General features: G+C 42.2%; 2 protein-coding genes across 12 annotated transcripts; both read left to right on the top strand.

The window, feature by feature from the left end:
- Positions 1 to 344: 344 nt before the first annotated feature.
- On the top strand, positions 345 to 101,316 carry kif1b (kinesin family member 1B). Of its 11 annotated transcripts, XM_045696143.1 has the most exons (50): positions 345 to 652; positions 1,874 to 2,037; positions 29,192 to 29,268; positions 29,594 to 29,773; positions 32,551 to 32,616; positions 33,199 to 33,377; positions 35,574 to 35,685; positions 36,098 to 36,175; positions 36,442 to 36,507; positions 36,656 to 36,673; positions 38,056 to 38,131; positions 38,608 to 38,686; positions 39,048 to 39,190; positions 40,291 to 40,332; positions 43,815 to 44,026; positions 46,147 to 46,226; positions 48,931 to 49,006; positions 52,129 to 52,208; positions 52,780 to 52,886; positions 53,998 to 54,081; positions 54,304 to 54,496; positions 55,883 to 55,955; positions 68,322 to 68,424; positions 68,713 to 68,745; positions 69,000 to 69,148; positions 71,738 to 71,916; positions 73,640 to 73,777; positions 74,819 to 75,073; positions 78,616 to 78,734; positions 79,285 to 79,370; positions 79,672 to 79,801; positions 81,303 to 81,462; positions 84,148 to 84,238; positions 84,355 to 84,473; positions 84,939 to 84,994; positions 87,148 to 87,256; positions 87,387 to 87,453; positions 87,662 to 87,746; positions 88,078 to 88,183; positions 91,297 to 91,411; positions 91,858 to 91,991; positions 92,446 to 92,507; positions 92,891 to 93,036; positions 93,284 to 93,550; positions 95,239 to 95,310; positions 95,457 to 95,578; positions 96,058 to 96,210; positions 96,535 to 96,727; positions 96,963 to 97,081; positions 97,543 to 101,316. In XM_045696143.1, exons 2-50 carry the CDS (start codon positions 1,932 to 1,934, stop codon positions 97,583 to 97,585), a joined length of 5,538 nt encoding a protein of 1,845 aa, XP_045552099.1. In that variant the 5' UTR covers positions 345 to 652; positions 1,874 to 1,931; the 3' UTR covers positions 97,586 to 101,316. The 11 variants fall into 11 exon arrangements, with proteins under 11 accessions (XP_045552099.1, XP_045552100.1, XP_014001275.1 ...); XM_045696144.1 differs by lacking the exon at positions 36,656 to 36,673; XM_014145800.2 differs by lacking the exon at positions 40,291 to 40,332 and having other exon boundaries at positions 43,893 to 44,026.
- A 6,142-nt stretch (positions 101,317 to 107,458) lies between these two features.
- Positions 107,459 to 118,024, top strand: pgd (phosphogluconate dehydrogenase). The gene is made up of 13 exons (XM_014145806.2): positions 107,459 to 107,667; positions 108,342 to 108,417; positions 108,665 to 108,844; positions 109,227 to 109,292; positions 109,449 to 109,567; positions 109,816 to 109,885; positions 109,990 to 110,124; positions 110,401 to 110,590; positions 112,872 to 113,002; positions 115,101 to 115,234; positions 116,124 to 116,223; positions 116,841 to 116,963; positions 117,439 to 118,024. The coding sequence occupies exons 1-13, from the start codon at positions 107,660 to 107,662 to the stop codon at positions 117,556 to 117,558; spliced, it is 1,452 nt and encodes a 483-aa protein (XP_014001281.1). The 5' UTR covers positions 107,459 to 107,659; the 3' UTR covers positions 117,559 to 118,024.
- The last annotated feature ends 2,203 nt before the right edge of the window (positions 118,025 to 120,227 follow it).

Raw genomic sequence — 120,227 nt, 5'->3', positions numbered from 1 at the left:
TAGGGCAGAGACGCATGCAATTGATTTATAGTGAAATCATTAGAAAAATCATGAGATGCTTGAGTCTGTAGGACAAGGTCTATCTATGTCTGTGAAGATTTCTATGAATTACTGTGTAATACCGTGTAATTACACTTGTTCCTGTTAGGGGGCGCCTATACACTTTGGTTCCTGTCTAGACCTTCGTAGTGCGGTGACAGCGGTACGGGGAGCGGTAAGAAACCCTGCAGTATGGCGTCACGACCAAATGCAACGGCCCCATCGTATTTCTTGGAGTTCTATTGGCTCCCCAACGCATTGCTCATGCATTAGTCTGATTTCATTGGCTTATCAAACTGACAATCAGTCTAGTCGAAAGGGAGTTGACGTAATCTTTTCAGTAAATCAAGGTACTCTATCTGTTCTTTTTTTTGCTTGTGTGCAGATATACGACCGCTTTTCATCTGAACTGGAAAATAACCTCATCAAGGAAGCAACGAATGCAGTGGAAGCCTGTCTGGTGGAGACTTAAACACTGCTATAATGGGTGTTTTTCATAAAAGTGGGCTTGACCAATTTTTTGCGAGCATACTCTGATGAACAATATTATATTTAATTTGAACGCTTATTTGTTTTCGCTACTTTTCTATGGTCTTCGTTTCGATCTTCAAAAGTAAGTTGCCTAAACATTACCTGTTTAATTTCATACCGTTTTTACTGTAGAGCGAGCGACTTTTTGTTGTTGTTGCTTTTCCTTAAGATTAATGTAGTAATCTATATTCTGATCACAAACGTTTAAGACTTTGTTCTGATTTGATATCAAATAGACTACCTAGGCACGATGGTATTGTTACAAATGATACCAAATCGAATATCCTGCGCGTTAAGTAATTTTCGCGAACGGCGATATAAGGCCATTCAAATCAAATGTCTTTATAACGCCATTTTTATCCGCAGATGTCACAAAGTGCATTTACAGAAACCCATCCTAAAACCCCAAATAGAAAGCAATGCAGATGTAGAAGCCCCGTGCCTAGGAAAAACTCCTTAGAAAGGCAGGAACCTAGAAAGATCCCTAGGTTTGATTTCGACAGTACGATATCAGCTGGTTTTAGTAATGGGCCTACATTGTTTCACTTAATCTTACAAACATTTGGTCTATGTTGCCAAATGCTTTGCAACAATTTCTAATGTTTTCCACTAGCCCTTTTCAAATTTCGAAAATATTTTTTCTGAACATTTTTCAATGTGTAGCCAGGTCTCTGTGCGTTTGCATATACCAAATATGGTAGATAGAATTGCATGGGCGTATGCCTCGGCTAGTAAATGGCTGACTGCAAGGACATGGTGAAAACATCAGATTTCTGCTAGTCGATGCTAGGCCCTTTTCTAGAGATTGTACAAACTAACAATCCTAATGAAATTGTCAGTATGTAGACTAATAGCTAAGCCTAATAGGCAGCCTGGCTATTAGGCAGCTTACTGTCTTTATTCAGACATTTTATTTATGTAGCATATCGGTATAATGTAGCCTCAATGCGATGAGTCGGCCATATTGTAGGCTCCTCTAAACTAGTTTGAGCATTTGGCCTACAAACTGAGATAATGGAAATTAGGTTTTGTTATTTGACCCTTTAGTGCCCTATACTTGTAAGCTGAGAGAAATGCATAACATTTCAGATTTTAATGACGAGTGACATCCACTTGAGACATTCTGTTGCCGTTTCTCCAGTTGCTTTGTATTATATTTACATGTGATGCTATTTAACAGCTTGTCAACATTGTGGCCTTATCACATATTTTACCCCTAGTATCGAATCTAACAAATCATCCCTTTTATTACTTTGAATTTGTATGTAATTCAAAAGTAAAGTAAAAGTTTTTTTTTCTTCAGGAGAGTAATTTTTGGAATCATACTACTGGGTACTGGGTGAAAGTCCTAAACTGCTGCCATGTCTGGGGCATCTGTGAAAGTCGCTGTCCGAGTTCGTCCCTTTAACTCGAGAGAGACAAGCAAGGAGTCAAAATGCATAATTCAGATGCAAGGCAATTCTACCAGTAAGTAACACACACAAACATACACACACATATGATATCGTCATGATGTTTTGGACCACCTGACAGATAGAAATCTAGCTTCATGACACATTGGTTTCCACATGCCCAAGCCAGCTCTGTACCTTAGGGGTCTTGGTTGAAAACAGTAGAATGAACAAAGTGAATGCATCAGTGTTGAAAAGAAACAGCCTGAAAAGGGAAGGGAAGCTGTTCTTAGTGAATTCCTCTTTGTAAAGAGATGCATGCCTGAGGAGCCTCAGTGTGAGAAATGCTGAGTTGGTCCATTCTGACATAGTTTGTGTCCCCAATGGAACCTTATTCCCCATATAGTGCACTACGTTTGACCAGGACCCATAGGAATCTGGTCAAAAGTAGTGCACTATGTAGGGACTAGAGTGCCATTTGGGATGCTTTGGGCTTTCTCCCTCTTTCTATTCATCAATGCATTGTCCCACAGTTGGGACTATTTGATATTGGTAGCAGGGCTTATCACTGGTCTGGAGTGTGTGGTTATGTCATCCCAGAGTTGACGTGGAATACTCCAGAAAACACAAGTTCTACTCCACCCAGCCTTTTGGTGCACCTTCGAGGACAGACAGTAGAACTGTTTTGAGAACATGCTCTTTTATATTAGGTGGACAATTATTGCTCATGATGGACTGTGTTCATATGTAGAAAATAGACAAACTATGAAACATCAAAGTGGATGTTCCAGTATATGGAAAACCAACAGTTATGATATAAAGCAAAACTGTTTTCAAAGAGTAGTTGGACCTCTGTGCTGGTACCAGCTCAACCATAAGCATTCCTGTCATTTAGAAAAGCGCTCTCTACAAGATGTTGAGGTTGAAACAAACAAAATGACCTTAATTGCTATTCAGTTGCTGTGTCAGCAGATGGAATTTGTCCCCATCCAATAGCATATAATGGGAATCAATGATTCAGATGGATGTTGTACAGACATATTTAATGTGCTGCCCAAAGCTAAGGTCTAAGTGACAGCACAGCAATATCACATTTCTGTTAGCACAGAGAAAATGAGGATAGCGCATCTCTATATTCAACATCATAGCGCTATTTGGAAAAGGAGACGTCGCTGTCATGTTTTTTTCCTCCTCAGTAATATAGTCATTTGAATTTATCCAATGTAACAAATCATTTTGGATGTTTTTAGGCAGTGATTCACCGTGTCCACTTGTGACTATGGGTCACCAGGTTTTTTTAAAGGGATAGTTCCCTCAAACGCATCCACATTTTTCCCCCTATGTACTGAAAGTGCTCGGTCTTGAAAACTTGACTGTGGAAATGCAAATAAAAATGGTATTGTATTAACAATGGACTAATGAACAAAATACTAAAAGGTACTTTTTGAGTGAACTATAGTTATTCCAAAACCTGTCGTTGAATGGCACATTAAAACCCTCATGAGACAAACGCCATCTCATTCATGTCAGGTAGTTATATGCCTTGTTATAATATTGACCTGGTACTAAGAGTCTGTAACACAACCCTTTTATCAACCTGTTCCATGAACCGGTTTTGATTTGCCTTGAAGTTCAGTTGTCGCCTTTATTCATTTGTGTTATTTCAATCACACCAGCTGGTCGTTGATTGCATCCATCAATGCCACACTTGCCTGCACTTCCTAAGGACCAAACCTATCCAGAGGAAAGCTTTTAGTGGAATCCTGAATCTTTTACTTCACATCCTGGTGTTTTTTCATTAGGCCAATGACACTTTGAGGTGACTTGTGGTGTGTAGCTGAGCTGTGGTATAATGTTTTTTTGTGGGGGGTGAGTAGCAGAGGGGGAGAGGGAGGCTGCAGCAGTCATGCCTCTCTTCCTATCACATGCACAGATTGCAGCGCCGTACTCCATTGCAGATGGTATAATGAGAATGTTGTCTTGCCCATGGCAGGCAGGCCCACACGCATTAATAGTCCAGACTGTCAGCCAATGAGAGAACATGTCCTTTATGTAGGTCACTTCAGTGTTTCCCTAAAATTGTATAGGTGAGTCTCCCTACCGCCGCCTAAAAATGTGGATATGGATTCAGTTGAAAAATTGGGTTAACCCCCTAGAGTCGATGTCCGCCCCCCCCCCCCCCACGGAAATCTAATTAGCGTTGGGGAAAACATCCCCATCAAAATCTGTCTGTTTAAGCTAGAGAGTTCTATTTTTTTTGCATGGGCTGCGTCTCAATCCACCACATCCGCCAATGGCAGCCTTCCACATCTGCGGTGGAAGGTGGCCGAACTACAGCGGTGTTTGTCAGACCGTGAGACATCCCGAAAATCGTTCTTCTCACAAACGTCTGTAGCGTCCGAACAGTTTGGGCTACACTCTAATGACTCCTCTAACGAAAGGTGAGACTCTCACAAATGCATACATGTCGGTTGTTTTGCTCTAATAAAAAAAAATGAATGCAAGTGTGTATATATGGAAGTAGTTTAGTGCCAAAACAAATTGGTTAAATATGGATAAATAAAAAATCACTTCCTGTTCTTTCTTATCTCTCAGATATAGGACCGACACCCATCAAACTTCCTTTTGATTTCTTTGACTGTTTTTCCATGCATGAATCTGTTATTCATTGCTAATAGCATTAAGGCCAAATGCAATGTTTCATCAAATATTTATGCCTAAAGGGATCCTAAAATTCAAAATCAAATAGCTAAACGATCCTTGGTATAATGATCTTAAAACAATTCCATATGTTAGATTAGTAGAACCCCTTTTTTTGCTGTGTGAAGAGCTCTGCCAAAAAGCATTGACGATAGGTTCTCTGCAGTCTTCATTAATATACTGAACATTTCTGCGTATGCCCTATCCATCAACTGTTGACGTGAGATTTAACCCTCTTAATACTTACAAAGATGTACCTAAGATGTTGTAATTTTATTTATACAATTGTTGTATGGGAAACACTGAGTTGGGGCTATATAATGATGCTTCTATCACTACCTAATATAATGCGCCCCTTCCTGAAAATCTCGAAAGCCATTACATAGAGGAATGTTCTACCACTGTACACTTTGATGTTTTGGGAAGGTATTTCTCTCATAATTGAAGGCATTCTTTTATCATCTCTGTGGCGCTGAAGGAATAGAACTGAACAATTGAACAAAGCCTTCCTTCTGTTTACGAGGTTGTACATGAAGCACCGGTTTTGAAGACTGCAACATGTGTATATGGATGACATGTCATTGTTCAGCTAAGATTAACTTAGTTCCTGCAATGCACCATCAAATTATGGTATTTTACAGAAGTCCCACTTGAAAACATCTGGGCCGTATTCACAAAGTGTTTCAGAGTAGGAGGCAGTGCTGATCTAGGATCAGTTGAGCCTTTTAGATCATAATGTGCCCCGATCACCCCTGTCTATTCACTATTATCTAAAAGGAAAAATCTGATCCTAGATTATCATTCCTACTCTGAGACCTTTAATAATCCATGCTCTGTTTTCGTGTGTGTGTGTGTAGAAAAATGTCCTTCGATTGTGTTGTATTTTTGCTAGCCTTTAGATATAGTTCTAATTTAAATGGGATGGAGAGAGGCCTGATTTACAGTAGGGTGTCTGTCTACGGATAAGCCTGGTCAGCTTGCTGAGAGAAAGCAGCTGTGTTTTTTACTGGGCTGTGATGCTCCCCTTATTGGTGTCATTCTGCTGCCACCCTCCCTCAAGGTGTGTGTTCATTTGTGTCTGTGTTAAGGGCATGTGCCATCACTCTCCCTCTTTGCTTTCCTCTGTGATTATACAATGTGCAGGGGATGAATTCAAGGCCTCTGCGAGCGGGGTGATACTAAGCATGGTCTCTTTCAGTGGAGACCTGTGCTCAGACATACCATTGCCAATGTAATTAGCCGGAAATGTCACAAAATGGGCTGCGGCGCTAGCTAGCATTGGCACACTGTATGTGGACAGATCGCATGAGTTTAAAGCCTACCCTTAATGATGAGCCTGATGTGCTGCTCACAATGGTCTATGTGTCTTGTTATGTAAGCCATGTGTTCTATTTCACCCTCCCCCCCATCACTCATATATGTAGCGGGGTGGTTTGCGGCTGTATCAAAGAAGGTTCACTGCTACGCTATCGCAAGGCTAACAGTGTTAGATTACAAATGTACTGTATAACATGGTTGATTGCCGCGGCAAAGAAGGTCCTCTGATATGCTATTGCTAGGCTAACAGTGCAGGCTAGGCTAATGCTAACCTATTAAATGTGCATGACCAGATTCACGTCTAAGGTGCTTAAAGGGATACTTTGGGATTTTGGCAATGATGCCCTTTATCTACTTCCCCAGAGTCAGATGAAGCGTGAATATTATTTGTATGTCTCTGTGTCATATATGAAGGAAGTTAGGGGTAGTTTTGCGAGCCAATGATAACTAGCGTTACCCACAGACTTCCAGTCATTGCGCTATCTACGAGCATGCTAGCAATATCCCTATCAAGATGCACAATGCAGAAATCGCTCCACCATTTCTTGGTTGCAAAAATTCTAAAAGTTCACCTAATTTCAGTTTTTGTGACAAAACAAACAAGTATGGCGTAGACAATCATTGTTCCATCTAAACCGTTGTTAAATATATTTTCAGCTGTTTTGAAGCTGGTGTACAAAACAAAGTAAAATATGCGAAAACAAAATGTAAGAATGGGAAGCATAGAAATGGCGCACACGGAACAGATCTACCGCTTCTTAGACTTGCTTTCAATGAGCGTGACAGTGCATTCGGAAAGTATTCAGACCCCTTGACTTTTTCCACATTTTGTTACAGCCTTATTCTAAAATGGATTAAATAAAAAAAAAACATCAATCTACACACAATACCTCATAAGGACAAAGCAAAAACAGGTTTTTAGAAATGTTGGCAAATTTATAAGAAATAAAAACAGATACCTTATTTACATAAGTATTCAGACCCTTTGCTATGAGACTTGAAATTGAACTCAGGTGCATCCTGTTTCCAGTGATCATCCTTGAGATGTTTCTACAACTTGATTGGAGTCCACCTGTGGTAAATTCAATTGATTCAACATGATTTAGAAAGACACACACCTGTCTATATAAGGTCCCACAATTGACAGTGCATGTCAGAGCAATAACCAAGCCACGAGGTCGAAGGAATTGTCCGTAGAGCTCCGAGACTGGATTGACTCTAGGCACAGATTTGGGGAAGGATACCTAAACATGTCAGCATTGAAGGTCCCCAAGAACACAGTGGCCTCCATCATTCTTAAATGGAAGAAGTTCTGAACCACCAAGACTCTTCCTAGAGCTGGCCACCTGGCCAAACTGAGCAATCGTGGGAGAAGGGCCTTGGTCAGGAAGGTGAGCAAGAACCTGATGGTCACTCAGAGCTCTGGAGTTCCTTTGTGGAGATGGTTGTCCTTCTGGAAGGTTCTCCCATCTCTGCAGCACACCACCAATCTGGCCTTTATGGTAGAATGGCCGGACGGAAGCCACTCCTCAGTAAAAGGCACATGACAGCCCGCTTGGACTTTGCCAAAAGGCACCTAAAGACTCTCAGACCATGAGAAACAATATTGAACACTTTGACCTGAATGCCAAGCGTCATGTCACTTGGGCATCCGAGTGGCACAGCGGTCTAAGGCACTACATCTCAGTGCTGGAGGCGTCACTACAAACCCTGGTTCGATTCTAGGCTGTATCACAACAGGCCGTGATTGGAAGAGCAGAGCACAATTGGCCCAGCGTCGTTCGGGTTTGGTCAGGGTAGGCTGTCATTGTAAATAAGAATTTGTTCTTAACTGACTTTTTTTTTTAATGGTGGTGGCAGCATCATGCTGTGGGGATGTTTTTCAGCGGCAGGGACTGGGAGACTCGTCAGGATCGAGGAAAAGATGAACTGAGCAAAGTACAGAGATCCTTGATGAAAACCTGCTCCAGAGCGCTCAGGACCTCAGACTGGGGTGAAAGTTCACCTTCCAACAGGACAACAACCCTAAGCACACAGCCAAGACAACGCAGGAGTGGCATTGGGACAAGTCTCTGAATGTCCTTGAGTGGCCCAGCCAGAGCCCGGACTTGAACTCGATCAAACATCTCTGGAAAGACCTGAACATAGCTGTGCAGCAGCACTCCCCATCCAACCTGAAAGAGCTTGAGAGGATCTGCAGAGAGGAATGGGAGAAACTCCCCAAATACAGGTGTGCCAAGCTTGTAGCGTCGTACTCAATGCTGTAATTTCTGCCAAAGGTGCTTCAACAAAGTACTGAGTAAAGTGCTGAATACTTATGTAAATACATTTGCAAAAACAATTCTAAATCAGTTTTTGCTTTGTCATTATGGGGTAGTGTGTGTGTGGATTGAGGGGGAAAAAGTTTAATACATTTTTAGAATACGGCTGTAATGTAACAATGTTGAAAAAGTCAAGGGGTCTGAATACTTTCCGAATGCACTGTATATGCACTCTTCAGGTTTCTGCTCACCGTTCTCTGTACCTGTTAGTGTGCATCCTCTGCCACTGCAGAATGCAAAAATATTGTCAAAATACTAGTATCTTCCCTCAAAATACACTCCTATTTACTTTCAAAATAGCATTGGCCAGCTGACTCATTCCAGGTATGTTGTCTGAGTAAAGCCAAATGTATACACTACACCAGGTAGTACGCGCAATGCTGTCGGGGGTACGCCAAATAAAAATGTGATTCACATAAAATTTTATTTAAATAACATTTTTTCAAACAGTCCATTGATATTTTCTAAGGGGGCTATACATTTGGGTGAGTTTTTTTTTTTTTTCTCGCCTGAGTAGCCTTGTTTCACTGCCAAAAATAAAATGAAACCGTCTAGTGTTCAGCGAAATAACACAACGTCAAATACAGGTAGCCTAGTCAAATAATTAACATCCAATCACATTAACCGTTACTCTCTCGCGGGAATTCCACTAATGGTCCGTATGTAGCCAAACATAGTTGCTGCTCATTCCGTTTGCTCGAAAATGGTTAAAAAAAAGTAAGGCCTGTGTCCATAGAGAGACATTCTAGCTCTACTGGTAGTACTGCTCCTACCAGCAGTACTACACCTGCACCTGTTGGCACAAGTTGTTCTGCTTCCACGAGCACATCCAATGCTAGCATCAGTAATTCTACATTTGTTGTTAGCCCAGCTAACATGGCCACTGACAGTTGTGAATCTGATGCAGCCGAAGAGCTACTACTACCCAAACCCCACCCCCCTGGGAAAGCACCGAACAACAGACAGGGACGTTGGACCATGGAGGCGCAAATATGAGAACAACATTGATTTGAGGTTCACTTATATTGGGAGTAGTGCCTTTCCGCAGCCACAGTGTGTTATATGTGCGAAAGTACTATCTCACAACTCGATGAAACCTTCACTCTTGTGTAGACATTTAGAAACAAAACATGCCAATTAAAAATATTAGCCACAGTTTTTTTTTTGAGCGAGAATAAAGATTACTTTCAAGTAGTAAGACGTATAAAAGCAACAGATGCAATTTGAATAAGAAGGGACTAGAAGCGTCTTACATGGTGAGCTCCCGAGTGGCTAGGACAGGCAAGCCCCATACTATTGTGGAGGACTTAATTCTTCCTGCTGCCGCGGATATGGCTGGGACAATGCTGGGGGAAAAGGCTCACTATACAGACAATGTCTTCATCAAACAACACTGTTTCACGACACATCAGTGACATGGCAGGAGATACTTTGAAACAATTACTGCTTCGCATACAAGCCAGTGAATTCTATGCGTTACAGCTGGATGAGTCAACAGATGTGGTGGACCTGGCACAGCTCCTGGTATATGTCCGTTACGTTTATGGGGGGTCAATTAAGGAAGACATCCTTTTCAACAAGCCACTGAAAAGCAGGACAAGATGAGAGGATATTTTTGAAGTGTTTGGACAGCTTTATGACATCAAATGACTTGGACCAAAAGTATGTGATGGTATCTGTACTGATGGTGCAAATGCTATGACAGGGAGACATAGTGGAGTGGTAACGCGGGTGCAAGCAGTTGCTCCCGACGCCACTTGGGTACACTGCAGCATCTACCGAGAGGCTCTTGCTGCCAAGGGAATGCCTGACAGCTTGAAAAACTTTTGGACACTACAGTAAAGATGGTTAACTTTGTTAAAGCAAGGCCCCTGAACTGTCCTGTATTTTCTGCATTGTGCAATGATATGGGCAGCGACCATGTAATACGTTGCCCCGTGATAAAAGTGTTGACACTTCTTTTTTTTTTTAATTGAGAGACGAGCTTAAAGTTCTCTTTACTGACCATCATTTTCACTTGTCTGACCGCTTGCATTATGACGAGTTTCTCACACGACTGGCGATCTGGGTGATGTTTTTTCTCGCCTGAATGATCTGAATCTAGGATTACAGTGTGCGGGACAAGATTGGGGCTATGATTAAGAAGTTGGAGCTCTTTTCTGTCTGCGTTAACAAGGACAACACGCAGGTCTTTCCATCATTGTATGATTTTCTTTGTGTGCAAATGAACTCAAGCAGACGGACAATGTCAAATGTCATATAGCGAACCACCTGAGTGAGCTGGGTGCACAATTACGCAGGTACTTTCCAGAAACAGACGACACAAACAACTGTTTGTTATCCCTTTCATGCCCTGCCTCCAGTCCACTTACCGATATCTGAACAAGAGAGCCTCATTGAAATTGCAACAAGCAGTTCTGTGAAAATTTAATTTAATCAGAAGCCCCTGCCGGATTTCTGGATAGGGCTGCGCTCAGAGTATCCTGCCTTGGCAAATTGTGCTGTTAAGACACTGATGCCCATTCATACTTCTACATGGTGAAGTGGGAGAGAGAGAGAGAGAGAGAGAGAGAGAGAATTATTGCAGTGGTATTCATAGTTGGGTTTGAGTACCACAGTAAAAAAAAAAAATGTGTTTTTTATTGAGTTAATGTATTTATTGGTTCTTTTAACTTTGATAAGAGAAATTAATTGAAGGTAATTTCTTGATGTAAAAAATGAAAATGTCCCCTTTTTAATAATTTCATTTGATTTTGGCGGGGGTGAGATTGCTAGAAATTCTGCTGAAAAATTTGGGGTGCCTGTTCAAAAAGTTTGAGTACTGCTGCATCAGAGATTATTCTCAGTTTAAACCTTAGAAGTAGTATGTCTAGAAGGGCATTCCCATTCTAGTCAAGGTTCTTTGATGCGTGTACCGGACTGGCGGCCATATTGAGTGTACTGTCAGTGCTGTGTTCTGAGCGGCTTTGTCCTTTCTAGTCATTCTATTTTTATGGTGTAAACATCATAGATGCCATCTACGGTGTAAGGTCACAGCATTGGTTCCACCACCATTTCCCTTCCCATGGTCAGCTAAGTGTATGTCCAAGTTGACCTTCCAGAAAACCCTTCAGGCATTGACTGGGATACACCGTCCGTCAGTGACACTCAAATTGTGATAGCTATTTGCTTACATAGACGTCAATCAAAACCCACTCCACTTGTATGAATGGGGAAAACTAAGGGTGGTTGATACAACACAAAGAGACGAGGAGGTGTCAAAGTTAAGCCCGTGCGAGATTGGCCAAGGGAAGGTCATAGTGCTATTGAGCCTTCTGCAGACGAGGACGATTGACCTGATTAGGAAGTGTAATCCTCCAGCTCGCCTGAGGTCGCCAGGTTTGGCAGCAAAGTAATCTCCCTCCTCGCAGGTGCACACACACACACTCAGGGTGTGACATTCCTTGCCTCACCTTTTCCCATGCACCCTCAGCGGGGTCGAGACCACCGGATGCATCCGGTTTTCAGGGGAAATGGAAAGGGAGCATTTAATGCGACTTCTGCTTTTGGATGGTAACAATGGAATACTCCATCTTAACCCCTCCACATTTACTGGATTGGTTCAGAAGACAACCTCCCCCCGCCAGAAAGAAAGGCCGCTCAGCCGTTTCTTTTACCCCTGATACGTTAGCTTACATACTGTCATTGTTAGGAATGGGCCTGGGATGGGACACAGCCTGACACACATTTGAGAGAGGTGGATAAATAGACACGCGCACACACACACATGACCTGCTAATGAGAAGCAGACAGACTGTGGGTGTTTCTCAATATGCCTGCTACCGAGCTCCACACTCTCATACTCTGACTGTATTCTCCGAGGACCCTCTCTTGAGTAAGTTCTTGTGAGGACGAGAGTGTGGAGAACATATAAAACATTACATTTGAAAAGCACCCTACTGTATTACCTCACGCTGCACCTCCCAATTCACTGACCCTTCTTCAGCCAGGACAATGGCAACAATAGATGAAGATATACACAAATCAAACCTTTTTACTTCATAATTATCAGCTAGGTATGTGAATTGGAATAATCTAACTGGCCAGCTAAAACTAATGTTATGCAAGGTAGATGTCTTCGTGGCTATCTGGCTAGCGAACAGTAGTAGTTAGCCCTATTGACTTATTATGGGCTTGCGATCTACGGTATGTAGGCAGATTAACGTGCCAAAATTAACACTGTGTATTAAGTTAATGTATCAAGATAAAATATTTTTGTCAAGCAACATATGAGATGTGAATAGGAAACATTTCATTCTGAAGTTGGCGTTTATTTTCAGACTTCAGCTCAAACAATGTCCGCCATTGATTGACCTTCTGCGTCCTTTTTTACGTGGTTGCGTCATATTCCTTTGCATACTTCCTGTTGAAGCTTGCGTCGATGCATGCTTCAAAATATGTACTAACGGAGTACATATTTGAGAAGCGTTAGTTCACACAGATGGTGTGTGTGTTCTTGGTTAATACTGTGCCAAGTCTTGAGCATGGTCCAGCAGCGCATCATGCACAGGGATAGGTCACTCAAACACTTCATCATTCCATCATCAGTTTTTGCTCTTGACTGCTGACATGCAACAACAAAAAAGTGATTGTATCAACAGTGATAGTGAACTAGCCCATCTCTTTAAGGTATACACATTCACTATATTATTTTGATGATAATGACAGCACAGAAATCCTATTTGAGTTCTGAAGTGAGTTCCAGAGTGGGGTTTGTGTTTTGGTGTAAATCTTTTGTATTTTTTTTTGTCCATGATGTCAGCCATGATGTTTTTCTCCCTGCCTTTTAACCATTGCTGCTCCAGTTTCTGGGAAATCCTTCGTCGCAGACGTTGAGTGAGCAGAAGGAATGTGTCACGTCTGCCTAGCAACCAGACATGCCTATCTGAATCAATAACACATCTTGTGATGGCTGTAGGAAGCCATTACACAGTCTCTGTTAACCCTTTGTTGATCTGAGATACTGTAACACACACACACACACACACACACTTCCTGGATCTCATTCAGGCATTAAATATCAGTGTTTTATCTCTGATTTTTAGGATATATCTAAGAAGCGTTGCCAAGAAATGAACCTTGATATAGAATCTTTGCTACTTCGCTGTTACCACTGAATGCTGCTTCATCAACAACTATTTGGAAAGTAAAAGTGCAAGTGAGAAGAGCATGGCAGTATGCCTACAATAAATAACTGCTTGTACACTTGCTCCCCAGGCAGAGGTCAGAAAGGTTGAGATGATAATCAACTGCTCTCAGGACGTTGCTGTTTTAGCTTTCTAGCTGACCTGGCTTGACTTGTTGTGGTATTGCAACTTATAAGTTGTGGTGTTTTTCCCCCAACCACGTATCATGTTTAGTTTTGACGGGTATGAGTTCGAATATGCAGGCTAGTGCCTAATCCCAAATGAACCCCTATCCCCAACGCACTATGCACTTGTGGAGATCCAAGAGGATTGGATTGGTGTAAGCAGCTACTGTATCCACACTACAAAATCTTTAACTTTAACTTTTGAGTCAAAATAACTAGAAGGCTACAGTGCTAGCTAAAATATGATACAAGTACCACCTAGACAAGGGACGGGCAACTTTTGATGGGGGTGGGGGCCACAAAAAAAGTCTGAATTCCACATGAGGGGCCACTGTGGCTCGCGTGTCTGCGTACCCACATGCAGCCAGAGCCAGCCCTAACCTAAGTGAATTGCCCCTTAGGGCCGTCTCTGACTGCCGATATTGTGGACGTGTGCCTGAGGCAGCGGCATTACAGCTAGACCAGCCAGGCCACGGAATATTGTATCTTATTGGCATAGCTTACACCCCAATATATTTTTTTTTACTGAGGCTTGCATATTTCTCACCTTTTTTAGAAAATTATATTTTCCAATATCGAGGTTGTGTGCAACTCAGTGTTTTTAGCTTGCTATCAGTTCCCTCCTGTAATTGAGTCAAGGTGTGTGTGTGTGTGTGTGTGTGTGTGTGTGTGTGTGTGTAATAGAGAGCTGTGTTCCTTCTTGCAGAAGATGATGGATGTGAGGAAAGGAGCTAGAGTGGTAGTGGGGGAAGGGTTATCCAGCCATAGTAGCAGCAACAGAGACAGTGAAAGTCGTGCATGAGCACAGAGGACCAATCACGTGCAGGAGAGCGTGAGGCAGCATCACACAGGCGCCCAGACAGAAATGATGGGATTTGTGTTAGCACTGCAGGATTTGAAATGCGAGAGGCACACACCGTCACGCTGAAGAGGAAAAGAACGAGTCGAAGAACGAGAGCGGAGCAAAAAGATTATATTCACTTTGTCCTCGCCATCTCGACCCCTAGAGGTTGTTGATTTTGTTTTTGTCTGCGACCGGCACGTCTCCCGCCCCTCGCCGCTTCGGTGGTGAAAGACTGATGTTGATTGGACACCGCTCCTAGATGGAAGCGTTCTTATTGGCTGTCAGCCACCTGATAAAGCAAAGCCACGATCCATTAGCTTTATTAATATGACTGGAGAGAATGGCCGTAATCAGATGGGTGAGCTCTGAAGATTACCTCACAACCCAAATCCCTCCAATTTAGAATTGTAGATGCAGTTTAGTTTGAGTTAGGAATGGAATGAGGAAAGTGGACTGATGTCCTTACCCTTGTAGGCATATGTAATGTGACTATAATAAGAAGTGCATGGCTAAGGGATGCGCTGGTCCAAAACAGAATTGGATATGAATTTGCATCAGTTTTAGGGGGCTGCAGTGAAGGAGAACCCGGATACACACTCATATTCAAAGTGAAGCTCTCTTGAGAGGAAGTATCCCTTGTAACAAAGGGATATACAGTACACTCTTAGAAAAAAGGTGCTGGGCCTCCCGAGTGGCGCAGTGGTCTAAGGCACAGCATCACAGTGCTAGCTGTGCCACTAGAGATCCTGGTTCGAGTCAAGGCTCTGTCGCAGCCGGCCGCGACTGGGAGACCCATTGGCCCAGCGTTGTCCGGGTTAGGGGAGGGTTTGGCCGACAGGTATGTCCTTGTCCCATCGCGCACTTGCGACTCCTGTGGCGGGCCGGGCGCAATGCACGCTGACATGGTCGCCAGGTGTACGGTGTTTCCTCCGACACATTGGTGCGGCTGGCTTCTGGGTTAAATGGGCATTGTGTCAAGAAGCAGTGCGGCTTGGCTGGGTTGTGTTTCGGAGGACGCACGGCTCTCGACCTTAGCCTCTGCCGAGACCCATCACTGCAACTCCTGTATGGACAAGACTGTAACTACCAATTGGATACCACGAAATTGGGGAGAAAAGGGGTTAAAAAAAAAAAATACAATAAAAAGGTGCTGTCTTGAACCTAAAAGGGTTAATCAGCTGTCCCTACAGGAGAACCCTTTGAAGAACCCTTTTTGGTTAAAAAAAGGTTTCTACTGGCCTCCCGAGTGGTGCCGCGTTCTAGGGTACTGCATCGCACTGTTGCGTCGTCACTACAGCCGAGGGTTTGATCCCAGGCTGTGTCACAACCGGCTGTGATCAGGAGTCCCATAGGGCAGAGCACAATTGGCCCAGCGTTGTCCGGGTTAGGGGAGGGTTTGGCCGGGGGGGCTTTACTTGGCTCATCACGCTCTAGAGACTCCTTGTGGTGGGCCAGGCACCTACAGGCTGACTCCGGTCGTCAGTTGAACAGTGTTTCCTCCTACACATTGGTGCAGCTGGCTTACGGGTTTAGCGAGCAGGTGTGAAGAAGTGCCACTTGTTTCAGAGGACGCATGACTCACCATTCCCGAGCCCGTTGGCGACGAGACGATTGTAATCACGAAATTGGGGATATATATATTTTTTTTTATTATATATTTTTTTACATTTCTAAGAGTATGTCTGCTTTGAAGAATGTAAAAAAATTGGTCAAGTGAAGACTGGGTGTCTATCCAGCATGCATGCATATAAAGTCAACTGCTCCTCTATGGAGAAAAATATATTTTACCATTGAATCCTTCAAATTATTCATATTAAAAAAAAATGATATTCAATTCTTTGGATTAATGCTGATCCAATGTTCACTTTATTTAATGAGAAGATTTTTTTGAATAATGTCTGACTAAAACTAGTTTCACCCAAGCCCATATCCATCTTCCCATCCCGATGATGCAATCAACTGCCTTCATTTTGCTGGACCCCAGGAAGAGTAGCTGCTGCTCTGGCAGCAGCTAATGGGGATCCATAATAAATACAAATCAACAGCAGATAATGGTGCATTTGTTTTGAGGTTGAGTTGCTCTGACTTGCGAGATGTTAGCTGCGTTACTTAAGGCTGGTAAAATGGCTCAACTTTCCCACATTCTCAGCTGAATGTGTTTTTGTCTGAGTTCAGACCAGCACTACAGTTCTCTTTGCAGACCTTGTTTCTTTTCCTCCCACAGACTAAGAGCTGAATGCAGAGACTAGTGGGGGAGCTTTGTAGTCCAGGCACGGGCTGCCCGGTTGTGGGGACCATGGTTATTTTGTATTATTCATGAGATTGGGGAGAGAGTGATGAGGAAGTGTTGTTTTTGAATCCTTAATTAATAAATGGACTATCTTCCTCCACCTCCCTCCGGTTTTCTTCTCTCACTGGAACCTCTGCCTTAAAAAAAACTGTGCTAATACCCTCCAGCTAATTGAGATCACACATGCATACAACGCGCGCGGTTTGTCATTTCCATCGAACACAGAGAGGATTCTGGAGAAGAAATTTAGTCATCTGACATTAACCTTTACCATCAACCCGTTTATCTTCCCTGCAATTATAGAAACTAAAACTACTGTAGCTTCCCTGTAAAACGTTTCCCTGCATTATCCAAGCCTTTGCAAAGTGTTGTGATTATGAAGCTTACATAAAGCAAGTCACTTTAGAGTCCGCCTTTTCTCAGAGGAGCTGAAGAAATTCAGGTCACTCCTCTGTAAAATGGGCGCATGTTGTGTTAGCTGGATGTCAGGAACCATGTACCACACTGGCGCTGCTGCCCACAGTGATGTATTGTGGGTGGAGTGTATGATGATTAACCAACCGAAAGCTGTGCAGAGTGTAGGGAAAACTAGTATATCTGGGGAAGACATATTTTCACAAAGACAAATAAACAAGTGAGATTGGTTGTGTACATTGAAAAACTGAACCCCAAGTTATATTTATCCAATACCAGAATTACAATTATTTATCTCCATCCTTGTATCGTTCATAATGGCTTTGTGATCACTGTTCTGGAATGTCTAAGACGTTCCCATAGCTCCAAGGCCAGATATGTATGGTAATTTTAGAGATGACTACAGGAATATGAAAAAGTCAAAATACTTCCTGATGTGGTAAAAAAAAATCTGCCAAAAGTCATCCAAACTAAGCAGACAGTCACCCTGTCATGTTCCCACCATCGTAAATATGAAGAGGACAATTTACCGCAATCCCTATATGCCCGTTGGCCCACATTCAAATTAATTTCAGGAATTGAGCGTATGCCTTGGTCTTGGGCAGCATTGAAGGACAGTTTAACCTGTATCAGCTGGAATTCTTTCCAGGACAAGGAGCTTATTTTAAAGTGGTATTAGCTTTAGTCGAGGTACAGTGTGTCTTGGTGAGTGAACAACACCTCTCCTGGCATATCCAGTTTAGTTTTGAGGTACAGCTTGTGAGAACTCCTTGAAACCATTTAATTTAGCAAATATTCTTGTCATCTTTTTTTGTTTTCAGTACAGAATTTTTCAATGTTAATGTTTTTGACAATATGGCTTAAATGAGAGCCTATCAGTCTAAACCAGATGTTTAAAATGATGATAAAATCTCACTCATTTTTTTTCTATGATTTGTGTGTGGTCAAAACTAGGGCTTTAACTGTTGGTTGACTTTCATTTTTAAGCCCTTTTGAAGATAGTTTGAATGATGTTATTTTTAGGGTGGTAGATGCCAGACTCTCCTGACATTACTGTAAGGGTGTTACTGTAGACCTTGGGCAGCCTCACAGGACACAGGGTTTGGAATGAGCCTTGACCTGAGGGGGAAATAATATCCTCTTCTCCTTGAGGGGGTGCACCTGCAGGCGTGGGAAATAATATCCACTTTGGATGTCCTCCATGAGACCGTGTTCCTCTCTGAGCTGTGAAAACAGCTGAAATCTCCCACATGTTTTAAGAGGATCCCCTAGCTATCATCTTCTATAATGTCATACAAAGGTACAAACGACATGTGCTTTGCAAATGTGTATTTGCTTACTATGGATGTTTTTCAATGATTTAGAAATTGATGTGCAGTTTTCATGTATTTCATTTTCACAATGTCTGGATGAATTTAAGGTTTACTTTAAAGATCAAATCCGCATTAGGGGAACTGGCGCCACTATTCTGCTATCCTATCAGGTGTGCAATGATGTCCGAGTGAGGAAAAACTGTTTGTTTGCACTAACTTTGTTGTTGTAATAGCCCAAAGGGACATGTTAGTTTCACAAATGAAAGGAGCTATATGTAATGTTTTTGCAGTGTAATTTCAGAAAATGTCCTTAAATATATCAACAGTGATAGTGTTTCACAATATTTTTTTCCCAAAAAATGTTATTTGGCCCACACAAAATTGCGTTCTTCTTGGTCAACAAAAGAATGACCATCTCTTGTTGTCAAATTGGCTGGTGCCGGCAAATCTCTTGTCAATTCAACAATGGGCCACGCAACTTGACAACGAGATTTGCTGGCCCCAGTCAATTTGACAACGAGACGGTTCATTGTTGAATTGTTACATGCAGTACCTCTTAAGGATTCCAGCTTTTAATGTTTTAATTGTAAAGTTGTGCAATGTAATCACTGTCCTAGAGTAGATACTTGAGCAGTTAGGGACAACATTTCCCATCTTGTCACAAAACTATGCAAAACCTTTGAATGAAACATTGCTTGCCTTGCATGTTTTCTCTCAGGCCTGACGTTCTAGAAGCCTCTCTATAGCCTTTGTGATCCTGGCCTCAGCGAGCCTGCGTAAGCTGCTAATATCACTAGGCCGCTCGGCGTGCTAGGCTAGCAATGTGTCTGTGGGCTGGGAGGCTGTTTGGTGCTTGGGCTATAGGAGTGTAGATAAGTGTGTCGGAAAGGTTAGGCGGCTGAAATCTCCCCATTCCTTCCTGTCACTGACAGTCTGTCGGCATGCGAAGCACCAGCTGCCATCTGGTGCTGTATAAATAGACAGCACTCTCGGGCTAGAGCAGCTGTCGAAGGTTAGGCTGGCCCTGCTCTCATTCCCAGTGGTTTCCCACCTGGCCTTATATCAATTCACCCTCTCTCAGCACTCCCTGAAGATGTCACACAGAAAGGCATAACACTCTGTTTATTATTTTGTTGTCATGGAGGACTGATTGGACTCATTGATTCGAGTTGATAAATGAATGGCATGCTTTGAGCACTACTGAAAAGTGCTATTTACATGTGAAAAACGAATGCCATATGCTGCATTTGCTATAGGCCTATTGTTTACCTTTTAGTTGGTGACACTTTGATATCTTGATAATATTCAGCTGTTTCAAAGGCAAATCCACAGATGAAACAAGAACAGAACGGGTGCCCCGCCTCTGTTTTGGTAAAAAGCTGAGGAATGGGCCCGGAGTTATGTAACCACTCAGGTTAATAGACATAGTAATGGAAGCAAGGACTGACCATCCATGATATCAAAATGATGATTAAAACCAATGTTATGAGGCTATACAGTGTTTGTTTACATTTACAATGTTTACAAACATTGGAGGAAAAACAAGCTTATATTTTGGTTCTCATGGAGTGTAGCAGTTGAACTAAACTCATGAGGCATTTAAGTTATATTCTTCAAGAATCAATGGCTATACACTACCGTTCAAAAGTTTGGGGTCACTTTTGAAATGTCCTTGCTTTTTTAAAGATAAGCCAAAAAAAATCAATTAAAATAACATCAAATTGATCAGAAATAAAGTGTAGACATTGTTCATGTTGTAAATTACTATTTGTAGCTGGAAACGGCAGATCAAATATTTTTTTTTTTTTAAAAGCAATATCTACATAGGCATACAGAAGCCCATTATCAGCAACAATCACTCCTGTGTTCCAATGGCACATTGTGTTAGCTAATCCAAGTTTATCATTTTAAAAGGCTAATTGATCATTAGAAAACCCTTTTGCAATTATGTTAGTACAGCTGAAAACTGTTGTTCTGATTAAAGAAGCAATAAAACTGGCTTTTAGACTAGTTGAGTATCTGGAGCATCAGCATTTGTGGGTTCGATTACAGGCTTAAAATGTCCAGAAACAAAGAACTTTCTTCTGAAACTCGTCAGACTCGCTCAAACTTAAACTTGCGCCTTTTTTCAATGTTGATTTGAATGTCATTGACAAAACAGAAGTGTCAATGATTTCCCCCCCCACCCCCAAACATCCTTTCTGAATTTAAAAGTAAACCTCAAATGAATCATGTAGTTTTTCAAAAGTATCTGTAGTCTGATTACATTATTTTTTGCTGGTAACGGATTACTGGTAATCCCTTTCATGTAACGTTACTCCTCAGCCACCCTGTCAATTGTCTACTTGTGTTCCAAATATTTTCGAATCCAACTTTTTTACAGCCGTCGTAAAGATAATTTGTTTTTCCAGTCTATAAACCGAGTTTACAATAAACCTGCAACTCTTGCAGCCTTTTATGCACAGTTTACATAGACCATGAGGGAGAAATGTGCTGTTGGCTGCAGTCACTCTCAAGCGCCAACAATGCTTCTCCATAGAAAGTTTCCTTTTTATTAAAGTGGCAAAGTAATCATAACGGGGGTACCGTAACACTGTGAAAAGGGTCATTGTCGAGGGGAACCGGCCGCATAAAGGCTTGTCATAACACATTACCTAATGTGTTGTGCAGGCTCTGTCGTCGACAGCAAGTACTGTATTCACTGCATTGTTCTCGTGTCTTCCTGTGTTTTTCTCTCTCCCCTCACCCAGTAAAAGGGAAAGTGATGTGAATGGCATGCAGAGTGGAAATGGAGAATTCTTCAGTGGGGGATTCAATGCCTCCCCCTAGAGTTGCAATAATTACTCTTAAGTATTTCAATAAAAAGCAACGCTATTAACATTTAATAGGATTATACAATGTTGTCGTATTGGGGATGTTTCGGTTCTCTCTTTACATGGTCTGAGCCAAAGTGTATGAGCAAAGAAATTCGATTTTGGTGGGACTGCAGATCTCAAGTTAAGGTAAACTCTTGGCCGCCTAGTTGTGAAAAAAATCCACCCCACTGGCAAAATGAAGACGATACAAAACAAAAGGCTATTGTGTCCTTATCCTGTTTGGACCAGACTTTAGCGGTGGTTGTTTCCTTAAAAGAAAGACAATAGCCTACAGGGTTTAAAAGGCTTGGTCCTAGTATGTGCTGTATCCAAGGCGCTAAATCAAATCCCACACATGGCTCGGTCTCTGTTTTGGAGAAGTTGTGAGTCCTCTGTTGTTGCTGCGACACGCTCAGCTGTTTGTCGAGAGCATACGGCTGTTGGTCAGACACTAGTTTGAGCCTGTGGAGTTGAGCTGTGTCCAGCGAGAACTCTACCACCTGTGCTAAGGCCCTGAGCGACAAGCAGACCATTGCCAAACCGAGAACGGCACGCTGAGTATGTCGGCGGCGGGCGAGTCAGAATGTGTCCTGTCCTATTCTGTTTCCTCTTTTAAGATGGAGGGATCAGTATCAGTGTTGCTCAGCCTCTGTTTTAAAACATGGACTCAGGGCTGTGACTTTTTACTGGGCCAATCATGGATAAACAGAAACCAAACAGTAACACACGTGTGCCGTTGACACAGTATTGTATGGTGGATATATTCACTGAAAAGTATTCAGGGATTGAACCGTTACCTTACTCTGTCCATATGCACACAGGCCCCAGGGAAACCATAAAAATTGCTCTGCCTCGTAGAAAGGAATGTATGGTAATTACAGTTCTCTATGGTTTATTATTTCAATGGATATCTGGGTCCTTTTTTAGGCGTTTTGCTTCAGTTTTGTTCTTAAATATGAGTTTATCTAGCGACCTTCGCTCCCTATAACACTGCGAGCACTGTCAGCGGCGCATTCACTAGTGGGTATTGATCGAGACCAGTAGAAGCTAGCAGGTCCTTGGAGGGTCATCCGAGAGGCAGACGCGTTCAGCCATTTTAGGCCCTGCCTCGCCTGCCTGGTAGTCTCAGGTGCCTCTCTATCACCATCTGGGGCTCAAAGAAATATAGAGCCCAATTTAGTTGTTGAGCATCCTGTCACAAAATGGCTGCCAGCATCACCAAGCTGGTTGTTTGTCTCACTCACACTAAATTGGAGCCCCCCTGCATCACATCAGGCAACCTATAGGTTCTGGAAGAGGAACTAATGACCCCCCCCCCCATTGCCTTTCATTGAACCAGGGCACTGAGTTGTGGGTATGTCCCAAATGGCACTCTATTCCCTATATAGTGCAGTACTGTTGACCAACGGTCCCTGGTCAAAAGTAGTTAACTATATAAGGAATAGGGTGCCATTTGGGAGGTACCCTGTGAAGTGCTTGGCCTCACTCATTCATTGTCACTCCAGCTGTGGTTTGTATGAACTAATGATCTTGATATAAAGAGGATGTTTTGGTGTGTACAGAGAGGAAGAGCCGACGCGAAAGAATCCACTCCCGTCAAAATCTGTCCACGCCAGAATACAGCGAGAAGCAGACCAAGTGGGGATTTTTTTGTATGGCGGTCTGTGAGAAAGTGTTGGCTTTAGTCAGCAGATTTGTATTGCTAATTTGCTAAGGCTTATTTGATCAAATGTACGTTTTGCAATGTTTAAGTTGTGACTAATGTACTGATATAAGTGGACGCACATGGCAACTTTGAGGAAAATATTTTATATTGGTGTTGTCTGTTCCCACCTGATCTCACATCCTCCCGCCTACCTTTCTGCCTTTGTGACAACGACTCCTGTTATGGCAGTGTGTGTCCCATCCAAATTGTCATGGCTCATTTCCTGTGAGTGTGCCTGAAGGACCCGAGTTCATGCAAAAGGTGCCATGGTATGTGCCTGATCTATAAGTCCATTTAGACTCCTTTCCATTTCACAAAAATCATGTTTTCATGGCCCAGTGTGAAGGAGAATTTAGCAAGTGAAACATGCAGTACTTTCATTAAAATTGTAATGTATTTTATCTTCATATTTTGAAAGACCCTGTTTAGTTATTGTTTTTTAAACGCATAGCCTATGGCTCAGAGCCAGTATTGTTTCAGATTAGGAGTGCTGATCTAGGATCAGACCCCGATCTGAAAGGCAAAACTGGTTCTAGATCAGGACTCCTACATTTTATTTGTCACATGCTTCGTAAACAACAGGTGTAGACTAATAGTGAAATTAGGGATGCACAATATAGCGGTGAACATATCGCAATCAGCCGATATTAGCTAACAATGCCAACATCCGTATCGACCTGATGTCAAGTTTAATGCCGACGTAATAACGCCAGGTAAAATGTTGCGCTACGCGTGCAACACAGCATTCTTAACCTAGCCCACACAATGTCTGCTGTGTGGATCGAGCACTCAACAAGTCGAGCAATCATTTGAAATAGCTAAGAAAATTTCAGCGAGACAAGCTTTAGCTTGGTACCTAGGTAGCACCAATACAACTAGCCTGAAAACAATGACCTGTAGAAACTGCAGTCATGTTCATTATTCTTAGCAATGATTTAGGAATCCTTGTGAGTAACTATTAGCTATGTTGCCACTTGTTTTCCTATTGAAATTGAACTTCAGTTCATGAAAATAAATAGCTAGCCAGCTGCTTAACTCTGTTGCCCAAAGCTAACGTTATAAGCAGCCAGCTAGCTTCATCTGGTTAACGCGGTCCGGTTGAGCCTCACTATGTGTTGTGAAGCTAGCCACAATAAGGATTCTGCACGAGTGGAATTTGCGGTTTGCCTTCAAAATAAAAGTATGGCATTGACAGTGATGCAAATGAATACAAATCGTAGAATTATGCAATACTTTTATTTTAAAGTCTAACCGCTAAGTCCACTATTGTGGCTAATCCTTATTGTGGCTAGCTTCGCATAGATGGGTCCAACCACCATTAATCAAATAAGAACTGTCTTATAAATTAGGGTTATTTTAGATGACACCTAGCTATATAGTTAGCTAGCTACCTATAGCTACTGAAACAGATTATGTCGTTATTTGACACGTCAAATAGTGTTATTTGTCATTTTTGACCCGCAAAGACCCAAACGGCGTTCCATAGATATCCTGGTTGAGAATGAAACGACTGAACAAATGAATAACGAAACAGCAAGTAAGTGAAAGAAATAGGTTTTGATAATGTTTTACTGGTAATGGGGACATGTGTAAATGCCAACAAAATAACTTTTTGGTCAGTGTGGTGTGTAACCTATATTTAACTAGGCAGCCAGTTAAGAACAAACACTAATTTACAATGACGGCCCGGACGACACTGGGCCAATATTGTGCGCAGCCCTATTGAACTCCCAATCACTGCCGGATTTGATACAGCCTGGATTCGAACCGGGGACTGTAGTGACGCCTCTTGCACTGAGATGCGGTGCCTTAGACCGCTTTGTCCGTGTGTGTGTTAACTATTTAACTGTACTAGAATGCTTAAAGGGCCGCAAAAAATGTTTATCGGTTATCAGTATAATTTTGGGGGGGCAAGGAAAATATCGGTATCGGCCAAAAATGTAATATCGGTGCATCACTAACTGAAATGCTTACTTACGGGTCCTTTTCCAACAATGCAGAGTTAAAGATCAAGTAAAAATAGGAACAGTGACACGAGGAATAAATGCACAGTAAATGACAATAACGACTAAAAATAACATGGTTATCTACAGGGAGTACCAGTTCCGAGTCGATGTGCAGGGATACGAGGTAATTGAGGTAGCTATGTACATGTAGGTAGGGGTAAAGTGCCTAGGCAACAGGATAGATAATAGACTGAGCTGTAGCAGCAGTGTATGTGGTGAGTGTGAAAGATGCTTTATGAATATGGGCCCCGATATTAAGTAGCTTAATGTTGTACTTACAAATCCTAACACTTTCACCGTGTGCCTTTTACGTGTTTAGCCAACTATAATGGATTGGAATGCTGAATATACCTCTGTGGGAAAATAATTGCATTTTATTGTCCATAAACCTGGATTTACTCTCAAGATAACTTTTTCGCAGAAGGCAAATTGGAATGTTGAGAAGGGGAGAATGAGAGAGAAAAAACACTGTGCAGCAATGTGCAGCATCCTCCTGTGCCGTGTCAGCAGGGTTGTCATGGCAACCAGAATCCAGTCCCGTACCTGTTGCCATGGTTGAGATGGGCAGAGACGGTGATGACGTCGTTCATTAGACAGAAGGACATGTCTCCCATTTTAAATTCAGGATTTGATTCAGTGCAGTATTTTGCAAAAAAAAGCTACCTGTGGGAGCCTATATTTTCCCTTCTCTAGGATGTGCGTATTGATGAATATACCGGATATTGCTTATTTTTTTTCTCCACTCTATCTTCTAAAAGCCAAAGATTTCCTATAACACACACACAACTCGCACACACTGCACGGCGTGATTGATAATCCAACAATGAGACCAAAGGGCAGGGTAGGTGAGTCATAGTGCATTACATGGAGCATTCTCCCTTTCACGCACAGTATGCCCCCTGTCTTATTAACTATGGTTCAGGAGCTGCAGGATATCCAGGTCAAACACTCTCTCCTTTGGACATGTGACGATGACCACTTTGTGTTGTTGATGAGAGTAGTGAGGGGTTCATCAGGAGTAGTTGAGAAGTGTGGATCATTATTTCAATGTTTTTCTCCAAATAAAGAGTCCCTGTATCCTGCTGCCAGCTTCACATGGATGATGTCACCTTAGCCCCACCCCTAAAGGAAAGCGCATACAGTGAAGAATTATGATTTCAAGTTACATGTGTATCGTTGTGGTCGCTCGCCAGAACTGGAGAAGCCTTATAGGCTACCTCTGCGTCTATATTGATGAGTACTTTCTGACAGTTGAAACAGTCAACAGGTTCCCATCTCAGTCTGCTTGTGAAGTTGTTCCTCTTCCAACAGACTTGTCTCCCTCCCTTTTTTTCTTTTTTGATATCCTGGCCCTATTAGAGTGACGCATGGCTAAGGCCAGATGGATATGAGGGAGCTATGTTCTACTGCGAGAGAGGGGCAGGGATGGGGAGAGGGAGGGAGTGGGCTGATGGGGAGAGGGAGGGAGTGGGCTGAGGCGCTGTGGCAGGGTGCGTCGTGATCATGAATCGCCTCCAAAGGAATAAAAGAACATGTGTTCCCTCCTCTAATGCAGGCTGTAGTGAGTGAGCCATCTTCCTCACTGATGCGGAAGGTCAGCCAGGCCTATCTTAGCCACAGATTCTGTGGGTTGCTTTCCAGGACACAGATTAAGCCTAGTCCAGGACTAAGAAGCATGCTCACTTGCTAAGTGGAGAGTCCCATTGAAAGTCCTTTTTAGTCCAAGATGAGGTATATAATCTGTCTGGGATACTGGTCTAGTGTGTCTGTCCCAGTGATGGCTCCCCACAATAATACCCAACTTTCCTCATCTCTTCTCCTTGACTGCCAACTGGAATAGAATTTATTGACGTGCACGCAGACGGGTGTAATAAAACTAAAAGGGACGAAGCCCTCAGCCTTTTGACCTGTTGGCGTGGCGCCCTGTGCCCCAGTAAGGCAACATGCTGTACGCTAGACCAGGAACAGATGTGAGCATTGGCTAGCCTTGGCTAGCGCTTGTCACTGTCCTCATGCCCGAACCTGGAGCTGGGAGCCTCTCCTGGCCCAGACTCATCATCTGTGTCCCAAATGGCACCATATTCCCTATGAGCCCCAGTCAAAAGTAGTGCACTACAAAGGGAATAGGGTACCATTTGGGATTCAGCCATCATCAGCCTGTTATTACTGCTGAGTGGGCGGTGTGGCATTGGAACAGAGCGGAGGCAGTCCCCCTCATTAATAGCCCATGTGGATTGTTCCAGGAAAGGGGTAATAAGGGGTGTCTGTAACGTAAATCCTGTACATTTCAATGTCCACCCCCTGGGCTCCGGTTTCCCATTGGACATGGGTCAAAGGTGAGATCGGGCTTAATTTAGCCCCCTCGCCTCGGTGCCCAAAAAGGAAGGGGACCTGTGACTAGATGATTAGCGAGGATAGAATTAAACTCTTACCTGAGCAATTTTAGTACGGCCCTTAAGAGTCTAATATAGGCTACGCAGGCCTAAATTGAGCAAGGTATGCTCGTTGACTATGCAAAGTTGATGGAGTTCGCCTCTCTCTCTTCTGAGGAGACACTGACATTCTGTCACCATGTGACATGATATGCAATCTCCTTCCTCCTCCATATCACTGCATTATTGATCAGTGCACCGCCATCTTCTCCACACACACACACACACACTGAGCACACACACTGAACACACATACTACAGGGGATTTCTCAGTGTGCAGAGGCCTCTTAAGTACCCTCGGCTGAAGTACCCAGCTTTAATTGGCCCATTGACTTTGAATGCCATAGCCCTAACACTGGACCTCATTACTGTATTCTAACAACGACTGGGCTCTGGTCAAAAGTAGTGCACTATATAGGGAGTAGGGTGCTATTTGGATCACAAACTGTCTTTGGAATGATGTGATCCTTCAATATAGTTAGCTGGGTTTTTCCCCCAGTCATCTGGGCTGCTGGCGTCAGTTGCTGTTGCCACTCTGTTTGGTTCGTTGCTAGGCTCCGAGCACACTCGTCACATTAGTCAGTATCCATTTTTCCATTTGCCCTGCCCTCCTCTCCCCTGCCCTGCCCTCCCCTCCCTGACCCACCACTTGGACAACGGAGGTATGCGTTTGTCTGGTTAGCCTCAGCTAAGTCCCCTGGATTGGCACGAAGTCCGGCCAACTTGCGCACAATCTGTCAAGGGGACTTCAAGCAACAACCGGGTCGCTAATATCTTCAAATATCCCCTACAGTATATTCCTCTGGGACTCCCCACTCTACTCTACTCCCCTCCCCTCCGCAAGGGGCTTAGCTTTCTGTTGGTGTGGAATGCTTGGATATCGGTACTGGTGGGACTAGGAGTGCTTCCCAAATGGCACCCTATTCCCTACATAGTGCACTACTTTTCACCAGACACCTATGGTGCCTGGTCAAAAGCAGTGGACTATGTAGGGAATAGGATGTAATTTGTGAGGCAGCCTAGCAGGCGTGTTTGACATGCCAGCTAGGGTGGGCAGAGGAGAAATGTTGTCATCATTGTCATACCGTATACATTGACACGTCAGGTGACGGATTAGCGAAACACATTGCTAGCTTTGCTGTGATGTGTAGAGACAGAGCATGTTACTGTATTGCCATTCCCACTGTATGCAAACATGTTTTAGTATCTGCACTGATTCATTAACAGGAACTTTACAGATGCATGATCTCTCAACCACAAGGAAATAGGCAAATATAGTTGCACATGTCTTGCAGTAGATATCTACCATGTTTTAATTTGATATTTGCAGATATCTCATTTGGATTATTTGAAGGTGTTATTTTGTAAAGGGGTAAAGATTTTATTACAGAAATGCTAGTATTTTGTGTCTATTACATACTTTATAATATACATTTCCTGCTTGTATATCTCTGAGTGTAGACAGTATTTATTCTAAGGCAACAAAAATGCATTAATTTTACAAATACAGTAAACTCCAAATAGTTGAAATAGCCCAAACCCTCAATCGCGCATACAATATTTTGCAATACTTTGCAGTTGAAGTTAAAATACAATAAATTGGAAGTGGTCAAACTTATCACACTCTTACACAGTAAATGTTATCAGCCTTGTGATGTAATGTGTTTGTCTCCTCCCCAACAGTTATATCCAACCCCAAGAACCCAAAGGACCCAGCAAAGTCCTTCAGCTTTGACCACTCCTACTGGTCCCACACTACGGTGAGTTTGCTTTCCTCTTGCCTTTGTGCTGCTTTTATCCTAAATGGCCTCCAAGATGGCTGCCAAATTGAAACATTGCCTAAGCCGAACGGCATACTGTTGAATTGAAACACACCATGAACTGTACTGTAGTTCGACATAAACATACATTTAAGTGTGGTCCTCAGTTGGTAGAGCATGGCACTTGCAACACCAAGGGTTGTGGGTTTTATTCCTGCTGTGGCAACCCAAATGAATTTTTTTTTGTGTATGCATGACTATATGTCCCTTTAGATGAAAGTGTCTGCTTAAGGACATATATTATGTTTATTTTTCTCTCTTACAGCCAGAGGACCCCACCTTTGCCTCACAGAGCCTTGTGTACAATGACCTTGGCAAGGAGATGCTGCAGCATGCCTTTGATGGCTACAACGTCTGCATCTTTGCCTATGGCCAGACCGGAGCTGGCAAGTCCTACACCATGATGGGCAGGCAGGAGGAAGGACAGGAGGGAATCATTCCCCTGGTATGCTCCTCTCACCTCAATCCATCCTCCTTAGCTCACTTGAATAACTGTGCAAAGTTCAATGTTCCAATAACATTTTCACTTGAGCACAGTTGCCTCCGTGATCACAGAGTACCATTGTGGGAGCCATAGAACAGATTCAAGAAATGTCTAAAACAAATTACATTTATTCTGTTATGTGTTCTTCAGCGGAGATCAGTGGTTCCCAAACTTTTTATAGTCCCGTACCCCTTCAAACATTCAACTTCCAGCTGCGTACCCCCTCTAGCACCAGGGTCAGCGCACTCTCAAATGTTGTTTTTTGCCATCATTGTAAGCCTGTCACACACACACTATACAATACATTTATTAAACATAAGAATGAGTATTTTTGTCACAACCCAGCTCGTGGGAAGTGACAAAGAGCTCTTATAGGACCAGTGCACAAATAATAATAATCAATAATCCTTTTCTTTATTTAGCTTTCTTACATAAAATCTTATTTGTTCATCAAAAATGTTGAATAACTCACCACAGGTTAATGAGAAGGGTGTGCTTGAAAGGGTGCACATAACTCTGCAATGTTGGGTTGTATTGGAAAGAGTCTGTCTTAAATCATTTTCCATTTTAGTTTTCATGCTAGTGAGAGCCGAGAATCCACTCTCACATAGGTATGTGGTTGCAAAGGGCATCAGTGTCTTAACAGCGCAATTTGCCAAGGCAGGATACTCTGAGCGCAGCCTAATCCAAAAATCTGTCAGTGGCTTCTGATTTAAATTACATTTTCACAGAACTGCTTGTTGCAATTTCGATGAGGCTCTCTTGATCAGATATCGGTAAGTGGACTGGAGGCAGGGCATGAAAGGGATAACAAACAGTTGTTTGTGTCGTCTGTTTCTGGAAAGTACCTGCGTAATTGTGCACCCAGCTCACTCAGGTGGTTCGCTATATGACATTTGACATTGTCCGTCTGCTTGAGTTAATTTGCACACAAAGAAAATCATACAATGATGGAAAGACCTGCGTGTTGTCCTTGTTAACGCAGACAGAAAAGAGCTCCAACTTCTTAATCATAGCCCCAATTTTGTCCCGCACATTGAATATAGTTGCGGAGAGTCCCTGTAATCCTAGATTCAGATCATTCAGGCGAGAAAAAACATCACCCAGATCGCCAGTCGTGTGAGAAACTCGTCATAATGCAAGCGGTCAGACAAGTGAAAATGATGGTCAGTAAAGAGAACTTTAAGCTCGTCTCTCAATTAAAAAAAAAAAAAGAAGTGTCAACACTTTTATCACGGGGCAACGTGTTACATGGTCGCTGCCCATATCATTGCACAATGCAGAAAATACAGGAGAGTTCAGGGGCCTTGCTTTAACAAAGTTAACCATCTTTACTGTAGTGTCCAAAAGTTTTTCAAGCTGTCAGGCATTCCCTTGGCAGCAAGAGCCTCTCGGTAGATGCTGCAGTGTACCCAAGTGGCGTCGGGAGCAACTGCTGGCACGCGCGTTACCACTCCACTATGTCTCCCTGTCATAGCATTTGCGCCATCAGTACAGATACCATTAAATGGACTTTGGTGGTCAAGATGTGATGTCATAAAGCTGTCCAAACACTTCAAAAATATCCTCTCATCTTGTCCTGCTTTTCAGTGGCTTGTTGAAAAGGATGTCTTCCTTAATTGACCCCCCATAAACGTAACGGACATATACCAGGAGCTGTGCCAGGTCCACCACATCTGTTGACTCATCCAGCTGTAACGCATAGAATTCACTGGCTTGTATGCGAAGCAGTAATTGTTTCTAAACATCTCCTGCCATGTCACTGATGTGTCGTGAAACAGTGTTGTTTGATGAAGGCATTGTCTGTATAGTTTGAGCCTTTTCCCCCAGCATTGTCCCAGCCATATCCACGGCAGCAGGAAGAATTAAGTACTCCACAATAGTATGGGGCTTGCCTGACCTAGCCACTCGGTAGCTCACCATGTAAGACACTTCTAGCCCCTTCTTATTAATGGTATCTGCTGCTTTTATACATATCTTACTACTTGAAAGTCGTCTTTATTCTCACTCAAACACCCGTGGCTTATTTTTCAAATTGTCATGTTTCGGTTCTAAATGTCTGCGCAAGAGTGAAGGTTTCCCGCGAGAGAGTAACGGTTAATGTGATTGGATGTTAATTATTTGACTAGGCTACCTGTATTTGACATTGTGTTGTTATTTTGCTGAGCACTAGATGGTTTAATTTTATTTTTGGCAGTGAAGTGAGGCTACTCAGGCGAGGAAACTAAACTCACCCAAATGTATAGCCCCGTTTGAAAATATTAAATGTACTGTTTGAAAATGTGAAGGATATAAAAAGGTGACTCACCCCCGACAACATTGCGTACCCCAGTTTGGGAATACCTGGCCTAGATCATGTCCATAGTTATGCTCATATCCTTAGTTATACGAGAACGCGCAAGGCTCAATAGTATTGTCCCATTTTATTTCAACCATATTTGGAAGTTTCATGCTGACCATTCACATTGATTGGATACCTGAGTATTAAATTCCGCCCATCCCAAAGAGATTGGAAGTGCTTTGGCTCACAAACAAGCAACCGTTTCTCTCATTGCCAACCTCTTGTATGCATTCCACCTCTCTGCCGGCAGCACTTACTGCATTAAGATATTTCTCCCCTGGTTTTGGCATCTAACATTCAAACTATTTGTGTTATCTATCGATCTGCATCTCCTCTCTCTTCCTCTCTTTTAAATGCTCCTAAATGGCAATAACACATTTCTTCCTCTGCCTCTTAGCTCTGTGAAGAACTATTTGAGAAAATCAATGACAACAACAAAGACGAGATCTCGTTCTCAGTGGAGGTGAGTCCCAGACAGCAGTAGGGGCTAAATCCCCCCGAAAACTCTTTCTTTTTTTCCTTCCACCCTTACCTCAGCCCCTCCCCACTCCTCTTTCTGATATAAGCCTACCCTCCCAAATTGTAGCCCTGCAGTGACTACCTTGTTCTTATATCCAGAGCAACCTCAAAGTATAGTGGTTTCCCTAGCAATGCTTTACTAGCAGCGCATATTAGCTCAATCTTCCGTGTACTCAATGCTTAAGCAAATTCAAGTCTTTGAAATGGAACACCAAGTGATCCATATTGAGCATATACTGTGACTTCTGCATTACAAAAAGTAGCATTCCAACACTATAAATGGCATTACTACTGATTGAAAACCCTCTTCTTGACTGTCATGTAGGTGTATGGTAAAGTTGCCAATAGACGTTGATCTGGGGTGAGTTTAGTATTAGGATTGGGGGAGGGGGAGTTGATCCTGGATCTGTACGTAGTGGAAACTTCATCCCGTAGCATTGCTGTATGTTTCTGATGTCAAGGCTTCACTGTAGCTTTAGTCGGCCATGGCCAATAGATACTCATACTGTAATGCAATCACTTCTAGGTCAGCTACATGGAGATCTACTGCGAGCGGGTGCGGGACTTGCTCAACCCGAAGAACAAAGGGAACCTCCGTGTGCGAGAGCACCCCCTGCTGGGGCCCTACGTGGAGGACTTGTCCAAGCTGGCCGTCACCTCCTACAACGACATCAACGACCTCATGGACGCCGGCAACAAGGCCAGGTCAGCGTCAAGACGAGACCTACCCAGGGGCTTTGTCCCAAATGGCACCCTATTCCCTATGTAGTGCACTACTTTTGACCAGAACCCAGGGCTCTGATCAAAAGTAGGCCCTGAATAGGGTGTAATTTGGGATGCACAGAGGAGTGCGTGGGGACGGAGGTGGTTGGACATAAATGCACACAAATGATCATATAATTTAAGAATCAAATAAGAAACAGTTCTTAAATGGATTTGCTTGAAAAGTCATGCTTTTCAGTGAGTTGTTTATCCAGATTTTATCCTGTTTTAAGCTGAGTAGTAGTTGTTGAGTCTATGTGGTTGATTGGATTGTTGTTAAAGCAGTAGCTTGGTCACTGTTCCCAAGCTCTCAGGCAGGTATCTCTTCTTTTGGGACTGTGTGTGTTTGTGTGTGTGTGTGTGTACATGTACACATGCCTACCTTGCTGCGCATGCGTGTGTGTCACGGGAGTGTGCGTTCTCGTGTGGAAGAGTGAACCCTGCTTTAATCTTCTGCTGTTGACTCGGAGAGCTTATGTCTGGAATGTGGGTTGTAAAGCCCATATCTCCTTAGTGTATATCCCACATGTTTGTTAGGGTTGGGTGGTATCCAGATTTTCATATCATCATACCGTTCTTCTCTCATCCTGTGATTTACAGTATTACCGGCTTAGTACACAAGGGGGCGCCAAAAAAACGCTAAAAATCCCATTGGGCATCTATCATCAGAATGCTAGCAAAATTAGCACAGGTAATAGTGAATTCAATGGAGGCTGCTAGCTAGATTTGCTAACAAGCGCAAAAGACAAATAAATTGCGAAGATGGGCAATCCAGCTCATAAAGTTAAACGTGTGTGTGGGAGCTACCGTATATGTTTTGAGTTTGGACATTTACAAGGGAATGTGAACGAGAGACATTATGCAAATGAACAAAGTTTTGACCCATTATTTGTCTGAAGAAAGAACAGTACTGGCTATGGAGCTGCATGTGTACAAGCTGTGTCTGTGTGGAGTCTGGAGTCGTTAGTGCAACGGGCCTGCCTGCTCTGCTTGGAGAAGAGGGGGAGAGGAGAATGAAGAGGAGAAAAACACAAGGAAATCAAGATTGCAGTGGCAGCTGTACAGATTTCTCAAACATGGCAGAAAGCTAGCACTATATTCTGCTCGGCATTAGACTAATTTTATGCTTCAGTTGCACTTCTCCACTCAGATTGGATTTCACGAACGGGCATTCTATCAGCAGACAGCGCTCTGACTGTGTAGCTACTTTTTCTGGTACTTTTCGGTTTAGCCTACTTTTCACGGGTAAAGTGCAAGATTAACTTTAAGCCAAACATTAGAAAGAATGTAGCCATCTACATTTCCTATGATACTCTTTTGGAATATGATGGCCATGCATTGTTTTTGCAAAAAAGACCTTGCTTTTTAATTATACGCTCATTTATTTGTTTAGCTGCCAACCAATAGCGTTCAACTTCTGTTGTCATCTGATGAAAATTAAGGTATTTTCTGCCGAATGTGTTGCACAAATGTGTTTTCTGTGAATGCAAACTTTAGTACACCTCTGATCACTCTATTGAAGCAAAAAAACCACTGACTTTCAATATAAAACGCGTCAATACACAGCTGGACTCACCTGCTCCTGCTTTCTCTGGTTGTGCTATTTACAAACGCTTAACTGGCTCAACTGTTCTGGGGAACTACGGTAAGTTTCATGAAGAACGTAATCTGCTTTATCTCCTAATAAGTTGACTGCAGTTATTTACTTAAAAAGTAGCTACAAATATTAACATATATTGAAAAACGTCATTGTTTCGACGGTATTCAAAAACCATCCCGTGGTCGTTTCCAAATACCCGATATACGGTATACCGCCTAAGCCGTGTGTGTGTGTTAACAGCTTTAAAGCTTGGTATGGTATTGAAAATGTCTTAACCAGGGATTTACTTAAATACTGTATTAATGATGTTTTGGATATTTTATTGTAATTATGGGAAATGCAGAAGTACTGAATGTATTGTACGAAAGTCTTTCCTTGAATAACAATACTCTGAACACTCAATACAGGACGAAATACGTGCCCATATAAGTCTTACATCAACATTCAAACCATTTCAATATACTTTTTAGATAGCAATACGATGGGTTTCACATCTTTCCATTTGGTGTGATTCAACTAATGTGTCAACTGTGTTACAGGACGGTGGCAGCCACCAACATGAACGAGACCAGCAGCAGGTCCCACGCCGTCTTCACCATCGTCTTCACGCAGAGGAAGTACGACAGTGAGACAGACCTCTCCACAGAAAAGGTGAGAGGAATGGGATCCCAATTTGACCTCTCCACATTTCCTGTGATTATGATGGACATACAAAGGAGCCACTGTCAGTATACACACAATGTCTATTGTAGTGTGATACTATCAGACTTCTGTGTAGAAGTCGCTCTTCCATTGACTTGACAAAAGTATATGTTTAGGTATTAATTGGTTTAGAATTGCAACTGTTTTGGTTATTAATATTATATTAGTGTATGCAGTTTGTTATGAACTAGTTGTATTGGGTAAACTATTTAGCTATACCTGCAATTTCCATGATTAGGATATTATTTTTCTTACGGTTTATTTTGAATGTAATTAAAGAAAATAATAATGTGAGGCAATTGATGGATTTTGTGTGTGAGTGTTAGTCCTAAACTAATTGTTCCCATCTAACCCGTTCCAGGTCAGCAAAATCAGTCTGGTGGACTTGGCAGGCAGTGAGCGAGCTGACTCTACTGGAGCCAAAGGCACCAGGCTAAAGGTAGGACCCTTGTAGCTCAGTTGGTAGAGAATGGCGCTTGCAACATCAGACTTGTGAATTCGATCCCCGCTGGGGCCACCCATATAAAAACATGTATGCATGTGTGACTCTAAGTCGCATTGGATGAAAGCATCTGCTAAATGACATTATTGTTATTATGGATGTAGGCCACTCTTCAGCAACATACCACAAATACACCAAGTAGCTATGTATTTCTTTAAGGGTCTAATTAAATTGATATTTGCTATGTGGCTTGTCTTTATTAGGAGGGAGCCAACATCAACAAATCTCTGACCACATTAGGGAAGGTCATCTCTGCCCTGGCTGAGGTGGTGAGTACCGTCTATCTCTCTCTCTCTCCTTCCTCTATCTCCCCCTCCCTCCCTCGCTCTCCCTCTGTCATCCTCTTCCTCACGAGGAAGGCATGTTGTAACTTGGTCTGCTCTTCTGCTCTTCCCCTGGTGTTACTTGCATACCCAGGATTACACTACCAGCAAGGTAAACCCTGTGTGTTGAGTCATTTCAAACCACTGATCCATCCAAAAAGAGACGGGTTATGGCAATATTTTGTCTGTGCTAAGGTGTAATTTTGTCACCCGACCATTTTTCTCCATTGACTCATCACCTTAATTTTATCTGCAATGGACCCAGACTATCTGCATGGAGCCCATCTTGCACTGATTCTATGCCCACTCGCAAGACTATGAATACACACTCACACACACTATACTGACACTCACACAAAACCCACACACTTTCATATACACGCGCCACACACGCATACCGACACAACACAAACACACATATGCACACATGTACTTTCACACTCATCATATGCTGCTGCTTCTCTTTTCTTCATTTTACTCTAATTATACACTGAGTGTACAAAACATTAGGAACACCTTCCTAATATTGAGTTGCACCCCCCTTTCGCTCTCAGAACCGCCTCAATTCTAAATCAATTCATCGGGGAATGGGACTCTACAAGCTGCCGAAAGAATTCCACAGAAATGCTGGCCAATGTTGACACACATGCTTCCCACAGTTGTCAAGTTGACTTGATGTCTTTTGGGTGATGGACCATTCTTGATACACATGGAAAACTGTTGAGCGTGAAAAACCCAGCAGCGTTACATTTCTTGACACAAGCCGGTGTACCTGGCACCTACTACCATACCCCGTTCAAAGGCACCTAAATATTTTGTCTTGCCCAATCACCCTCTGAATGGCACACATACACAATCCATGTCTCAATTGTCTCGAGGCTTAAAAATCCTTCTTTATTCTGTTTCCTCACCTTCATCTACACTGATTGAAGTGACATCAATAAGGGATCATAGCTTTCACCTGGATTCACCTGGTCAGCCTGTCATGGAAAGAGCAGGTGTTCTTAATGTTTTGTACATTCGGTGTATACCCTGATGCCTAGACGCTTTACCCAGCCTTCATGTACATATCTACCTCGTACCCCTGCACAGTGGTCTGGTCCTGGTACTCCCTGTATATAAGCTCCATTCTTGTGTATTTTATTCCTCTTGTGTTACTATTTTTAGCTCTGTATATTGTTGTGAAGAGCTCGTAAGCAAGCATTTCACAGTAAAGTCTACACCCATTGAATTCAGCGCATCTGACGAATACTATTTTATTTTACTTTTTGGAGGAACCGACACATTTGCACTGGAACAAAATCATCAGAATTCAGGCCTCTTCCATCTTCACCACCGCTAATGCACTTAGTGTGAAGATGCTGCCATTTTACAGTAGACTCTCCCTTCAGCCTCTCCTCCCATCACTCTTTCCATCTTACATTGGGAAACTAACATCCATCCATCCATTTCTGTTTGTTCACCACCCTCTAACATTGGTTTTGTTTGACACAGAGCAAGAAGAAGAAGAAGACTGACTTTATCCCCTACAGAGACTCGGTTTTGACATGGCTGCTTAGGGAGAACCTAGGTAAGAATAGATAAATCATGCCAACTATGTAACTGCATTATATGAGAAATACATTCAGAATCTAGTGACCGTAATGTATGTAAACCATTAAGCGAATGGCATATCAAGATGAAAGTCAAGATGAAAACCTGTGTTATACTATAACATGATGAAGAAATACTACTCTTTTTTTTTTTTAGACTGCAAACTGTATTTCAACATAGGTAGACAATTAGAAGTTTCATTGGGCATATTTGTGTGTGTAGATCCAAAATGCACATTCACCTGTCATTGGGAGAGCATTTCCAATGTATCAGCTCAGTCTAAGAAAAAACTGTATAGCAATGAGTATCCATACAATAACACTGTAGAGTTAAGCTTTTTTGATGTTTTCACGGGAATGACCTTGTATGCACCTTGTCATGTAAATTATTTTGTTCGTGATTTGTAACAAGGGAATTCATTTGTTCCAATCTCTTTTTCTCTCACTCACTCAGGTGGAAACTCCAGAACAGCCATGGTAGCCGCCCTCAGTCCTGCAGATATCAACTATGATGAAACCCTCAGCACACTACGGTAGGGCTCACTTCTTTTAAACAACACAAAATGCGATATTACTGTAAAATGTTACTGTATTGTTTCATTGTGTTACTGTAATGCAGAGTGAGATTTGGTGGGGCTAAATACATTAGTAGTTATTATAATCATTGTCTTAAGTCAGATTTTTCAGGAGACAATTAAGTTGACTATCTGTAATGCATTGTGGGTAAATAGTCTCTGACTGATCTACATAGTAATGAGTAGTTATTTATGAGGCAAGGGATTTGTGGGTCAGTCAGTTGGCAGTTGCCTTCAACATCAGCTGCAGTGACGAACAAGCCCAATTCTACGTCAATATTATTTGTAGTAAATGTGTTTTGCTCACTTCCTTTGCTAGCTATGCTGACCGGGCCAAGCAGATCAAGTGCAATGCCGTCATCAACGAGGACCCCAACAACAAGCTTGTGCGCGAGCTGAAGGACGAGGTGACGCGGCTGAAGGACCTGCTCCGCGCCCAGGGCCTGGGAGACATCCTGGACAGTGAGTGTGCCACATCACAATGCCACCTTCCGTCACAAAGTCTTCATTTCAGACGAGCATTTCGGCCTTAGGTTCCCCGAAATCTCTCTTTTCTCCCGAAGTGTGCACTTGTTCACTTCCCTTCATGGATTTGAAAGGAAATTATATATGGAAAGTCTTTGTAGACCAGTTGAATGCTTTAAAATGTGTGGGGAGTAGTGAGCGAATACACACTTTAGAAGGAAGGAGAGACTATTGGGATGTAGTCTTGTTCTCAGTGGCCCAACACAAGCTGGCAATATCCCCTCTCTCTCTTCTTCACTCTGATCTCCTTTCTCTAATTCATCATCTTTGTATCCGTTGTGTTACCTGTACACTACTGCCTGTTCTCTACATGCCAAACTAGATGTAGCATGACATTGAAATCGTACCTGTCGTGTCATTGTTTTAGCTCTAATATGACGAGGCATGATTATTGTTTTGCAATAAATAAGCACACGATATATGTTAGATATTGATTTCTTGAAGTTAAGACATTCAAAAACATTAATGTTGGGCTCCCGAGTGGCGCAGCGGTCTAAGGCACTGCATCTCAGTGCTTGAGGCGTCACTACAGACACTCTGGTTCGAATCCAGGCTGTATCACAACCGGGCGTGATTGGGAGTCCCAAAGGGTGGCGCACATTTGGCCCATCGTCGTCCGGGTTTGGCCGGTGTAGGCCGTAATTGTAAATAAGAATTTCTTCTAAAATAAAGATGAAATAAAATAACTTTAAAAAAATTACGACTGTTGATTGGTAGACGCTAAATCCCCAATATATGCATCTTAGATGGTAGTTTATGGCAATGGTTTATGTTCATATTACAATAGCTACACATACATGTATAGAGGGTGGTTACTAGATGAATTAGAGACATAACACGTCATCTCATTAATGTGTGACTTAATGAATAATCCACTGTTTAATGTCTACTGCATGTTCAATGGCATGTAATCTCATCCTCATCAAGCATTCCCCTTTCCTTCTGCCCAGTCAGAAATGTCTTTAATCTTTGCCTCCCAGTTAACTTCGTCTACTAGTCTCACCTCTGATCCTTATCTTCTTCCTGCTGCCCCTCAGTTGAGCCTATGGGTGATGATTGCCCTGGAAGTGGAAGCAAATGTGTGTATATTTGTGGTGGGGTTCACTCTCGCTCTCGCCCCATTTGCTACTGATAGCTAACCATTGCTGTTGCACCCACCCTTTTCCTGAAAACAACCCTCCTGGTTTTGCATGTAAATGCAAAAGATGATCAGCCTAAATGTACGGATTCTCAGACATGCAAGCGTTTTGATTACATGCTATTTGGGAAGGGTTAGAATGCCACTAGGTTAGCATGCTTTTGCGCTTGCTATTTGTTTTGAATGATGGGGGTGAGGCAGAATTATTAGCTGGCTCAAATCCAAATACACACAGAAAGAAGTATGTGGACACCCCTTCAAATTTGTGGATTTGGATATTTCAGCCACACCCGTCGCTTACAGACATTGGCAGTAAATGGCCCGTACTGAAGATCTGAGTGACTTTCAACATGGCATTGTCATAAGATCACCATGCGCAATGCCAAGCATCGGCTGGAGTGGTGTAAAGCTCCAATGCATAGTGCCAACTGTGAAGTTTGGTGGAGGAGTAGTAATTGTCTGGGGCTGTTTTTAATGGTTCAGGTTCGGCCCCTTAGTTCCAGTGTAGGGAAATCTTAACGCTACAGCAAACAATGACATTCTCGACGATTCTCTGCTTCCAACTTTGTGGCAACAGTTTGGGGAAGGCCCTTTCCAGTTTCAGCATGACAATGCCCCCGTGCACAAAGCGAGGTCCATACAGAAAGGGTTTGTCAAGATCGGTGTGGAAGAACTTGACTGGCCTGCACAGAGCCCTGACCTCAACCCCATCGAACACCTTCAGGATGAATTGGAACCAGTGGAGGCTGCTAAGGGGAGGACGGCTCATAATAATGGGTGGAATGGAGTCAATGGAATGGTATCAAATGCATGGAAACCATGTCTTTGACGTGTTTGATGCCATTCCATTGACTTCATTCAATGGGTGGCAGGTAGCCTAGTGGTTAGAGCATTGGACTAGTAACCAAAAGGTTGCAAGATCGAATCCCCGAGCTGACAAGGTAAAAATCTGTCGTTCTGCCCCTGAACAAGGCAGTTCTGCCCCTGAGCAAGGCACTGTTCCTAGGCCATCATTGAAAATAAAAAATGTGTTCTAAACTGACTTGCCTAGTTAAATAAAGGTAAAAAAATAGAAAAAGATTCCAGCCATTATTATGAGCCATCCTCCCCTGATTGGAACACCGACTGCGAGCCAGTGCCTGACGTCACTAATGCTCTTGTGGCTGAATGGAAGCAAGTCCCCGCAGCAATGTTCCAACATCTAGTGGAAAGCCTTCCCAGAAGAGGCTGTTATAGCAGCAAAAGGGGAACCAACTCCATATTAATACCCATGATTTTGGAATGAGATGTTTGACGAGCAGGTGTCCACATACTTTTGGTCATGTGGTGTATATCCCAACCAAGACAATAGACAATATCGTGCTTTAACTTCTAATGCCATCTTAATTACTTGTCTGTCTTCCCCCCACCCACATCATTACTTACCATTTGGGTCCTTAACCCATCTTTGAAACCTTTTTTTTTCTTCTTTTTTTTCTTGCTGTTGAAGCGTGTGTTGTTTTACTAATTATCCATTGCAGGTGACAATGTTCAAGACATTAGAATGCTACTAAGTTCTCAAATTGAAGCTTTGAGCTACAGGAGGAAAGGTGCATGCTCTCATTTCTATGTAGCCGATTAGATGTGTGTTATCTAGACGTTTGCTGTGTTTCGACGGAATTCAGTCCTCTTGTAGCTAGCATATGCTTTATTTTAGCTGTATTCCCCAAACTCCTTACCCTTTCCCTCTCCTGTCCTTTGGCTGCTCCACATTGCCATTATACACTCTGGTAATAATTTAAGTGTATGCTCTCCATACTATCTGCATTATATGACATTGCAAAAATTGCCTGCATGGGAGCATAACGAAATAGATGGTAATCCGCTGCTGTTCAGTGGCCATTTTTACCAAGTATTTTCACCAGATTTCCTATCATTCAAATTCCATTTTTAGTCAATACGTGGAGGTTTCAGTCTGTCCTAAGAGACCCTGTCTTCCTGTGAGGTTTAGAGGGCAGTCACCTGAAACGCCCTTGAGGCCATTTTGTAGAGAAGAGCTGGCTGACATTTAGACAGGCGTGTGCGTGTGTGTGTGTGTGTGTGTGTGTGTGTGTGTGTGTGTGTGTGCGCGCGGGTGTGTTTTCACTTGTTCTTGTGTGTGGGGTAAGTTGAAGTGACTCTCACTGCAGTCTGAACTTTGGTAGCATGTGTCTCCATCTATATCACTTCCAAACAGTCATCCCGCCCCCCTCCCTGGTTCTCTGGCTGCCTATAACCCCCCTCCTCCTCCCTGGTTCTCTGGCTGCCTATAACCCCCCCCCCTCCTCCCTGGTTCTCTGGCTCCCTATAACCCCCCTCCTCCTCCCTGGTTCTCTGGCTGCCTATAACCCCCCTCCTCCTCCCTGGTTCTCTGGCTGCCTATAACCCCCTCCTCCTCCCTGGTTCTCTGGCTGCCTTTAACCCCCCCTCATCCTCCCTGGCTCTCTGGCTGCCTATAACCCCCATCCTCCTCCCTGGTTCTCTGGCTGCCTATAACCCCCCTCCTCCTCCCTGGTCCCTCTGGCTGCCTTTAACCCCCCTCCTCCTCCCTGGTTCTCTGGCTGCCTATAACCCCCTCCTCCTCCCTGGTTCTCTGGCTGCCTTTAACCCCCTCCTCCTCCCTGGTTCTCTGGCTGCCTTTAACCCCCCTCCTCCTCCCTGGTTCTCTGGCTGCCTTTAACCCCCCCTCCTCCTCCCTGGTTCTCTGGCTGCCTATAACCCCCCTCCTCCTCCCTGGTTCTCTGGCTGCCTATAACCCCCCTCCTCCTCCCTGGCCCTCTGGCTGCCTTTAACCCCCCTCCTCCAGTTTGTACATGTTAGCAGTTTTCACACCAGTATACATTTTGGAGTTAAAGAAACAAAGTGAAATACATTACCATTATGACATATCGTACTTAGTTATGTCACTGATTTGAAGTTGGTAGGTGCATTTGAAAAGTGTATTGCCATTCAAATTTAATTCCCAATTGTAATGATAAAATGGAGGGATCTGTTCATTGGCCACAATAATGTGTGTCCTTTTCAGATTATAAGTCCTGAAAATTCTCGGACAAAATAATGTCATGCAAAATATATATATATTTTTTGTGGCCATGAAACATAATGAACAATTCGATTTGTCATTTTGCGAGACGTTGAATGGAATGGTTTACAGATTTCAACAAAAACAACGTCCTTTAACTTTTTAACCACCTGGGGAGAAAACTGCTGCTCTGTTTAACTGACCATTGTGCTGGTTCTCTGTCTTTTATCCTTTGATGTGCAATGTGTGTCTTACACTGGTCTTTCCTCCTGTCTCTTCTCTCTCCCTCTCTCTCTCTTCCCCATATTCTCCTTTTCCTGCCATTTTTGTGAACCTCCTCCCTTTCCCGGGATCCCTGCCTCTCTCTCCTCTTGTTGACTCAGACCTGAAAGACATACACAACAATAAGCATAGATACTTGCTAGCCTCAGAGAACCAACGCCCTGGCCATTTCTCCACAGCCCCTATCGGCTCCCTGACAGCCTCGCCGTCCTCTGGCTCGCTCTGCAGCCTAGTTGGCCCGCAGTCGGTCACCAGTATCCAGGAGCGCATCATGTCCACCCCGGGAGGGGAAGAGGCCATCGAGAGACTCAAGGTACAGTATTCCCCCCCCCCCAGTACTAGCTACACTGAACAAAAATATAAACGCAATATGCAACAATTTAAAAGATTTTACTGAGTTACAGTTCATGTAATGAAATTAGTCAATTTAAATAAATGAATTCGGTCCTAATCTATGTATTTCACATGACTGGGAATACAAATGTGCATCTGTTGGTCATAGATACCGTTTTAAATAAAAAGCTTTGAGCGTGGATCAGAAAACCAGTCAGTATCTGGTGTTACCACCATTTTCCTCATGCGGCGCGACACATCTCCTTCGCATAGAGTTGATCTGGCTGTTGATTGTGGCCTGTGGAATGTTGTCCCACCTCTTCAATGGCTCTCGTCTGCAGTTGTGCGGCCGGTTGGATGTACTGCCAAATTCTCTAAAACGATGTTGGAGGCGGCTTATGGTAGAGAAAATTCAATTCTCCGGCAACAACTCTGGTGGACATTGCTGCAGTCAACATGCCAATGGCTCTCTCCCTTAAAACTTGAGACATTTGTGGCATTGTTGTGTGACAAAACGTCACATTTTAGAGTGGCCTTTTGTTGTCCCCAGCACAAGGTCCACCTGTGTAATGATCATGCTGTTTAATCAGCTTCTTGATATGCCACACCTGTCAGGTAGATGGATTATCTCATAAAGAGGTGTTGTAAAGAAATTTGTGCACAAAATTTGAGAAATAAGCTTTTTGGAATATGTATGGGATCTTTTATTTCAGTTTCTGAAACATGGGACCAACACTTTACAAGTTGCGTTTTATATTTTTTACATTTAAATTCCATAATTAAATGGCATTGAAATGGATGAGACCCCTAAACTATGTAAGGACATAAACAGTGGAACTAAACCAATATAGTCCCTATCTTTTCCCGATTTTAAGTGAAAAGATAGGAAGTCCAGAATTCCCCCATGTTCTTAGTCTGTTTTCTCAAATGGAAGCCCTCTGAAGATGTAAGAAACATGCATGGAGGGATATAACATTAGTGTGAAAACTCAGCTTGGAAAAGTGCAGCAATTTTGTTAAACAATGGATTTCAGTCCATTTGATGTCAAGACCCTTTTGGGAAAGCGGCCCCCTTACTAATATCTTCCTCTCAAGCTATCAGTTTTCAGCTGTTCTTTTATATCTTCCCTTGGCGTTCCCTCTCTCACCCTCGTTAGCTGCTGACGAGTGAGCACATAGGATGGCAACATACAGCCATTACGAGCTGCAGTTTCCATGGCTACCGTGGTGCCAGTCTGTCATCCAATGACGTCGGGCGCCGACGCAGATGGGGAGGAAATAGGACCAAAATAGATCTGGTCTTCGTGGCCATTAAGTGTAAAAAGCGTCAGAAAATATCCTGAGTGCACACTGTGTGCTCATATTAGCACAGTGAAATAAATTGCTTATCAGGATCATATGCCTGCTCCTAGTCTGACATTCAATGGATAATGGAACATGTGTCTTTGGGAGATTCATCAGCGTTGTGTAACTGAATATATTTTGGTGATTTTTCATGTGCATCCCTCAAACAAAACATTTTGTAAAAGATGTTCATAATCTGCTGAATCTCCTTCCGGTGGCCCATCCATGAGCCGTATATGCGTCCCAAATGGCACCCTATTCCTTTTAGTGCACTCCCTTTTATCAGAGCCGTATGGGCCTTGGTCAAAACTAGTGCACTCTCAGGGAATAGGGTGCAATTTGGGACGCAGGCACTGACTTTTTATTTTGAGCCAGGGGACAGTGTCTGTATCCAGAACAACAGATGGTAGGGGTGTTAACCCTTTACAAAGGATGGAGTTGAATTTATTGGCTAATGGCCATACTTCCTGCTTTTAGAGCCAGATGGTCGTGAGCAAGCCAGTGGTGCTAGTAGGGATGAACAAGGAGAGAATAGCACAATGGCAGGATAGGGAGCACGTGACATTCCCAGGTTATGGGTGTTTTGGCTGGACCCCCAGTTTAGTCTTGATATTCTCACCATAAGATTTTGTTTTGAGTTAAGGTCTTCAGGATATAGAACCTACTAAAGAGGTGATTTTTATCATATTAGGTGAACCGAATAATAACAGAATGCTAAATGTATTATTTTTCTTGACACTCCCCAATCTGTCCTCAGGAATCTGAGAAAATCATTGCTGAGCTCAACGAGACCTGGGAGGAGAAGCTTCGGAAGACCGAGGCAATACGAATGGAGAGGTCAGTGCGGGGTCAAAGCCCCATGATGCCTTTTTGTTTGTCCGTCCTTTCAAATGGGACACTTCCAGTGAAAGGCTGTATCCCGATTCTCCACCCTTCTGAAATGTGCCTTTTGTGTCTGTCTCCCTCTCACCTTATCCATCTGTCACACTCTCCTTTCAGTGTGCTTCTTTCTTCCTTTCTTCTGGAAATAGAGAAGCATGTTTAAGGGACAGGAAGCAAGACAGAATATATATACATTTGTTCATCCACTGATGTATGTCTGGAGGAGACAATTGTTTGGTTTATATTTCATTAACAACTTGAGTTGATGGAATGCTGTCACAAAGCGTATCATGGTAAAGATGAACACTAGCACCCAACACTTAATGACCTATACTGAGGACATACCCAATACACATTCCTATATTTCTCTATGCATTGTGGGATCATTATGCATCTTCCTGCAAGTGCCGCATTCTATCTCTTAAAGTAACACCAATTTAAATTCCTAGCGACAATTTATTGCATGGTGGTGATGACGTTTTCAGTTCAGATTCTACTGTAAAGAATGTAACCATCCCCACCACCAATGTAATAAGGGACACATGGACATGTTTCAAACATCACTCTCTCTTCTCCTCTAGGGAAGATGTGTTTCAAACATCACTCTCTCTTCTCCTCTAGGGAAGATGTGTTTCAAACATCACCCTCCACTCTCTCCTCTCCTATAGGAAAGATGTGTTTCTAACATCACTCTCTCTTCTCCTCTAGGGAAGATGTGTTTCAAACATCACTCTCTCTTCTCCTCTAGGGAAGATGTGTTTCAAACATCACTCTCTCTTCTCCTCTAGGGAAGATGTGTTTCTAACATCACTCTCTCTTCTCCTCTAGGGAAGATGTGTTTCTAACATCACTCTCTCTTCTCCTCTAGGGAAGATGTGTTTCTAACATCACTCTCTCCTCTCCTCTAGGGAAGATGTGTTTCTAACATCACTCTCTCTTCTCCTCTAGGAAAGATGTGTTTCTAACCACCTCACTCTCTCCTCTCCTCTAGGGAAGATGTGTTTCTAACATCACTCTCTCTTCTCCTCTAGGGAAGATGTGTTTCTAACATCACCCTCCACTCTCTCCTCTAGGGAAGATGTGTTTCAAACATCACTCTCTCCTCTCCTCTAGGGAAGATGTGTTTCAAACATCACTCTCTCTTCTCCTCTAGGGAAGATGTGTTTCTAACATCACTCTCTCTTCTCCTCTAGGGAAGATGTGTTTCTAACATCACCCTCCACTCTCTCCTCTCCTCTAGGGAAGATGTGTTTCTAACATCACTCTCTCTTCTCCTCTAGGGAAGATGTGTTTCAAACATCACTCTCTCTTCTCCTCTAGGGAAGATGTGTTTCTAACATCACTCTCTCTTCTCCTCTGGGGAAGATGTGTTTCAAACATCACTCTCTCTTCTCCTCTAGGGAAGATGTGTTTCAAACATCACTCTCTCCTCTCCTATAGGGAAGATGTGTTTCAAACATCACTCTCTCTTCTCCTCTAGGGAAGATGTGTTTCAAACATCACTCTCTCCTCTAGGAGAAACACTCTCTCTTCTCCTCTAGGGAAGATGTGTTTCTAACATCACCCTCCACTCTCTCTTCTCCTCTAGGGAAGATGTGTTTCTAACATCACCCTCCACTCTCTCTTCTCCTCTAGGGAAGATGTGTTTCTAACATCACTCTCTCTTCTCCTCTAGGGAAGATGTGTTTCAAACATCACTCTCTCTTCTCCTCTAGGGAAGATGTGTTTCTAACATCACCCTCCACTCTCTCTTCTCCTCTAGGGAAGATGTGTTTCAAACATCACTCTCTCTTCTCCTCTAGGGAAGATGTGTTTCTAACATCACTCTCTCTTCTCCTCTAGGGAAGATGTGTTTCTAACATCACTCTCTCTTCTCCTCTAGGGAAGATGTGTTTCTAACATCACCCTCCACTCTCTCTTCTCCTCTAGGGAAGATGTGTTTCTAACATCACCCTCTGTGTTACACTCTCTCTTCTCCTCTAGGGAAGATGTGTTTCTAACATCACTCTCTCTTCTCCTCTAGGGAAGATGTGTTTCTAACATCACCCTTCACTCTCTCCTCTCCTATAGGAAAGATGTGTTTCTAACATCACCCTCCACTCTCTCTTCTCCTCTAGGGAAGATGTGTTTCTAACATCACTCTCTCCTCTCCTATAGGGAAGATGTGTTTCAAACATCACTCTCTCTTCTCCTCTAGGGAAGATGTGTTTCTAACATCACTCTCTCTTCTCCTCTAGGGAAGATGTGTTTCAAACATCACTCTCTCTTCTCCTCTAGGGAAGATGTGTTTCTAACATCACTCTCTCTTCTCCTCTAGGGAAGATGTGTTTCTAACATCACCCTCCACTCTCTCCTCTCCTATAGGGAAGATGTGTTTCTAACATCACTCTCTCTTCTCCTCTAGGGAAGATGTGTTTCTAACATCACCCTCCACTCTCTCCTCTCCTATAGGAAAGATGTGTTTCTAACATCACCCTCCACTCTCTCCTCTCCTATAGGAAAGATGTGTTTCTAACATCACCCTCCACTCTCTCCTCTCCTATAGGAAAGATGTGTTTCTAACATCACTCTCTCCTCTCCTTAGGAAAGATGTGCTAAACACTCTCTCCTCTCCTATAGGAAAGATGTGTTTCTAACATCACTCTCTCCTCTCCTATAGGGAAGCCCTGCTGGCTGAGATGGGCGTGGCTATCCGTGAGGATGGCGGCACTCTCGGGGTCTTCTCTCCTAAAAAGGTAAAAGGATATGTGCCATACCGGGGTATTACAAAAGCAGTAGGTTTTTTACTTGCTACACCAGTGCGAGCAGAGCGCAAGCCACTCCATCTAGTGTTCTTGGTTTGAGCCGCGAGTCGAATTCTTAAAAATAGAACCAGAGCGCTGCTTACTCCCATGTTTCCTTGAAATCAATGGGGGCGTCTCGCGCTCTGCAAAAGTTACACGTCTAGTGTAGCAGGCAGGGTCAATTCCAGTTTCAGGAAGTGTACTGAAATTCCGATTTATTTTCAATGCTTTTCAATTACGAAAAAGTTTAATTTAGTTTACTTTCTGAATTGACTGGAATTGAAATGGAATTGACTCCAACCCAGCAGCAGACCTGTTAGATATTTCAGGATAGAGATTCTATTTAACACACAGCGATACAGGCGTGTCCAAAATCTGTCTTGCCTACTACTTACTAAAACTACTTACTGTGTACTAATCATACTCCATACTATTTAGAGCGTACTGTTTAGTAGAAATGAATGCAGTAAGCAACAAATATCAACATACTAGGCTTACCCATCCTGATAATGCGTCATTTAAAGTGCAATTGCGTTGATTCCCGCTATTTGTTAATTTGGTTACAGTGCATCCCCTTGTCTCATTATCAGCTGATTCACATGTATTTGACAACAGCTGATAGTGTAAAAAGACTGTTCTCTTCCTCAAAAGTATGCAGCCAATTCAACTAGATGAAAGGCCGAAATGAGTATAACATCCTGGCATTTAAAGCATACCTGAGTTTCGAAGTTTAACATACTATAAAACTTTAAATTGTCCGCATACATAAAATGCCTAATATTTAGAATGTAAGTATGGGTGTTCGGCCACTGTCTCTAGTACTACACTACCGTTTTCCCATTGTTCCTTCTTTCCGGCGCCATCCCTCAGCTCTCACTTGCTATTCCATACATTCCTTTATTTTCATTCTCTTTTTCCCCATTCCCTTATCTGCTTCCTCCATATGGTAATGTTTAGATGGGCCCTGAAAGGCCCAAGTCCTTGTTTGACGAGGACTTTGATTGTTTTTCAACTAAACAGGTTTGTGAAATCAAATCAACATTTTGATTTCTACCGCTCCCCCGCTAGATAATCCAAATGATAGCCCCTGACACACCCCATAGAGAGTGACCCAGGTTTAGCATTTGTAGAGCTTAGTAATGAATCAAAATGCCTGTGGCCTTGTATCCTCCTCAGCAAGATCACACATGTACTGCTATTGTATTGTAGCATTATTTGATTTGAAGAGAAGTATTATTTATTGATCTACACCACGGTAATGCATTTGTATAATAACCTTGAAAACCCCTTTCTAGAATAGCACTCTCGGTGGCCATAGTATTGCTAGTAGAGTTTATTAGCAGCTGTCATACCGTATCAGCGGTTTGTTTACGAGGTTGTAGAACGTTCAGGTAGAAATGTATTGTATAGAACAGTTATGATTGTCTGTCATGTAGAATAGGGAATGGTCGGCTCTGTTCGTTCCATTTCACTGAAAGAATCCACCCATGATAGATGCTCCTACAGCTACAGCCTTAACATGAGAAGGTTCATTCAGTCTGTTAGCTCTTTACATGGGGAAGCCTTCTGTGCCTGACAGACATGTTGAAATCGCAGCCCAATCCACGTCATCTCTGTGAAGAGGACTAAATTCTCAGTCGTCCAGGCCTCACTCAATCCGTCAGCTCCGCAGACCGATTGACGCTATAGAGACAGACGGGGCTTATTGAGTAGTGGTTGAGGAATCTGTCTGTACACCTCTGCACTCCCCCCTCCCTTTCTCCCTCCTACCACCCATCTCCCCCGCACAGGCAGGCAGCTTTCACAAGTCAGGAATGAAAAGAACAACAAGTGCTCTCGTCAGTGGAGTCACGATCGAGAGGGAGATTAGATTTGTCATCTCTGCCACATCGAGAGGGAGATTAGATTAGTACGATCGAGAGGGAGATTAGATTAGTCATCTCTGCCACATCGAGAGGGAGATTAGATTAGTCATCTCTGCCACATCGAGAGGGAGATTAGATTAGTCATCTCTGCCACATCGAGAGGGAGATTAGATTAGTCATCTCTGCCACATCGAGAGGGAGATTAGATTAGTCATCTCTGCCACATCGAGAGGGAGATTAGATTAGTACCATCGAGAGGGAGATTAGATTAGTACCATCGAGAGGGAGATTAGATTAGTACCATCGAGAGGGAGATTAGATTAGTACCATCGAGAGGGAGATTAGATTAGTACCATCGAGAGGGAGATTAGATTAGTACCATCGAGAGGGAGATTAGATTAGTACCATCGAGAGGGAGATTAGATTAGTCATCTCTGCCACATCGGCTGTAACGAACGCGACTGTCCATTGAAGCAAATTTATTTGATATCAGAAAATCCCCTCTTATGACTTTGAAGCTCCCCCTTTTCCTAGGACTTTAAACCCTCCTTCACTGCTAGGAGTTTTGTTTTTTCCTTCATTTCACTAATCTTTGTCCTCCATCCACTTTCTCTCATTTTCACCTGCTGCTTCTCCATTGGTTAGCTTTTCGTAGAGAGGCCTTGTGAGGCCTTGTATGCTGATTTGCTTGCTAATGGAGTATTTTCCCCGAAGAAGGTTGGTGGCTCAGTGATGTTTACTGTAGCATTGATGTGTTTCTAGTGGTGTCTATCAGACACAGGTTCAAATATTAGGAATTTTCTTTCAAAAGCAAGCTCAATAACTACGCTTGATTGAGCTTGCCTGGCCCAATGTACTAGGCCTAAAAGTGAACATTCCTCACATCCAGCACTCCAGGCAGGCACAATCAAACGCATCAAAATGATTTGAAAGAAGAGAGTAATAAACTATTTTGAGCCCAGGTCTGGTGTATATCGTGAAACTAGACTTCAGAACTCGTGAGGATGTTATTGACATTACCTTTTTCATTCCACTTTCATAAAGGGGTATTAATCAATTAATTTGTATTAATCATGCAGATGTGAACTTAATATACCTATGAAATGTGATTTCCTGAATTTTTCTGTATTTCACACGTATTACTGGTGCAAGTACTGTATGTGAACAGTGTCTTACTCTTGAACTCCGCTCAACTCTCCGTCTTACTAGACCCCTCACCTGGTCAACCTGAATGAGGACCCATTGATGTCAGAATGTCTGCTGTATTACATCAAAGACGGAATCACAAGGTAACTCAGCGGAACACAGTAGGGAGAAGTTGCCCCATAGACACTGATCTTGGGTCACTTTTGCATTTTCCCCATCAATGGTTAAGGCAAGGATTTGGGAGGGGAAGCTGATCTTAGGATAAACTTCACCCCGGAGCCAGAGGAACACTGAAGCTTCACAGTGGAATGCTGTGTAGAAGCTACTGCAAAACATTTTAATCAAGGATTTTTTTAGTTCTCTCACGTCTAACTTTTCCAGTTTTTTTTTCTTCCTGTATTTGGCCTGAAAGGTGGCATGTCATCTGCCTTTGATCACCAGCGTATTTGATTGTCTCGAGTCAAGTCGCTTACCTCTGGCTCTCCTTTCCCACACAGTAGTCTTCCTATAAAGTATTAAGTTATCTCAGTACCTGAGGTGACAATAATGAGTAACAGGAGCCTAGATGAAACGACATGAAGCACCTCAGAGGAGGTAAAACCCTGTTATAAGCAAACATTTTAAGCCATAGCTTTGGGTTGTCACTTGCTAGTTAAAATGGTCGCCCACTCTGACACTCAGTCACAAAATGTCCTCCCTCACTTGTGCCGGCAGGGTGGGCCAGGCGGACACTGAGAGACGGCAGGACATCGTTCTGAGCGGAGCCCACATCAAAGAGGAGCACTGCATCTTCCGCAGCGAGAGGAACGCCAATGGAGACGGTGAGAGAAACCATGTGGGGCTTTGTCAGTGACGCAAAGTGTCTGCATGGGCTCAAGTGTGGCTGCACGAGGAGGTTTCGAAAATGTTTGTGGCCAGAAGACGGACATTACACCTCAGTTTTCTGTAAATTCTTCTGGCAAATGATACTTATGCATGTTTACAAATGGTTGTCTGCAAAAATAAATAAACACCCTGGATCACTGAAGCACCTTGTAAAGAAGAGGCTGCCATTTCCTGACCAGGCCTAACCAGTGCCACTGTCAATATACTGTACCGTAATTTCCGGACTATTAAGCGCACCTGAATATAAGCCGCACCCACTGAATAAAAAAAAAAAAAGTATTATTTTGAACATAAATAAGCCGCACATGTCTATAAGCCGCACGTGCCTACCGGTACATTGAAACAAATGAACTTTACACAGGCTTTAACGAAACACGGCTTGTAACAAAAATAAATAGGCTTTAACGAAACACGGCTTGTAACAAAAAATAAAAAATTAGCAGTAAGCTTTAGTTGTCTTTTTGCACTGAGTCAATTCCTCACGCTGCTGTTTCCAACGTCTTATCATCGACTCATTAAGACCAAGCTCCCGTGCAGCAGCTCTATTTCCTTTTCCAACAGCCAGATCAATCGCCTTCAACTTGAAAGCTGCATCATATGCATTTCTCTGTGTCTTTGCCATGATGAGGGTGACAAAATGACTATCGTAATCAGAATGATGGGAAGTTTGAGAGCGCTCGATTTAATCTAAAAAGTAAACAAAAAAGTTTTTAACCTTAACCCGTTTGGCAATTTCATTAGTCTAATGAGCGAAAAAACTGAGCACGTCACAGAATGTGTTTTTTTGGAGAATTTTTTTTTTGAAAGCGGGAAAAATCCATATATTAGCCGCGTCATTGTTTAAGCCGCGAGGTTCAAAGCCTGGGAAAAAAGTTGAGGCTTATAGTCCGGAATTTACGGTACCTATAATTTGTACCTCATTTGTCTTGTGTTGTATTTGTGTAGAATTTGGGCAGAGTCAGGCATTCATATTAGAAGCGTTATTCTGATTGGTTGGTATAGGGATTAATACTGTTCGCTGTATCGATGTGTTTTTTTTGTCTCCAGTGGTTGTCCTGATGGTGCCTTGTGAGGGATCGGAGACCTATGTCAACGGCAAGCGAGTTGGAGCGTCAGTGCAGCTTCGCTCAGGTGTGTATTCCCCACAGCTGCGTTTTCAGGAATGTTCTCTCTTCATTTGCAAGTAAAGTGAAGGATCTTCACATTGACATCTTCTCCACTGATAGAAATAGACTGGAGAAGGTGTTGACGTGAATTGCTATTCAATGACAGGAATTCCTGAATCTCTTACTTCTTGGCTTTTGAGCGCAATGCCTGTTTTGTTTCGACCTTGCGCACTCCCTCTTGTCACAGGAAACCGTATCATCATGGGGAAGAACCATGTGTTTCGGTTCAACCATCCAGAGCAGGCGAGGGCCGAGAAGGAGGAGAAGGAGAAGGAGACCCCAACAGCAGAGACCCCAGTAGAGCCAGTGGACTGGACCTTTGCCCAGAGAGAGCTGCTGGAGAAGCAGGGCATCGACATGAAGCAAGAGATGGAGAAAAGGTATGTACAGGACCGAATACAGTCATGTTGATCTCATGAGCTCACGAGCTTCAATGCCATTCAACTCTCCTTCCGTGGTCTCCAACTGCTCCTAAACACAAGTAAAACTAAATGCATGCTCTTCAACCGATCGCTGCCTGCACCTGCCCGCCTGTCCAGCATCACTTCTCTGGACGGTTCTGACTTAGAATTTGTGGACAACTACAAATACCTAGGTGTCTGGTTAGACTGTAAACTCTCCTTCCAGACTCACATCAATCATCTCCAATCCAAAGTGAAATCTCGAATTGGCTTCCTATTTCGCAACAAAGCATCCTTCACTCATGCTGCCAAACATACCCTCGTAAAACTGACCGTCCTACCAATCCTCGACTTCGGCGATGTCATTTACAAAATAGCTTCCAATACCCTACTCAACAAGCTGGATGCAGTCTATCACAGTGCCATCCGTTTTGTCACCAAAGCCCCATATACTACCCACCACTGCGACCTGTACGCTCTCGTTGGCTGGCCTTCGCTTCATAATCGTCGCCAAACACATTGGCTCCAGGTCATCTACAAGACTCTGCTAGGTAAAGTCCCCCCTTATCTCCGCTCACTGGTCACCATAGCAGCACCCACCTGTAGCACGCGCTCCAGCAGGTATATCTCTCTGGTCACCCCTAAAGCCAACTCCTCCTTTGGTCGTCTCTCCTTCCAGTTCTCTGCTGCCAATGACTGGAAGAACTACAAAAATCTCTGAAACTGGAAACACTTATCTCCCTCACTAGCTTTAAGCACCAGCTGTCAGAGCAGCTCACAGATCACTGCACCTGTACAAAGCCCATCTATAATTTAGCCCAAACTACTACCTCTTCCCCTACTGTATTTATTTATTTTATTTATTTTGCTCCTTTGCACCATATTATTTATATTTTATCTTTGAACTTTCTTCAAACTACAAATCTACCATTCCAGTGTTTTTCTTGCTATACTTTATTTACTTTGTCACCATGGCATTTTTTGCCTTTACCTCCCTTATCTCACATCATTTGCTCACATTGTATATAGTCTTATTTTTTTTTCTTCTACTGCATCATTGATTGTATGTTGTTTTACTCCATGTGTAACTCTGTGTTTTTGTATGTTGTCGAACTGCTTTGCTTTATCTTGGCCATGTCGCAATTGTAAATGAGAACTTGTTCTCAACTTGCCTACCTGGTTAAATAAAGGTGAAATAAAAAAAAAATAAAAAAATGGACTGTCAGTCCTGGCATACTTAGCTTAGTCTACGAATTTGAGTGATTACGTTTCCCTAACTAGCCCCATCCCTTATATTTGTACCAAACCACGTTTTTGAATAATTGTGTATACAGTAGGATTTAATTTGTTTTTCATTCATTCTAGATTGACTGAGATGGAGATCTTGTACAAAAAAGAGAAAGAGGAGGCAGACCAACTTCTGGAACAGCAGAGACTGGTAAGCCTTGAAACCTTTAGCAAATTAACTCCTCTAACCTGTAGCTTAATTCAGTTTTTTTGTTGGGGGGGCACAAAATACCTGATAGTTTTGTTTTTGTGTTGAGATGAAATGTGCTGCAGGATACAAAGTTAAAGCATGGTTTTCCTATAATAACTTTGCGGATAGTTCATTTTGATAGCTAGTTTTGTCATTAGACATTATTTTCCCCGCTTGCTCTGTTGAAGTCTGACTAGCACTAATTTCTCACTGTGCTGACACCTTTGAGACACTTCTATTGTATGTGTGTGTGTGTGTGATGGAGAGAAGCACTTACTTTTACTTAGCATGTCTGTTCCTCTTGCATGGGTGTGTGAATCCACTATCTGGTCTGAGATAGGGAAGAGCAAGCCCTTGACTCCTGATTTCGACCAACTTGCTGAAACAATTTGATTCAGAGAGAATTATATTGCAAAGCATTTTTCCCTGTTCCAAATCCTTATTTTCACTCTTGTGTCTTCTAGGTTTGAACTGAACCTTGCAAAACAGAATTTTTGTAAATTAATTATTGGATTTGTAATTTCTTTAAATTATGACCTCAATTCAAATGAATTGAATTAATCAAGTACCAACTCATTGGCTCAAGAAAATGACAGAACAATTGCCAGTGATCTAGCTTTGATAACACTTTACTGCTTTTGCATGGTTCATGTTTTGTAGCATGTTTTCTTCACTTCCATTCCCAGGCTAAGTTGCAGAGATAGACAGTTAAACTGGTCAACGATGTGGCTACTGTGGAATGCCTTGGTTTAGACTTCTATTCTAGTTTTTTGCTGTTTTGTGTTGAGTTTCTATGCTCTTCAATGCAGTTGCTGATATGTACAATGCATTGTGATAACCAAGAGTCCTGCTGTAGTACTTTTTGAAGGCTAGCGACAATGTGGTTTCTCATTGACTTCTTTTGTCACTTCCTTATGCTAGCCTCACCTGTGCCTTTGTAAAGCACACTGAGGACATAACTCAACTGAATTATCAGTACTCGGGTTTTAATCAACGAATCACTAAAAATACTTTAATTCTCTGGTGGTTTATGAGCATAACTACAAACGTATGATATTCAGACTCCTACTGCATACACGTATTTGTACACCTATTTCCAACCAATGTCTCTGATCTAGTCGCAGATACAGTCATCAGCTTCCTGTTCTCTCTGGTTGTGATCTGTAATGTACTTTGTCTACCAAAATGAGAAACTGCATTTTCTTCCAACTAACGTCTTCCGTGAAGTGGATGCATTAACACTTAACCTCACTTTTCTGTCTGTCCTCTCTACTGGCTTTCCAATAAAACTGCAAGACTACTTTTGTCCTCTCAACCACTGCTAACACTAGAGCAACTCTAAAACCAACTCTAAATCTTCTTTCACGTGGACTTCGAATGGGGAAAGGCTACCAAAATGTGTCTGCCTTTTTTTGCATGCCTTTGTAGCATGTTTGGGATCCCGCTTTCAAGTGCCCATATCGTCAATTATGAAGAGGAAATAATACACAAGAAATCAGATCAACACCTGTCCCCCTTTTTCTGTTCATATTCTGTGTCTAATCATGATAGTCATGCTTTACATTTACTTTTAATATCAATATGCAACATTGGGAATGATATTGGCCTACCTGATTGTACATTTTCTAAGTACAATTTTGCAGATAAATGTGTCAAATATTTCCCCATTTCAAAATATGAGGGCGCTCCGCAGTGGTTACTCCTGATGGTAACATGTTCTTCCAGCACTAGAACATGCATAGAAAAGTTACATCCAAGAAATAAGCAACATATTCTATATAAATCCATATAATTTTACACTAAAGAGCACAATTTTATAGGATTCTTCTGAATTCACTCATTAGCCTGAGGCCAGAACCAATGCGCAAACCAAGGTCTTAGATCTATAAAAAGAAAGTCAATGGAAGCCACTGTCAGTATTAGGTTTTTGTTTAAGCTGGTTTGTCCTTGAATTTGATGAATGATTTCTTCCTAGACTTATTTTTCTGGGCATGGAAAGTGCATGTCCTCCAACTTGTCATACATCTTGTATAATTATGATGTATGCGTAAGTTTGAGGGTGTTTTTATTCTGACCAAAAAGTATATTGTTTTTACACTGAAAATGGTTAGAAAAACGTATGCGGATGTAGAAAATGAGTAATTATATACATTTCAATCCTACCCAAGAACACCCCGTGGCAATAGAAGTTCCCATGTTGCATATTCATACTTGTATCCTTTCCTTTTTTTAAAAGCCATCCTTCCTCTTTTTGATTTCCCATTTTAATTTCTTCATTTTGTTGGGAACCTCTTTGGTTTGTTTCCTGTTTTGTTTTTTCAAGGATGGCGACTCTGATAGTGGCGATGACTCAGATAAGAGGTCTTGTGAGGAAAGCTGGAGACTGATCACCTCCCTGAGGGAAAAGCTGCCTCCTAGCAAGCTGCAGTCCATAGTCAGAAAGTGTGGCTTGCCCAGCAGTGGGAAGCGTCGGGAGCCTGTGAAAATGTACCAGGTTCCCCAGCACCGACGCATCACCAAGGATGCCAAGTGGGTCACCATCTCGGACCTGAAGATCCAGGCAGTGAAGGAGATCTGCTACGAGGTGGCCCTCAACGACTTCCGCCACACACGCCAGGAGATTGAGGCCCTGGCCATCGTCAAGATGAAGGAGCTGTGCGCCGCCTACGGCAAGAAGGACCCCAACGAGCGGGACTCGTGGCGGGCAGTGGCCAGGGACGTGTGGGACACGGTCGGGGTAGGCGACGAACGCATCGAGGATGTTCTCACCAACGGTAATGTGGGAAGAGGCGGAGGGGGAGCAGGTGTGGTGGCCGACCCCATGGATGACCTCAAGGTGCACATTGACAAGCTGGAGGACATTCTGCATGAGGTGAAGAAGCAGAACAACATGAAGGATGTGGAAATCCGTGCCCTCAGGAACAAGATGGTCAAGATGGAGAAAGTCCTGCCACTCATCACCCCAGAGGGTCAGACTTCCAGCCCGCCTACCACCAGCCCCCCTGCTAGCGCCCCCAGAACCCCTAGTCCTCGGGAGGGCCGACCCCTGGTGCAGGCCGAAGGGGAGGAGGGCGAACTGCAAACTGCGGGTGACGACTCCACCCTCCGCCGGGGCCATATGCGCTGGATGCGGCAGGAGCAGGTGCGCCTGAAGAGTCTCCAGCAGCAGGAGATCACCAAGCAGCTTCGCCGGCAGAGCGGCCCCCACCGCTTCATCCCGCCGGAGGACCGCAAGCTCCGCTTCCCGTTCCGAAGCAATCCCACGCACCGCAACTCCTGGAGTCCCGGCACCCACATCATCATCACCGACGAGCGGGTCATTGAGCTGAAGGTGCCAAAAGAGGCCTTTGAAGAGGAGGAGGGGGGGGGTCAGGTGCAGGCTGTGGAGGGGGGAGAGCCCGTAGAGAGAATGGCGACTCCTGTTAGTCAAGCCACCTACCCCCAACAGCCGAGCCCCTCCCCGCAGCCACGCAGATGTAAAGACCTGGAGCAGGGCCCAAGCCAAGGCCAAAGCCAGGGCCAGAGGCAAAGCCATAGAAACCAGCAGCAGCAGCAGCAGCATCAGCAGTCCCATGAACGAAGCCGCAGCAACTCCTTCAACCACCGCAGAAATTCTGGTTCTATGGACCGCCGAAACTATGGTTCCATGGACCGCCGATCCTCCGGCTCCATGGAGTCCTTGCAGTACACTGATAAGGGCAGGAAGCAGCAGCAGGCCTTCTATCAACCCCGGCACCATTACCAAAACCAACAGGCCCAACAACCCCAACCACACCACCAACAGCCCTGCCACTACAACAGCATGCCCTATGGCGCCAACACCAACTTCACTAGTTACCAGAAATATCCCCAAACTGACCAAGCAAACCATCAAAGCAATTTTCAGGCACCACCTCAAATGCGCAGGCAAATGTCTGCCCCTAATCTGAAGGATCTGAAGGCTAGCCGAGAGACGGCAGTGTGAGATGGGGCTCGTGGGAATGAGGAGTTCTGTACTTTAGTAGACAAACACATTACAGATCACAACACCTCAGAATAATTGTCCACAGTGAGACAAACAGCTAGAACTGTGACTCTTTTTGCACTTGAACAGTGTGTTGGTTGATCCAAATTTCAATGGTATGTGTATAATGAAAGCACAATTGACCATTTCAATTGCATAATCTATCTATGCCCTTCCTCCTGTATCCGTTGTGCTGCACTGGTTGCTATTTCAACATATGCAAATGAGGAGAGCTGTTGTAAGGAATCAAAGCCACCACAAGATAATGGGACTTTTTGTGTCATCCTTTTTAAATAATGATAAATCATCATACATTTTTGATTCATTCAGACAAATGATTTTCATGGTTGATCATCTGCGTTTTACACTGTTTGCCGTTTTGGTTTATAATGAATGTTATTTTAGCTATTATAAAGATTAACCCTTGGCTAGGGCAAACAGGGTTGTTTCTAAATCCTTAGTTCAAACCCTTTACCTTGGTGTCTACAAAGTGCCCAACATTTACAGTCAAACAGTATTTACTCTCTTCCTTAAGAAACCCAACTCCAGGAAAAATAACATGAAATATTCTCACCCTTTTTATTTAATTTGGTACACTAACCGGATCTGCCAAGTGTACATTTACAATGTTTGTTATATCATTTCGGGACAGTAAGTGTTCTATCATAATTTACCATGTCACATTTGAAAGGTTTTTACATTGACCTGTTGTTATTATCGATATGGAAGTTAGCAGCTAATTAAGCTACACATCAAAGTGACTGTGTAATACAATATAATCTGTATGTAAATTAGATTATGCATTCATTGTGAATTAATTTACTGTGCACCACCAACACTTGACTGCCTTTTGAAAATGAATGAAGACTGATAGAATGGAATCAAAGAAGTGCCTTAATGATTCACTAACATGTCATTAACATTGCTCTGCATTTACAATCTGGTATCAAAGACCTTCATTGGCTCTATCTCCCTATAACTTTTTGATTCAATTTTAACACTTGCATACTAAATGAATACCTTAAATTGCCCTATACTTGTAACCACTAGTGCTGAAAATGTACCAAATTAACGAGTTTGGTGAGACAATGCCTTATTATTCCTTTTGGCCACCATGAGTAAAACAATGTTAAGCCTCTTGTCTTCATAGTTAGTGTTAATGAAAGGAAATAGGTATTTTTACTTATGATATGCGACTGCCACCGTACATTGTATTTCCAAAACTCAATTGCACTTCCTTAAGTCATGAAGAAGTTGTACTCTCAATCGTATTACAAAAAAGTGAGAGAATATGGACAGAGATCTGTCTTAAGCACCGTTTTTTTTGTACTCTATTGTTTGAAATGTAGATGTTGATTTAATGTTATCTAGCGGAACATCATTTTGTTAAGACCAACTGCCACGGGTCTTGCTTTTCCCACGGGGATGTGTTCTATGTACAGTACTAAAACTGGCTGTGTCCCAAATGTCACTCTATTTCCTCCTTAGTGCACTACTTTTGATCATAGAAGTCTGGTCAAAGGTAGTGCACTATGTAGGGAATGGGGTGTCATTTGGGAAAGAGCCTGTGGATTCTGGGTAATGTATTACATTGCCATTTATTTATCTCTGGTTCAGTGACTCAGACCCACAAAATGCAGCTTCTTAGGGAGAGGATGTCCAACCAAGGGTTACCATGGTTTCAAAAGACTCACCCTCAAAAACTTGGGAGTAACACAAAGAATGAAAGTCTTTGCATATTGCATATTTCAGGAGAAGCATCATTGTCCAATTGGATTTGACTCGAATATGTGATTTCATAAATTGTGGGCTCGTAAGTTTGTAAATCTCACTTTCTACTTAATGGACAGTACATTTTGCTGTTGTGAATACATGACACATTGAATGCCATTTCCATCTGTAAAGAATGGAATACGTACACATCTTGTTCGGTTTCCCACACATTCATTCTTAAGGAATAGTTTAGTGATTAGAACACCGCCCTGAAAAAATGTATCTGATACCATGCATTTATCTCTATCAATTACACTGTGTAAACGCTGTTGACAGACTTGAAATGAGATAATTATTTCCTCATGAGTTTGCCACTGATGCTGTCAGTTGACTCTCTTCACTTCTGAGTGAGTTAAGTATTCTTATCTCCTATACCTTAATAGCTTACTTCGCTGCCTATGCCTGAAGAGAACCTTGTGATTTCCAAATGCAATGGCCAACGCCTATGTCTAAATGACTTTCTTTAAAGAAAACATTTCATTCAGGATGCTTAGAGATTTGTGATATGCATTTGCCTATCTGAGCTACAGTATGTTATTGATAACTGTAGATAACAGAATAATATAAAGTTCTCAAAATACTATTTACTCTACCTTTGTGTGTAATGCAAACCAAATGGCAAAAATCTATAGGACATTTTCTTCAACCGTTTGCTTTCTTTCCATTTAAAAAGTGCTCTTGCTTCTATGACTGTCTTTGCATGCCTTCAAGTCAATGCTCCAATAAATAATGTTATTAACGCATGCATCCGGTGCTGACAGCTTCTCAAAATATTACCTGGAGAGCTGGAAAAGTAGTCAATGAAATGGACAATGTACAGCTATATTGTTCTTTTGAAATATATGTTATGTTTGTCTGGTCAGTGTTGTTAGTCTATCTGAATATGATATGAAGTGCCTCAATATGGCTGTGTATCATGTTGTTGCCTCGTAAAAGGCTAGTACTTTGTGCAAAAAATATTGGAACTTCATTGTTCACAGGTTTTATCAAGGATATAATGCATAAGTTTGTGTTGCTGGAGATCTATTTTCGAAGTATGACTGAAATAAAATGTTACAGATGCAGGCCGTTGCTTGGTGTTCAACTTGTTTACTTAAATTAATCTTACTGGGTTTCCCCCAAAAAATCTACATTTTCTCAAAGGCCAAGCAGCCTCGTGTGAATTGATATTGAACATTTGGCTGTATGTTAAATAAGATCTGAGGGAAGGATCTCATGATACTCAGTATCAGCATACTATTAAGTTTCATGGCAAGAAAACAAAGCATTAAGTGGTTTGAAATTGCTGAGGAAAACCGTTATACCGTTGGAAAGAAACAGCCTGAGGTTGTCATCCCCACACTAGCTTCGTTTCCGTCCAATTAGCGACAGATTCTCATGTGAATATTCTAAAATCAGCATAAAGAAAATGTTATTTTTCCACCAAACGGACTTGTTGCAGAAACAAATTAGTGCGTGATTTAAGTAGTGCCCACAAAATGTACTTTTTCTCATAAATTTACATGTGCCGATTTAAAAACCTAAAATTCAATGTGTTTCCATCGCATTTTTAACTGATCGTTTTGTCGCAAACTGTTGAGTTAAATAGCAAATGTGCCTACTCTGATTTTGGGAAGTGCGCTTTAGCCACAGTTCGCAGTGTGGGTAGGCTGTGCGGCCAGGTAGGCTAGTCTACATGACGAGATTATTATGGATAAAAACGAGAATATTTTTAATTGTCAAACGATAGTCAAGCATCCATAATCATTTCACCAGAATAAGACCCTCTATTTATTGGAAAGCTGCACCAAGATTACCCTGCACATTCACCACCCAGTGCAGTTCATAACTGATTTAATCTGTAGCCCAAAAACTCGGTTTCCCGATTCGTAGTGGGAGGACCACACACAATATCATCGCGTGACACCAAATTTACTTCAATATGAGGGTTGTTATATCAATATTTGCGCATAAAGGCGTTTCCACCGCCATTTCTCACATAATACATTTTACCGACACAAAAAGATCCCACCATGTCGAACGAACACATGATCTGGCGGCATTTATACAATTGTACCGAAACCTCCAGTTACCATAACAGCTGTTGTGGTTTTATTTTGTACGGTTTGACTTTACTCGCATAAAAACGGTGGATGGAAACGTGGTTAGTGTTATATAAAGCACATTCTTTATGACCATATACTCGATGTTCCGTCTTGTTTTGTGTTTTCGAGTATCAGAAAAACATTTAGCTTAATTCATCTAATGACCTCGATAGTTCATAAATGAATGTGCTCAACAGTTATCCCTTTCTTGAATGAAATGGTTAATTGACCCAGAACTCACACAGGATACTGTTTAGACGTAGTTTACGCCAAATAAATCAACAACCTGTATCTTAACTCACTAATTTGATGCACTGTAATAGAGTAGTCATGATTTATGCAGACACAGTTCAGGCTCCAGTACTTGAATTGATGAAGGCTGATTAAATAAATAAAAACTTTGTTTAGATTTCGAATTACGTAGCATGATGCATCACACAAAGGACTACACATTGTCTTCATAATTAGAATATTATTTGTTAGCCATGCTCCGCTATTACCACAAAATAGTGCTTTTTGGTTTGTTTTTACAAAATACACCAAGTCGGTGCAGTCTGAAATAATGATATTCAAAAAAGTTTTTCCCAAAGAAAGTTCATTCTTTCTATTAGACTAGAGGATAGTAATTGTTGCTTCAAACTTTAAGAAATGTACCTTTTAACTTGTGGTTTTCCAGATGTTAATGGAAGTAAGAAATTTAGGTTTTTCACTTTAATCATTTCTATGTGATGATATACATTGAACATACCATCACCACATTTCCATCTTGACATACTGAACACCTTGACAGATAGTGTGCATATAAAAAGCTATTATGAATTAGATTTAAAAAGTCAGATTTTTCATATGAAATCCAAGCATATCATACCTGCAATATAAGAGTGAAGGGGATATAGTGCATGCAAATAAGAGTCGTTTCCTGTTTAAACGTTTTGGAAATACTTATTACCAATTATATTTTAAAGTATTATCTTAATTGGAGAGATTTTCTTTTGTCTTTGTAAAGGTGGACTCAACATGGATAATGAGAGTCTTTGAGACCCAAATGGCACCCTATTCCCTGTATAGTAGGGCTGGGGTGATACATTTTTCCGGGGGGTAGTTCAGCTTTAATATTGCAGATAGAATGTGGCTTCCATCGATGTAATTGTCTGCATCATTTCCAATCCCCAATATATAATTCTTGGTAAATATATACAGTACCAGTCAAAAGTTGACACACCTACTCATTCAAGGGTTTTTCTTTATTTTCTACATTGTAGAATAATAGTGAAGACATCAAAACTATGAAATGACACACATGGAATCATGTAGTAACCAAACAAGTATTAAACAAATTAAAATATATTTGAGATTCTTCAAAGTAGCCACCCTTTGCCTTGATGACATCTTTGCACACTCTTGGCATTCTCTCAACCAGCTTCACCTGGAATGCTTTTCCAAAAGTCCTGAAGGAGTTCCCAAATATGCTGAGCACTTGTTGGCTGATTTTCCTTCACTTTGCGGTCCAACTCATCCAAAACCACCTCTATTGGGTTGAGGTCGGGTGATTGTGGAGGCCAGGTCATCTGAACCAGAACTCAATCACTCCCTTTCGTGGTAAAATAGCCCTTACAGGTGTTTTGGGTCATTGTCCTCTTGAAAAACAAATGATGGTCCCACTAAGCGCAAACCAGATGGCATGGCGTATCGCTGCAGAATGCTGTGGTAGCCATGCTAGTTAAGTGTGCCTTGAATTGTAAATAAATCACCAGCAAAGCACCATCACACCTCCTCCTCCATGCTTCACGATGGGAACCACACATGTGGAGATCATCCGTTCACCTACTCTGCGTCTCACAAAGACATGAAGGTTGGAACCAAAAATCTCAAATTTGGACTCGTCAGACCAAAGGAAGTATTTCCATCGGTTACTTGAACTCTGTGAAGCATTTATTTGGGCTGCAATTTTTGAGGCTGGTAACTCTACTGAACTTATCCTCTGCAGCAGAGGTAACTCTGGGTCTTCCTTTTCTGTGGCGTTCCTCATGATAGCCAGTTTCATCATGATGGTTTTTGCGACTGCACATGAAGGAACTTTCAAAGTTATTGAAATGTTCATGATTGACTGACCTTCATATCTTAAAGTAATGATGGACTGTCATTTCTCTTTGCTTATTTGAGCTGTTCTTGCCATAATATGAACTTGGTCCTACCTTGTCACAACACAACTAATTGGCTCAAATGCATTAAGAAGGAAAGAAATTCCACAAAGTAACCTTTAACTAGGCACACCTGTTAATTGAAATTCATTCCAGGTGTCTACCTCATGAAGCTGGTTGAGAGAATGCAAAGAGTGTGCAAAGCTGTCATCAAGGCAAAGGGTGGCTACTTTGAAGAATCTGAAATGCATAAAATATATTTGGATTTGTTTAACACTTTTTTTTGGTGACTACATGATTCCATGTGTTATTTCGTAGTTTTGATGTCTTCTATTATTCTACAATGTAGAAAATAGTACAAATAAAATAAAACCCTTGAATGAGTAGTTGTGTCCAAACTTTAAAAAAAAGTTTGAGGTCACATAGAAATGTCTGTGTTTTTGGAGGGGGAAAAAACACTTTATTTTTATGGACCAAAAAAATAAAAAATAAAATTGAACAGAAATACAGTGTAGACATTGTTAATGTTGTAAAACACCAGTCTCAACGTCAACAGTGAAGAGGCGACTCCGGGATGCTGGCTTTCTCGGCAGAGTTGCAAAGAAAAAGCCATATTTCAGACTGGCCAATAAAAAGAAAAGATTGAGATGGGCAAAAGAACACCGACACTGGACAGAGGAACTCTGCCTAGCAGGCCAGCATCCCGGAGTCGCCTCTTCACTGTTGACGTTGAGACTGGTGTTTTGCGGGTACTATTTAATGAAGCTGCCAGTTGAGGACTTGTGAGGCGTCTGTTTCTCAAACTAGACTCTCTAATGTACTTGTCCTCTTGCTCAGTTGTGCACCGGGGCCTCCCACTCTTTCTATTCTGGTTAGAGCCAGTTTGCGCTGTCCTCTGAAGGGAGTAGGTCACAGCATTGTACCAGATCTTCAGTTTCTTGGCAATTTCTCGCATGGAATAGCCTTCATTTCTCAGAACAAGAATAGACTGACGAGTTTCAGAAGAAAGTTATTTTGTTTCTGGACATTTTAAGCCTGTAATCGAACCCACAAATGCTGATGCTCCAGATACTCAACTAGTCTAAAGAAGTCCAGTTTTATTGCTTCCTTAATCAGCACAACAGTTTTCAGCTGTGCTAACACAATTGCTAAAGGGTTTTCTAATGATCAATTAGCCTTCTTAAAATTATAAACTTGGATTAGCTAACACAACGTGCCATTGGAACACAGGAGTGATGGTTGCTGTTAATGGGCCTCTATACGCCTATGTAGATATTCCATAAAAAATCAGCCATTTCCAGCTACAATTGTCATTTACAACATTAGCCATGTCTACACTGTATTTCTGGTCAATTTCATGTTTTTTCGATGGAGAAAAAATGTGCTTTCTTTCGAAAACAAGGACATTTCTAAGTGACCCCAAACTTTTGAACAGATATATATATATATATCTCTTCCTCGTGTCACAGAAACAAAACATTTAACTCTGCCTTAATGTTAGAAACAAACACATTTATGTTGTCATCCAGAGACACTTACATTTATTTTTCAGCTGTAGCACAGAATATTTTGCATAGAGCGGGTTTTTAAAGGACCAAAGAGTTTGGTCTTCATGTTTTCATTACAGTATAACATCCAACATTGAGTGTGTGTGTGTGTGTGTGTGTGTGTGTATGTGTGCGATATGAAAGGCGACATTGTTCGCCTGAAGACACTGAACAAAAAGCATGATGTCATCGGGACAACTGTCTCCTGCATGAACGACACCCCTCATTGGATGACATTAGACTCCGCTTCAACCAACCTCTCCAATCTACCAACCTCTTAGATCATTTAATGAATCAGTTTGAAACGTGCAAAATGAATGTTCTTTTAATTGTCACTTTGTGTTAGCATTGCAGTTGCTAGGTTAGACAGTGAAAGGGTTATGAAGCTGAAATGTATCTCATGAAAATCGACAGTGGTGTGTGTGTGTGACTCCCAAGCTTACCCCTCTCATCCCTTTTTCCCCCATTAGCCTGGTTCACACGAAGGGCTAAACCAAGCAGAGTAGGACCGAGCTGGCCTGGTTACGTATTAACCATAGTTGCTGGAAAATATCATGCGAAAAGGAAACATCTGAGCCAGCATAGTTTTTGGTCCTATAGTGTGAATCAGGCAACCATCTATCTTGATCCCCGCAGGACCTGCTAGCTCTGTCATGGTTGTGGTGTTGTTGTTAATGATGGTGGTGGTTAGGCCCTCCTCCTGTCCTCCCGTCCTGTCTGTCCATTGGCTGACGGGCGGTGTCCGTTCTCTCCTCTTTGCCCTCTGCCGTGCTTTGCAGGTCTATGAGAGCAAGTTGCAGGAACTTCAGAAACAGGTGGAGACCTGTTCACTGGCTGTGGAGACCCCCGACGAAGAGGAAGATGAAGATGAGGAAGAGGAGGGTGCGTTCTTCTTTCAATCATGAGCAACAAGGAATAGAATTTCACTGCTGTTCATGAACCAGGGGCCATATTCGTCAAGCATCTCAGAGTAGGAGTGCTGATCTAGGATGAGGTCTCTCCTGTCCATGTGATCTTGTTCATTAGAACTCTGAGACGCTTTATGAATACAGGCCCAAAAAGCCATTTCAATTAGTTATATTGAGCTTTTTTAATGTGGTCCTGTACTGCACCTGGGTGTGTGTTTTTTTTCATGAGCAAAATGTGTGTTGTCATGTTGACTGCCCATAGAAATCACCCACTCATCAGAAAAGATTGATCAAGGTAACTGAACTCCAAGTAAAACAGTCTTATGACTAATGATGAAACATTCCAGTCTTCCTAACCAGCACAACCACATACTACTACATACTAGTGTCAAAAACAACCCGCCAACATTGAACCCATGAACAATACTTAACATGTACGTACAGTTGCGTGTGTCTGTGTGTGTGCATGTCTCTGTGGCTCTGCGTGTGCGTCTTGTGTGGATTTGAATATATTTGCCACTCTTTGACAATGTCCCCTATCCCCTTCAGTGCCCTGGACACAGCATGAGTTTGAGCTAGCGCAGTGGGCCTTCAGGAAATGGCGGTACCATCAGTTCACCTCGCTCCGCGACCAGCTGTGGGGCAATGCGGTCTACCTGAAGGAGGCCAACGCCATCAGTGTCGAACTAAAGAAGAAGGTAACTATTGTCACAGTATACACTCCAATTCAGTTTAAAACCTCATTTAAACTCTTAATAATAATATTGAAAATTATTATTATATTCTGAACAAAATTCTATCAAATTTGGTCCGGTTCCTGAAACACATGCCCATTGGGGTTGGGCGGGGTTCGCATACACACCTAGTGTCAAAATAGCTGAGGCAATGGCTACATAGCAATAGTTTTAAGTAGCTTCCTCTCCCTGTTTCCTCACTGTCTCCTCTGCATTTATGTGAAAACACAGGATAGGTGAAAGTGGTAGATGCGTGCTGATCCGCAGAGCACAATGTCAATGTACACCATAGAAATAGAATTACTAGAATGGGAATCCCAATTCCAGTCAATGTCATTATATTTACAGTACCATTCAAGTTTGGAAACACCTACTCATTCAAGGGTTTTTCTACATTGTAGAATAATAGTGAAGACATCAGAACTATGAAATAACACAAGAATAATGTAGTCACCAAAAAAGTGTTAAACAAATCAAAATACATTTTGGATTCTTTAAAGTAGCCACCCTTTTCTTTGTGACAGCTTACAGCTTTGCACACTCTTGGCATTCTCTCAACCAGCTTCACCTGGAATGCTTTTCTAACAGTCTTGAAGGTGTTCCCACAAATGCTGAGCACTTGTTTGATGATTTTCCTTCACTCTGCGTCCAACTCATCCCAAACCGTCTCGATTAGGTTGAGGTTGGACGATTGTGGAGGCCAGGTCATCTGATGCAACACTTCTTGGTCAAATAGCCCTTACACAGCCTGGAGGTGTGTGTTGGGTCATTTTCCTGTTGGAAAAACAAATGACAGTCCCACTAAGCGCAAACCAGATGGATGGAGTATCGCTGCAGAATGCTGTGGTAGCCATGCTGGTTAAGTGTGCCTTGAATTCTAAATAAATCACAGACAGTGTCACCAGCAAAGCACACCATCACACCACCTCCTCCATGCTTCACGGTGGGAACCACACATGCGGAGATCATCCGTTCACCTACTCTCCGTCTCACAAAGACACGGCGGTTGGAACCAAAAATCTCAAATTTGGACTCGTCGTACCAAAGAACAGATTTCCATTGGTCTAATGTCCATTGCTCGTGTTTCTTGGCCCAAGCAAATCTTGTCATCTTAGCTGAGTGGTTTAGTAGTCCTTTAGTCGTGGTTACTTTGCAGCAATTCGACCATAAAGGCATGATTAACGCAGTCTCCTCTGAACAGTTGATGTTGTGTCCGTTATTTTAATTCTGTGAAGCATTTATTTGGGCTACAATCGGTGGTGCAGTTAACTCGAATGAACTTATCCTCTGCAGCAATGGTAACTCTGGGTCTTCCTTTCCTGTGGCGGTCCTCATGAGAGCCAGTGTCATCATAGCACTTGATCGTTTTTGCAACTGCATTTGAATATACTTTCAAAGTTCTTGACATTTTCCGGATTGACTGACCTTCATGTCTTAAAGTAATGATGGACTGACATTTCTCTTTGCTTATTTGAGCTGTTCTTGCCATAATATGGACTTTGTCTTTTACCAAATAGGTCTATCTTCTGTATACCACCACTACCTTGTCACAACACAACCGATTGGCTCAAACACATTAAGAAGGAAAGAAATTCCACAAATAAACTTTTAACTTGGCACACCTGTTAATTGAAATGCATTCCAGGTGACTACCTGATGAAGCTGGTTGAGAGAATGCCAAGCGTGTGCAAAGCTGTCATCAAGGCAAAGTGTGGCTACTTTGAAGAATCTCAAATATAAAATATATTTTGATTCAACACTTTTTTGGTTACTACATCATTCCATGTGTGTTATTTCATAGTGTTGATGTCTTCACTATTATTCTACAATGTACAACATTTTATAAAGATTGAAAAACTCTTGAATGAGTAGGTGTTCTAAAACTTTTGACTGGTACTGTACATAAGATGATGTCACAGGGAAGGACACCACAATGTTTCAAATCAGCAGCGATGGACACTCACGTTTTATGAGTAGCAATCACAACAATACATTCCATGAAGAGGGTAGTTGGAGAAAATACTGAACACAACCCTTCAAATTATGGATGTTGATCTTTGAGATGAAGATGAACACATGGTATGCATCCCAGATGGACCCTATTCATTTTATAGTGCACTACTGTTGACCAGACCTCCCTGGTCAAAAGAAAAGCACAATAAAAGGAAATAGGGTGCCATTTGGGAAGCCTGCGGTCACCGTACTGTTGCCGGTCTGTATGGACGCGTCCCAAATGGCTCCCTATATAGTGCACTACTTTTGACCCCTAGTAGTGAATTGTATAGGGATTTGGGTACCATTTGGGGGGGACACATGGTCTACCTGATCTAGAGGAGCTTGTGATTTCTATTCTGAGTATAGACATGTCAGGTTGTAGGAGCAGGCTGATGGATGGTAGAGGGGAAAGGACTTTCAGGTTTCCTACTGCTCTTTATTTATCACAAGCTTCTACTCTCCTATTATTTATGCCCTTTGGCGTTCTTTTCTTGAACATAGGACTCCACCCCTGCCTTCATTTTTGACTTCTCCTTCTCCCACTCCCCCATCTTTCAGGTGCAGTTCCAGTTTGTATTGCTGACGGACACCCTGTACTCACCGCTTCCCCCGGAGCTGTCGCCCCCCGAGCTGGAGAAGGAGCGCGACTCACGCCCGTTCCCCCGCACCGTGGTGGCTGTTGAGATACAGGACCTGAAGAATGGCGCCACGCACTACTGGTCCCTGGAGAAGCTCAAGTAAGACCCTGGGTCATGTTCATTAGGGCACATTGTAGCAAAACGTTTTGCAACAAAATTAAAATGAGTGTTTCTTATTGGGCAGTTCCAGGTAGTGCCTCCTTTTTCTTCCATTTAGTACCTAATGAACACAAACAACCCTGGTCTCCTAGTTGTTGATTCTTAGTTGATTCTGGGGTCAATCCTGGGTCAGCTACAGTCATTTTAGCAAAGGGGGTTGAAATTCAGTTTATAAACTGGAAATTGCCCGTTACTTTGGATGTTAAGATGATCAATTACACAGGTTTCAATTCACTTCCTGAATTGAGTTGATTTGGATTCATATGATATTGCCACAGCTTACCTTGATTTTGATGCCCACTTATGATATCCGTGATGCCATCCCTCATTGCATCCTTAAGGGAGGTGTATGATAAAGGGTACAGGGCCTATATTCACAACGCTCGCTGATCTAGGATCAAGTCACACCTGTCCATATACTATTCGTTGTTATCGAAAAGGCAAAACTGATCCTAGATCAGCACTTCAGTTATATTGGTGCTGTATCTAATAAACTAAAGTGTATGTGCATTGATTTTAACCTGACTCAATTGATCTCAAAACCCACAATTATAAATGTGAAAAACCCTGCATAATCCTCATTGATTGATTTCATTCTTACTAATAACCCCCATAAAAATGTTTTTGCATATGAAATGAGTCTTTGCATTTGTCAGTGATCATTGTCCCATAGTATGTATTAGAGATGCCAAACTGCAAAAAATGAATCCCTGTGTAAATAAGAATATACATTTTAAAACGTGTTCTCCTCAGGGGTTTGTACACAACTTGTTATTCACTTATTTACAGTCTCCTGTATTCCAGGCCCTGAGTTGGCTCTAAAACGTTTGTCCTCCATTTTTGATTGCAGAATCATTAACCCATATTTTTTACCTGACGAATATATCTGGTACTATCCCCAAGGTTTGGAAGGTGGCCCATGTACTACCCCTTCACAAAGGTGGTGACCATTTGCGGCTGGCTTCTGGGTTAAGCGAGCAGTGTGTCAAGAAGCTGTGCGGCTTGGCAGAGTCGTGTTTCGGATGACGCATGGCTCTCGACCTTTGCCTCTTCCGAGTCCGTATGGGAGTTGAAGCGATAGGACAAGACTAACTACCAATTCGATATAAAATAAAGAAGCTGAGAATTTAAAATTGCTTCTATAGAAGAAAACTGATCATTCAGTTGACGCTCCTACCGGTCCGAGACTATGGCGACATTTTCTATATATGAATGCAGCTGCCACTTCATTAAAGCCGTTAGATGCATTTTACCGCAGCGTTTTATTACGGGCGACTAGTTTAGTACACGACTGCGTTCTCTACCAGAAAGTTGTCTGGCCCTCTGATGTAACGTAAGTCAATATTTATTAGATGTATTGGGTAAAAGAGACCTTGGTCTTAACATGACTCGCTGACAAAATAACGGTTAAGAAGTTCTAATAATAATAAACTTCACACTACTTGGCTAAGCTGAACTGAGCCAAGCTTTACCGCGTTGGCCTGGTTACACATTCATCTACCATAGTTGCTGGTGTGGAACAGTGCTGGAAAGGAAAAGGTGGAGAGAAAATATCCACGGCAGTTCAGTACTGTTCAGGTCGGCACGATAGGGTGATGGGAAAACGGTATCAGTGGAATGAAGCGAAACTGTTGTCTAAGTGGAACTCTGATATGATTTGCAGGCAGAGGCTGGACCAGATGAGAGAGATGTACGACCGCGCCGGGGAAATGGCTTCCTCCAATCAGGACGACAACGAGGGGGCTCTGACTGGAAATGACCCCTTCTATGACCGCTTTCATTGGTTCAAATTGGTGGGGAGGTACGTACGACGCAACACTGGCTACAACAATTCCTTTGTTACATTTTTCTTGTTAGACTTCTATTTGTCACTTCTGCTGTCTTTGGTTGGGTATTTTAGATGTAAAGGAGTTGCTTTATGGAGTTGAAAAGCAAAGCGGTTGGTTTTGTTATGTGGACGGATACCCTCAGCTGTTTTGAGGAGCTTTCATGAATCATTCATGAAATGGAATCCATTTACACTTCCACGATTCCATTATTCATTTTTATGTCTGTGCTGTTGGATTGATTCATTTTCTGTCCTTATAGCCTCATGTTTTAATTATTTCACATCTTTCAATAAGCACATTTCATTTATGTTTTATGTTGATAGTGTACATTCTATGCCCTTATGATGTTTTTTATTTGTTGGACCCTTACAACATTTCACTCTTCGTTTGTTATTTTCATTTGGTGATTTATTTATTTTTCTTTAATTTTATCAATGTCATTTCATGTATACAGTATGTCCTTGTTTTGTTACTAACCACTATGTCTACGCCTTATGTTTTTGTACAAAAACAAATGTTGTAACAATTATGTTTGTGTTTCTTGTGATGTAGTGTTTCAGTTAAATAAGACTAGTACTAGTCGTAAAGTTAACACTAGACTACTAACAAATGTAACTAAGCTTTTGTTCTTATAATTCAAATGCTGTTTCTCGTGTTAACATAACTTTATCAATATGGACAGTGTCAACAATATACATGTTAGCAATTTAGCGGACGCTCTGATCCAGAGCAACTTACAGTAGTGACTGAATACATGTAACTTTTTCGTACTGGTCTGAAACCTACAACCCTGGCGTTGCTAGCAACGTGCTCTACCAAATGAGACCAGTGTATCCCTCTCCAACTGTGCACCATGACAGACTTTAACCTTCAAGTCAGTCTTTCACATTACAGTACAATCCACTCAAGCCAAACTATAACTCTCCTTTGTTAACTTCACTTGGCTGCTTGCCTCCCTGCATCCCATCACCCTCCCTCCCGGCCCTCCCCTTGTACCCTTCCCTCCCCCTTAGCTCCCCCATCTTCCATGGCTGCGTCAACGAGCAGCGGCTGGCCGACCGCACGCCCTCACCCACCTTCTCCACGGCCGACTCAGACATCACAGAGCTGGCGGACGAGCGACAGAGCGAGATGTCGGACTACTTGGACGACGAGGCGTTCGTGGACGACACCAGCTCAGACGCTGGCACCGAGGAGGGCTCGGATATCTTCAGCGACGGCCAGGATCCCTTCTACGACCGCTCCCCCTGGTTCATACTGGTGGGAAGGTTGGTGACCACCCATGATGATGATCTGAACCACCATGTCAGTCATTTTGTGACCGTGTCACACGTGACATTACACAGGCTCTGGAAGAGGGGGTGGGGAGAAGAGTGCTGGCTCATTTCACTCAGGGGCAAATACTAACTTAAACTTAAATTCAATGTTCACTTAGTCCACATACAGTGAGCTCCAAGTATTGGAACAGTGCATATTTTGTTTGTTTTGGCTCTGTACTCCAGCACTTTGGATTTGAAATGATACAATGACTTACAGACGCACAAATACCATGCTCCCCCAAAAATGCTAACCTCCCGTTATTGACAGGTTAACATGTCTTGGGGGTATAATATTTGTGCATCTGTACATTTCTCACTCATCATTATTCACTATTCATTCTGTATTATCCGTAATCATGGCAGCATCCACATTAATGTTGAAGGGTTCATGGCACATATTCTATTCTTATTTACCATAAGTGACTCCAGAATGGCACAGTACATTATTTACCATTCATTTCTGTTGGGCACAAAATCATGTGAAACAACCAAAACAAACAGAGCCACAGGCTTGATGTAGTCATTGCATGCTATGAATATGGGACCAAATACTTAACTTTTTACTACTTTAATACAAATATAAGTGAATAAGTCCCAATAATTTTGGTCCCCCAAAATCGGGTGACTATGTACAAAAAGTGCTGTAATTTCTAAACGGTTCACCCTCAAATTAAATCTGACAGTCTGCACTTTAACGTCATTGTATCATTTCCAATCCAAAGTGCTGGAGTACAGAGCCAAAACAACAAATGTGTCACTGTCCCAATACTTTTGGAGCGCACTATAAGTAGAGTTTTCACTTAGTCATGCATTGATTCCCCATAAGGGGGGTGTGTGATAGTTAGAGCTGTGAAGCATAGCTTTGGAGGTACAAAAGGCGTCTTTTTTTAATTTGGCTACCATATCCGATTCTAGGGCTGATGATATAATTGAAACGTATTCCCACCCATCAAAATGATCTTGTGTGCTGAGTAGTCCACTTACACCTCAAACTGTTAGGTTTTTTTCAAACGTCTCATTCATTGAATTGAGTGCTCTCAACTGAGTGTTTGTGTGGCTGAATGTTTTAGTCTGACACAACCAATAAAACATAGAAACAAGTTATCACTTATTCATACTGTGAGTCTGAAACATCCCCTCAGTGTCAATGATGCAAGGATATCTGAGACATGTCTCCTCGGCTGCATCCCAAACGGCACCCTATTCCCTATAAAGTGCACTACTGTCTTTATTGCTGATTTTAAAAAGTAGTGTGTAGGGAATAGGGTGCCATTTGGGACCCTTTTCTATGTATTGCAAGATGGTAGACTGAAAAGAAGCATAATGTGTCACACTGCTATGGAGCAGTGTCTTATTTGTAAGGCCTCATTTAGAATCAAGGCAGGCAGAGTAGAAAATTCTAGAATTAGAATAGAGCCAGCACCGTCATCCTCCAGGCGTGTTATTTCATCTGTAGATATAGAATGACATTCTATTTCTATGGCTTAATACCGCTCTGCTCCAGATGCCACCATTTTTTGCTCCCGGGTGAAGTTTCCACTATGTACAGATGTAGGATTAGCTTCCCCTCCCCCAATCCCCATTAGTGGAGAAAATGCTAAACTGACCCAGTATACAATCGGGGCAACTTCACCCTACAACTCATCTGTTTTTGTGGTATCTGTAGTGGCTAATTCATTGTCCATTTGTTTTGGTGATTATTATTTTTAATCTTCATTACCTTATTTTATTATATTTTATTTTTATTTGAATTGTATTTTGCTTTGCTTTGTTGTCAATGTCCGTAGTCATATTTGTTAACAGTATACAGTACCAGTCAAAAGTTTGGACACACCTACACATTGAAGGGTTTTTCTTAATTTTTTACTATTTTCTACATAGTTTTGATGTCTTCCCTATTATTCTACAATGTAGAAAATAGTACAAAATTAAGAAAAACCCTTCAATGAGTAGGTGTGTCCAAACTTTTGACTGGTACTGTATGTGTGATACAATGGCAATGATATCAATTACCCATATAATAACAATGATGACGTTAATAATTGTAGGAGTGGAGGTGATACTGATTTCAAATTCACATTAATGATATCAAGTAAATAATCTTAGTGGTAAAAAAAATACTACACATATGTATTTATAGTACATCTGAATAAACTCAGTTTGTATTTCAGATGTCATAGCCACCGCATCTGGTCTCAGGCTGCATCCCCAATGGCGCCCTGTTCTCTATATAGTGCACTACTTTTGACCCGGGCCCATAGGGATGAAAATTAGTGCGCTATGTAGGCAACAGGGTGCCATTTGGGATCCAGTCTCAGTCAGACGGCAGATCGATGCAGGCCCAGCCAGTCTGTCCTGTTAACAGCCCTACCTGCGTCATCATGACTAAAGATATTTCAGCTATATTTCTCCTCTCTCCATCGCCTCAGCTTTGAGTTCTCCTGCACAGGGAGGGGGAGAGTTAGGGCAACGGGGGCGCTGCAAATCAACCCCCACAAAGCAACAACACGTCAATGTGTGACTAAAGCCCGTCGACATAACAAGCGAGTCGGCTCTGGCTGCTGCATTTCAATTTAGCTAGTATTGCTGTTTTACCATTCAACAACATGCCTGAAAGAGATTGTTTTTATTTTTGCTGCAATATCATTTTAGCAGTTTGTCTATTTTTGTGTTTGTCTATTCTGAAATATCTCTTAATTTGTGATTGAATGCATTTCTCAGTTTACCATAAGGTCACATCCCAAATGGCACCCTATTCCCTATATAATGCCCTACTTTTGACAAGGTCCCATAGTGCACTACTTGTGACCAGAGCCCTATGTAGGAAATAGGATGCCATTTGGAACATGGACTCAATCACTTCAGTGATCATCTGATGAGTGTAACTAAAAGTGTGCCTCTCGCCCTTGCACGAATGTCAATTGAATCATTGCTATGAGTCATAGTGATTGGTTATTGGCTCATTAGATCTCATATTACACCCCTTCCATGTGACTAGGATGTATTGTCACGCCGCAGATGGCTCAAGCTTAACTTCTTTAGGGCCTGCTCTACTGTCATTGAGTCATGGTCAAATTCATTTAAATACCTATTAATTCACTAAGGGTTAAATCCTAACTTCCGCTTCAGTAAAATGTTCACTTAGTTTCGTTTCTTGACTTCAGTGGATGTTAGGAATGCCTCTAAAAGACACTTGAAGAGCTACTTGCATAAGGACTCCATAACATTGTATATTTATAACCCATAGATACAGCACTCATAAGCACTATACGGTTTACTGATGCAGTATGTTATGTGCTATGAACGTGTTATAAACCCTTTAACTAAATGTTACCGCATTCAAATTAAGAAAGTAATAAAATATCCGCTTGGCCTTTTTTTATTGACTTAAATAGAAGTTAATTTGACCAAGCCTTGTGAGGCAAAAGCAGACCCCAATAGGGGCTTGTAGGGTCAGATCCTCACCTCTCTCCCCCCTCCTTCCCCCATAGAGCCTTTGTGTACCTGAGCAACCTGCTCTACCCCGTGCCCCTGGTCCATCGTGTCGCCATAGTGACGGAGAAGGGCGATGTGCGTGGTTTCCTGCGTGTCGGTGTCCAAGCCATCGCTGGTGCGTACTGCTCCATCTCTCTCTCTTTCTCTCTACACACACCCTCTTTGACAAGACTCAGACCTGGGCCTGTATTTACAAAGCGTCTCAGAGGAGGAGTGCTGATCTAGGATTAGGTCCCCCTGTCCATTATCTAAATGGCAAACTTATCCTAGATCAGCACTCCTACTCTGATACTCATTGTGAATTCAATTAGTATGTTATATACTGTCACATAATTGTCCAATCCTGTTCCTTGAGTATGTATCCAGGTAGAATGTAACAGAATGTGTGTACAGAATGCGACAAGGCACCCTAATCACAGAACACATTCACTAAAACCACAACAAAACAATTTTATACAAGAAAATACCAGATCTAACTCTACAATGAATCAGAATGACTGGAAGAAATGTTGAAAGGCCCTCGGTTTTCTAGCGACCTGAGAGAGAATTCTGAGTCGACTGCTTTGTGCTCTTTGAAGAGACGAGTCTGCTCTTGTCAACACACCACGTTAATAACTGGGACTGACGAACGCGATGACAATGACTTTTAAAATGTGTCTTTGTAGCCGACGAGGAGGCCCCAGACTACGGGTCAGGAGTGAGACAGTCGGGAACTGCCAAGATATCCTTTGACGACGAGTACTTCAAAAAGGTAAGGCCACGTCAGACAAACTCTTTTTTTTTTTGAAACGTTATGGCCGATTTCCCTGGACTCAAAAGCATGTTCAATGGGGATTCTCCATTGAAAGTGCTTTTTAGTCTAGGACTAGGCTTAATCTTGTCTACATTCCATACACCTCCCAATAAACGTGTCTTTTAATCAGCAACATTTTCCCAGTGTTTTTTTTTTCTTCAAATGTTCACTATCAAAGCAGCTATATGCTAATATCTCACTCCCTCTGTCTTTCTCTCTCTCTCCCTCTTTCTCTCTCTCGCTCCCTCCCTCCCATCAGAATGACTTTCCTTCCACAGTCATGACCCACTCTGGCCTTTCTCTTGAGGAGCTGCGCTTCGTGGAGGGCCAGGGTCAGAGTTCAGAGATCATCACCCCCTCCGAGGAGCAGAACAGAATCAATGACATGGGTAAGGAAGGAGAGACCGGCGCAGCTCCAAGACCCTCTCATAAGTATTAGGCCTACATCTTGCCGGCCAATGGCTTGAATTGAGTGGGAATTAATAGTGGCAGACAGTGTTGTCCCTAAATTATTTTCTCGTTGGGGCTCTGCAAAGGCACCCAAATTAACATCCAGGGCCTCTTAAAGCAACATTTTCAACCAAATGTTTGTAGGCGGGGGAGGGTGGATGGCGTCCTGCCTCTACAATGATGGCACACTGGTGGCAGATATTCTTATTGAAGATGGAGGATGAATTGAAATAGGTTGATACAAGAGTTGGAAAATGCCTTCAGTCATAAAAATCAAATAGATTTAAATTACTAAAGGTCATGGGGCAGCAGGTAGCCTAGTGGTTAGAGCGTTGGGCCAGTAACCGAAAGGTTGCTAGATCAAATCCCCAAGCTGACAAGGTAAAAATCACTCTACTTCTTGGTCAAATAGCCCTTACACAGCCTGGATGTGTGTTTTGTCTGTCTGCCCCTGAACAAGGCAGTTAACCCACTGTTCCTAGGCCGTCATTGTAAATAAAAATGTGTTCTTAACTGACTTGCCTAGTTAAATAAAAAATACATTTTGGCTAATGTGAAACTCTGAGTGTAAAGTGACATCTGGTTGGTGCAGTCATATTTAGTTTCCCTGTGAAGGAATTTACAATCGTCCACATAAGCCATTTGATAGAAAAACATAATAAACTTTGACCATAAACCTTCCTTTCATTGTGCACTTTATTGAGCTGTTGAACTGTAAATAAAGAGGGAAGGAGGACAGGGAGAGCGAAAAATATGGAGGAAAGTAGAGAGAGTTGGTCTAGCAGTTAAAGCCGCTGTCTCTGGCACATGTATGGTCCCCCTGCCCGCGTTGAATAGAATCACGGCCCTACCAGCCTTTTCACCTCTGCATCTACCCACATCCCCTTTCCCCTTATACCAGTCTCTATCAATAAAACACTAAAATCCTGGCCTCCCGAGTGGTGCAGCAGTTTAAGGCACTGCATCGCAGTGCTTGAGGCGTCACTACAGCCCGTGGTTCGATCCCAGTAGGCCGTGATCGGGAGACCCATGAGGCGGCACACAATTGGCCCAGCGTCGTACGGGTTAGGGGAGTGTTTGGCCGGCCGGAATGTCCTTGTCCCACCGCGTTCTAATGACTCCTTGTGGCGAGGCGGACGCATGCAAGCTGACCTCGGTCGCCAGTTGGACGGCGTTTCCTCCGACACATTGGTGCGGATGGCTTACAGGTTAAGCGAGCAGTGTGTCAAGAAGCATGGCTCTAGATCTTCGCCTCCCAAGTCCATAGGGGATTTGCAGCGATGGGACAAGACTGTAACTACCAATTGGATATCATGAAATTGGGGGAAAAGTAAATGTAAGGAAATTGAGGATAACACACAACGTTTTACATTGTGTTCATCCTGGTATGTATCTGTCCGCTGCATGTTTTAACCCTTTGCTGTGGGTGTTTTGTGACAGACCTGAAGCTGGTTCAGGGGAACTTGGTTGACCCTAAGCTTAGTCGCGAAGAAGGACTGGCCGGCCAACTGGAGGTGGGCAGTATCTTTACCTTCCGTGTGACCGTGCTCCAAGCCAGCGGCATTCTCCCGGAGTATGCCGACATCTTCTGCCAGTTCAAGTGAGTTGGTCGGCTGTTATCAGATCTGTCCTCAGATCAACCTCACAGGCCCCGGAGCACACGCACACCCTCCGGGGCCTGTGAGGTTGATCTGAAGACAGATAGATATAGATATATAACCGTTCAAAAGTTTGGGGCCACTTAGAAATGTCCTTGTTTTTGAAAGAAAAGCACATTTTTTGGTCCATAAAATAACATCAAATTTATCAGGAATACAGTATAGACGTTGTTAATTTTGTAAATGACTATTGTAGCTGGAAACGGCTGTTTTTAATGGAATATCTACATAGCCGTACAGAGGCCCATTATCAGCACCATTGAGTTAAAATGGCACATTGTGTTAGCTAATCCAAGTTTATCATTTTAAAAGGCTAATTGATCATTAGTAAACCCTTTTGCAATTATGTTAGCAGAGCTGAAACTGTTCTGATTAAAGAAGCAATAAAACTGGCCTTTAGACTAGTTGAGTATCTGGAGCATCAGCATTTGAGGGTTCAATTACAGGCTCAAAATGTCCATAAACAAATACATTTCTTCTGAAACTCGTCAGTCTATTCTTGTTCTGAGAAATGAAAAATATTCCCTTTACAAAACAGCGCAAACTGGCTCTAACCAGAATAGAATGAGGAGTGGGAGACCCCGGTGCACAACTGAGCAAGAGGACAAGTACATTAGTGTCTAGTTTGAGAAACACAGATGCCTCACAAGTCCTCAACTGGCAGCTTCATTAAATAGTACCCACAAAACATCAGTCTCAACGTCAACAGTGAAGAGGCAACTCCGGGATGCTGGCCTTCTAGGCAAGAGTTGCAAAGAAAAGAACATATCTCAGACTGGCCAATAAAAATAAAAGATTAAGATGGGCAAAAGAACACCGACACTGGACAGAGGAACTGCCTAGAAGGCCAGCATCCCAGAGTTGCCTCTTCACTGTTGAAGAGCACTGTTCTGTGAAGGGAGTAGTACACAGCGTTGTACAAGATCTTAAGTTTCTTGGCAATTTCTCGAATGGAATAGCCTTCATTTCTCAGGACAACAGTAGACTGTCAAGTCTTTGAGTCAATTGAAGGTGTACCTGTGGATGTAATTCAAGGCCTACTTTCAAACTCAGTGCCTCTTTACTTTTGATTTTCCCATGATGTCAAGCAATCAGTCAAGACCTCAGAAAATTGTAGACCTCCAAGTCTGGTTAATCTTTGGGAGCAATTTCTAAATGCCTGAAGGTACCACGTTCATCTGTACAAACAATGGTATACAAGTATAAACACCATGGGACCACGCAGCCGTCATACCGCTCAGGAAGGAGACATGTTCTGTCTCCTAGAGATGAACGTACTTTGGTGTGAAAAGTGCAAATCAATCCCAGAACAACACAAAGGACCTTGTGAAGATGCTGGAGGAAACAGGTACAAAAGTATCTATATCCACAGTAAAACGAGTCCTATATCGACATAACCTGAAAGGCCGCTAAGCAAGGAAGAAGCCACTGCTCCAAAACAGCCAGTAAAAAAAGCCAGACTACAGTTTTTAACTGCACATGGGGACAAAGTTTGTACTTTTTGGAGACGTCCTCTGGTCTGATGAAACAAAAATAGAACTGTTTGTCCATAATGACCATCATTATGTTTGGAGGAAAAAGGGGGACGCTTGCAAGCCACCGTCCCAACCGTGAAGCACGGGGGTGGCAGCATCATGTTGTGAGGTGCTTTCCTGCAGGAGGGAATGGTGTACTTCACAAAATAGATGGCATCATGAGGTAGGAAAATTATGTGGATATATTGAAGCAACATCTCAAGACATCAGTCAGGAAGTTAAAGCTTGATCGCAAATGGGTCTTCCAAATGGACAATGAATCAAAGCATACTTCCAAAGTTGTGGCAAAATGGCTTAAGGACAACAAAATCAAGGTATTGGAGTGGCCATCACAAAGCCCTGACCTCAATCCTATAGAAAATGTGTGGGCAGAACTGAAAAAGCACGTGCGAGCAAGGAGGCCTACAAACCTGACTCAGTTACACCAGCTCTATTATTCTGACATTTCACATTCTTAAAATAAAGTGGTGATCCTAACTGACCTAAGACATGGACTTTTTACTAGGATTAAATGTCAGGAATTGTGAAACTGAGTTTGAATGTATTTGGGTAAGGTATATGTAAATTCCGACGTCAACTGTAGATATTCCATAAAATCAGCTTATTCCAGCTACAATATTAATTTACAACATTAACAATGTCTCCACTGTATTTTGATTAATTTGATGTTATTTTAATGGACAAAGAATGTGCTTTTCTTTCAAAAACAAGGACATTTCTAAGTGACCCAAAACTTTTGAAGCGTGCGTGCGTGCGTGCGTGTGTGGAACAGAAGTACCGATGACACTTAAGGCCGACAGGTACAATGGTTTAATTCTTGTTATAAGCATGTATGAGCCTTTATGATGTCTTATTATAATATGTTATAAGGCTTATATGTGATATGTAACTAATTCCAAATGGCTGTTATTTAGTCAGGATCGTTATGAGAGGATGATAATAAGACCTTATCAGGGTAGGGTGTTAAATACAAGTCATAACAACAGTATCATACCTGTCGCTTTTCATTTGTATCGACCTTTTAGTAACACTTTACTTAAATGTACAGTATTGTTATTTGTAATAATCACGCATCATCTGTTGGCTCCTCAGTTTCCTCCATCGTCACGACGAAGCCTTCTCCACAGAGCCTCTGAAGAACACTGGGAAAGGAACTCCTCTGGGCTTCTATCACGTCCAGAATGTGAGTGCACACACATGCACAACGCACGTACACAGCACACAAACGTCTCACATACACAAAGGTATAGAAATATGACCCAAAGCTGATTCATTTTCCCATTCCCTCCTGTTGTGTAGATTTCAGTGGAGGTGACTGAGTCGTTCATTGAGTACATCAAGACCAAGCCCATCGTGTTTGAGGTGTTTGGTCACTACCAGCAGCACCCTCTGCACCTGCACGGTCAGGACCTCATAAGGTAGGTTGATTGGTCACCTGCACACATACGGTATGCTCCAGGGTGAAGTTTTCCCTAGATACAGATCCAAGATCAGCTTCCCCTCCCCCAATCCTATAGGAGAAAATGCTACACTGATCCAAGATCAGGATCTAGGAGCTACATCATGCCACACCCCCACATACCTTTATTAATGATTCATTGGTAATGATGGGTTGTCTAGTAGTAAAGTAAAGCCCGCACTCTCAACTGTCCATTTGTTAACAAGGTCTTTTGCTACTGTAGTACTACATAATTGTTTTCCAGACCAGCACACCATGATTTGTTGTCTCTCTAATTAACATTAGCCAGAATGTCTTAAGGCTCACATCCAGCACATTAAAAACATCACATTAAAAGCTCAAGTAATGACATTAAAAACAAAAACATACCAAAAAGCAATTAAATTTTAAATACTAAATGTGTAATCTTTTTGTTTGTTTTTAGTCCTCCTCAGGCTGCCAGGAAGTACTACCCTATTCCAATGCCCCTGTCTAAGCCAGGTAAGGATTCTACAGATACAGTATCGTGAACAGCATTGCAGAAAATCTTGCCGTCCCTTTATCCAATGAATTTTTTTTAAATCGCCACCACACTGTGTATCCAGTCACAACTGCATGTCTCATATCTTCCCCTCTTCTTTCCTTTTTTTTGACATTTTGTTTTCTGACCCATTTCCTTGTCACTACTCACCCACACCCTCTATGTCCTTCCCGTTCGACTAAATCCATATCCATCTCTCTCTCATTCTCTTTCCCGAACTCTCTTCCACTCACCCACATTTTTCTTACTCCCTCTCTCTTCCATTCACTCCCACCCCTACGCCATATGACCAACCCCCCCACCCCGTCTCAGACCACGCCCGTAAAATAGAGTTGATTCGTTACCTGATGACTGGCTCCGTGCCCGGCCAGGTGCTGGACACACTGTCCGAGCATGCCAATGCCCTAGCATCCACGGCAGTGGCCAGCCTGGAGGACGGGGCTGACCAGCTCTCTCACTTCCCCTTCCTTCCCATGCCCACCAGCCCCGTGCTGACTGTACCCAGACACCATGGTTGGTACAGCGGACATTAGAACCGTGAGAGTAGTTAGCTGGGAGTAGCAGCAGTCTGCGCTGTACTATTAGCCTGGTCCCAGATCTGTTTGTGCTGCATCGACAACGACCGTCGGCGAGTTGACTATATACACACAAACAGATGTGGAATCAGGCTACTCTACTGTAGCCCTGTGCTGTGCTTTTGTTTTGTCTTCTGGCTGTAGTTGGCATAGGCCGGTGTGGTTCAGTGGTGTGGTGCATCCTAGTTTTGTCTGGCCCAGTTCTAGTTCTAGTCCAAGTCCCCTCCATTGTCTCTCACATACCAACCAGCCACATACCTTTTAGGGCTGGGAATTACCATGGACCTCACAATCAATATGATATCATCACCATACTTAAAGAACCAATAGTCTGGACACACCTCATTCCAGGCTTTTTATTTAGTTTTAGTTTTTTTCTACATAGTAGCATAATAGTGAAGACATCAACATTATGAAAAAACACATAGAATCCTGTAGTAACCAAAGAAGTGATCAACAAATCAAACTATATTTGAGATTTTTCAATATAGCCACACTTTTCCTTGATTACAGCTTTGCACACTCTTAGCATTCTCTCTCAACATATTGCTCACTATGTGTCTGCTGCAGAGAGACGAGACAGCATGAGAACACAGGCCTAAAGCTGTTTGGGCTTCAGTTCCATTACCTAAACACACACAAACAGAAAAATGTATGTTTCCTTTTAACCATCTCTGACATTGTTGAGTGAATAGTTGAATAGCAAATCTCTATCTGCTGTAGAAAAATTGTTAAAAGCGAAGGAGGTAAATCAAATGTTATTAGTCATATGCGCCGAAATACAGCAGGTGTAGACCTTACAGTGAATTACTTACGAGCCCATAACCAACAATGCAGTTTTTAAAAATACGGATAAGAAATAAAAGTAACAAGTAATTAAAGAGCAGCAGTAAAATAACAATAGCGAGACTATATACAGGGGGGGGGGTACTGTTACAGAGTCAATGTGCGGGGGCACCGGTTAGTTGAGGTAATATGTACATGTAGGTGGAGTTATAATCGTGATGTGTTATAATTTGTGATTTGCCTTTGGACAGGCTGTGTTCTAGTGTCACTCCTTGATAGTATTTAAATGGAGATTGCCATGTTCCCGGCTTAATTAAATTGTAGTGGATTTAGAATTGGACAGTTGTTTTGTACCTTGTGAATTAAGCCCTTCGAGTACAGTGAGGAGTATTGATTAGTGAATGTTTACAGGCTTATAATAACACATTAGCGTGTTACAGCAGTTTCCGCATGTCATCGTCACTATCCGTTTAACCATTGTTTTACGTACACCACAGCTCCAAGACAAATCTGAGTTTATAATAGTAGGACACGTCCTGTACGTGCATGATTATCATCCCCTGTTCATATTCATTTTTTCAAGAAATCCAGAATTCATGTTTCTCTCGAGTTTATTTCAGCAGCCCCCTCTGTTACCACATGCTATTGAGATTGTCTAATGGGTTTGTGTGCGCGTCTCACTCGCTCTCTCTCTCTCTCTCTCTCTCTCTCTGTCGCTGTCTCGGTCTCTGTGTGTGTGTGTTTCCCCCCAGTACCAGCCACCAAGCTCAACACCATCAGCAAGTCCAACCTGGGCCAGTGTGTGAGCAAGTACGACCTGCTGGTGTGGTTCGAGATCAGCGAACTGGAGCCCACCGGAGAGTGAGTGTCCAAGTCTGCGCTCACTCACGGTCGCATGCACACGAGCATACACACATGCGGACGCATGCACATACAAACACAGGGGTTTGGCTGTTCCAGACTTATGTTTGTCCCTGGCTTCTTTCCGTAGGTACATACCAGCTGTGGTGGATCACAGTGGAGGACTGCCCTGCCATGGAACCTACCTACTGCATCAGGTACAGTACAGTGACCCCTCAGGGCCCATATTCATAAAGCGTCTCACAGTAGAAGTGCTGATCTGGAATCAGTTTTGCCTTTTTGATCATAATTCATAATATTACATGATTTGACTGTTTATGATGGTATCGCTGTTGATATTGACATGTTCAGTCATTGTGTCTGGGCTACTGTGATACTGACTGATACTGTTTCCTTGTGCTGCAGGGGATTCAGCGGCGGATCACCGTCACCCTCATCCACGAGAAGGGCAGCGAGCTCCACTGGAAGGACGTGCGTGAGCTGGTTGTTGGTGAGTGCTTCAAAATAAAGGCAATACACTATCCAACTGAATTAATTTTATTTGAGAAATATAAAATACATATGGATTTGCCTCAGCTATGTTAGCACACAAATACACAACTGGCCTACCCAAGGACATTGGTTCCAGATAATTGAAAAGCGGCAACTATTTTAAATTGTCTAAATAAACAAAGAAAAGCTAATCATTAAAAAAAAATCAAGTCACTTCATGAACTGACTGATTTGAATGAAATTTGACTCAAACCCCAGTGTCTGACGACGTTACCGGAGAGACAGGGCTTCATCATCATGAGAACATCCTGTGTTGCTTGTTTCCTCAGGTCGGATCAGGAACAAGCCAGAGGTGGACGACTCGGCAGCAGATGCTGTCCTGTCCCTCAACATCATCTCGGCCAAAAATATCAAATCATCCCACAACGCTAACAGGTACGCCAGTACTGCCCTACCAAGCAAAAAGGCAGTAACTGCTCATTTGGTCTAAAATGAGTTAATGTAATTTTTGCTACATTAAATACATACTTAATCATGTGGACAAGTATCCTGCCTGTATTGTGTTTTGGAGAAAATGGGGGTCATGTTAGCAGTAACTACATAAAGGTACTGTGAAACCAAGGAAAAATAAAAGCCATTTTTCTCAGTTCCACGCTATGGTGCTACACTGCCCTACCAAGCCTTTTTGCTTGGTAGGGCAGTGTAGAACCATCAAATTGCGCTAGCTCCCCAATTGAATGCCTAGGTTTTAGCTCATGGTGTGCAGGAGGGTGCAGGCATACAGGCATAGAAGATAATCATACGGTATAAGAATATTATGTCTTTGGATGGATTATATGAATTTTCTTAAAGGGTTGGTTTCCCAGATACAGATGAGGCCTATTCCTGGACTAAGAAGTATTTTCAATGGAGATTCTCAAGTAAAAGTGCCTTTGTAATCCAAAACTAGACTCTGTGTCCGGGAAACCAGACTATAGGGTATTTTATTTAGTAGTCTAGGAATCCTAATTATACATGATTATCTTTGTTGTACTGCATAGTGAAATATGGTAATGATATTGAATTGGCATGCATGTTGCCTGTGAGAAGTAGAAACACAATACCCGTTTTGTTATTCATAACAGAATAACTGTCCAAATTGAAAGGAATCGTCACTGTCTTCCTGGCTAGAAGAGACAGCAGAATGGCCCATTTCAGTGTTTGCGTTTTTCAGCTCTGACATTGGATGTATGTACACATACATCGTTGCATGTGGGCAATCACATTCATTTCCAGTGCTAACATTCTGCTCTCTTTTTTGATTTACTTCATTGTTTCTGTTGCTTGACTCTCTGCTTTCTCTCTTTTGTTTTTTTCTCCTGCTGCGGCTGGACTCTTGATTTTGCTCAGGCTTTGTCTTGATAAGGATATTGCTAGGTACCAGCAACCAAGGAACATAAAGCGTCTTCTCTGAAATAAGCTTTATGGTTCTCTTTGGCTTTTTATAGACATTGGGGCGAATCCTATCTTGCAATTAAGTCATAATTGTCACTTAGTCATGCATTGATTTCAATGGGAAGTTAGGATTTGCCCCTTAGCCTGTAGTAATAACTCTTAATTTGTGTTCTCTTGTCTTACACCTTTTGATATCACTCCCATTGGTTAATATCCTTCTAGCCAGTACAAACCTATTAGCTTGGAAATGTTCTTTTCTAGAGCTCTTTGATTGCGCTCATTTGTCAATTCATCACATTGTGAAACGAGGAGGGTTTCGTCCTTTTATCATCCTATTATCACGGCTATCATAGCCTATTATTCACCCTTTTGTTAACTGAGGCTTTTCTGACTTCGGAGAAGGTCACACTGCTAAGTCCCTTTGTCTTGCACAAAAGCAATAGGAATCTAAAGACGAATTACTGTAAAACATGCTATCCCATGGCTTAGTGGTGACTTCGGTATCGCTCCATATGCAAGTTTAGCTACTAGCTATTAAACGTCCTTGTAGCATGCTCTACTAATCTACTAAACCTGCGTAGTGTCTGTCAGCCATGGTGAGTCCTAGAGGGATGAGGGCAGGGTCAGGCGAGCTAAAGGTGAGGTAGTGCCCCCTGGTGGTTAGAGACAATTTGTACATAAGTAGTGAAAAATACACCTTCCGCTACTTTCATTGCAAACCATTGGTCTGTTGCTCATTGACGGACCCCAACAAAGTCAATGGATCAAAATGTAATTTCCCCATGGGGAAAACAAGTATAAAAAAAAACATGACACAGTCGTCACAAACGAGTAGGCGCAGCACAGATTTACACTGACATTTAAGTAATTTAGCCGTTATCTTATTCAGAGCGTCTTGCAATCAGAGCCATTCGTTTTTTTTTTAATCAACCGCACAATCAGACTGTGAAGATTGTGACATTTCAAGAGTAGAACACAATGGAATGAACCCTTCTGTATATGAGGTGTCCTCACTCCCAAGGGTGTATGCATCCCAAATGGCACCCTATTCCCTGTTTAGTGCACTACTTTTGACCATACTTAATTTCCCTTCATAATAATTCAATTGGCCCTTATCTATAAAAAGCTTAAGCACTCAAAGCTCTTGACAAGCTTTTCACACTTGTTGTAGCGTGACACCTGCTCAAAGCGTGCGTGCTGTTCAGGTCTCACCTCCGTGTGTTTCCTCACACCTAGTCGTCACCAGGACCGCGTGTGTAGCGCGGTAGCAGTGCTTGCCCTTCCACAACCATAGTTCAGGGATTAATTGGTGTGTCATATAATGCTTAGAATCCAGTATTATCCCCTCTTCAATTCGTCCATTTTAATACAGCTTTATTTTCCCCTCAAACAGTTAGAAAAAGCAAGTTAGGTTACAAATATTAACATTTGTAACGTATCGCTGGGCTCTATTTTCTACTCTAGTATATGTTTTGGTAACAGTTGGGGGAAGAAAGCAGTAGATAGCACTGACATTTACTTCAGTTACTCCCCATGGCTACTTATTAACTTAGTTACAGCTAGGCTACTTCCTATAATATGTGTCTGGTTGTGTCCACATGCCATACAGACCTTTGTCTATTACGAAATGATGTTCTGGTAGCATTTGCAAAGTCTTTCAAAATACTACTAGCAATATCATAGCAATAGTTGATGTGCAATATGGTTGCCTAAATTGACCCCAACCCCAGTGATTTTTCTCTAACCTTCAGTGAGTAGATTACGCGGCTACATCAGGCTATATTATGAACTGTTGGTTGCTTACTCTCACACCTCTATTGTGATATAAAGGAGAGAACCTTGGAGGAACCACAACCAGCCTCATTGTGACACTGAACAGCCATTTTAGAAATGTCCCACACAGTTGAAATGATCCACCAGGGTGCGTCCAAAATGGCAGCTATTACCTATACAGTGCACTACTTTTAGCCAGAGCCACAGACACCCTATTGCCTATAATACACTACTTCTAGTGCACAAAAGTAGTGTGCTTTACAGGAAATAGGTTGTCATTTCAGACATAGCCTCAGTCTGTAAACGTGGAGACACTGACCTCTTTCATCTTTTCCTCTCAGGACCTTCTACAGATTCGAGGCTGTGTGGGACAGCTCTCTGCACAACTCCCTTCTGCTCAACCGAGTCACTCCCTACGGAGAGAAGATCTTCATGACCCTGTCTGCATACCTGGAGGTCAGCCCTGTCTGCCATTTTGATTTTACTGTAGCCACCAACCTAGGGAATCCTGTCTCAATAATGAATTGGTATTGTGTAATTGTGTATTAATAAAACATAATCTACCGTCTCTAGGCCTACTGCTTAGGATTTAGGGATTTTATTTGCCGATGACAATTATCATCAATGAAATACGTAAAATGATATCTATAATTGATAAATGTCAAGGGCACTTGTAGGTAAATCAAACTTATAAACATGTACTACTACAATACAGATATTCTTATTCGGCTGTACTTAAAAGGGCTGCATACATGTAAATAAGGATGTATTGTGAATAAGGATGTATAACAGCCCCATAAGCACTATATACAGTAGTGTTACAGTATCCACTCCAGTCATTTACAGTGCTCTGCACTGAGGAGCTTGAGCGCTAACATGCTAACCGTTTCTCCACTCCACAGCTCGACCACTGCATTCAGCCTGCCATTATTACCAAAGACATCTGCATGGTCTTCTACTCCCGAGACGCCAAGATCTCCCCTCCCCGCTCCCTGAGGAACCTCTTTGGAAGCGGCTACTCCAAGACCCCTGACTGGTAAGGCATCTGACAGTCATTTTGTGTCCACCTTCTGTATGACTCATAGACAGCTGTCAGATATCTCTGTTGACAAATAAGCAGCTGTCAGCCATTTTGTGTGCATTCTTTATATGACTCGTAGACAGCTGTCAGATATCTCTGTTGAAAAATAAGCAGCTGTCCACCCTTTATCACTCCAGTAGAGGCTGCTGAGGGGAAGACGGCTCATAATAATGGCTGGAACGGAGCAATAGAATGGTATCAAATACCATTCCAACAATTCTGCTCCAGCCATTACCACGAGCCTGTCCTCCCCAATTAAGGTGCCACCAACCTCCTGTGTATGACTAATACACAGCTGTCGGTTATCTATGTTGACAAATAATCAGCTATCAGCCATTTTGTGTTCAGCCTTAAGATACGACCTTGATGAACAACACCCTAATATAGCCTCTTGTGTTCCGTATTACAGCAACAGAGTGACTGGCATCTATGAGCTGAGCTTGTGCAAGATGTCTGACACAGGAAGCCCAGGTTAGTGCAATCTCTCTCTCGAAACACTGTTGGTATTGGGATAAAAGCACAGTTAGCCTTATCTATGAACCCAACTTAATAGCACAGAGGATAGCTAAAATATACCCCCCAAACATACTCCTCTCCACTCCCCTGTTCTCTATAGCGCTTGTGTGTGCGTGGTATAAGTCCAGACAAACAGTTGTGTATTGATATAAGTTGTGTATTGATATAACAGCCACCCTCAGAGGTAGTGACGTTTCAACCTTCGTATGTCTTAATCAGAGCTGGTTTAAATTCATGACAGGGTCCAAGCTGTCTGCATGCTCTCTCTCTCTATATATCCCTGTCTCTCTCCCCCCTTCCACTCTATACTGACAAGTGCATGTTTGTTTGCTACTCAGGTATGCAGCGGAGGAGGAGGAAGATTCTGGACACTTCTGTGGCCTACGTCCGGGGAGAGGAGAACCTGGCTGGCTGGAGGCCCAGAGGAGACAGCCTCATCTTGGAGCACCAATGGGAGCTGGAGAAAATGGAGCAGCTGCATGAGGTGACTGGGCACTATGAGAACGTTGAGGGCAAAGGAAAGCCTGAAATGGCAACAACAACAAAAACCTATAGTGCACTAATTTAGACCAGAGCCATATTCCCTATATAATGGATTATTTTTGCTAGAGCCCTATGTCCTGTATAAGGCATTACGTTTGACCAAAGCCCTCTTCCCTGTATAGTGCACAATTTGGATCAAATTAATTTCAAACTCTCTCACGCTTCGTTCCTTTTCCTTCCCCCTCCAGGTGGAGAAGACGCGTCACCTGCTGCTGCTGAGAGAGAAGCTGGTGGAGACTGCTCCAGCTACAGGCCCTGGGGGGCCCACCAGCAAGTCCCTGAGCGAGTCACTGTCCCCTAGCATGAGCAGCGGCACCCTGAGCACCTCCACCTCCATCTCTTCCCAGATCTCCAGCACCACCTTCGAGAGTGCAATCACACCCAGCGAGAGCAGTGGCTACGACTCAGCTGACATCGAGAGCCTGGTGGACCGCGAGAAGGAGCTGGCCACCAAGGTGAGGGAGGAGAAAGCAAAGATCATTTTAAAAATGGGCTGAAACTGGGAGGGATTAACCTGAACTTGTCCAATAAGAAACACTTGTTTTCAGTAGGTACGGTTTGTTACGGTGTGCACTAATAAATACACCCCAGGGTTATATTCATTAGGGCATGCAACGGAAAATGTTTGAAGGAAAACGGAAATTAGTTTCTTAAGTCCAAGTAGTCTCTCTGTTTCAGTCCATTTTCTTTTGTTTGATTACTAATGAATATGACCCTGTTTTAATGGTTTACAAACTGTATCTGCTAAAGTTGTACTGCACATTGTCCCCAACAAAGAAATGAGAATGGGGTGGGGTGTTCCAGAAAGCAGGGTCAATGAGTTGGCCAGCTAACTGACCTAAATACAGTGCATTCGGAAAGTATTCAGACCCCTTGACTTTTTCAACATTTTGTTACGTTGCAGCCTTATTCTAAAATTGATTCATTTGTGTTTCTCTTTTATCAATCTATACAGAATACCCCACAATGCCACAGCAAAAACAGATTTTTTGAAAATGTATTAAAAATAAAAAACATAAATATCACATTTACATAAGTATTCAGACCCTTTACTCAGTACTTTGTTGAGGCATCTTTAGCAGCGATTATAGCTTCAAGTGTTCTTGGGTATGACGCTACAATCTTGGCACACCTGTATTTGGGGAGTTTCTCCCATTCCTCTCTGCAGATCCCCTCAAGCTCTTTCAGGTTGGATGGGGAGTGTTGCTGCACAGCTATGTTCAGGTCTTTCCAGAAATGCTCGATCAGGTTCAAGTCCGGCCTCTTGCTGGGCCACTCAAGGACATTCAGAGACTTGTCCCAATGCCAATCCTGCATTGTCTTGGCTGTGTGCTTAGGGTCGTTGTCCTGTTGGAAGGTGAACTTTCACCCCAGTCTGAGGTCCTGAGCGCTCTGGAGCAGGTTTTCATCAAGGATATCTCTGTACTTTGCTCCGTTCATCGACACAATCCTGTATCGGAGCTCTATAAACAATTCCTTCGACCTCATGGCTTGGTTTTTGCTCTGACATTCAATGTCAACTGTGGGACCTTATATAGACAGGAGTGTGCCTTTCCAAATCATGTCCAAACAATTGAATTTACCACAGGTGGACTCCAATCAAGTTGTAGAAACATCTCAAGGATGATCAATAGAAACAGGATGCACATGAGCTCAATTTCGAGTCTCATAGCAAAGGGTCTAAATACATATGTAAATAAGGTTTTTCTGGGGTTTTTATTTGCAAAACCTGTTTTTGCTTTGTCATTAAAGGGGTATTGTGTGTAGATTGATTAGGAAAAAAATATTTTATACATTTTAGAATAAGGCTGTAACGTAACAAAATGTGGAAAAAGTCAAGGGGTCTGAATACTTTCCGATTGCACAATATTTGGAAATATAAGCTTGAAGTTGCCCCAATATAATTGTCTTAACAACCAATAATGAACCAGAGTTATAGCCTGCTTTCTCGAGCAGCCCACTGGTTTGTTGTGAATTTCAGCCCAGCGCTGGAATAACTCATAGTAGAAAACTGTATTGTCCCTCAAGGGGAAATTGGTTTTGCTGCAGAATCATATCCATAAAGTCAACAACAAACATTTCACAACGAATAGGACACAATGTACACAACATAACATTCACCATATTATCTGTTGTCCTGTAGTGCCTTCGCCTTCTGACCCACACTTTCAACAGTGAATACAACCAGGTGTGCAACAGCATCAGTGACTGCAAGGTGAGATACAGTAGAGGTGGATAACAAGCTGCAATGCCTTAACAGAACAACATGACATTGTCTGCCAACTAAGTTTCACCAAATCAGTGTTGTTACTACTGTCTTAATCTCCCTTCCTTGTTTCCTCTCTCTCGCTCTCTCTCAAGCTGTCAGACATCTCCCCCATGGGCCGTGACCCGTCGGTGACCAGCTTCAGCAGTGCCACCCTCACCCCCTCCTCCACCTGCCCCTCTCTGGCCGACTCCCGCTGTAGCTCCGTGGATCAGAAGTAAGACTCTATTATAGTAGACTCCATTATAGTAGAATCCAGTAGACTATAGTAGAATACATATAGTGGACTCCATTATAGTACAATATAGTAGACTATAGTAGAATACATATAGTGGAATCCAGTAGACTATAGTAGAATACATATAGTGGACTCCATTTGAAATGAACACACCTCCCATTCTAAATGACATCCAGTATTGACCACTCTGTATAATAACACTTGAGCTTCATCAACCTGGTATACACTTTTGTGCATAATTGAGGGAGTGGCACTTTAAGCCTCCTATATACTGTTACAGCCATTTAAAACGGTCATAAGAAATAGGCTAAATATTCATGTCCGAGCCACAGGTTTGTATACTATATTCTGGGACACACCCTACAGTTAAAATGTTTATGAAGTGCTTCTGAATATGTGATAGTTTTGAATATTTAATTCTTAGTAGCATCAGACTGACACTCTTCATTGTTTCCCAGGACCCCAGAGGCCAATTCTCGCGCCTCCAGCCCCTCCTGCTCGGACTATGAGAACTTCCCCATGGTGCCCACCCTGGAGACGTCTTATCTGGCTCGAGCCGGCAAAAACGAGTTCCTCAACCTGGTGCCCGACATCGAGGAGATGAGACCAGGGTAACTGCTATGTCCTCGTCCCCTCGTGTTAGCAGTGGGCATGATGATGACGATGACTTCATTGTTTTTTAATCATACGGCATGCCAGTATGCATTACACACAGATAGACAGCACGTCACAAACGTTCCATACATAATGCGTTAGACACAGACATACAGTATTCACGCAGACAACCATATATCACAATACATTTACAAAGAGTATAGGCTTGGTGAGTGGCTAGACTAACTCCTATTGTTAACACTGCATGTTCGAGTGGTTGTCGTAGTTTCATAGCTAAAAACCAATGAACCGAACTGAGCCCCTGTTCTCTCCCACCACAGGTCTGTGGTGTCCAAGAAGGGTTTCCTGAGCTTCATGGAGCCGCGGTCCAACTCGTGGGTGAAGCACTTTGTGGTGGTGCGCCGGCCCTACGTGTTTATCTACAACAACGACAAGGACCCGGTGGAGAGGGGAGTGCTCAACCTGTCCACTGCCCAGGTGGAATACAGCGAGGACCAGCAGGCCATGCTCAAGGTGGGCCCACATGCATGTGCGCACACAAACACAAACGAATTTCACCTGTTTGGCATGTACAGGCATTTTAATGGGTCAACACTATACCCACGCACGATGTGGAGTTTTAGGAGTAGAACAGGATTGATACGAGCTCTTCAGGTTGAACGACAATGGCACATAATGCCCTTACATGTGTAAATGGCTTGCCACAAGGGTAACTAACTTCCTCGTGTGTTATTTGAATCCTCTGTAGACACCCAACACATTCGCTGTGTGCACAAAGCACAGAGGGATCCTGCTCCAGGCCAACAATGACAAAGACATGAACGACTGGCTATACGCCTTCAACCCGCTTCTAGCGGGAACAATAAGGTACTGTACACAGTCCCCTAACTAGAAATACAACATTGTGAGCTATTTAGTACCCGTTTCCTTGTACCCAGTTCATGCTTAGTCCTGGAGTAAAAACAACATTCTCCATGGAGAATGTCCATATAAAAGTGCATTTAAGTCCAGGCTTGATTTGGGTCCAAGAAACCAGCCCTTAGTGATTTAAGCATTACCATTGAATATAACCCAAAGAAGACTACTGAGAGTACTGATGTTGATAAGGCTCTGATGCTACCCATAGAGAAATTATTTCATTTTCTATAATTGTTTATTTTGATATACCTTTGCCAGTAAAATAAAGTATAGCTTCTTGCTTTAGTGTACGTTTACAACATTTTTCCAGTGCTCTAATCTACAATTTTTTTAGCCCAGTACCCAACTTGGTGGGATATATACGTATGCTGTTTTTTGCTTACAGTTGTTGTTTTTCCTTCAACTCACAGGTCCAAGTTGGCGAGAAGGCGCTCTGGTCTGCTGAAGAACTGATAGTTTGTCTGTGTGCAGGAAAACATGGCTCCTATTCTTCAGACTAGCCTTGGAACACACACCAAGTGTTAACACTTATTAACCATTGTGATTCTTGACGGTTTTCTCTTGTATGTAGACTTGTGGCTTAAGTCTCCTCTCAAGCAACTAAAAGTTTCAGTTCCTGAAAATCTGCTTACCCCCCCCTATCCAACCCTCCAACACCCCCAACTCTCCCCCCTCTCTATTTCCCTCTCCCAGCCTCTCGTGTTTTCGTTTGGGATTCGTTTTCGTGTTTTGTTTTGCTTTGTCGTCATTACCCCTCCCTGACCCCTCTAACTAGTAGCATGTCGTAATAGTCTACTTGTATGTGCACGATTCTTCAGAAACAGGTTCTGACCACTCTCTTTAAGTTTACTAATTGTCTGTAAAGATTGTCTTTATCAGTGTTAGCTGTCTATCAAGAATATTTTATTTTATGCGCCTGCATGACAACAGCAGCATTCCTCAGGAGAAGACCAGGTTTGCTTATTTTACACACCAAAAAAAATCACAAATATGACAGTTAAAAAACTACTGGGAAACAAAAAAGATGAGGAACTACATGAGAAATATCTGTTTATGCTCTCCAACAGAAAGCACCGCTGGTTCAAGAACTATTGCTGCTAGGGAAAACAGGTTTTCAGTCTACGAGACTTTGCGTTGGGCCTCTGCCCCTCTTAAAGTATAATCTAGCCCTCATACACCCCCCACTCCCCTGAATTTTTGTGTGAAATATCGAATGGGAAAACAACAATTGTTGGTAAAGATTGCCATTTTCAGTTAGACATTACTGCAGCATTGGAGAAACACTATTGTTATCCACGTGGTATCCATGTCCCACTGTTTTGACCTCTGTATACACAAATCCACCCCAAATTTAAGCATTGCTCTCTGTCTACCTGCAAGGACTTTCAAAGCGATTTGGCGTTAGGAGTATGACATTAGAAATACAACTTGCGAAATAAACACGATTCAGTAATGAAAATATTAAATTGGACTATTCCCATGAAAATACATTACTGAACACCCCTCTACTCTTTTGCCAGTTCAGCTGTCCTTGATATCTCAATCACTGAATAGATAGATAATTAGAGCAGGAATATACCAAGTCACCGATAGAGGGAGGAGGAGGGGGGACAGTACTGTGAGGAGAATGTCATTTGTACATAATGTTCCAGGATCCTTGTGCTAGTCGCCTCTCATTAAGGATTTAAAAGACATTCCTCTTAGAATTTGTTAGTCTTACTCTTAGTGCTTTTCCTACACTGCTCTATGTAGGTTCATGGCTATTCGGCTCACATAGCCACACTGGACCTCAGCATTTATTCAGTGTTTTATCATCGCATCCTTGTGTAACAACTAAAGACATAACACAGTGCAAACGAAGGAACCAAGGGAACTAAGTAGGGTTGAATAGCCTTGACCCCCTTGATAGTTATTTGGTGAAGGTTGTAGTGTGTTGCCTTGCAGAAATAGACCAGGTGATAGCCTGTATCTGGTCCATTCACTCTCATGAAAACCATCAGGTACTGTGTTTCTTCGGGTGAAATGGTGAACGAACAGGGTGGGGGATTTCCCACAGAATCCCATACATTTTGCTTTTGTTATTCTTTCTTGAATCTAAACCTAATTAACTCAGCTAACTACTCATAAGTTATTTTTTTATTAGCACTGTTGATTATTTTATACTATGCGGTCATTCCATAATGGATTTTGATATGAAAAAATGGAAGAAATGCGAAAGGAGTGAAGTTTTATCCAGCTATGTTTTAACATTATTTTGCACATTTACATATAACTATAGCAAGACTATAGAGCAGACCAGACATATTCAAGCCAAGATTGATTGAATCTTAGCGCCGGCAGTAAATACGAGGTCTTCTAACGTAAGTATTGATAAGAAAGTGACGGTTGATGGGTTACCACCCAGCTAACACAGAACGTATCACAACCTAAAAAAACAAAAGTTCCCGTAATATTCTGGGAACCAAAAATGTGTTAGCTGGGCAGTGTGCATGATGATGTGTTGAGTATCTCTGAGACTGCTAATGTTTACTAACTATAGACCACTGTCTGGGCTCAAAGGGATAGAATATGCTCTGATGCTTTTTTCTGATATTATTTCTGGAAATATTTGTTCTGCTCGTCACGATAGGTCAACTGCGGCCACACGTTTTAGGTCACTCCAAATTATTATGAAGTGACATTAAAATGGGGGCTCTGTCTCTACATTTGGTTGCTTTGTACTGTACGTATGTAAAGAATGGAATATTCAGAGGGCTATGAGATGGCTCTGGCCAACCAACCAGTAGTTACATTTGCCCTCGGCACGCTGAAAAGATGAGTTGAAGTTTGAGTGTGTAGAGACAGTGACAATTGTGGACAACCCTCTGTGTTTGGGGCTTCATAAAGTTATTGCTAAAATTAGGACGACATCATTTTTCAGTTTGGAAATTCATCGACAACATTTTCTCAGAACATATGAAAATCGCTGAAAGACATTCTGCCCTCAGGTCAACCAACCTATAGCAGGGCAGATAGAAAAACCTTTGGCTCGTTGTTGGATTGTTACTTTAAGAGCTGCAGAAATGGTTCTCCATGTCAGGGTATCCGTACTGAAAAATGATCAGTTGTAGGAGGACAAGCTTTCCTCAACCTCCAAGATTACAGAGCAGCCTCTATGCACTGATCAAAAGCAAAGTTTACCTCCCATTAACTTCACTGTATTGAATAATGACATGTATGAGCTAATATTAACATATTGATATGATTACCTGTCAAAGCAAAGATTTCCACTTGGCAACTAATCTATATGATAGATATTATTATGGATTGTTTCATCTGTATTTATCGTTTTGCAATGTATATATTAGTTTGCAGCTCTTTGCACAGAATAATAAAAGGTATAACTAACTGATCAAATAAAGTCTGCTCAATTTCAGTTGTTTCACTACAAATGAACCAAATGATGGCGTGCAGCATTTGCAAGCGGAGGCAGTTTGAAGAGAAAGTTGAATGTACTATCAGGATGTTGCTGTGTATTATTTCCATTATCAAAAAGGAACTAAAATGGTAACCCATTTGAGCCCAGTTGTAGGGAGATGGGTCACTTTAGTGCTTACTTTTAGAAAGTAGTCTGAAATAAGTTTGCTTTTGAACTTAAACCATAGAAGTGATAGCTAGCCATCTAGAATGTTGCAGTTGCGCTTTTTGTTATTTCTTGTTTGTTTTTCTAATATCAGGGAGTATATTAAGAAGTAGCTATTGTTGTTAGGCATCCAAAATTACAGTATACCATTGTTTCTCAAGATGTCTTCACCTCAACGCTTTCCCATGCTGCCTTTAAAACAAAACTAGCCATGATATTTTGCATCTTCCCCACTGACCCCAGTCAGAAGACTTATTTGTTTTTAACTGACATTCCTTCTGATTTGTTCACAAAAATGACAAACCACGACATTATCACTGTACATTATTTGTCAGATTGGCTTCATTTTCATACTTATTTTGTAAATATCTGTGTTGTATGGGGCTTGAATTAAAATGTAAATATGTTTCCTGTATTTGTAATAATCATAATCCATTCGCTGTATAGCCTAGATGTGTCATGCAGATGTTCTAATTCTGTGTATGGTAATCTTGCACCATTGAGCTGTTTAGTGAATGAGGTAACAATAAAAGTACAACAACCCGTGCATAAGCAGAATAAATGAAACCTGTTTGTCTCATCCTTTATCATGCTACTGACTGGGGTAATTTTGACCCCAGAGGCCTTTTTTTAATCATATTTCAAAGGTTGTTTATTCAACATGTTTTTCATGACTTTGTTAATCAACTTGATTAATCTCACTCATTATTTAGTGTTTCTGTATCAATATGGACTTAATCAAATACAAATCCTTTGGGGTAATTTTAACCCCAGCCAAAACAGTATCCTGTCTATATTAATTTGATAAATATGACCTTTTATTTGAATCTGGGTTTCTCTGGTGACCTAATACCATGTTATCCATACCATCAGAGGGTGAAGGGGATCTGTAGGCCTCTTTTGACCAGATACACGGATCATCTGCAGAGATACAGCCCCTTATTTACAGTACCAGCCAATGATTATAACTGTCCTATACCAGGTATGACTGAACAAAATCAAAATTACCTCAGATTAATAGTTAGTTATATAGCACTATTTGGACTGAAATTATAATGGAATAATTATGGTTAAGGTTCCAGTCGCAGCACTTGCTATCAAAACATCTATGTGGTATGATAACTTGGTACAACTGCAATACAGAAACCTGATACACAAGTTGTATTTACACAGGCAGCCCAATTCTGATATTTTTCCCACTAACATCTCAACTTTTCACATCAGATAAGCTTTTTCAGAACTGAAAAAGCTCTTTTTCAAAGCTTTTTCAGAGGTTAAAAGACCAATTACTGACAAAAAGATCAGACTTGGGCTGCCTGTATAAATCAGAAACAGTTTGTCACCTTCTGTCATGAAGAGCACATGTTCAATTTCATAAACATGTTTCCCCATCTTAAGATGTTAAATAAAAAAATAACTATATTAAGTGCCAAAAAAAGTAACATGCTTGACCGTAACAGGGTTGAAGATTTCATCTTAAATCAGCCATAAATCCCCTCTTAACAGGGGAATGGAAGCTTCTTGTGTGCAACAGGAAGTAGCAGTTGAATGCAGCTTCATAAAATAAAATGACATTGCTCAAACATTTCTAGCCTGTCTATCTATGGGTAACAGGGTTGAAGTGTTATGCTTGAACCACTCAGTTTCCCACCAGAAAAAGGCCAAAAAGAGTAAAACCACCTCACCTGCTTTTACACTATGATTTGACTTAGATGTTCAATGTTTCTTAGGAAATATATATTTTTTAAAGGAATCGATTCACCATATTAAAACGATAGTTCAGTTCACTTAACAGGGTTGACCTTAAAATGAGGGAAAGACTTAAATGAATCACTAATCACATGAAATGACTACAAATCAAAAGAAATGACTTTGTCAGAGCAACAAAATAATTATGGTGAAACTTGGAGAAATTGTTGGATTAAATGGTTTGAAATCTTCCAAGAAGTGACACAGGGTTGGAGGTACATGTCAAAATGCTGAATATTGGCACTTTAGCAAGCTTTTATTCTCAAAAATAATGTATATTTATTGAATTCTCCATGTGGTCTATATTAAAGGGCAATTCATTTAATATAACAGGCTTTTAAAATTCAGTATTGGTACACAATTTCTACTTAAAATATTAAAAAGAACTATAATAAACAAAAAAAGAAATGCAATGTGTAACGCATTGGTCCCATGTTTCATGATCTGAAATAAAAGATCCCAGAAATGTTACATACGGACAAAAAGCTTTATTTTTTTTTTATTTTTTTTTAACAAATTTGTTTACATCCCTGTTAGCGAGCATTTCTCCTTTGCCAAGATAATCCATCATGATCATTATACAGGTGTACCTTGTGCTGGGGAGAATAAAAGGCCACACTAAAATGTGCCGTTTTGTCACACAACATAATGCCACAGATGTCTCAAGTTTTGAGGGAGCATGCAATTAGCATGCTGACTGCAGGAATGTCCACCAGAGCTGTTGCCAGAGAATTGAAAGTTAATTGCTCTACCACACGCCTCCTCCAACATTGTTTTAGAGCACCGGCCTCACAACTGCAGACCATGTGTATGGCGTTGTGTGGGCGAGCGGTTTGCTGATGTTGTGTTGTGAACAGAGTGCCCCATGGTGGCGGTGTGGTTATGGTATGGGCAGGCGTAAGCTACAGACAACGAACACAATTGCATTTTATCAATGGCAATTTGAATGTACAGAAATACCATAACAAGAGTCTGAGGCCCATTGTGAGGCCCATTTTTTTAAGGTGTCTGTGACCAACAGATACATAGAGTTGAAGTCAGAACTTTACATATACCTAAACTCTGCAAAGAAATAAACGTCCTCTCACTGTCAACTGCGTTTATTTTTAGCAAACTTAACATGTGTAAATATTTGTATGAACAAAATAAGAATGAGCAGTATGGCTGGTGGCATTGTCATGCTGGATGGTCATGTCAGGATGAGCCTGCAGGAAGGGTACCACATGAGGGAGGAGGATGTCTTCCCTGTAACGCACAGCGTTGAGATTGCCTGCAATGACAACAACCTCAGTCCCATGATGCTGTGACACACCGCTTCAGACCACCTCCAAATCGATCCCGCTCCAGAGTACAGGCCTTGGTGTAACGCTCATTCCTTCGACAATAAACACGAATCCGACCATCACCCCTGGTGAGACAAACCGCGACTTGTCAGTGAAGAGCACTTTTGTCAGTCCTGTCTGGTCCAGCGACGGTGGGTTTGTGCCCATAGGTGACGTTGTTGCCGGTGATGTCCGGTGAGGACCTGCCTTACAACAGGCCTACAAGCCCTCAGTCCAGCGTAATGCGGACAGTCTGAGCACTGATGGAGGGATTGTGCGTTCCTGGTGTAACTCGGGCAGTTGTTGTTACCATCCTGTACCTGTCCCGCAGGTGTGATGTTCGGATGTACCGATCCTGTGCAGGTGTTGTTACACATGGTCTGCCACTGCGAGGACGATCAGCTGTACGTCCTGTCTCCCTGTAGCGCTGTCTTAGGCGTCTCACAGTACGAACATTGCAATTTATTGCCCTGGCCACATCTGCAGTCCTCATGCCTCCTTGCAGCATGCCTAAGGCACGTTCACGCAGATGAGCAGGGACCCTGGGCATCTTTCTTTTGGTGTTTTTCGGAGTCAGTAGAAAGGCCTCTTTAGTGTCCTAAGTTTTCATAACTGTGAACTTAATTGCCTCCCGTCTGTAAGCTGTTAGTGTCTTAACGATCGTTCCACAGGTGCATGTTCATTAATTGTTTATGGTTCATTGAACAAGCATGGGAAACAGTGTTTAAACCCTTTACAATGAAGATCTGTCGAGTTATTTGGATTTTTCCGAATTATCTTTGAAAGACAGGGTCTTGAAAAAGGGAAGTTTATTTTTTTGCTGAGTTTACATTTAAACTCAGTTTTTCACAATTCCTGACATTTAATCCTAGTAAAAATTCCCTGTCTTAGGTCAGTTAGGGTCACCACTTTTTTTTAAGAATGTGAAATGTCAGAATAATAGTAGAGAGAATGATTTATTTCAGCTTTTATTTCTTTCATCACATTCCCAGTGGGTCAGAAGTTTACATACACTCAATTAGTATTTGGTAGCATTGCCTTTAAATTGTTTAACTTGGGTCAAACATTTTGGGTAGCCTTCCACAAGCTTCCCACAATAAGTTGGGTGAATTTTAGCCCATTCCTCCTGACAGAGCTGGTGTAACTGAGTCAGGTTTGTATGCCTCCTTGCTCGCACACGCTTTTTCAGTTCTGTCCACAAATATTCTATAGGATTGAGGTCAGGACTTTGTGATGGCCACTCCAATACCTTGACTTTGTTGTCCTTAAGCCATTTTGCCACAACTTTGGAAGTATGCTTGGATTCATTGTCCATTTGGAAGACCCATTTGCGATCAAGCTTTAACTTCCTAACTGATGTCTTGAGATGTTGCTTCAATATATCCACATAATTGTCCTACCTCATGATGCCATCTATTTTGTGAAGTGCACCAGTCCCTCCTGCAGCAAAGCACCCCCACAACATGATGCTGCCACCCCCGTGCTTCACGGTTGGGATGGTGTTCTGCGGCTTGCAAGCCTCCCCCTTTTTCCTCCATACATAATGGCCAAACAGTTCTATTTTTGTTTCATCAGACCAGAAGACATTTCTCCAAAAGGTACGATCTTTGTCCCCATGTGCAGTTGCAAACCATAGTCAGGCTTTTTTTACTGGTGGTTTTGGAGCAGTGGCTTCTTCCTTGCTTAGCGGCCTTTCAGGTTATGTCGATATAGGACTCGTTTTACTGTGGATATAGATACTTTTGTACCTGTTTCCTCCAGCATCTTCACACAGTCCTTTGTGTTGTTCTGTGATTGATTTGCACTTTTCACACCAAAGTACGTTCATCTCTAGGAGACAGAACGCGTCTCCTTCCTGAGCGGTATGACGGCTGCGTGGTCCAATGGTGTTCATACTTGAGTACTATTGTTTGTACAGATGAATGTGGTACCTTCAGGTGTTTGGAAATTGCTCCCAAGGATGAACCAGACTTTTGGAGGTCTACAATTTTCTTTCTGAGGTCTTGGCTGATTACTTTTGATTTTCCCATGATGTCAAACAAAGAGGCACTGAGTTTGAAGGTAGGCATTGAAATACATCCACAGGTACACCTCCAATTGACTCAAATGATGTCAATTAGCCTATCGGAAGCTTCTAAAGCCATGACATCATATTCTGTAATTTTCCAAGCTATTTAAAGGCAACTTAGTCACAGTCAACTTAGTGTATGTAAACTTCTGACCCACTGGAATTGTGATACAGTGAATTACAAGTGAAATAATCTGTTTGTAAGAATTTTTTGGAAACTTACTTCTGTCATGCACACAGTAGATGTCCTTACCAACTTGCCAAACTATAGTTTGTTAACAAGAAATTTGTGGAGTGGTTGAAAAACAAGTTTTTATGACTCCAACCTAAGTGTATGTAAACTTCCGACTTCAACTGTATCTGCATTCCCAGTCATGTGAAATCCATAGATTAGGGCCTAATGAATTTATTCCTATTGACTGATTTCCTCATATGACCTGTAACTCAGTCAAATCTTTTAAATTGTTCCATGTTGCGTTTATATTTTTGTTCAGTCTATTTTCGTGGAATGAACCAGCCCCTACCAACTCCCATTGTTTTGCTGTTATTCTAATTCTGGCTATGGGGGTTAGTCAATAAAGAAATCTAAGCCATATTGTAGGTCATTGTCTCTCAGGATGAAAATATGACAAACATTTTGTTGATAAAATTAAGTATATTTAAAATGTTATATGGTGTCCTGAAAATAGATTTATATATTGCTTTGAGTCTTGCTATATCCAGTAGTTTCTTCTTGGTAATCCATGTATGTAAAATATGTTGGTAGTCTGAGGGTTCTTTTAAAAAACGTTACACATTTTCTAACACAAAATGGTATTCAGAAAAATTATGACGAGACTATATAGTTGGATCACATACATTCTTATTTAATCGTTCTGAAGTTCTACATTTATATTACATTTCAGTCATTAAGAAGACACATTCAGAGCATATGGTAATAAAAAAAATAAGGTTATATAATATATATATAATCTTATATAATCTTATGATGATCATGGAAGAGGAAAGTATTGTCCCCTCTTTGATTTGTTCAAATCAGTGAAACGATCTCAAATGAAGGTACAGTTGGGGACATTTCTTTCATGAATAAAGACTTTTTTGCCACCTATTTCCTGTTAACGTTTCCTCATATTCCTCAAGTTTCCCAGCTCTCCTGCTCTTTGTTAGGAAGAATGAGTTTCATATTCAATTTCTGACACCACATAGGCTACATCATGTGGTGGTAGTTCTGCATGATAAACTACAATAATAGTTGTGTACAGGTCCAGTAGTATCATTTTGACATGTCATGCTGAAAATATTGTCCTCAAAGGAGAGAAGTGAAGATTGGGTCAGGCAACAAATATAACTTTAATAGTAATGTATAACATTAATTGGAATTAAACTCAAAGTGCGTTTGGAAAAAGGTTGTTAGATTGTTTTTATATTTTTATTGGGGGTCAAACATTGTGGGGCCAAATGATTAGATTTCAATTTTGTCCAGCCGTGTTGAAATTTGTGGGAGTGTAACAAAGTTATAAGAGTGACAGGGGGTTTAAACCAATGAAATATCTGATATCTCTGCTCAGTTTTTCTCCACGAATGAGAACTCGAGAACGATATGGTTTGAGCTCTTTGACGTCATCTCACATAGGCGATCCTTTGGTTTGGGTGAATTTGAGGTTTCCTCTTCAAATTGAGAACGAGGAAGTACCGTGGAAATCTCAAGAAAGTCCATTGGCTGTGTGTGTGTTACTTGAAGACGGATTATTTTCCTTACCAGAAACATGGCAGAGTGAGTATTGCACAGCAATGCATTATCGTCTCTGAGAACTGAATTATTATTATTTCAAACAGCTGGCGATGGATAAACCATCTATTTTTGCTAGCTCACTCCACTTGTTATTTCATTCACTTTAGCTAGCAAGCTAGTTAGCTAACGGTAGCTATCCAATACCACACAGCAGTGTAATATGGCTAGCAAACGTTGCATGCCTGGCATTAAAAGGGCAGTCTGACTTAATCTACTAACTAGCCTAGTTAGCCACAGAAACCTCTCTGTTTTACTCTTTGATTTAACGTTAGCAAACGTTGTTAGCTAAGTGATTTGACAATGCACGCGACACAACGACAGGTCTAGTAAAATAACATTAAAATGTATCCTCAACCTTGAATAGTAAATGACATGGTAATCTTGTATAGTTAAGGGAATCCTGGCTATTTAGTTAACTCTTTCCTACATGATCATGTCAATCAACTTTGAAATTGTCTAGTCAATTTATATAGATATGGCTTTAAAATATGCTACATAACGTTGTAGAATTGATTCAGAGTAGGCACTAACGTTACAATATTGGACAGGCTTGTTTTTCTTGCTTGAGAGGCACCCTCTTGTTTGTTCAGTCTCAATCCAGATGCCCTAACTAACAGATACCAGGACTCTTGACTAATATGATTTTCTTTCCACAGAGCAGATATTGCGTTGATTGGTTTGGCTGTCATGGGCCAAAACATCATCCTGAATATGAATGATCATGGCTTTGTGGTAAGTCTCATTGCAGTTTATACAGTTACATACCCCCTAAATAGTCTGCAACATAAGTGGTAGGCCTAAACTTTTTACAGTACATTGTCTTTCCCTTGCCTAAACTGTCTTACATCTATCGTAGGGTTGCAAAATTCTGAAAACTTTCCCAAACTTCCCAGATTTCCCCAGGATTTCTGAAAAACCTGGGAATTTTATTAAAGTCACCAGAATTTTGCAACCCTAATCTAACCTGTTCTTTCCATAGGTCTGTGCATATAACCGCACTGTCTCCAAAGTGCATGATTTTCTGGCCAATGAGGCTAAAGGCACCAAGATAATAGGAGCTGAGTCCTTGGAGGACATGGTGGCCAAGCTGAAGAAGCCCAGGAGGATTGTGATGCTGGTCAAAGCCGGCCAGGCGGTGGATGACTTCATCGACAAGCTGGTCAGTGGCACAAACAGAAAAACAGGATAGAAATTATGAGTCATGCTGTAGCTGTCAAATGTATCAAGGCTTTTTCAGTTTACCAAATCAGGTAATGGCTGGCTTGGATGCATTTGGGGTATTGAAATACCACAAAGAAAACATTTAGAACTAGTGAAATTTAGCCCCACGGTTTAAAATCTCCGGTAGCTTTCCCAAAACTTTCCCAAAATTAGGAGGGGGAAAAAGCAGGAAATCTGTAATCCTTCAAACAAGATTTCTGGAAAAATTCAGAAATGTACAAATTTGCAACCATGCAGTCCCTAATGTGGCTCATTTGGTTGTGCATGGCACTTGCATTATAGTAGATTGCCCCCTTCTAACAGCCCATTTTCCTTCACAGGTCCCTCTTCTTGAGGCTGGGGACATTATCATTGATGGCGGCAATTCAGAATACAGAGACACAACAGTAAGTTTATCAGAAACACCCATTTCAAAGCTATGGTAGTGTCAGTGTCAAGAGTGTGGTCTCATGGTAGTGTCAGTGTCAAGAGTGTGGTCTCATGGTAGTGTCAGTGTCAAGAGTGTGGTCTCATGGTAGTGTCGACTGTGTGTGTGTGTCTAGCGGCGCTGTAAGAGTCTGAAGGAGAAGAACCTGTTGTTTGTCGGCAGTGGAGTCAGCGGAGGAGAAGAGGGGGCTCGCTACGGACCCTCACTGATGCCAGGGGGACACAAAGAGGCCTGGTGAGTTTTTGGGACTCTACCCTTCCCTCTGCTATGGAGGGGTTGGGATTGATGGTTGATTATGACTGTGTCCCAAATAGCACCAGAGTACACAGACTATAATGAGGAGGAGTAGTGATCGTCTGTGAGAAAATTGTCTTAATCATACTGTATTTTTAAGCTTTCCCATATTGTTCAGTGTGTCCACAATCAATTATTTAATTATCATTATGAACTGTTAAAATGTGATATTTTTTTTACTCCTACAGGCCACACATTAAAGAGATTTTCCAAAGCATCGCTGCCAAGGTGGGAACAGGAGAGCCGTGCTGTGACTGGGTGAGTGGAATTTATTTTTGATGTCCACGGGATTTGGCACAAAATTGCACAACTTTCCCTCTTCCCTGGCTCTACATACCATTTGAAATGTGCTGTTTTGACAGGTTGGTGACGAGGGTGCAGGCCACTTTGTGAAGATGGTCCATAATGGTATTGAGTATGGGGACATGCAACTGATCTGCGAGGCGTACCACCTCATGAAGGATGTCCTGGGTATGGACCACGACGAGATGGCACAGGTGAGCCATTCAAAATGAATCAAAGTTTATTTAAATGATGAACCATTCCAGACACCCCTGATGACTTTCCGCTTTTCACTCCACCGCCAGTCATGTAATAGATATGTCTTTTAGAAAAGAGACTGAATGTCTCCGTAACCTGAATAGCATAAACCTCGCCATGAAATAGTCTCCATAGTAGCTAACTACAACAGCTGTTGATACTGTGATGTCATGACGTATCTTAGTTGATTATTGTATTTGTCAGGTTCACTTCTGCTCTTGGGTCTCCCTTAGGCTTTCGAAGATTGGAACAAGACGGAGTTGGACTCCTTCCTTATCGAGATCACAGCTGGCATCCTCAAGTTCAGAGACACCGACGGCACTCACCTGCTGCCTAAGATCCGGGACGCAGCCGGGCAGAAAGGCACAGGGAAGTGGACGGCTATTTCGGCTCTCGAGTACGGCACACCAGTCACCCTGATCGGTAAGAGACGAACGGACAGTAGTCATGAAGTCTCCATTTGGAAATTAATCGTCCGCAGTGACGTTTCTCTCCGAGGCTAAAAGTTTAGATTGCCACCAATTTTGACTGACATTTTGAGTCTAATCAAACTTGTTTTGTGTAGTCTACACCACCAAAGTGGTTATTTTCTAATTTGGACACGGTTTATTTTCAGTTGTACCACTCTTTATTAACAGCCTGGCCAAGAGACTTGTATCCCAGCCATGTTGGCGTAGTCATGATACAGGGTTGTGTTCATTAGTGCACACCGGGCAATGGAAAACGAAAACAAGCATTTCTTATTCAATAAGTTCAGATGGTATCTCCCCGTTTCACTCTGTTTCAGAACATTGGCTTCCATTTTGTGCATACTGAAGAATTTTTATTTATTGAACCTTTATTTAACTAGGCAAGTCAGTTAAGAACAAATTCTTATTTACAATGATGGCAAACCTGGACGACGCTGGCCCAATTGTGCGCCGCCCTATGGGACTCCCAATCACAGCCGGATGTGATACTGCCTGGATTCTAACCAGGGACTGTAGTGACGCCTCTTGCAGTGATACCCAGCCTGCAAACTACTTAGTACTCTAGTAGTGGTTTAAGAGCTGCTAATGTTTAGCCACATTAACTGACCCCGGCAGTAGTGGCTGAGTCTTGTTCAGCTGAACGTGATCAATGAAGTGTCTGCTGCCTCCCTAAGAAGATTGGAGGCTTTTCTAGTCACACCACCTCATCTCAAGTGACATAAGGGTGATTTTCTATACTCTCTGAGTCTGCTGCTGCTGCGATGGGCAGCGTCTCCTAAAGGTAGCATCAGGTGGTGTGGTTATTCCAGGACAAAGCTGCCTCCAGCTAAAGACTAAAATAGTGGAGACACATCTCCTAAGTGATATGATCAAACTGGTTTACACTTGAGTTGACAACCAGGTCATAGGCCTGTTATTCAGTCTTACTCACGATCTGAAAATGGAACCACAAGATTTGCTATAGGAAGGGCTACTTTTTTCTGCAACAGAAAAGGAAGACTTTATACAATTTTTGCTGGGTGTTATTGGTATTTAATGTTGTCCCTGTATCATCAGTACTGGGAGGTCCTGTGTGAATGATAGCGGAGAGAACAAAAGGGCTCATTGTGAAAGCGGAGAACTGGTGTGGGTGGCCAGGGAGAGAGTGGACACGCCGTACAGGCAGGCTTGGGGGGTGGATTTCAGCTCTCAATAGGGTTGCGTTCAATGTGGAGTTGGGTGCTTCGTTTAGCCGTACTCATTGTGACATCTTTTTCTCTTCTCTTCCCCCTCTCGCCATTGCATTGCATCACTGTGGCAATATTTAGCAAGTCATGCTTACCCAATGTATTTTTTCATCATGTGGTGGGAAGTTGTTCCTTTTTTTTTATGTGGCAAGCCCTGCTTTTACAATAGAATGCTGGTTACTAACGCTGAGTCATAGGGTACCTTTGTGTTGTGGGCGGCATTGTGTTAACTTTGTCGGCTAGGAACTGTGCCAGCTGTAGGCTTGTCATTATGTTTGGTATTAGTATTAAACTTGATGATTAAGGTATAAACGGGATGCCTATTTGATCAAAGATATAGAAGGGCAGAATTTTGGGGGGAAATATTGGAGTTGTCTGTCAGTGTCTAGCTTATAGAGTGTAGAATACAATCCCTTAATGTCTAATTCATGAAGGAAGGAGAAACCCGCACTCACCTTTTCCTTCAAGTATATGCCTTTTGAACCCGCTACCCGAGGACCTTTTGTCACGACAAACATTTGAGCTGAGCATGCCAATTTCAGCTAGGCTATCAATTATCTTTGACAGATCACAGCTGTTTACTGGGTCATTCCTTACGGAACTAGAACAACAAAAATACCAGGATTTGGGAGATTTTCATGAAATGTAATCCATAGTAGGGTCCTTTACATTTCATGAAAATCCCCCAAATCTTGTTATTTTCTTTGTTGTAGTTTTGTGAGGAATCGCCATACGAAGACTCGTAGGGTGATTGCATTTAATAGAAATGAAAAGGGAGAACATGTTTTGAGGTAGACCTTGACCTTCTACTTGATCTTGTCCAATTTCCTATTGAAAGCATTTTCCCCATTTTGTGCCCAATGACCGCGACCCGGTTTGTGACCAAATAATGTGTTGCTCTGTATCGCTCGCTCGCTCTGCCTCTCACTCGCTCTCATGCCTCTTTCTCTCATTCCTCTCATGCTCTGCCTCATCCCTCTCTCTCTCTCATCCTCCTCCCTCTCACAGGCGAGGCTGTCTTTGCCAGATGTCTGTCGGCCCTGAAGGACGAGAGAGTGGAGGCCAGCAGGAGCCTGGCCGGGCCCCAGGGAGCCAAGTTCAACGGGGACAAGGCCTCGTTCCTTGAGGACATCAGAAAGGTAGCCAGGCTACAGATGTCTGGGTTTCTGGGGCAATGCTGTAAAAACAAGAGTTCATCCACATATCACTATTAAAGCGCTTGTCATGTTTTCTCACCAATAGCTGAGGAAAATCACGTTTTATTTGTAATCAGCCAAACAGAGCATTTTGAACATGTTGACTCATGCTCCCGAGTGGTGCAGCGGTTTAAGAGCTCAGGGCAAGAGGCATCACTACAGTCCCTGGTTTGAATCCAGGCTGTATTCCATCCGGCCGTGATTGGGAGTTCCATAGGGCGGCGCACAATTGGCCCAGCGTTGGCCGGGGTAGGCAAAACAAAAAATGCTATAGCTAATTGGTGGACTCCAGCTTCCTCAGTTATAGACTGTTCCCAAATAATTTATTTCATATTGTTTTCTGAAAACTTGAGTCAAATCTCTCGAAAAAAGAACAACCGGGACGGGTAGCGGTTGAATGATAGTACTTCAAAAAAGTGGCAATATCTTTTCCATCAAGCGGTAGTAAAAAAAATAAAGTGGAGGGGGAAAAATCCCATAAAGTGGCAATATTTTGAGAATATTTTTTTATTTTGGGAATGAAGTTGCAGTTATATTTCAAGATGAATGTAGGGATTTGGTTAAGTGCATGTCTCCCTGGCTTCCTGTTGCTGTACACTCCACTGTTGAAATGCCTGAGTTAGATCACCTGGGGAAACTAGACTTTAGAATTGGCTTAAATTAGAAGGAAATCTTTACTCTCTTAGCACATAATAACCATTTTATTATAAGTATTAGAACCTGGAAAAGGTTGTGCCAAAGATGATTTTCAGGAGGAGGAACCGTGGTTACAAACAGACAGGCATATTGTGTGTGGGTGGTTAAAAAGTAGGGGCAAAACAAACAAATGGCCATCAATCTAATGATCTAATACAGGCGTCGCTGAACACTCACGCTTATCAATCTAATGATCTAATACAGGCGTCGCTGAACACTCACGCTTATCAATCTAATGATCTAATACAGGCGTCGCTGAACACTCACGCTTATCAATCTAATGATCTAATACAGGCGTCGCTGAACACTCACGCTTATCAATCTAATGATCTAATACAGGCGTCGCTGAACACTCACGCTTATCAATCTAATGATCTAATACAGGCGTCGCTGAACACTCACGCTTATCAATCTAATGATCTAATACAGGCGTCGCTGAACACTCACGCTTATCAATCTAATGATCTAATACAGGCGTCGCTGAACACTCACGCTTATCAATCTAATGATCTAATACAGGCGTCGCTGAACACTCACGCTTATCAATCTAATGATCTAATACAGGCGTCGCTGAACACTCACGCTTATCAATCTAATGATCTAATACAGGCGTCGCTGAACACTCACGCTTATCAATCTAATGATCTAATACAGGCGTCGCTGAACACTCACGCTTATCAATCTAATGATCTAATAACTCGCACACACCAAGTTTTCCCCAGACCATTTCAGACTATAGACAAACACTCTTCTAATGTCCATGGTGAGTTATGAGCACACAAAAAAACTCTTGCTACTGAATGAGAAGAGACCTGGGGTTGAGTCCCTGTCTGCTCTCCGAATTCGCTACAACATTCTGCTGCATAGCCTAGGCCAACACCTTGCAGTAAATCTGTGCATAATGGCAACTATTAACGACCGTATCAATGGAGCTTTACTTATAGTAGTATTTCCCCCTTATGGAAACTATCAATCTAAGGATTATAGGCTCGTAGGCTTCTTGAGTACACCCAATTCCAAAGTCTAGTTTCAGCAGGTCATCTAACTGCAGGCATTTCAACAGTGGCGTCCACAGCAACAGGGAGACATGCAAATCCCCTACTTTAATCTTGAAATATAACTGACTTTATTCTCAATTTTGACTTTTCTCTAAATATTGCCACTTTGTTAAGTGCTATTGTGCAAAAATATATATATATATATATATATGATCAAGTACCACCACAATTATTTTTTAAATATTTTTTTAACTCTTCTATAAATGAATCATGGATATGGGAACAGAATTTCTCTGCTAATTATCAGTTACTTTAAGCAAATGGGTTTTGTCTTGTGTCCTGTTCAGGCCCTCTATGCCTCCAAGATCATCTCGTATGCCCAGGGCTTCATGCTGCTCAGACAGGCGGCCAAAGAGTTTGGTTGGTCCCTAAACTATGGCGCCATTGCCCTGATGTGGAGAGGAGGCTGCATCATCCGAAGGTAAGACCTCACATACCATCATCATTAAAAGGCTGTCAGAGCTCCATTTTACGAACGTGTGGCCACAGTGTGAAGCCATTTGTTTTATTCTTGCTGCCACAGAGTGTTGTAAGGCAGGGTTGACGAAGCCATAAGAAATGTGAGATAAGATTTCCTGGAAAATCGGAGTGGGACAAGAATGAGGAAATGTCTCTCCTAATCAGGGTTGCCGTCAGTAAAAAAAGAAACGTTTGAAATTAATATCTTCTCATTTTCAGTGTATTGAGAAGTCATTTAATAATGGATGCCCTTTTGTAAATTATTGAATTGGAATGTCAGTTTGCATCCTGAATTGACTCCATTTGATATCACCCTAACTCTGGTGTCAAGTCATATTTGTTGTATTCTTGCTGTCACAGAGTATTGTAATGCAGCCAGCTGGTAAGGAAGAAGAGAAGGCTTCCTGGAGAATCAGAGCCATATAAGAATGAGGAAATGTTGGTCTTAATGCGCAATGTGGGAAAGGTGTTGCATAAACCTTGAGCAAACAGAAACCATTCATCATAACTTCTCTCAGCCCTGTGCCAAACTACATCCGACATTACTTTTCAAAGTGAAATGTGTTTTAACTGAGAATATGGTCTTGGTCAGTAGGGCAGAGCCGTCTAAAGTAGATCGGTCCTTACCTAAGTGTTCTACAGAGCGAGTAACACTCCCGTCTGAAATGGTTTTATCTTTTTTCAGGGATAATAAAACAGTGACCCTGGGTCATATTCATTAGGGCACACTGTAGCAAAATGTTTGGCACCAGGAAATGAAAATAAACGGTCTCGTAGTCCCTCCCTGTTTCAGTCCGTTTTGTTTGGTGAGTAATGATGCGAGTATCTCTCTCACTGTCTCTTTTCTCCAGTGTTTTCCTGGGGAAGATCAAAGAGGCCTTTGACAGGGATGCTGAGCTGCAGAATCTGCTGTTGGATACCTTCTTCAGTAATGCCGTACAGGATTGCCAGGTACAGTTAAGGAGAGTAGGGTTAATCTGCCCTGAAATGCTTATCTTGGGTCATTTTGAACCTTTTTCCCCCCATAATGGTTAAGTTTAGGATTGGGGGAAGGGAAGCTGATCCTCAATCTGCACCTAGGGGAGTAGGAAGTGATGAAAGAAAGCCCACCCCTTTGTGGCCACGTTAGCAACACATGGCTGTTTCCTCTTTGAAAAAGAAGTTACCACCCCACTGCTATATTGATACATACCATTTCCCAGCCCACAAAGGGAGAATATGATGGGGCTGTTAGTTATTGGTGGAAATGTGTTTTTGGAATATAGATGATACGCATGTCATGGGCTTCTTATTCATACTGCAATCTAATCGCAGTGTTGTACATGGTATGGCCCAAGACAGGGCAACATTTACAAAGTTATACTGTATTTGGTCTCTGCGTTAAATAAACCCCTTGTAGCTATCTAATTATGTGATTATAAGTGTTCATGTCATATTGCTTTGCAATGATCTTGTCTAATAAACTTGAAATAACTGTATTCACCCTGATGTTCCCAAATCCCAGAGGGTTAGCGATTTATTCTGTGTGCTTTTGTTCATGCGTGTGCTTGTCTTTGTCATGGCTGTAGGACTCGTGGCGCCGGACGGTCAGCATTGGAGTGCAGCAGGGGATCCCTATGCCTTGTTTCACCACCGCCTTGTCCTTCTACGACGGCTACAGACACGACATGCTCCCGGCTAACCTCCTCCAGGTAACAACACATTGGATGCCACGGTGGAAGCGTCTCCTCTTACCATGCTTAAGGAGCAACTCAGTGACACAACACACCACTCTCTTCAGGGCACAAAGATCCCCCTACAAGAACATATGTCAAAGTGAAGGAGATTAAAACGGTCTTGTCACGTGTGGATGTTAGCTAAGGGTAGTGTTTGTTTAGATGCAGGGGGAGGCTGGTGGACTTTAAGACCCTAAGACGATGATGTTACTACCATATTTAAATGGATACTGCAGCCTTTAGGCCCACCCATACGCCCAGCTAGCAAGGAAACGTTTTACAAAGTTGTGAAAACGTTGCAGAACATTACAAAAATGTTATGTGCCAGCCGGGCTGTTCTGGTGTCCACTTCTGCGAGAGCGTCTTGCGTCGCTTTATTGGCAAAAATATAGAAGGTATAAAACAACATTTTACTGAGGCAACTCTTAACCCTGTGTGTTTGTCACTTTAGGCCCAGAGGGACTACTTTGGAGCGCACACGTATGAACTTCTGTCAAACCCTGGCAAGTACATCCACACCAACTGGACAGGCCACGGTGGCAATGTTTCCTCTTCCTCTTACAACGCTTAAGGAGCAATGCTGTCTCAGACAGACGCAGACGGGCAGAGACGGAAGGCCAGAAGAGATGAGGGGCATTTTCTAGCTCAAGAAGATTTATGTTAGATGTTACTTCTCTAAAACCAAGCATCAATATTTAAAGACCCCTTCCTTCAATCAGACATATTGTATCTTAAGATTCTTAAAAGGGGTTCTGATGTACTATTACAGTTTTATTTATGATGAAGTGTGAAAAGTAATCATTGTATGTAAACACTTCCCCTATGAGGTTGGTAGTGCAGTGCTTAGTACTGTAGGGCCCATTGCTACAGACAGACACAACAGAGGGAAGTCACAAGGGTTTCGCCCCCAAAGCTTACACCACAAGCTGTCGGCTAGTTTCTCCAATCATGTTCGACCCAGAGTTCACACAGGTAACACTGGATTAAGGTTAACCATTGCACTGTACTGTATTAGGCTAAATAAAGATTTAAATCCATTTGTAATTAGCTTTTGTGGTCCTTACACTCCAGCCTCGAGCGGGAAACAGGATTCAGGTTTTGCTCTGTTTATAACCACCCAGGGTTACATTGGGCAGAACGAGACGTCAACTGCGGCAATGGCCCATGGTACAGTAATAAACTTTGATAAAAGGACCCTGTTAAGTCAGTGAGAGCATCTCTCTTTCATGAAATCCATTGAAGCCTTTGCTTACCAAATTATCACAATTCAAACAAATTGAACATTTAGTGATCTTTTGTTTAGTTGTAGGCTGTGCAATTTCCAGTAGGTGGCCCTAAGACACTTGTCCCTGTGGCTCCTGGATATCAATCATGAAAACACCAATTGACCATAGACTCATATAGTCTGAAATGTGGCTTGGAAATTATTTAGTGGTTTATTGAAGTCCATCTTGTCAGTGCAGGTTTGTTCTTACTTTGAGAAGGTGTTGAAGGGTTTTGGATTCTAAGGTTACTGAACTTTTTCAAATGATTGATAATGCATCTCATTTGTGTACAACTTCACAGTATGGAACGCTTGAGCGGAAAAAGCTAAATCACATTTGTGGAGAGAGCGGAGTTGGTGTCTCACCTATTGGCGAAGGCAATATAGTTCACCTGTTGTTCAGATCTCAATTCACTCTGCTCAGATCTTCTCAATGTCTTTGGCTTATGAGTGAGAAACGCTACAGCTCAAGCAGGCACACAGTTTGTTCTTCCTTTAGTATCTATCAGCTGTAGCACTCACCTGTTGAAATCCATAGGGCAATTCAAAGCTCATTTGCCAGTGCCCCAGATGCACCTGTAGCTTTGGTCTTTAAGTACCCCTCATTCAGCTTCTCTCTAGCCATCCACCGTCACTTACTTTGGGCAGTTAGGTTCTTCCAAGAATACCTTCATTGGCCCCCATTTTAGCAATTGGTTCCTGCTTAACACTGGCACTGGCCATATCTGCATGTTTCTTTCAACTATCTAATCCTTTCAGATCAAGGTAGAAGGGTTTGGAGAAGTGCATAGGAAATGTAGCCTGGTCCACCAAAATGTAAGATCAGGATGGTTGAACGAGGCTATAAGAAAGGAGTCCACTGTCGAGTATTGACATTCAGTATGGAAGATGTACTGCCATTGTCAATCCTTCTGATGGTTAAAGGAGTCTTTATGTCTGTAGGCTTGCTGTAAATACATTTTGGTGTTCCTGTTTAGTTAACTTGAATCTCTAACTTCTTACATGACAAACAAAGTGACAGTGTTTTTGCTATGTAGGCCTACAGATGACAATTATCATAAGAAGACAACCTCCTGGCTCTCCCATTATCAAAGTTAGGATCGTCATCACCACTCAACCCATTTAGCATAGCTTTGCTATTTGGATTCAGACTTTGTTAATGATACTCTTCTCCTTTTTTGAATAAATATTTGTCTGGTTTGATCCTTTGTTTATGCCCACGGCCTAATTAATCCATCGGAAAAGGGAACATCTCGACAATTAGGGGCTTGCCGAGGAGAGAATAGTGTTCTAAATTACTGTTAATGAACCGCGGAGGTTGTATTAAAACGTGGGAGGCTGTTATATGGTGGCAGCGCAGGTGGGTGATGGTGCGGAGTCCATCCTTCATACAGTGAGTCCCAGATGGCACCCTATTGAGTACATTACGTTTGACCAGGGCCCAGATCAAAGTAGTGCACTGTAAGGAATAAGGTGCCGTTTGGGATGTAACCTGTTCAATAATGCATTATACAGTTGTGTTGAGGAAGACACGAGAAGAACCCATATTCCCAAAAACGTGAATAAAATTGGGTCCTGCAGCATACTACCTTCTTGTGGTTTTTATATTACACATATCGTTGGGGAATGTATAGGCCTGCAATTCCTTCCAATCTGAGAAAGAGGAATGGGTGAAAGCTATATAGGGTTCATGCAAGGATTAATTCAGATCAACGTTAACCCTTGTTAGCCACATGCATAGCTTTTCATTGCTTTTGTTGGTCAAATTGGTGAGCAGCTGCTCTTGTGGTCATTGTCACGAAACCACAACCGTCCTATCCCACCCACGTTAGAAGTTCAGAATGAAAAAGAGTAGGATATATATAAATAATGACACTCATTTAAAACCAATAAACGAAAACAAATAGGGATTCATAAATGCCTAATCGACATGCCAGTGTTCGAACTTGTAACGCGGCTGCATGGGATTTTTACTG

The sequence above is a fragment of the Salmo salar genome, chromosome ssa15 (genome assembly GCF_905237065.1).
Source record: "Salmo salar chromosome ssa15, Ssal_v3.1, whole genome shotgun sequence".
In the NCBI taxonomy this organism is placed as follows: domain Eukaryota; kingdom Metazoa; phylum Chordata; class Actinopteri; order Salmoniformes; family Salmonidae; genus Salmo; species Salmo salar.
This window is presented reverse-complemented; position numbering and strand designations above follow the sequence as displayed.

Bases quoted from the DNA above. Each gene is read 5' to 3' on its own strand.
- kif1b (XM_045696143.1), top strand. From the start codon at position 1,932: ATGTCTGGGGCATCTGTGAAAGTCGCTGTCCGAGTTCGTCCCTTTAAC. The intron at 33,378-35,573 runs GTCAGCGTCAAG...ACTGTGTTACAG, and splicing joins GACGCCGGCAACAAGGCCAG to GACGGTGGCAGCCACCAACA. The intron at 91,992-92,445 runs GTAAGGCATCTG...TCCGTATTACAG, and splicing joins TACTCCAAGACCCCTGACTG to CAACAGAGTGACTGGCATCT.
- pgd (XM_014145806.2), top strand. The intron at 109,293-109,448 runs GTAAGTTTATCA...GTGTGTGTCTAG, and splicing joins CAGAATACAGAGACACAACA to CGGCGCTGTAAGAGTCTGAA. The intron at 109,568-109,815 runs GTGAGTTTTTGG...TTACTCCTACAG, and splicing joins GGGGGACACAAAGAGGCCTG to GCCACACATTAAAGAGATTT.